At 43.8% G+C, this 121,896-nt stretch overlaps 2 protein-coding genes across 2 annotated transcripts; both read right to left on the reverse strand.

Moving 5' to 3' along the window:
• Window positions 1–37,730: 37,730 nt before the first annotated feature.
• On the reverse strand, window positions 37,731–77,935 carry LOC139382317 (periostin-like). The gene is made up of 23 exons (XM_071126232.1): window positions 77,619–77,935; window positions 76,876–76,974; window positions 57,752–57,816; window positions 57,166–57,323; window positions 56,761–56,925; window positions 56,311–56,457; window positions 55,890–56,031; window positions 52,023–52,235; window positions 51,549–51,683; window positions 47,787–47,935; window positions 47,093–47,229; window positions 46,302–46,432; window positions 45,911–46,041; window positions 43,131–43,233; window positions 41,719–41,786; window positions 41,443–41,488; window positions 41,291–41,323; window positions 39,640–39,734; window positions 39,426–39,522; window positions 39,040–39,102; window positions 38,659–38,745; window positions 38,414–38,452; window positions 37,731–38,218 (listed from the first exon to the last, which is right to left on the reverse strand). The coding sequence occupies exons 1-23, from the start codon at window positions 77,735–77,737 to the stop codon at window positions 38,175–38,177; spliced, it is 2,466 nt and encodes an 821-aa protein (XP_070982333.1). The 5' UTR covers window positions 77,738–77,935; the 3' UTR covers window positions 37,731–38,174.
• A 4,815-nt stretch (window positions 77,936–82,750) lies between these two features.
• On the reverse strand, window positions 82,751–119,941 carry LOC139382425 (short transient receptor potential channel 4-like). The gene is made up of 15 exons (XM_071126468.1): window positions 119,783–119,941; window positions 118,441–118,659; window positions 95,063–95,203; window positions 94,681–94,857; window positions 94,204–94,404; window positions 89,696–89,881; window positions 89,394–89,544; window positions 87,519–87,658; window positions 87,079–87,222; window positions 86,586–86,758; window positions 85,840–86,035; window positions 85,435–85,629; window positions 84,593–84,634; window positions 83,647–83,736; window positions 82,751–83,456 (listed from the first exon to the last, which is right to left on the reverse strand). The coding sequence occupies exons 1-15, from the start codon at window positions 119,939–119,941 to the stop codon at window positions 82,890–82,892; spliced, it is 2,781 nt and encodes a 926-aa protein (XP_070982569.1). The 3' UTR covers window positions 82,751–82,889.
• Window positions 119,942–121,896: the final 1,955 nt, after the last annotated feature.

Consider the following 121,896-nt stretch of genomic DNA (forward strand, 5'->3'; position numbering starts at 1 on the left):
GAAACAAAACAAAGAGAAGAACAGAGAAACAGAGAACACAGGTATAAATACACAGGGGATAATTGGGAAGATGGACGACACCTGAAGGGGGATACAGACAATCACAAAGACAGGTGAAACAGATCAGGGCATGGCAGTACCCCCCCACTAGGGGCGCCCCCTGGTGTCAACCAGGTATCCTGGAAACAGGAGACAAAGGGCTGTGAGACATGGGTTTAACTCAGGACACTTGAAAGGTGGGGTGTATACGAAGGGTCCGGGGCAACAGAAGATGAACAGCAGAGAACAGCACATTTTAGAGATGTGAAACGGGCCGATAAACCGGGGGGAGAGTTTGCGGGATTCCACCCGGAGGGGCATATCCCGGGTGGATAGCCATACCTTCTGCCCAAAACGATACCAGGGTTCCGGGGTCCGATGGCGATCCGCTTGTCATCGATACCTGGAGGTGGTCTTGAGGAGGGCCGACCGGGCTCTCCTCCAGGTACGCTGACATCTGGGCAGAAGGTATGCCAACCTCTTCTTCCTGCTTGGGAAGAGTGGGGGCTGATACCCAAGGGAACACTCAAATGGCGATAGGCCCGTGGCAGAGCAGGCAAGGGTGTTGCGGGTGTTTTCCACCCACAAAGCTGCTGGCTCCAGTTGGTGGGGTTGGTGGAGACCAGGCAGCGTAGAGGAGTCCCAAGGTCCTAGTTGGCTGAGTGCCATCACCAGGCATGAGGTGGGAAGGATGGTCTCGGGCTCCAGGGTGGTAACCGTGGGGTTATAGCGGCAAGACAGGGCATCCAGCTTGACGTTCTTGGAACCTGGCCAGTAAGAGAGGGAAAAGCTGAACCGGGTACACAACAGGGTCCATCTCGCTTGCCTGGAGTTGAGGAGCTTGGCGGTGCGGAGATACTCCAGATTTTTGTGGCCGATCCACATAGTGAAAGGATGTTCCGCCCCTTCCAGCCAGTGCCTCCGTTCCTCCAACACCATCTTACTGAGATGGGAGCAGTGGTGAAGCGGTGTTTGAGGTCCCGGAATGCCCGGTCAGTGGCAGAGGACCATGTGAACAGAAAATTGGTAGAGGTGAGTGCAGACAGAGGGGAGGCCAGGGTGCTGTAATCCCGGATAAAGTGGGGATAAAAGTTGAAATACCCCAGAAAACGTTGCAGCTGCACCCTGGATGTGAGGCCAATCCATCACCGCTCTCACCTTCCCGGGATCCATCTGGACACTCCCAGCAGAGATGATGTAACCCAGAATGGGGATGGTGGAGTGATGGAACTCGCACTTTTCTGCCTTCACAAACAGCTGATTCTCCAGAATGCGTTGAAGAACAGGCCGGACGTGGAGCACGTGTTCCTGGGGGGAGCGGGAAAAGACGAGGATGTCATCAATGTAGATGAAGACGAACCAGTTCAACATGTTGCGGAGAACATCATTTACCAGAGCCTGGAACATAGCAGGGGAGTTGGTGAGGCCAAAAGGCATGACCAGATACTTGTAGTGGCCGCTGGCCGTGTTGAAGGCGGTCTTCCACTCGTCCCCCTCTCGTATCTGCACAAGGTGGTAGGCGTTCCGTAGATCCAGCTTGGAAAACACAGTGGCCCCCTGGAGCGTCTCGAAGGCAGAGGAAATGAGTGGTAGCGTGTAACGATTCTTAACAGTAAATGTCATTGAGTCCCAGATAGTCAATGCACGGGCACAGAGTCTTGTCCTTTTTCTCAATGAAGAAGAACCCTGTACCGGCGGGAGAGGAAGAGGGATAGATAAATCCTGCAGGTAGGGAGTCTCCAATGTAGGTCTTCATAGCCTTGGTCTCCGGTCCCGACAGAGAGTACAGACGTCCCCGGGGTGGCATGGTGCTAGGGGGAAGGTCAATTCCGCAGTCATAGGGTCGGTGCGGCAGAAGCGAAGTGGCCCGGACCTTGCTGAACACCTCCCGGAATTCCTGGTACTCCGCGGGGATGGCGGAGAGGTCAGGGGCACCTTCCGAGCCCCCAGGAAAACGTCCCGGGGAAGGTTGCACTGACTTCAAACAATGGGTGTGGCACAACGGACTCCAGCCCATGATGGCACCCGTAGAACAGTTGATGAGGGGATTGTGTTGCTGGAGACAGGAGAATCCCAAAACCACGGGAATCTGAGGAGACTTGATGAGCAGAAATTGAATAGTCTCGTTGTAATTCCCTGACACCCGTAGGTTGATGGGAGTGGTATTATAAGTGACCTGGCCTGTAGAGTGCCCGTCCAGCACTCTAACATCTATGGGAATGGAGAAGGGCTGAGTGGGGATGTTCAGCTCGGAAGCCAGAGTAGCGTCCAAAAAGCTCCCATTGGCCCCAGAGTCAATGAGGACCCAGAGAGATTTAGACTGGTTTCCCCAATGCAGAATGGCATGAAAAGGGGTGCGAGCAAGGGAAGCAAAAAAGTTCTCCATATGGCCCACCAGAGTACTCGCTCCTACCGGTGAGCCTGGTATTTTTAAAGGACAAGAGGACACAAAATGGCCAAGAGTCTCACAATACAGACAACTCTTTGTGTTGATCCTGTATTGCCATTCCGCTGGCGACAGCCCAGCTCTGCCTCGTTGCATAGGCTCGGGAAGCGGTGATTCGGCCGTCTTCGGCGAATCTCGGGGGAGGTCAACGGGACCATCGGGGACTTCCGGGATAACTCGGAGGACAGGTGGAATCCTTGGAGGTGTGAGCGAAATTTAACTTCCTCTCCCTCCGTCATTCCCGTAATCGCCCATCGATGCGGATGGTCAACGTGATGAGGAAATCAAGATCCGTAGGTAACCCCCGAGCAGCTAGCTCGTCCTTGACCTCCTCCGAGACGCCGTGAGAGACAAGGCAAGAAGTGCCTTCTATGCCATCAAAAGGAACACAAAATTCGACATCCCAATTAGGTTCTGGCTAAAAATACTTGAATCGGTTATAGAACCCATTTCCCTTCATGGTTGTGAGGTCTGGGGTCCGCTCACCAACCAAGAATTCACAAAATGGGACAAACACCAAATTGAGACTCTGCATGCAGAAGTCTGCATGTACACAATGTAAAACACCAAATAATGCATGTAGAACAGAATTAGGCCGATACCCTCTAATTATCATAATCCAGAAAAGAGACGTTAAATACTACATCCACCTTAAAGGAAGTGATTCCCAAATCTTCCATGACAAAGCCATCACCTACAGAGAGATGGAGAAGAGTCCCCTAAGCAAGCTGGTCTTGGGGCTCTGTTCACAAACACAAACAGACCCCACAGAGCCCCAGGACGGCAACAAAATTAGACCAACCAAATCATGAGAAAACAAAAAGATAATTACTTGACACATTGGAAAGAATGAACAAAACAACAGAGCATACTAGAATGCTATTTGGTCCTAAACAGAGAGTACACAGTGGCAGAATACTTGACAACTGTGACTGACCCAAAATTAAGGAAAGCTTTGACTATGTACAGACTCAGTGAGCATAGCAAAGGCCGCCGTAGGCAGACCTGGCTCTCAAGAGAAGGCGGGCTATGTGCACACTGCCCACAAAATGAGGTGGAAACTGAGCTGCACTTCCTAACCTCCTGCCAAATTTATGACCATATTAGAGACACACATTTCCCTCAGATTACAAAGACTCTAAAATAATTTGAAAACAAATACAACTTTGATAAACTCCCATATCTAATGGGTGAAATGCCTCAGTGTGCAATCACAGCAGCAAGATTTGTGACCTGTTGCAACAAGAAAAGAGAAACCAGTGAAGAACAAACAAGATTGTAAATACAATCCATATTTATGTTGATTTATTTTCCCTTTTGTACTATTTGCACATCGTTACAACACTGTATATAGACATAATGACATTTGAAATGTCTTTATTCTTTTATAACTTATGTGAGTGTAATGTTTACTGTTCATATTTTATTGTTTGTTTCACTTTTGTTTATTATCTACTTCACTTGCTTTGGCATGTGTTTCCCATTCTAATAAACTGAGAGAGAGCGAGAGAGAGAGCGAGAGATAGAGAGAAAGAGAGAGAAGAGAGAGGGAGGGAGGACCGGGTCTTGGAACAACACTCCACTAAAGCAGATGGGATGTCATCCTCATTATCCTCCTACCCAGTGGAAACCTGGCATCAGGAAGCACAGGGAACCCCATCTACGTGGCACAAGAGCCACTTGTCCGCTTCCCAGAACCCAAGGAACAGCCAGTAGGGAGTGGACTTGGAATCCTCGGCAGGTAGTGGCGGATGAGAAAGAGGCCAAGGAGAGTCTGCTCTGCTGTGGCCCTGCAATACTGTACATTACTCTTTTGTTAGACTTCTGTGCAGCTTTTGACATTATCGATCATAGTCTGCTTCTGGAAAAACATATGTATTATGACTTTACACCCCATGCTATATTGTGGAAAAAGAGTTGCCTGTCTAAAAGGACAGAGAGGGTGTTCTTTAATGCAAGCCTCTCCAACATAATCCAGGTAGAATCTGGAAATCCCCAGGGCAGCTGTTTAGTTCCCTTACTTTTTTCAATCTTTACTAACAACATGCCACTGGTTTTGAGTAAGGCCAGTGTGTCTATGTCTACAGATGACTCAACACTATACATGTGAGCTACTACAGCGACTGAAATGACTGATTTTAATGAATCATGTGGAAATGAATAATGCAGTAACCCTGGATTGTAAATTGTCATGGTCAAAACATATTGATACAACAGTAGCTAAAATGGGGAGAAGTCTGTCCATAATAAAGCGCTGCTCTGCCTTCTAACAACACTGTCAACAAAGCAGGTCCTACAGGCCCTAGTTTTGTCGCACCTGGACTACTGTTCAGTAGTGTGATCAGGTGCCATAAAGAGGGACTTAGGAAAATTACAATTGGCTCTGAACAGGGCAGCACTGCTGGCCCTTAAACGTACACAGGGTGCTAACATTAATGATACGCACAGAAGCGCTAGCACACGCACTCTACACACACGTACATTGTAATATTGTTGTATGATGGTATTGTACATTTTGTATTGTAGATATGTAGTGGTGTAATAATGTTATGATGTACTGCTTTATCTTTTGTTTTATATGTAATGTAATGTGTTTGGACCCCATGAAAAGTAGCTGCTGCCTTGATAGAAGCTAATAGGTGTCACATCTGCTCTTGCAACGCTCTCTACTGCTCATCCTGTGACTCCTTGACCTGCTACCACTCCCCCAGTACTCTCTCCCTCTCCCTCTCTCTCTGTGTGTGTGTGATTGTGTGGGCAGAGACAGGTGTGCTGGAGTCAGAGCAGATCCCCACCAGCTGCAACCTGTTCCATAATCAAGAACTCTACAAATACTCAGCCCTGCTACTTCTACGCTGCCAGATCGTAATCTCTGCTCAGTCAGTCTCCGTTTCTGGCCGTTTGTTACTATTCAGATCCTGTCATCCTGTTGTGCCTGTTTTCCTTGCCTGACGCTGTTTTCTTCTCCGCTACAGTTCTGCCTGCTCTGACTCTGGTCCCTGTCTCCAGTCCCACGTCTCGTCATCCTTCTACTCTGTCCTGGATTCCCCACTCCACTACTCCCTTGGATTCCCCTCCAGACCTGCTTACCCTGTCTCAACCCCTCTCGCTCCAGCCTCAGCCTCTGCACCTGGTTTCCAGCAACCCCCCGAGCGTCCCCTGATCTGCACTCCATCTTCCCCCTGTGTCAATAAATACCTTGGTTACCTCATCCCAGTCTTCTCGTCTGAGCCTGCTCCCCTGTTCCACTCCGCATAACAATAAGGATCCCTAATAAATACAAAATATAAAGACACAAGTCAACCAACTCATCTTTTACTTGGCTGGCTCATCCTTGGTCTGGCTCATCCTTGGTCTATCTGGCAGAGCTAAGGCATCAACATCATGAAGCAATGGGGTTTGTTTTGTTTGTGGCTAAGCTGATTTAAGTGTTAACTCTGAGGAAATTAGCTGTTTTGGTTTTCAAGCCCTATTAGATTCCCATCACAATCATAACTCAGTATATTGAGACATAGAAGACATGGGCTCTGTAGGAATCTGTTAAGCCTGAGGTTACATCCCAAATGGCACCCTATTCCCTAGGGCCCTGGTCAAAAGTAGTGCACTATAATGGGAACAGTGCCATTTGGGACGCAATCTAAGTGGTATGCTGTCCACTAGAGTATTTATTTGGGTTTTTCTTATGCTCTGGGAGAGTTCAGTGCTCTGTAGGACAGGGGGACGTCTCTTTGTAATCAGAACGATGAGGTTGTAAAACAGGACTCACTTGACTTGTAATAAAAGTCAGTGACCCTCTTCTTGAAGAGGTACGGTGTTGCAAATATCAAGTGTCCCTTACAGCTGGGTGCTAAATGCAAATATCAAGTGTTCCTTACAGCTGGGTGGTAAATGCAAATATCAAGTGTTCCTTACAGCTGGGTGCTAAATGCAAATATCAAGTGTTCCTTACAGCTGAGTGCTAAATGCAAATATCAAGTGTTCCTTACAGCTGGGTGCTAAATGCATATCTCAAGCACAGTCATGAAAAAGCACAGTTGGGTTAACACTGGACATACAACCTTCATAGTGTGTGGGGTTTAATTTTCCGCATACAAATGTGTGTTACCAGTGCAGTAAAGTACTTAAGTAAAAATACTTTAAAGCATTATTTAAGTTGTACCTTACTTTACTATTTATTTTTTTGACAACTTTTACCTCACCACATTATTAGATAAAATTATGTATTTTTACTCCATACATTTTCTCTGACACCCAAAAGTACTCGTTACATTCTAAACGCTTAGCAGGACAGGAAAATGGTCTAATTCACACACTTATCAAGAGAACATCCCGGGTCATCTCTACTGCCTCTGATCTGGTGCTCACTAAACACAAGTGCTTTAAAAAAAATTCTGTCTGTGTTGGAGTGTGATCCTTACTATCCGTTAATACAAAAAACTAGAACATTTTGTTGTCTGGTTTGCTTAGTATAAGCAATTAGAAATTATTTATATTTTTACTTTTGATACTTAAGTTTATTTTAGCAATTACATTGACTTTTGATATTTAAAACTTCTCTGGGATATGTGGGACGGTAGCGTCCCACCTCGCCAACAGACAGTGAAATTGCATGGCGCCAAATTCAAAACAACAGAAATGCCATAATTAAAATTCCTCAAACATACAAGTATTTTACACCATTTTAAAGATAACCTTCTTGTAAATCCAGCCACAGTGTCTGATTTCAAATAGGCTTTACGGCGAAAGCACACCAAATGATTATGTTAGGTCAGCACCCAGTCACAGAAAACCATACAGCCATTTTTCAGCCAAGGAGAGGGCTCACAAAAATCAGAAATAGCGATTAAATTAATCACTAACCTTTGATGATCTTCATCAGGTGGCACTCACGGGACTTCATGTTACACAATAAATGTGTGTTTTGTTCGATAAAGTTAATCTTTATGTCCAAAAACCTCATTTGAAATTGGTGTGTTATGATCAGAAATGCATTGTCTCAAACAAACATCCGGTGAAAGTGCAGAGAGCCACATCAAATTACAGAAATACTCATAATAAACATTGATAAAAGATACAAGTGTTGTGCATGGAAATATAGATAAACTTCTCCTTAATGCAACCGCTGTGTCAGATTTCAAAAAGACTTTACAGTGAAAGCACACCTTGCGATTATGTTAGGTCAGCGCTAGTCACAGAAAAACATCCAGCCATTTTCGTTATAAATATTCACTTACCTTTGATTATCTTGATCGGAATGCACTCCCAGGAATCCCAGTTCCACAATAAATGTTTGTTTTGTTCGATAAAGTCCATCATTTATGTCCAAATACCTCCTTTTTGTTTGTGTGTTTAGCCCAGTAATCCAAATGCATAATGCGCGATCACTTGTTCAGTCGAAATGTCAAAAAAGTTATATTACAGTTCGTAGAAACATGTCAAACGATGTATAGAATCAATCTTTAGGATGTTTTTATCATAAATCTTCAATAATGTTCCTTTGAATTCCTTTGTCTTTAGAAATGCAATGGAACGCAGCTACCTCTCACGGGCGCACGTGATCAGCTCATGGCACTCTGCTTGACCTCTGGCTCAAACAGCTCTCATTCTCTCCTCCTTCACAGTAGAAGCCTGAAACAAGGTTCTAAAGACTGTTGACATCTATTGGAAGCCTTAGGAAGTGCAATATGACCCCATAGACACTGTATATTCAAAAACTACAAACTTCAGATTTCCCAATTCCTGGTTGGATTTTTTCTCAGGTTTTTGCCTGCCATATGTTCTGTTATACTCACAGACATCATTCAAACAGTTTTAGAAACTTCAGTGTTTTCTATCCAAAACTACTAATTATATGCATATTCTAGCTTTTGGGCCTGAGTATCAGGCAGTTTACTCTGGGAACCTTTTTATCCAAGCTACTCAATACTGCCCCCCAGTCCCAAAGAAGTTTTAAGTATATTTAAAATCAAATACTTTTAGACTTTTACTCAAGTGACTTTCACTTTTACTTGAGTAATTTTCTATTAAGAGTATCTTTACTTTTACTCAAGTATGACAATTGGGTACTTTTTCCACCACTGGGTATTACACATGCACTCCACAAGTTATTTCATGCAATTCCAAGTAAAGTCTAAAGTCTTTGAGCTAGAGTCAAGAGTCAAGTCTAAAGTCTTTGTAATCAGAAGTCACATGGAGTTGTAAAACTGGACTTCCTCTACTCGTAATAAAAGTGAATGACCCTCCTCTTGAAGAGGTATGATGTTGCAAAAAAAATGTTAGTGTTACTTCCAGCTGGGAGCAAAGTCTAAAGCACAGGGGGGTAACACTGGACAGGCAACCTTTATAGCGCATCTGTTAGCGTTACTTTTGGCCATACAAATGTGCACATTTTTGAGGGACAAGTGAGGAGTAAGTGTTATACATGCAGTCAGTGACATTAGTTATCAAGATTGGTGTAACGATTGTCGTCGGAAGGACCAAAGTGCATCGTGGCACATATTCATAATAATTTTAATAAAGATGAATACTGAACAAAAACAACAAACCAACAGTTCTGTAAGGTGCAACAAAAACACTAAACAGAAATAACCACCCACAACCCATAGTGGGAAAACAGGCTGCCTAAGTATGGTTCTCAATCAGAGACAACGATCGACAGCTGCCTCTGATTGGGAACCATACCAGGCCAAACACAGAAATACAAAACCTAGAACAAAAACATAGAATGCCCACCCCAACTCATGCCCTGACCAAACTAAAACAGAGACATAATAAAGGAACTAAGGTCAGGGCGTGACAATTGGCCGGTACATTAATTTAGGATTTGGGTCCACCATTGGTCGAATCGAATTGACCACAAGCAGTTATTTAGGAATCAGTAGAAGGGCTTTGAAGAGTTAAGACCTCCTTGGCAATGTCATAGAAAAATGTATTCCCAAGACAATGCTCATAAAAAAATATATATATGTTCCACAATGTTTAGATTGGCTCAGATAGAGAAAGGAGTCAAACTGTCAATAGACATATTACATTAATGAGAACCAAACAGACTTGAATCTATCCCTTTAATGACCTTGTAGTAACACCACCATACAGGTGTGTACCATAGACAGCTGTTTAACTACCTGCAGTGACCTATTATAAAATAAAAAAAATTAAATGTGACTTTATTTTCTCACCCAGCTATACACACACCCCACAATGTCAAAGTTAAAAAATGTTTTTAGAAATTTTTGCAAATTTGTTGAAAATGAAATACAGAACTATCCCATTTACAAAAGTATTCACACCCATGAGTCAATACTTTGTAGAAGCACCTCTGGCAGCAATTACAGCTATGTCTTTCTGGGTAAGTCTTTAAAAGCTTTCCACACCTGGGTTGTGCAATATTTGCCCATTATTCTTTTCAGAATTCTTCAAGATCTGTCAAATTGGTTTTTGATCATTGCTAGACAACCATTTTCAGATATTGCCACAGATTTTCAAGAAGATTTAGTCAAAACTGTAACTCAGCCACAGAACATTCACTGTCTTTTTGGTAAGCAAATCCAGTGTAGATTTGACCTTGTGTTTTAGGTTATTGCCCTGCTGAAAGGCGAATTTATCACCCAGCATCTGGTGGATGTCACGCACCGACCATAGAGAGCCCTTGGTTCTCTATGGTGTTGTAGGTCAGGGCGTGACTAGGGGGTGTTCTAGTCGATGCATTTCTATGTTGGTGCTCTTAGTACGTATGGTTTCCAATTAGAGGCAGCTGATATTCGTTGTCTCTAATTGGGGATCATACTTAAGGTGTCCCTGTTCCCACCTGCATTTGTGGGATGTTTTTTTTGTTGAGTGCTGATGTGCATGCTGTTACTTCACGGTTGTTGTTTGTTTATCGTTTTGTTTAAATTTCACTAATAAAAGTTGTGGAACTCGAATCTAGTTGCGCCTTGGTCCGTCTATCATACCAAGCATGACAGTGGAAAGCAGATTGAGCCAGGTTTTCCTCTAGGACTTGTGCTTAGCTCAATTCCGTTTCTTTTTTATCCTGAAAACACCCCAGTCCTTAACGATTACAAGCATACCCAGAACATGATACAGCCACCACTATACTTGAAAATATGGAGTTATACTCAGTAATATGTTTGGCCCAAACATAACACTTTCTATTCAGTACAAAAAGTTAATTGCTTTGCCACGTTTTTTTGCAGTATTATTGTGCCTTATTGCAAACAGAACGCATGTTTTGGAATATTTTTAATCTGTCTGGCATCCTTCCTTTCATTTTGTCATTTAGGGTAGTATTGTGGAGTACCTACAATGTTGTTAAGCCATCCTCAGTTCTTGTATTACAGCCATTAAACTCAGAATTAATTACTTAAAAATCATACAATGTGATTTTCTGGATTTTTGTTTTAGATTCCGTCTCTCACAGTTGAATTATACCTATGATAAAAAATTACAGACCTCTACATGCTTTGTAAGTAGGAAAACCTGCAAAATCGACAGTGTATCAAATACTTGTTCTCCCCACTGTAGGTGCCCTTCTTTGCGAGACATTGGAAAACCTCCCGGATCTTTGTGGTTGAATCTGTGTTTGAAATTCACTGCTCGGTTGAGGGACCTTGTAGAACATTGTATGTATGGGGTACAGAGATAAGGTAGTAATTCAAAAATCACATTAAACACTAATATTGCACACAGGTATGCTAACACTAGTATGCAACTTATTATGTGACTTGTTAAGCCAATGTTTACTCCTGAACGTATTTAGTCTTGCCATGACAAAGGGGTTGAATACTTTTCAGCTTTTCATTTTATATTAGCAAAAATATAATTCCACTTTGACATTATGGGGAATTGTGTGTATGCCAGTTAGCAAAAATCTAAATTTTATATATTTTTAATTCAGGCTGTAGCACAACAAAATGTGGAAAAAGTCAACGCGTCTGAAAACGTATTGTACTTACCCAGAAAAGCCTTGAACAGGAATACCTACCCAAATTTACCTGAGGTACAATCAGCCATCCACTATTTTTATATTCCTAATAAATATATTAAATCCCTCTCTTCCTTCCCTAACCCAACCCCTCCATCTTTTTAGTTTGCCTCTTTACTTTTAATTAAACAATAACGTTTTTTAAATTAAAATAAAGTTTCAGAAGAGAAAAGGAAACCTTAACACCTCTCCCTCTTTAACACCTCTCCCTCTTATCCAAAAGAGAAAATTGGTGATGAGGGCCAGGTTCAGGATGTCTTTAGCCGGAGCCCTGCACCTCTCCTCCGGGCCATAACCCTCCCAGTCCAACAGATACTGGAAATATGGTCAAACCTTCAGAAGGTGTCTCACCGTATACGCTGGCTGGCCATCGATGACATGGGGTGGAGGATGGGCCTAGAAGCAGAAGACAGAGGACAGTGAGACAAGGGTTTAATCCTGGAAACATGAAAAGTAGGGTGTACACAGAGGGTACGGGGCAACAGCAGATGGACAGCAGTGGGACTAATGACTCTAGAAATGGGGGGAAGGTTTTCGGGATTCTACCCGGAGGGGTAGGTCCCGAGTGGACAGCCAAACCCTCTGCCCGACAGCGAGGAACCAGAGTCTGGTGGAGGTGCGCTTGTCGACGATACCTGGAGGTGGTATTGAGAAGAGTCACCCTAGCTCTTTTCCAGGTATGTTGACAGAGGCAGACGAACATCTGAGCTGAAGGTACGTTGACCTCAACTTTTTTGCTCTGGGAAGAGCGGGGACTGACACCCAATAGCCAAGCAAGGGAGAGTGTTCCTGGCATATTCCACTCAGACCAGTTGCTTACTCCAGGTGGTGGGTTTACTGGCAACAAGACACCAGAGTGCCATCTCCATATCTTGATTGGCTCGCTCCGACTGGCCGTTAGATTGGGGATGAAACCCAGAGGACAGGCTGGCTGACAACCCAATAAGAGTGCAGAACGCCTTCCAGAATTGGGACGAGAACTGAGGACCCTGGTACGAGACAACGTCAACCGGGAGTTCATGGATACGGAAGACGTGCTGCACCATAAGCTGGGCCGTCTCCTTGGCTGAAGGTAACTTAGGAAGAGGGATGAAATGGGCGGCCTTGGAGAATCTGTCCAGCACTGTCAGAATGGTGATGTTGCCATCTGACGGAGGAAGTCCAGTGACAAAATCCAGAGAAATATGTGACCAGGGGCGATGAGGGACAGGAAGTGGCTGTTGGAGGCCAGATGGAACATGCCGTGGAGTCTTGCTTTGCGCGCATACCATGCATGCCGCGACAAAGACCGAGACATCAGGAACCAAGGTAGGCCATGGTGGCAGAGGAAAGCCAGGGTCTGACAAGTACCAGGATGACAGGTAAGCCTGGAGGAGTGAGCCCATTCCAGGGCCTTAGACTGGACCGCACCCTAACCCTAACCCTAACCCTAACCCCCCCCCCCAGGGTCCGACTGGGAACGCTGAGCCTTGCAGATTAGAGCCTCAATTCCCCAAACAACAGAAGTCGTCAAACAAGATGCAGGGAGGATGGTCTCAAATTCAGAGGGAGTTGCAGAGGAACTGTATAGACGGGAGAGAGCATCCGGATTCACTTTTCTGGACCTTGAGCGGTAGAAGATAGTGATATTGAACCTAGTAAATAAGAGAGCCTGTCTGGAATTAAGGCGCTTGACTGTGCAGAGATATTCCAGATTCTTGTGGTTGGTCCAGACCAAAAACGGATGTTCAGCTCCCTCCATCCAGTGTCTCTACTGCCATCTTGACCACCAGGAATTCTCGGTTACCCACGTCGTAGTTTATTTCTGCACAGTTGAGTCGATGGGACAGGAAGGCACAGGGATGAAGGTTTTAGTCCTGGGCAGATTGCTGGGACAGGATGGCCCCGACTCCAACATCCGAAGCATCCACTTCCAACACAAATTGACGGGACGGGTCCAGGTGGATGAGGATGGGTGCTGTTGTGAACCAATGCTTCAGGTCCACAAAGGCTTTGTTGCCAGCTGGAGACCATATAAACGGTACTTTGAAAGAGGTGAGTGCAGAGAGGGGGCCGCCAGGGTGCTGTAAGCAACACCTGGAGGGGTGGAGACAATCACAAGGACAGGTGAAACAGATCAGGGCGTGACACCTCATCCTCGACTCAACAGACACAATGAGTAGTGGGGTAGAAAAGCCCTAAACTATTTTCTTACTCACTACGTGTCACGCCCTGATCTGTTTCACCTGTCCCTGTGATTGTCTCCACCCGCTCTAGGTGTTGCTGATTTCCCCCTGTGTTTTTATCCCTGCTTTTCCTGTCTCTCTGTGCCAGTTAGTCTTGTATGTTTAGTCATGTCAACCAGCGTGTTTTCCCATACTCCTTTTGCTATTCTCCTTTTTCTAGTCCTCTCGGTTTTGACCCTTGCCTGTTTCTGAGCTCGGTACCCGCCTGCCTGACCAGTCTGCCTGCCTTGACCACGAGCATGTCTGTCACTCTGTACCTCCTGGACTCTTATCTGGTTTTGACCTTTTGCCTGTCCACAACCATTCTCTTGCCTACCTTTTTGGATTTTTTAAAATTAACATTGTAAGACTCCAACCATCTGCCTCCTGTGTCTGCATCTGGGTCTCGCCTTGTGCCTTGATACTACGTGTTATAGAAGAGTGCAGAAGCTCTGAACTATCCTAAAGGTTATGGAAAATTTGCTCTTTGAGTATTTTGTTCAGTAGGTTTCCACTAGGAGAAAGCCCCCACTGCTATGTAAAAGACAATAGAACGAAAACACCATAGCAAATATTACAGTAATGTCTGCAAAAACACTACAGTAATACTACTGTTTTTTTAATACAGTATTTATACAATAGTAAACTGTAAATACTACAGTATACTACAGTCATGTCCACAACACAACAGTGAATACTACAGTAATGTCAGCGAAAACACTACAGCTAATACGAAACATCCTCTCACTGTCAACTGCGTTTATTTTCAGCAAACTTAATATGCGTAAATATTTGTATGAACATAACAAGATTCAACAACTGAGACATAAACTGAACAAGTTCCACAGACATGTGACTAACAGAAATGGAATAATGTGTCCCTGAACAAAGGGGGGTCAAAATCAAAGTAACAGTCAGTATCTGGTGTGGCCACCAGCTGCATTAAGTACTGCAGTGCATCTCCTCCTCATGGACTGCACCAGATTTGCCAGTTCTTGCTGTGAGATCTTACCCCACTCTTTCACCAAGGCACCTGCAAGTTCCCGGACATTTCTGGGAGGAATGGCCCTAGCCCTCACCCTCTGATCCAACAGGTCCCAGACGTGCTCCATGGGATTGAGATCCGGGCTCTTTGCTGGCCATGGCAGAACACTGACATTCCTGTCTTGCAGGAAATCACGCACAGAACAAGCAATATGGCTGGTGGCATTGTCATGCTGGAGGGTCATGTCAGGATGGGCCTGCAGGAAGGGTACCACATGAGGGAGGAGGATGTCTTCCCTGTAACGCACAGCATTGAGATTTCCATCAATGACAACGTTGTTGCCGATGATGTCTGGTGAGGACCTGCCTTACAACAGGCCTACAAGCCCTCAGTCCAGCCTGTCTCAGCCTACTGCAGACAGTCTGAGCACTGATGGAGGGATTGTGCGTTCCTGGTGTAACTCGGGCAGTTGTGTTGCCATCCTGTACCTGTCACGCAGGTGTGATGTTTGGATGTACCGATCCTGTGCAGGTGTTGTTACACGTGGTCTGCCACTGTGAAGATGATCAGCTGTCCGTCCTGTCTCCCTGTAGCGCTGTCTTAGACGTCTCACAGTACGGACATAGCAATTTATTGCCCTGGACACATCTGCAGTCCTCATATCTCCTTGCAGCATGCCCAAGGCATGTTCACGCAGATGAGCAGGGACTCTGGGCATCTTTCTTTTGGTTTTTCAGAGTCAGTAGAAAGGGCTCTTTAGTGTCCTAAGTTTTCATAACTGTGACCTTAATTACCTACCGTCTGTAAGCTGTTAGTGTCTTAACTACCGTTCCATAGGTGCATGTTCATTAATTGTTTATGGTTCATCGAACAAGAATGGGAAACAGTGTTTAAACCTTTTACAATGAAGATCTGTGAAGTTATTTGGATTTTTACGAATTATCTTTGAAAAACAGTGTCCTGAAAAAGGGACGTTTCTTTTTTTGCTGAGTTTATAGTGTTTATGCCATAGTATACTATAGTATTTTTCATGTCAGAATCCCCTCAAACCTGTATACAACAGACACAGACAGAACTGGGCCTCTTGGTCTGGTATGAGGTCTTACTGCACAGGGGATGATATCTTTGAAACCTGCTCTGTCTACATCAGACACTCAGGTTCTCAGAGAATACATTTATCTCAGCTCTACACAGGCCAGGAAATCCTTACCGTCTCCAGAGGAACTCAAGGAAGAGGAGGAACCCCAGAGTTCCTCTGAGAGGAGAGGCAGGAGTAGAGGGGGAGGAGGAGGAGGAGGAGAGGACATACTCTGGAGAAGCTCTAAGAGGACAGGGGGAGTAGGAGGAGATGGAAAAAAATAATGTAACAGGATAAAGGGAAAACAGCACTAATGATTTGTGCAAACTGTTGGATCCACTTCAGGGAAGACATATCTTTGAAAAAGTTGGTTTCCTCTCTTAGGTGCAAAATAGTACAATTCTCGGTGGGTGGTTACTGAACATATGTCATATACAGTATGAATATCACTTACTGTAGGTGCAGACTTTCCGAACAGCACATTTCAAAATATTGCTGGCCCTTAGGCTATATAGTGTATATATGGGCCCTATTCAGTCACAATCTATTATCAGGTTTCCAGGGTAAGATAAAAGCCTAATTTTAGCAATGCAAGAGAACATATTTCAATTCTAAATATTTGTCTTCCCAGAGACAACCGAGACAACCGAAGTAGTGTTTCACCAGTGAGAAGTTGTGGTTGAATATGCCCTGTGTTGTCTCTACTGTTACTGCAGCCAGACCTCCTTTCATCGTCTAATATTCTACTATCTTTCTTCTAAATTCTCTGTATACGCCCCAGATGGTCTAAATACACTGGAATACTGAATGAACCCCTTTAAACGAAAGGCCATATAATAAATAGAACTACTGTCTGTCGTTCTTTTGTTTAGGTCTCTGGTCAAAAGTAATGCATTATACAGTATAAGGAATACATACCATATCTGTGTCAAGATGACAAAGTGTGTTTTAGCCTAAACATGACAGAGAGATACTTTTATGACCTGACCTGGGAAACAAGAGATGATGACATAGAACCATCCCTGTTCAAATGACATTTTACTTTCTCATTCTCACACTCCTCCACGTGCCTCGATTGGGCTCGATTTTTTTATCAACATGTTTCCCTTTCTTAGTGCTTAACAGAATAATGTATGTCCGCATCACAGTGCGGCTCCATAGTACACAAAGTTTAGATTTACTACAGCTTCAATGAGTCTATTTTTGGAGAAGGTATAATATACATTACAATTCCACCAACTCCAGCCAGCTATATGGCACAGCCACAAGTATCATGACACAAGGTGAGACCCAGATGCAGACAAGTGGTTGGAGTCCTACAATGTTTAATAATCCAAAAAGGAGTAGGCAAGAGAATGGTCGTGGACAGGCAAAAGGTCAAAACCAGATCAGAGTCCAGGAGGTACAGAGTGGCAGACAGGTTCGTGGTCAAAGCAGGCAGACTGGTCAGGCAGGCAGGTACAAAGTCCAGAAACAGGCAAGAGGAAAAACCGGGAGGACTAGAAAAAGGAGAATAGCAAAAAGCAGGAGAACGGGAAAAACGCTGGTTGACTTGGAAAACATACAAGACGAACTGGCACAGAGAGACAGGAAACACAGGGATAAAAACACTGGGAAAAATCAGCGACACCTGGAGGGGGTGGAGACATTCACAGGGACAGGTGAAACAGATCAGGGCGTGACAACAGGCAGCCATGGACTCCATGTTAGCTTCCTGGGGACTTGCCTGCTGAGCTGAAGCCTATATATAATATACATTACAACTCTACCAGGAGGAATCACTTCCCCTCAGACTCATTGTCGTTCCTACTATAGCAAGCTATATGACACAGCTAGAGCTAGTCACGGAGTCTACAAGTGCGTCCCAAATGGCACTACTTTTCACCCGAGCCCTATCAGCCCTGGCCAAAAGTAGTGCACTAAATAGGGGAATGGGGTGCCATTTGGGACAAAGCCATCATTAACGTCTTGGGGGCTCGTCCTGCTGAGCTGAGATCTGGTTTGAGGTATGTGAGGAAGGCTTGGGTCAGAGCTGAGGGCCCTGGTCTCCTCTACTCATCTAGGCTGAATATCAAATGACATCATATTCACTGCATTGTGCACCACATTTGACTAGAGCCCTGGTCCAAAATAGTACACAATATAGGGAATAGGGTGCCATTTGGGAGGCAGACCTACAGTTTTAATTACATTACTATCCTCTTCATCACCACCTGTCATCGCCTGGAACGCCATGGAAACATTTCACTCAGAGCCCCCTGACATCATGCTGTTATTATAATATAATGTCATAACTTTACATTTACCAAATCTTTAAGGGAACACTTGTTTCTATTGAGTCACTTCATCAGCATTACCACAAATGAGAAACAATAATACAACATGTAAAATCCTCCCTCCAACCCCCTATTAGCCTGGTCCCAGATCTGTTTGTGCTTTTTCTTACTCAATTGTCATTCCCAAGCCAAACATGTTTGGCACAACACTTTCCAAATAAGAATTTGGTAAGGAAGCTAACACCCCATCCTTTGATTGACCTGAAGTTGAATTCTAGTTTAAGTTTGGTTTACACTGTAATGTGTTATGTAGGCTGCAAGTACAGTGCCTTGCGAAAGTATTCGGCCCCCTTGAACTTTGCGACCTTTTGCCACATTTCAGGCTTCAAACATAAAGATATAAAACTGTATTTTTTTTGAAGAATCAACAACAAGTGGGACACAATCATGAAGTGGAACAACATTTATTGGATATTTCAAACTTTTTTAACAAATCAAAAACTGAAAAATTGGGCATGCAAAATTATTCAGCCCTTTTACTTTCAGTGCAGCAAACTCTCTCCAGAAGTTCAGTGAGGATCTCTGAATGATCCAATGTTGACCTAAATGACTAATGATGATAAATACAATCCACCTGTGTGTAATCAAGTATCCGTCCGTATAAATGCACCTGCACTGTGATAGTCTCAGAGGTCCGTTAAAAGCGCAGAGAGCATCATGAAGAACAAGGAACACACCAGGCAGGTCCGAGATACTGTTGTGAAGAAGTTTAAAGCCGGATTTGGATACAAAAAGATTTCCCAAGCTTTAAACATCCCAAGGAGCACTGTGCAAGCGATAATATTGAAATGGAAGGAGTATCAGACCACTGCAAATCTACCAAGACCTGGCCGTCCCTCTAAACTTTCAGCTCATACAAGGAGAAGACTGATCAGAGATGCAGCCAAGAGGCCCATGATCACTCTGGATGAACTGCAGAGATCTACAGCTGAGGTGGGAGACTCTGTCCATAGGACAACAATCAGTTGTATATTGCACAAATCTGGCCTTTATGGAAGAGTGGCAAGAAGAAAGCCATTTCTTAAAGATATCCATAAAAAGTGTAGTTTAAAGTTTGCCACAAGCCACCTGGGAGACACACCAAACATGTGGAAGAAGGTGCTCTGGTCAGATGAAACCAAAATTGAACTTTTTGGCAACAATGCAAAACGTTATGTTTGGCGTAAAAGCAACACAGCTCATCACACTGAACACACCATCCCCACTGTCAAACATGGTGGTGGCAGCATCATGGTTTGGGCCTGCTTTTCTTCAGCAGGGACAGGGAAGATGGTTAAAATTGATGGGAAGATGGATGGAGCCAAATACAGGACCATTCTGGAAGAAAACCTGATGGAGTCTGCAAAAGACCTGAGACTGGGACGGAGATTTGTCTTCCAACAAGACAATGATCCAAAACATAAAGCAAAATCTACAATGGAATGGTTCAAAAATAAACATATCCAGGTGTTAGAATGGCCAAGTCAAAGTCCAGACCTGAATCCAATCGAGAATCTGTGGAAAGAACTGAAAACCGCTGTTCACAAATGCTCTCCATCCAACCTCACTGAGCTCGAGCTGTTTTGCAAGGAGGAATGGGAAAAAATGTCAGTCTCTCGATGTGCAAAACTGGTAGAGACATACCCCAAGCGACTTACAGCTGTAATCGCAGCAAAAGGTGGCGCTACAAAGTATTAACTTAAGGGGGCTGAATAATTTTGCATGCCCAATTTTTCAGTTTTTGATTTGTTAAAAAAGTTTGAAATATCCAATAAATGTCGTTCCACTTCATGATTGTGTCCCACTTGTTGTTGATTCTTCACAAAAAAATACAGTTTTATATCTTTATGTTTGAAGCCTGAAATGTGGCAAAAGGTCGCAAAGTTCAAGGGGGCCGAATACTTTCGCAAGGCACTGTACATAAAAACATCCATGTATGTTTGCAAAACTACAAGTAATTTACCAAAGTTCCCGGAATCTTCAGTAGTTTATCTAATTTAATCTATGGCAATCTATGGTAACTTTGGTAATTTATACTTGAATTACTTTAAAAAATCTTGGATTCATATAGTCTTATTTTTATATCATATATCATGAGTTTCTAGTGGATAGACCATATGGTTAAGGAGAAACTTGCCTAATTAATGAAAAAAGCATCTAATCAACAATGGCATTATTTCAATTAAATCTGAAACTATTTACTTTTTCACAACTTCGTGCCAAGACATTTACAACAAAGACATATTGACATAGTAAAATAAATAATATTGTAAAAAAAAAAGTTGATTTAATTCTGAAACCCTCATATTAAACACCAATGGTATTCACTAAGTTGATGGTTTATATTTAGGATAATGTTTTACTGCTTTGTCGTTCTATTTTTATTTAATAATCAACCTATTTGATTATGTTCTATGCAATATTTAACGTGTTATAAGGCCACACAGAGGGCCAGAGATGATTACAGACACCTGTGATAATCTGAAGTACCCAAAAAGGCCATATAACATTTTGAAAGTTATTAGTAATATACCCTCCTTTTGAAATCCTACATCCATGATAACTTAAGAAATATTCCAACATGATCTACAATAGTGTTTTATGAAACACAGCATGGATAGGAATATTGCATCTTCAGTAAGAACAATGATGCGTGTTGGACACATGGGATGGATCAATTCATTCAACTACCCAAGAGGATGAACAACACTCCACTAAGGTTTCAAAATAACAAATTCACAAGCTTTGTTAGAGTTTTGTAGAATTATGTTAATATGTTAAACAACCAAAAAGTACTTTGACTCAAATCATTGATTTATGCAAACAGTTATGCAATTTTTTGGGAAATAAATAACATTAGAAAAGACATTATGATTATTCAGTGCCAGTATACAGTACATCTCTGGAGGCACCTTGTGCCTACAGTGGTAGGTATACAGGTCTACAGCAGGGAGCTGATGATTGAACCCCAGTGAGTCTAGTCCCTATAAGCTATAGTCGCTGGAACCTCCACTGAGCTCTTTTCTTCTGAGCTGTATTTCTCAGAGGAAATCTGAGTTGGATCTGTCTTCCACTCTGCATCCATCAAAGCATTTGAACAGCCGTAAAAAAACAAACATTGCAACACACACTTTCCAGAGTTAAAAACTATTTCCAGACCAACGTTACGTAACTCTTTGGTCCCCATTATTATTGGAGCGTCACCTGGATTTAAATCAATCATGTGTCCTTGCACGCTGGCTGACATTAAAATAAGATGGATGTGTCTGTGAAATCATACTGTAGGATTATTGCATCTCTGAACTTCACTTTCAACCACTGCCTGTTGAGAATGCTTTGGACAAGATACTGACAACAGTACTGTCTCCATGTGGATACAAGTTACATACCGTGAACAGATTCCCATAGGGGCATTATTACAAATCAACGACAGTACAACTAAAAAGTGGCGCTTTCAAATATTTTGTTTGATCCAATAATTTTCGTGTGACTTTAATTAAGACTTAACAATATTTAAAGTTAAAAACACATGAATCAGTAACCTATCCAGAAGCTGAAACATATCTTGATAAGTAAACAGAAAGATGTCTCAAATACTTTGAGAGACATGAACATTGGTCTAACAGGGAAAAATAAAGAAGAAACACACGGCCTATAGTAAACCAGATTTGAAGCCACGTAGCATAAGTAAAAAATAAAAAAATACATTTCTGGCACCAGTTTACCTATTAAAGGGCCGCAGCTGAGCTGAGGAGGATTATTTATTGGGTTCCATTTATGTTGCACTTGCGATGCCTTTTGGCTTCCTGTCCGTGCACGAAAGATTGTGCAACTGTTGAATCAGTTCCTCTGTGTGACACCATGCACCAATGGAATGGTAATGGAAAACTCTCTCTGTCTTAACAGATGATAGGCTGGGGCTGGGAGAGTACTATAGCAGCTGGGAGCGACTAGGAGAGTACTGACTCTGAGGGAGTCCGTTCAGTTATGTCAGGCTTGAGAACAACTGTTATTCCAATTACCTAATGATACACATGCTCTGTGCCATGGCTCTTATAGGAAGATACCCTCTCTGAACAAATACAATGCTATTTCTCTGTAAAAAGAAATATCAACAGACATTCAGCATGGTTATAGAGAAGGGCACTCAACATGACTGATGATTGGTTTAAAGAATTGATAATAAGACGATTGTGGGAGCTGTACTGTTAGATTTCAGTATATCCTTTGATATATATTTCCATTTTTTTACCCCTTTTCTTGGTATCCAATTGGTAGTTACAGTCTTGTCCCATCGCTGCAACTCCCGTACGGACTTGGGAGAGGCGAAGGTCGAGAGCTGTGTGTCCTCCGAAACACAACCCAGCCAGGCTGCACTGCTTCTTGATACACTGCTCGCATAATCCGGAAACCACCCGCACCAATGTGTTGGAGGAAACACCGTACACCTGGCGACCATGTCAGCGTGCATTGCGCCCGGCACGCCACAGGAGTCGCTAGTACACGATGGGACAAGAACATCCCTTGAGAAAATGTATGTGTTGTGGCTTTTCAACATCTGCCATATTGTGGATTCAGAGCTACCTATCTAATAGAACTCAAATGGTTTTCTTTAATGGAAGCTCCTCTAATGTCAAATATGTCAAGTGTGGTGTACCGCAGGGCAGCTCTCTAGGCCCTCTACTCTTTTCTATTTTTACCAATGACCTGCCACTGGAATTAAACAAAGCATGTGTGTTCATGTATGCTGATGATCCAACCATATACGCATCAGCATCCACAGCTAATGAAGTCACTGAAACCCTTAACAAAGAGTTGCAGTCTGTTTTGGAATGGGTGGCCAGTAATAAATTGGTCCTGAACATCTCTAAAACTAAGAGCATGGTACAAATAATTCCCTAAGTTCTAGACCTCAGCTGAATCTGGTACTGAATAATGTGGCTGTTGAAAAGTTGAGGGGACTCAATTCCTTGGTGTTAACTTAGAGAGTAAACTGTCATGGTCAAAACATATACATTACGAGTCAAAAGTTTGGACACACCTACTCATTCCAGGTTTTTCTTTATTTTTATTAATTTACACATTTCAGATTAAAAATATGAAATAACACATGGAAGTAGTAACCAAAAAAGTTTTCAACAAATCAAAATATATTTTATATCTAGTAAAAACCATAGAATTCACAAGAGTACAAAATCAAAAACAGCAAATTAAAAACATTGACAGGTCAGGGAATCAGTCTCCAGGTCATTCATCAGTGATTTAAAAATACGAATCGGGACAAGTTCTTCCAGTTTAAAATTATTTTGTAAGGCGTTCCAAGACGATGGCGCAGAGTACATAAAAGCCCTTTTACCAAATGCAGTTCGGACATAGTTTTAGAGATGCACAATGCAGAAAGTAGTAAAAATCACGAAAAACCCTTGAATGAGTAGGTGTGTCCAAACGTTTGACTGGTACTGTAGATTTAATGGTTGTAAAGATGGGGAGAGGGCTGTCCGTAATAAAGATATGCTCTGCATTTTTGACACCACATTCCCAAAAACAAGTCCTGTAGGTTCTAGTTTTGTCTTATCTTGATTATTGTCCAGTCTTGTGGTCGAGTGCTGCAAAGAAAGACCTAGTTAAGCTGCAGATGGCCCAGAACAGAGCAGCACGTCTTGCTCTTCATTGTAATCAGAGGGCTGATATAAATACTATGCATGCCAGTCTCTCTTGGCTAAGAGTTGAGGAGAGACTGACTGCATCACTTCTTCTTTTTATAAGAAACATTAATGTGTTGAAAATCCAAAAATGTTTGCATAGTCAATTTACGCACAGCTCTGACACACACACTTACCCCACCAGACATGTCACTAGGGGTCTTTTCACAGTCCCCAAATCAAGAACAAATTCAAGAAAGCGTACAGTATTATATAGAGCCATTATTTCATGGAACTCCATTGCATCTTATATTGCTCAAATGAACAGCAAACTTGGTTACAAAAAACAGATAAAGTAACACCTGTATGTAGTTCTGTCCTTGACCTGTTCTTGTCTATTAATGTTCGGTATTATGTCATGTTTCATGTTTAGTGTGGAGCCCAGGAAGAGTAGCTGCTGCTTTTGTAACAGCTAATGGGGATCCTAATAAAATACCAAACATGGCTACATGGGTTCTCTCTGCATCTAACAGGCATGTTACACTGGATGTGTAACTTTTGCAGAGCCTTACACTTGAGAACACTTGACGAAGTGGCTCGAGCTCTGCTCACGGCAGAAAAAGCTATACGTGTCCAGTGAAAGCAACTAAAAACCTACGGTGTTTGGGACACCCCAGTGTAGTTCCTCTGTAGTACTACTACATGGGTTGAGTCGTTGTGCTATAGGTAAGACTCATAAATGGCCCTACCTACCTCAGCAAAAGCCCACAGTCAGTAAAACCCTGCTCAGATTCCAGAACTGTAATGTTGCAACCAGCTGTCTAATCACATTCACACTGAGGATGCAAAGCCAAGGCATCCAACGAGGCAGACAGCGCACCCGTAACATCTTTATAAACTGATACACACTCTGGGTCGTAAAAAAGCAAGGCTGGTATTTGGGATGCTGCACGAGCCTTTCTCTGTGATGAGCTAACACAGGGAGTAAGAAAAAGCAGGCTCAGTGGACAGCAGGTTACAATGCAACATAGTGATTTCTTATATATATATATATATATAAACCAGGTTTGCTGTTCAGCATTTTTTCTCTTACAGACATTACTCTGGATTTAGCCTAGCTGAGTTGACGTGTGAAGGCAGGAACAGCTGTGGTGACATAAACTATTCCTTGTTGAAGGAATACCATCCAAACTAGGAACTCTGACTGAGGTGATGGTTTAGATAAGGAACAAAAACTGTATAGATTACATTGTATCGTGAAAGCATATGATAGAGAGTTTTAGGAGGAAAACTGAGTCCCAGGATGATTGCTGCTTATTCAGAGTCACCCATTCTTGTTTTCTGTTGTTCCTTCGAACTGGATGTGAGGGTTTGGCACAATCTGGTCGAAGAGCTCAAACATCACTGAAAATTGACCACAGATGCACCATTGAGGAAGACCCTGATGAGAAAGTGTGTGCTTGTTGATAAGAACAAAACATGCCGGCTGCCCGACTCAAAGACAGACCATAAACCTCACCGAATTGTGACAGAGCTATAGACTCGCAGCAGGAATCATTCCAAGTCAAGAAAGGCAGCGAACACTGCAGACTTCAGGTCCAAAATAGAGACACTTCATAGTGAAAAACTGGCATTGAGTTTTGACACAATGGAGGTTTTATGAGTTACAGTCTCTTTACAAAGACCTATACGTATAAAAGTCTGTTCAGTCCTGAAAACATCTTTCTGTATGACAACTAATATCCACCCATACAGTACTAAACACACATTTCCCTTCCCATATCTCCAAGGCTTTATTCAACCACGCCTATAAAATCCTTTTTAGATGGTAATAATGAGACATTCCCCACTAACTGCTCATAAAGAGAATATAATGCCTGAGGGTATGTGTGTTATTGAACTCAATGAAGGGTTGCATCCCAAATGTTACTCTATTCCCTATTTAGACCACTACTTTTGACCCAGGCCCACTGTGTAGGGAATAGGGTGTAATTCGGGACACAGCTTTAGTTTGCTGAAAGAGCATTTAAGGTGTATCATTGCAGTGTGGTAAGAAGGTGCATGCCTTTACAACAAGGAAAAGGTCAGGACGAAGGTTGGCATAAATGGTACATCAGACTGGCAGCATGGAACAGCATTGAGCTAGGATGCGTCACAAAGAAGTGGCACCCTATTCTCTATAGAGTGCTGATCTTTCAAAAGTAGTGCACTATATTGGGAATAGGGTGCCATTCTGGATGCACATTGAATGTAGGTAATTTGCCTCTTGAAAACCTCTGTTTGTCAGAGTTTGGTATTGTCTGCGGGTGATCTCCCCCATCTCTTCCACAGTCTCATAAAATATAAACTGAATGATAGAAAGATCAGGGCTAAGCATATTTCTGTACTTCCAAAACCACATGGAAAAGCAATAGGAATCACTTTTACATGGTTTCTACATGTACTTTATTACAATACAGAGAATGCTGTAAACACTTTTGAATAGGCTTCTGACTGGAAATTACATTTAATTGTCAGTATTGTGAAGCATGGAACTCTTTGCCAGCCTCTTTGTGGTCAGATCTCCCCAATTCCCTGATTCCCATCAGGAAAAATAAAAATAATAATACGTCCTTAACTTCTATAAATCTTAATACCATAATATAGAATGATGAACAGAACACAGCAGACACAAACAGGCTGACGGCAGCCTATTGAATTGATGTTTCAAAATACTGGTCTTTCTCGGAAAGCAGTGGCTGAATTTTAGTCAAATGGTTTTCACCACGTGAAGTAGGGGTGCTGGCAGTCTATGGAGTACATGTGTGTATGTGCTAATACATTGCTAACGGGGTGCTAGGCTTATTCTTGAGAGGGCTTCAGCACTGGCAAACCCCTCACTGGAGCTGCCAATGTCAGCTATCCATTAAAACACTTATGGTGTCAGAGGAAGCGTCGCCCAGAGGATTCCAGCCATGGCAGTTAAAACCACTTCTAGTCCCATACTTCAAACTCACTCTGGTCTGAACAAGTTACTCTAGCTATCTGCAACATGATTGGTTAAACAAACATTTATTTGCATTTATCGTGTGCAGGTTTATGTTGATTGACAAGAACTACAGTTATTTGATACAAAGCTTTGCTTTGCCACAGCATGCAGTCACCCCGTTTGATAGTGATGCCCTCTAGCGTTGAGTAGATGTGCATAAACCAGGCTCAGTTCATAATTCTGTTCACAAACATGTCTGTAATTTCATAGGACACATTCAACATCAGTCCTTCAGACCTTCAGGATATTTACAGTGCCTTCAGAAAGTATTCTTACCTCTTCAAATGTTTTTGTGTTACAGCCTGAATTCAAAATGGATTTAAAAAATAATCTTTTAGCAAATGTATTGAAAATTAAATACAGAAATATCACATTTTCATAAGTATTCACACCCCTGTGTCAATACTTTGTAGGTGCACCTTTGGTGGCAATTACAGCTTTGAGTCGTCTGTATCAGCTTTTCACATCTGGAATTGGGGGTTTTCTCCCATTCTTCCTTGCAGATTTTCTCAATCTCTGTTAAATTAGCTGGGGAGCTGCAGGGAACAGCAAGTATTCAAGTCTTTCCACAGATTTTCAATGAGATTCCAGACTGGGCTTTGGCTGGGCCACTCAAGGACTTTCATATTCTTGTTCTGAAGACATTCCAGTGTTGCTTTGGTTGTTTACTTAGGGTCATTGTCCTGTTAGAATGTAAATCTTCGCCCCCAGTCTAAAGGTTGTTTGCACTCTGAAGCAGTTCAAGGATTTTGTTCTCTCATTGTTATCTCTATCCTTACCAGTCTCTCAGTCCCTGCCACTGAAAAACATGCCCACAGCATGATGCTTCCACTACCATGCTTCACGGTAGGGATGATGTTATACGGGTGATAAGCTGTGCCTGGTTTTCTCCAGACATAGCGCTTTGCATTCAAGCCAAATAATTACATTTTTGTCTCATCAGACCACAGTCTTTCACATGCCTTTTTGCAAATTCCAGGCGTGCTGTCAAGTGGCCTCTGTCTGGCCACTCTCCCATAAAGCCCAGATTAGTGAAGTGATGTTGCTGGAGAGACTGTTGTCCTTCTGGCCGGGTTCTCCCATCTCAGCCAAGGAACTCTGTAGTTCTGTCAGAGTGGTCATTGGGTCCTTGGTCACCTCCCTGGCCAAGGTCCTTCTTGCCCAGTTGCTCAGTTTGGGCAGATAGCCAGCTCTAGGCAGAGTTTGGTTAGCTCCATATTTTTTCAATTTACCAACGATGGAGACCACAGTGCTCTTGGAAACTTTAAACACTATAGACATTGTTTTATACCCTTCCCCAGATATATGCCTCATCACAATTCTATCTCGGAGATCTACGGACAGCTCCTTCGACTTCATGGTATAGTTTATGCTCTGACATGCACTGTCAACTGTGGGAACTTATATAAAGATGTGTGTTTCTTTCTAAATCATGTCCAAACAATTGATTTGGCCACAGGTGGACTCCAATCAAGTTGTAGTGACATCTCAAGGATGATCAAAAGAAGGTGGATGCACCTGAGCTCAATTTGGAGTGTCATAGCAAATGGGTGTGAATACGTGTGTAAATGAGATGATTCTGTGTTTAATTTTCATTAAATTTGCAAACATAAAAAAACAACACATTTTCACTTTGTGATTATGGGTATTGTGTGTAGATGGGTGAGAATTGTTTTTTTTAAATCCGTTTTGAATTCAGGATGTAACAAGAAAATGTGGAATAAGTCAAGGGATATGAATCATTTCTGAAGGCACTGTATGTTCTTGATATTAGCAACAGACTCAAACTGAATCAAACATGCAAGCGCTGAAAGCAACATAGTGGAAAATTCAATTCATTGATTTATCTCTACACCATTTGAATCATACAGCTGTAGGCTGCATCCCAAATGCCATCCTATTCCCTTTGCTGTGCACACATTTTTGACCAGGACCCATAAGGTTTAAGTCAAAAGTAGGGCACTATATAGGGAATAGAATGTAATTTGGGATGCATCCGTGTCTCAGTGGGTGTGCATCTAAAGATCCTAGTGTCAGGGCTCTAGTCTGGCATAGCAGGACACTCTTAGTTCCAACAGAGTTCTGTGGCAGTCCTCTAGAAGAGCCATTTTTGGTTCCAAGTACAGTAGAAGCCTTTTTGATTCCAGGTAGAGCTATTTTGGGTTCCATGTAGAACCCTATGTGGAAAGGGTTCTACATCAGAGGAGGCTGGTGGATGGAGCTATAGGAGGACAGGCTCATTGTATTGACTGGAATGGAATTAATGGAACGGAGGCAAACAGGGTTTACAGTTGTTTGGATGCGACCCAAAAGGTTTCTACATGGAACCAAACTTTTTTGTTCAAGGCTTCTCCTATGGGGACAGCCGAAGAACCCTTTTTGGTTCTAGATAGTACCTTTTTCTCTAAGAGTGTATGAAGAGTGTTAGGGCTCTTTTTAAACCCTGCAGTAATGACCATTACTGACTTCCTCCTCATGTGTTGTGTCCTGCTAGCACACTAAATCAGAGGCCTATGGAAAGCCTGGGCGGACTAGGGACAGGCGACGGGGGCAGGGGCGTAGAGGATGGGGAGAGGAGAGGAGAGGAGAGGAGAGGAGAGGATGGACGGGGGTGGAGAAGGATGGGGGAAAGAGGGGAAAAGTCCCGTCTGTGGAATAAGAAGTACTGTGATACAACGGAAAAAGGCCTTCACTGCAGTACATATTATGTCATGTGGTGGTTGCTGATGGTCTCCATTAAGACAACAAAGACTGAGACATTGAAATGATGGAAAAGATCCTGCCAATGATAGCTCTTGCAGAACGGTTCCATACAAGTATGGACATATAGACCAGTTGACTCTGAGGTTAGAATACAACACTTCAGTGGTACTGTAGTCCTCAGCTGCAGGGAGATGTAATCACGGAACTTGCCTCTGCAAGTGTGCATGTCAATCTGTTGTTAACTTGAACTGAACTGAACTCTTTTCAGGTTGATAAAAAAAATTACTGTCTTAGAGTCAACATGAGAACCTGAAGAAGCTGTACAAGAAACGCACTGTTCGTTGATGCAGAGCAGAGGAAAAATGAAAGATAAATATACCTAAAGTAAACTCTTTTCAGGTTGAGAAATAAACAACTGCTGTACAGTAAACAAATGAACCTGAAGAAGTGAAGCGGGTTGTTCATTGATGTACTGCAAATGAAAAATAAATAGAATAAAGAATAATAGATGGTCGGTTGCCTGTCTTGTGTGAAGTTTTTACACTTGTTTTTGGATGGGAGATTGTGTCAGGGATCCATCTTATTGTGACTTCCCTGTCTATGTAATATCAAATCAAATCAGTAATAACAGAGAGTAGCAGCAGCCTAAAAGAGGGGAGGGGGGGGGGGCAATGCAAATAATCTGGGTAGCTATTTGATTAGATATTCAGGAGTCTTATGGCTTGGAGGTAGAAGCTGTTTAGAAGCCTCTTGGACCTAGACTTGGTGCTCCGGTATCGCTTGCTGTGCGGTAGCAGAGAGAACAGTCTATGACTTGGGTGGCTGGAGTCATTGACCATTTTTAGGGCTTTCCTCTGATACAGCCTGGTATAGAGGTCCTGGACGGCAGAAAGCTTGGACCCAATGATGTACTGGGCCGTACGCACTACCCTCTGTAGTGCCTTGCGGTCGGAGGCTGAGCAATTGCCATACCAGGCAGTGATGCAACCAGCTGTAGAACCTTTTGAGGATCTGAGGACCCATGCCAAATCTTTTCAGTCTCCTGAGGGGGAATAGGTGTTGTCGTGCTCTTTTCACGACTGTCTTGGTGTGCTTGAACCATGTTAGTTTAATGGTGATGTGGACACCAAGGAACTTGAAGCTCTCAATCTGCTCCACTACAGCTCCGTCGATGAGAATGGGGGCGTGCTCTGTTCTCCTTTTCCTGTAGTCCACAACCATCTCCTTTGTCTTGATCGCGTTGAGGGAGAGGTTGTTGTTCTGGCATCACACAGCCAGGTCTCTGACCTCCTCCCTATAGACTGTCTTGTCATTGTCGGCGATCAGGCCTACCATTGTTGTGTCATCGGCAAACTTAATGATGGTGATAGAGTCATGCCTGGCCGTTCAGTCATGAGTGAACAGGGAGTACAGGAGGGGACTAAGCACGCACCCCCGAGGTGCCCCTGTGTTGAGGATCAGCGTGGCGGATGTGTTGCTACCTACCCTTACCACCTGGGGGCGGCCCGTCAGGAAATCCAGGATCCAGTTGCAGAGGGAGGTGTTTAGTCCCAGGGTCCTTAGCTTATTGATGAGTTTTGAGGGCACTATGGTGTTGACTGCTGAGCTGTAGTCAATTAATAGCATTCTCAAAGGTGTGAAATGGCAATGTGGAGTGCAATAGAGATTGCATCATCTGTGGATCTGTTAGGGCAGTATGCAAATTGGAGTGGGTCTAGGGTTTCTGGGATAATGGTTTTGATGTGAGCCATGACCAGCCTTTCAAAGCACTTCATGGCTAAAGACGTGAGTGCTACATGTCGGTCGTCATTTAGGCAGGCTTAGTGTTCTTGGGCACAGGGACTATGGTGGTCTGCTTAAAACATGTTGGTATTACAGCCTCGGACAGGGAGAGGTTGAAAATATCAGTGAAGACACTTGCCAGTTGGTCAGCGTATGCTTGCAGTACACGTCCTGTTATTAATCTGTCTGGGCCCTGCGGCCTTGTGAATGTTGACCTGTTTAAAGGTCTTACTCACATCGGCTGCGGAGAGCGTGATCATACAGTTGTCCGGAACAGCTGGTGCTCTCATGCATGTTTCAGTGTTATTTGTCTCGAAGCGAGCATTGAAGTTGTTTAGCTCATCTGTTAGGCTCGTGTCACTGGGCAGCTCTCGGCTCTGCTTCCGATACCAGTCTCTGTGCGTCACACCGTCCTACAGCATAATTTATAAATGGTATCTTTCAGCCCCAGTATGCAACAGCAGGCCCAGACTTACCTTCTTCACTGACAGTTGAACAGTCTCTAAGATGGATGTTATTATTTTCTGCAGTTGGAAATGAGGTGCTGCATCGTTTTCCTTGGTATGGGTTTAATTCAGAATGAGAACCAGCACAAAAAAAAACAGATGACAGTTGGAAAGCAACCACTGTAAACAGAAATATGAAAATTAAAAGTTTTTTTTCAAAGATGCGCTATGCAGAAATTGCTCAGCCATTTCCTGGTTGCAAAAATTCAGTTTATGCATCGTGTAGAGAATAATTGTACCATCTAAACCGTTCTAAAATATATTTTCCATAACCCAAAATATTGTTTTATCAGCTCTTTGAAGCTGGTGTACAAAACCGAAAGTAAAAGATGCAAAAACTAAACTTAAGAATGGGAAGCATAGAAATAGCGCACATAGAACAGCTCTACCGCTTCTTAGACTTGCTTTCAATGAGAATGACAGGGGATGTCACGACTTCCGCCGAAGTCGGTTCCTCTCCTTGTTCGGGCTGTGATCGGCGGTCGACGTCACCGGTCTTCTAGCCATCGCTGATCCACCTTTCATTTTCCATTTGTTTTGTCTTGTCTTCCTGCACACCTGGTTTACATCTCCTACTAATTAACATGTGTATTTAGCCCTCTGTTCCCTCCATGTCTGTGTGGGGTATTGTTTATTTTGTCAAGGTTGGCACGCTTCCGGCTGGTTTGCGTTGGGTTTGGTTTTATACCCGTGCTTTGTGGCAGCCGGTACTTTGTGCTTGGGTTTTGTAGTTTGTGCTGCTTCACTTGTTCTTTGGGCATTTGTGTTGGGACGCGGTTGCGTTCTGTATTATGATTGCCTAAGTAAAGTGCTTTGTCCATTCATCTCTGCCTGACTTCCATGCACCAGCTACACCCACCATTGACAGGGGGTGTGATATGAAATATGTAATTGCATTACACTCGTAGAAAAAAACACTTTATCTAGGACTTTTTATAAAAGAGTGTAGGATCCAGTAAAAGGAACTATTGGTGTGACTGTTGAACTTTACAGCCATAAACACTGTTTTATGGGGTTGTACACTATCACTCCAGCCAGATAAGAATATAATACCTCCTGATCTGATCTATATTTCTGACAAATCAATGCATCTCCTTTTCTGGGATCAGCTGGTTGTGATTATAGTCTGGATGGAAGCAGATAGTTGACGTACCAATCATATAGCAAGTACACTATGACCCTTCAAACACTCACAAGGTAAATTTAATTCTGGACCTCGAGGCCAGTTCTACTTCTGATTTTCATCCTTCCCCTCTAATCAAGGACTGATTTAGAACTGGGACAGCAGGTGAGTGCAATTAATTATCAGGTAGAACAGAAAACCCGCAGTAATCTGGACCTCCAGGCTTGGATTTAAATACTCCTGCTCTAAACCATACATTTCCCATCATTGTCTTATAATACCTTAAACCCACATCATACCATCATACGTGTTTGTAGTGTAATAACATTGAACTAATGTTGTATCATAGTATTTTAACTCCTGAATGGACTTCACTAGCTAAAGCTCTGGCCCTGTGTGTCTAGCTGTCGTGTAACACTGTATTTTAACATGACGTCATCGGATAATCCTTTGTGCATCCCAAATGGCACCCTACTCCCTACATAGTGCACTACTTTTGACCAGAGCCATTTGGGCCTTGGTCAAAAGTAGTGCACTATATAGGGAATATTGTGCCATTTGGAATACAGATTTCTTCTCACTGTAGCGATTCCCAACATTTTGGTTTTGATTAGCTAAGAACATATGGAGATACTTCCCATCCAGAGAATTGGAACATTCAGCAGAGTGTAAATTAGGGGGGGCTGAATGAGTCATGAGTCCCCCTAAATGCAACAAAGTCAACATTTTGGGGGGTCTCTAAATAATGTTAATTTAACCACTCTCCTATTTGTTTAAAATGCAATTTGTACTGCTACAGTGGTAAATATGAAAATAAAAGTTTCTTCCAAATTAAACTAGCCCCGTCCCGTCTACTCCCCCTCCTCCCCTCCGGCATTCAACGTTGCTGCTATACTAACCACCGGTCCTGGGATCCATCGTTATACGCAAACCTGGCATTACTCATTACGCGCACCTGCACATCATTAGGCACACCTGGACTCCATTACCTCATATATTATCTCCCTTATATCTGGCACTCCCTTAGGTTCTTTCCCCAGTCAGTATTGTTTATGTGTTTCATGTCTATACGCTACTCGTGTTTGTTATATTGTTTGATGTTCTGTTTATTATTAAACTCACCACCTGCACTTGCTTTCCCGACTCCCAGTGTATACGTTACAGAATACTGACTCAAACAATGGAAGCAGCAGGAACACAGAATGTCTCCCAGACTGTCAACGAGCAGGGATTCCTTCTGCGTCAATATCATGACCAGTTGGCACAACTGGGGACGGCTATGGAAGAGGTTCTTCAAGGTGTGCAACGTCTCGAACATACCCAGAAGGCATGGCCATCAACTAGCGGAGGATACTCTACAACCAGTCGACCCAGCGAGTCAGCACAACAGCCCATTCAGCAACCCAATCTGGTCAGCTATGCCCGTTTGTCCCTCCCGGATAAATATGATGGTACCCCATCTAAATGCCGTGGCTTCCTACTTCAGTGCTCCCTCTACTTTACACACCAGATGGGAGCCCCCACCACCAAGAAGTCCAAGGTTGCCACGGTTAATTCTCTGCTGACTGGGCGGGCGTTGGAATGATCCACGGCCGTCTGGGAGCGAGGAGAGGAGCTAGATTCATATGAGGGGTTCATGGCTCTGTTCAAATGCATCTTCGATTATCCCCCAGAGGGTAGAGAGGGAGGTGAGAGCTTACTTAATTACGGCAGGGGGACCAGACGGCTGCAAGTACACGTTCACCTGCTGGACAGTAGCAGCATCCAGTGGATGGAATGAGCCGGTGCTTCGTACGCTATTCAGAAGAGGTCTGCGCAAGGAGGTTCAGACAGAGTTGGCCTGTCGAGACGACAATCTCTCCTTGGACGCACTCATTGCGATGGCCATCTGTCTGGATAACCTACTTCGGGAGTGTCGGTACTCTCATCGCTCAGTGAACACTCTGGCTCAGAGCCTGAACCCATGGAAGTAGGGGTCACACGCCTGGGGCTCTTTTTTTATTGTGGTCAAGGAGGGCTCCAGCGGTGTCAAGCACTTCCCAATCTGGGATTCACAAGAGCAGAGTTTTTCCACCTCATGTGTTTTTCCACCTCCTGGGGTGTCCATCACACTAGTTGACTGTCCCTCATGTACTGTGTCTACAGCGTTACTGGATTCCATTGCCAAGAGGAACTTTATTGACCAGACCCTTGCCTCCTCTCTTAACATCATCTCATACCCGCTCTCTTCTCCTTTCCCGGTTCAACTCCTCGATAGTCGGCCATTAGGATCCGGAAACATCACACACATCACTAAACACCTCACCCTCACCGTGGAATCCATTCATCAGGAGAACATACCCTTCATCACCAGTTCACAAGATCATCCTCAGCCTCCCTAGGCTGCAATGCCATAATCCCACCATCTTATGGTCGAGGATGAGAATCACAGACTGATCACACGAATAACGGAGGACCGTCCCCTGTGTTTCCAATTCGGTTGAGAGTCCTATGGTTGCCCTTCAACCCAATATCCCGGAGGTATACCAGGACCTGCGGGAGGTTTTCTTCAAGACCTGCTGTCTTCCTCCTCATTTTTAATTTTTATTTTATTTTACTAGGCAAGTCAGTTAAGAACAAATTCTTATTTTCAATGATGGCCTAGGAACAGTGGGTTAACTGCCTGTTCAGGGGCAGAACAACAGATGTGTACCTTGTCAGCTCGGGGGTTTGAACTTGCAACCTTCCGGTTACTAGTCCAACGCTCTAACCACTAGGCTACCCTGCCGCACCTCATTGCTCCTGGGACTGTGCCATCGACCTGCTGGTAGGGTCTGCGCAGATGAATCTACACTCTGTCGGTGGCTGAGACCCAGGCCATGGAGGATTACATCCAAGAGACGCTCCAACAAGGTTTCATCCGCACGTCCACTTCTCCTGTATCGGCAGGAGGGATGGAGGGTTACGCCCATGTATTGATTAGAGGACTCAATGAAATCGCCAAAAAGTACCGTTACCCTCTCCCGTTGGTGCCAGCAGCCATAGTCAACTCTGCAGGGCCCATTTCTTTACCAAACGGAACCTGCGGAGTGCATACAATCTCATTCGCATCCGGAAGGGGGATGAATGGAAGACAGCTTTTAGCACAATGTCTGGTAACTACGAGCACTTGGTGATGTCGTTTGGTTTAGCCAATGCTCCGTCAGTGTTCCAGGCATTCGTTAACGCGGTGTTCAGTTACAGGGTCAGACGCCAGGTGGTTGTGTTTATCAATGACATCCTGGTCTACTCGGCTACCCTGGAGGATCACGTCACTCACGTTCGAGCAGTCCTGGAACGCTTCCTGGCTAGCCACCTGTTTGTCAAGGCTGAAAAGTGTAAATTTCATCAGAAGGCCGTCTCCTTCTTAGGCTACCAAATCAGCCCGTAGGGAGTGAGGATAGATGACAAGAAGGTAGATGCGGTCACCCTAAAGGGGTTACAATGGTTTTTGTGGTTTTCCAACTTCTATCGCCGTTTCGTCAGGAACTTCAGCTCCGTCGCCGCCCCTCTCACCTCTCTCAAGGTTAGTGTGGAGCCAGCTGACGGGGTCTTCTGTCTACTCAAGGGGCATTTCACTGTCCCCTGCAGAGAATAATTACGACGTCAGCGGAGTGGAGACACTGGCTGGAGGGCGCCAAGTCACCATTCGTCATCCTCACTGACCATCGGAATATGGGGTACATACTGACAGCGAGGAGGCTGAATCTGCGCCAAGCAAGGTGGGCCCTTTTCTTCACAAGGTTTAAGTTCAAGCTGGTTAAAAAAACACCAAGGCCGATGCCCTGTCCCGTCTCTACGATTTGGGTGATGGTCCTGTCCAGCATGCACCTATAATCCCATCCTCCCGAGTCGTAGCTTCTGTGGTCTGGGACGTTGATATAATGTCATTACACTTTTTGGTGTTTAGTAACCATGTCTATTTCCATTCATCAAATGGTGTGGAAAAAGTCTGACATTCTGGGATTTTTTTTGACTGGACCTCCTATGCGTACCTTTTAATTTGGGCATGAACACAACCAGTCATGATGTTTTAATCTTATAGTCAAACAAATCGCTTCAGGTAGTCTACCCGTGCATGTTTGTCCACTCCAAAACCATCACAGCATCTAAACAGTGCACGGTGACTTGTTTGACAATAAGATGGTTGTGTTCACGACAAACTAAAAGGTCATAAAAAATGTATTACATGTCTTTACTATTAGGCCCATAAGAAATGTCATGTAACCGCGGGCACACATAGGAGGTCAAGTCCCCCAAAAAATTGAGACCCTGACAATCATGGTATAATTCACACTCTGACCTTTTAAAGGACACAGATTGTAGCATTGTCAGACTCTTTTATAGATTTTAGGAGAACTAAAAAACGTTTTTTTAAACTCCCCCCCCAAACAACTAGCGTTACACAAAACAATGGAATTCATTGAGTAGGTAGGGCCCAGTAGACACGTGCACAAATTAGATTGCGATCATACATCTTCTCCTCAAATTGGGTAAATGTGATTCTAAAATGTAACTGGAATTTAATTCCTTATAGCGATGAACTACTAACAAGTTTTTCAAATAAAGTTTTTCTCCTGGAGAATTATGCACTTCATTTCCAAGAATATACTTTATTGAAAAAGGTTTGAAAACTGCAGTAAAAATATGAATATGTGAATATGTGAAAAGTTAGGTTTGTCAGAGTGTTGCACATTTGAAACTTCTAAAAGCAAAGACAAACTCAATATCTTTATGGTTAGCTAGGTAGACAGTCAGACAGAAAGGCAGAAAGAGAGAGCAAACACACTACTGTGAAACTCAGATCAGAGCTGAAATTACATCTGGTAGAAAAATATAAACATTTGCAGAAATGAAGTCACTGTCAGAAAACAGCAATCACATTTTATTTTTTATTATTTTTATTTTTATGTGAGCACCACAAACTCGATATCATGCAGAGGTAAATTACAAAATCTTCCTAAAAATCCTGTTGTATCACCTCAACCAATGGTCAAGGCTTCCAATAGATTGGTTTCAAAGATTATTTTGCTACCCCTGGCTAGCTTCTAATCTTTCATCTCTAATATACACCGAAAACCCACAAATATGCGTACGCTATTTACATATCTTGATGGCTTTTAGTTATCTTTAGATACATGCATCAATGATTTTTGTTTTGTTTAGCAAATGGCTTTACTGGTCTCACTAAGTTCAAGTTCTGTATGTCTACACACGCATCATTTGGAGTGTAGAGCTTTTATGGGAGACCATTCATTGACATTATCTCTGTTGTTCCTCTCTGGTTGCTGGTGCATCTTTAGTCACCTGGTCTGTCCATGTTTATGCTCTTTGTTCCTCTGGTCTGACTCTCCTCCTGGCACCAGCTAGGGATAGAGACAACAGAAAGATCATCATACACTCAAATAATAGAAATAAAGTTCAAGTCAATGTTCAATGATAGGTGGTCATTCTCTTTCAATGGTCGCAATTAAAGATCCTCATAGGATGACATTACCCATCATTTGAATCCCCCAACACGGTCAAACAGTATGTTATGTTATCAAGGAATCATGTTTTACCTGGAATTTTCCTGCCAGTTACTCGTCTCGGGTTTCCCTCTGTGAAGACAAATTTAAACCTCAGTCATTATAGAACCTTATAGAACCCAAATGTTGGTCACTACAGAATCTTACAGAACCTAAACCATAGTCATTATAGAACCCTACAGAATCCAAACTCCAGTCATAACAGAAACCATATCTTAATCACGTCAGATCCTTACAGAACCCAGTGGGGATGAGTAGAGTTTAGATGTGTCTCTTACCTTGGATGAACTTGGTGATTTTTTCAGAGTCCATGTCAATCATTGAGGGGTTTCCCTCGATGGTGGTGATACGGGAGAAGTCAGCACCTACAGGACGGAGACAGGGATGTTACTGTATATGTCACAGATGGGACTATTATATATTCTAACGAAACAAGCAATTATGTTGGACAATTGACTAATTCTGCCGACTATGCCAAATATCACAGGATGGAAATGTAACAGTTAGATTGAATCTTGTTTGTCACTCAACCCAGATTCTAACAGAACCTGTCACATGTCTACCCAGTGACATGCATATATGTGATTTTCAATTTAACATTGCATTATTTCCTCTATATTAAGTTATCTATCTACAACCAAAGGGGTGATGTTACTGACCTTCCAGCTCAATGTTGGAGATACCACTGCTGGAGCCACTGCTGCTGGCCGAGTACTGAGGACCTGTGGATGACAACATATTGAAACATGACATCAGTCTTCACATAGAAACATACTGTTTTCACAGAGTGGCAGATGTAAGAGTCATGATCCAGGGGTGACGTAGAGCCAAGGGAATTCAGTACAACACATTAACATCTGTAGACCTGTGTCTCACCTCAGCAACCCAAACATTCACTTCTTTGTTTCATATAGTGCATCAATACACCGTATAGCAACTATAGACCAAAACAGGTTAATTTTACTACATGTTAATATGTACCCAGAGTTCTTCAGACCTCATGGACAGGAGTCAAGAAAGACCTGTGTGTCTGTGAGGTACGTACCTGAGACCACTCTGGTAACTTTGGTGACCTTGGGCTCTCCCTCGATGACTCTAGTGACCTTGGTGAACTTTGGCTCGCCTTCAATGACTCTAGTCACCTAATAATCATAATCATGTATTAGATTCATATAACACTTTTCCCGATGCTCAATGTGATTTGGTGGTTACATGGGTGGATACAATGGTTGAAACATGGTTTGTTACATTGGTGTTACCTTGGTGATGGTAGGCTGTCCCTCAATCACCCTGGTCACCTTGGTGATAGTAGGTTCCCTTTCGATAACCCTAGTCACGTGGGTCACATCAGGCGCTTTAGAAAGAGAGAGAGGAAAACAAGTTTAACAACTGAAATAAATAACATCAAAAGCATCATTGAAGAACATGATGTTTAAACGGCAAACTAGTAAGATCTGAAGGTCCGAATGAACTTAAAAACTCCATGAACCACAGACATGTAGTGTGTCATTGGTTCCTCTACTCCTTGATTAAAATATTGTCTGTATCGAATTAGACTGAAGCCCAACCTTCATTGGCTTTAAAATAATTCATATGACAGGAATATATTGCATAATCAAAGGACACGTGGATATGTGCTTTGCAGATACGTTCAGAGTAAAGGCTCTCTCCAAGACATTAGTTTTCCCCTCAGAATCTTGACTGGAGATAATTGCATAAACAGTAACTTGAACTTCTGTGCATATTTCTCTTTCACATCAAGAATTAACCTTAAAAGTCAAATCCCAATAAAGAACGGTAATTTTATCCAGAACAGATAAAACCTTTCCAGGTGTCTGCTGCTATGGCAAGTCTTCTCTTGTTGCTGTCTGTACTGTAATTATCTGAACAACCACAATGGTTTTTCCTCTTGAACGTGGGTCACGAATCTCATGGAAGACAGAGATCCTCCTTATCTGAACTGTGCCAACTAGTCTATCAACTCTTGTAGCACAATATCTTCAAGTCTTTCCAAGACTACTCATGATATATCATGTAAAATGAATGTACACTGAGTGTACAAAACATTAGGAACACCTGCTCTTTCCATGACATAGACGAATCAGGTGAATTCAGGTGAAACCTATGATCCCTTATTGATGTCATGTGTTAAATCCACTTCAATCAGTGTAGCTGAAGGGGGGGAGACAGCCACCAATTTGAGTGTGTCAAGAACTGCAACGCACTGGGTTTTTCACACTCAACAGTTTCCCATGTGTATCAAAAATGGTCCACCACCCAAAAGACATCCAGCCAAATTGATATAACTGTGGGAGTCACCATGGGCCAGCGTCCCTGTTGAATGATTTTGACACCTTTTAGAGTTCATGCACTGATGAATTGAGGCTGTTCTGAGGGAAAGAGGGGTTCAACTCAATATTGGGATGGGTGTTCCTAATGTTTTGCACACTCAGTGCACTACACAATGCTAAGATTTATGTATGAAGGACATTGTTTCAATCCTTTTTTTTCTTTCATTTTCATTTTTTTTTACCCCCTTTTCTCCCCAATTGTTAGTAATTACTATCTGGTCTCACCTCTACAACTCCCATACGGGCTCAGGAGAGACAAAGGTCGAAAGCCATGCGTCTTCCGAAACACAACCCAACCAAGCCGCACTGCTTCTTAACACAATGCAGATCCAACCCGGAAGCCATCCATCCCGATAGGGATATTCCTACCGGCCAAACCCTCCCTAACCCGGACGACGTATGGCCAATTGTGCATCGCCCCACAGACCTCCTGGTTGCGACAGAATCTGGGCGCGAACTCAGAGTCTCTGGTGGCACAGCTAGCACTGCGATGCAGTGCCCTAGACCACTGCGCCACCTGGGATGCCCTCATTGTTTCGATCCTTTAACTGTAACTTACCTGACTCAATGACGCGTGTGACGATCGTCCTCTCTGAAGGAAACCGAAAACACACAGCAGTTAATCACAGGACAACAGCAAAGTTACAAATAGTTGCATCGCAAAAAGGTACAGCAGACATCTAAGACTTGGACTGATACAGTTGTACTCACTCATGAATGTGAGAGGGATTTCCTTATATCTGTATCCTGACACAAACTGTGAATGAATAGAAAGAAGGATTAGAGGCTGTTAACCATATTACTGTAGGTTTGTGTACACATCGTTCTGCTCAACTCCAATGTGGTAGGTACTGTATTTGTTCAAGGCTTTACATAGTGTCTTGTCATCTTAAGGTAATTTTGTAACAAACACTTAGACATTAATTTCATCTTGCTATCTCAGGGTTCTCCCTAATTCCTTTATGTGGGTGTGGCCTGGTACAGTACCTTGATCTCCATGTACTTGATGAGTCTTCTCAGCAGCCCCAGAAGGTCAGAGTTTCCAGCAGGCAGCTCTACAGGACAATACAGTACAGGGTGTTAGACATACTGGTAACACTTTATACTAGGGTACAATACTGTACAGTACGGCACAGTACAGGGTGTTAAACATACTGGTAACACTTCATACTAGGGTACATAAAGGTTACTGCCAAAGTAATGGAAACACTTGAGGAAATGAGGGATACAAGATATATTTAAAGAAGGTGGTTACACGCAGGTGTGGTTCCTGAGTTAATTAAGCAATTAACATACCATCATGCCCAAAATGTTGGGCAGGCCATTATTTTGGCCAATATTTTTTGCTACCATGGCTTTGCCCCGATAGGATGACAATGCCCCCATCCACAGGGCACAAGTGATCACTGAATTATTTGATGAGCATGAAAACAATGTAAACCATATGGTATGGTTTACATGGCATAAAACCATGTTTGGGCTCATGGTGGCCTAACACCCTACACTTTGGCGTTGGCGTTTCCTTTATTTTGGCAGTTACCTCTACATACTGGTAACACTTTACGTTAGAGTATATACAGCTCAACACAGGGAGTTAGACGTACCTGTAACACTTTACGTTAGTGTACATACAGCACAACACAGGGTGTTAGACGTACTGTTAACACTTTACATTAGTGTACATACAGCACAACACAGGGAGTTAGACGTACTGTTAACACTTTACATTAGCGTACATACAGCACAACACAGGGAGTTAGACGTACTGGTAACACTTTACATTAGCGTACATACAGCACAACACAGGGAGTTAGACGTACTGGTAACACTTTACATTAGCGTACATACAGCACAACACAGGGTGTTAGACGTACTGGTAACACTTTACATTAGCGTACATACAGCACAACACAGGGAGTTAGACGTACTGGTAACACTTTACATTAGTGTACATACAGCACAACACAGGGTGTTAGACGTACTGGTAACACTTTACGTTAGAGTATATACAGCACAACACAGGGTGTTAGACGTACTGGTAACACTTTACATTAGTGTACATACAGCACAACACAGGGAGTTAGACGTACTGGTAACACTTTACATTAGCGTACATACAGCACAACACAGGGTGTTAGACGTACTGGTAACACTTTACATTAGCGTACATACAGCACAACACAGGGTGTTAGACGTACTGGTAACACTTTACATTAGTGTACATACAGCACAACACAGGGTGTTAGACGTACTGAACCATTTAGCACTGCTAAATATATAATATATCAAGAAATGATTCCCTGCACAGTGCGTCTTTCAACACATGACAATTTAATCAGGGTATAATTTGTTTCTCCAACAGAGGAGCTGGCAGTCAGAGAGGTTTGAGTCAGTCTTACCTCCGGGGTAGAGGAGGGTTTTGACAAAGTGAATGACTCCGTTAGTGGCCATGATATCATTTTCAGGGACCTCAATAGTGTTCACTCTAATTGTGTTGTTAGCCTGGAGGAGAGGAGTAGAGGGGATTAAGATACAAACACTGATGGGATGATTACAGATAAGACAGCCACAATGAGATGAGTTATGGGTGCCAGCTGGTAATGTGCCATATGTCTCTCAATTAGGTTGGCATTTACTTTTTCCACATTTTGTTACGTTACAGCCTTTTTCTAAAACGGATTAAAGACATTTTGTTCCTCATCAATCTACACAAAATACCCCATAATGACAGAGCAAAAACAGGTTTTTAGAAGTTTTTGCAAATGTATTAAAAAAGAAAACAGAAATACCTTATTTACATAAGTATCCAGACCCTTTGCTATGAGACTCTAAATTGAGTTCAGGTGCATCCTGTTTCCATTGACCATTCTTGAGATGTTTCTATAACTTGATTGGAGTCCACCTGTGTAAATTCAATTGATTGGATATGATTTAAAAAGGCACACATCTGTCTATATAAGGTCCCACAGTTGACAACGCATGTCAGAGCAAAAACCAAGCCATGAAGTTGAAGCAATTGTCCGTAGAGCTTCAAGACAGGATGGTGTCGAGGCACAGATCTGGGGAAGGGTAGAAAAAACTGCAGCATTGAAGGTCCCCAAGAACACAGTGGCCTCCAGCATTAAATGGAAGAAGTTTGGAACCACTAAGACTCTTCCTAGAGCTGGCCGCCCGGCCAAACTGAGCAACAGGGGGAGAAGGGCCTTGGTCAGGAAGGTGACCAAGAATCTGATGGTCACTCTGACAGAGCTCCAGAGGTTCTGTGGAGATGGAAGAACCTTCCAGAACCAGCACTGCAGCACTCCACCAATCAGGCCTTTATGGTAGAGTGACCAGACAGAAGCCACTCATCAGTAAAAGGCATATGACAGCCCGCTTGGAGTTTGCCAAAAAGCACCTAAAGGACTCTCAGACGATGAGAAACAAGATTCTCTGGTCTGATGAAAACAAGATTGAACTCTTTGGCCTGAATGCCAAGCGTCACGTCTGGAGCAAATCAGACACCGCTCATCACCTGGCCAATACCACCCCTAAGGTGAAGCATGGTGGTGGCAGCATCATGCGGTGGGGATGTTTTTCAGCGGCAGGGACTGGGAGACTAGTCAGGATCGAGGGAAAGATGAACGGAGCAAAGTACAGAGAGATCCTTGATGAAAGCCTACTCCAGAGCACTCAGGAAATCAGACTGGGGCGAAGGTTCACCTTCCAACAGGACAACAACCCTAAGCACACAGCCAAGACAATGCAGGAGAGGCTTTGGGACAAGTCTCTGAATGTCCTTGAGTGGCCCAGCCATAGCCCGGACTTGAACCCGATCGAACATCTCTGCAGAGACCTGAAAATAGCTGTGCAGCGATGCCCCCCATCCAACCTGACAGAGCTTGAGAGGATCGAGGCTGTAATCGGCGCCAAAGGTGCTTCAAAAAGTACTGAGTAAAGGGTCTGAATACTTATGTAAATGTGACTATTTTTTTAAAATATAAATTGGGGGTATTGTTGGTGGACTGGTGTGGAAATAAAACAATTTAATACATTTTAGAATAAGGCTTTAACGTAAGAAAATGTTGAAAAAGTGAAAGGTTCTGAATACTTTCTGAATGTAGTTAAGCTACAGAACTACAGAACATTTGCAACATTCAGTGTTGGGGAGTAGTGAACTACATGTAACTAACTACATTTTGCAGCGAACATTTTGGTGGTAGTTAAACTAAATTAAAATCTACGTAGTGTTTTCAGTAGTCAATTACTTTCCCACCATGTAGCGGTGTAGGTAACTACTATAACTACTAACACATTACTTTTTTGGCAAAAATAAAATATGGGTGAAGTAGGCAAGAATTTACTTAATTTTTTGGCATTAGACATGACTAATTCTTGCTTTAAGCGTTGTTTTTGTGTTTAATGGGCTAACTTAAACATGCTGTTAACATAAGGTCAAAGTAATGTGTTCTTGCAATTTGTAGTCTATGACATTTCAGATTTCCATATGATAATTTATCACAGAGTAGTTTGCATCAGTAAACTATATTTTTTAAGGGTAGCTTTAGTATAGCTTAACTTCTGTAAAGTCATTGGTAGCAGTGGAATGCAACTGTCTGTTTTTGGGTAAAATGTCATCTAAACTAAATCATGAATATTCTGCACAACAAACATCCAGAGACCTCACATGGCTTTCTGCTTTATTTTATTTATTTAAATGTTTTTATCGTCTTAGAATATGACCCTAAGGACACTGCTGTAACACAACTTAAAAGCTAAGAATAAAATTAACCCAAAATGAAAATAGTAAATACCTTTGCAAAATCCTAAGTCTTGTCAGAATGCTGAATTATGTTGGGGAAGTTGTCTCTGGGGAAGTTCATCCAACAAATGCGATTCTGGTTTCTTATTCATCAAATGAATGTTATTTTAGACGTTCTCTTTTCCAAAACATGTTTAAGTGTTATATATGTGTTCCAAGAAGTCAAATTTAGCCATAACTCCTAGTTTAAACGTTTGTTGACATTGTCAATGACAAAGGATTGCGGTTGTTAGTAATACGGAGTGGATCAGGATGAGAGTCTCTTGATTCACTGTAAAAAACATTGTATAATCTCTTCAGGATTGATTTTGTTGCAGCCATGATGCCATGATGTCTTATATTTACAGCCCTGTTGAGTGTTGAGAGGTTTGGACTCACATGCAGCACTCGGAGGTTGTTTCCCTGCAGAGACTTGAGGAGGTTGGTCACCCCAGTCTCCAAACCTCCGCCGATGAACACTCCGTTACTGAAGTGGTAGAGCAGGATCGTACGCAGGGCATTCATATTACCTGGCCAGAACAGACAGGGTTTTAGATGGAAGACGATGGATCCATAGTACATATCGTACATACATCTACTAACTCTAAGACTTATGGATGTTCCTTTGACATAGCTTGTAGCTATGGTAGCTATGTTTAAGGTCAGCAGTTTTTCCTGACCAGCACGATGTGGCCTGACAAGAAAAACCTCTGGCTCTGATATTTGTTTGAGAGACTGAGACAGACTAACAGGGACGGAGAGAGAGGGAGAGTCTGAGAGATGAACCAACCTCTGAGCAGAGCCATGTCACTGTCGCTGACACCAGCGAAGGCCTCATCACTGGGAGCGAACAGAGTGTATTCTCCTTCCTGTTTGAGCAGGTCAGTCAGACCAGCCATCTCCATCAGTGACAGGAAGATCCTACAACCAAAACATGATGAAGGAAACAGTTACCTGGCTCTCATGACAACCACTGAGGGTAGATATAACTGGTGCCAGTGTGATAGCTTAGCATATAGAACTCGTTCCTGAACTTGTCTCTGACTGGGCTTTAACCAGGGTTCTCTACCTTACCAACACATGTGACCGCCCGTACGAACCGATTGAGCTATAGAAAAGGATCCTCTTCAGTGATGAGATCCTTGGTATTATTTAGATGAAAAGATCACTCGCAAGAGGTGTACATGATTTGGAAAGAAGTTGGCCCACTGGTCTGTATAAACTCTTTGTACATTTCCCAGCCTGCTCCCAGGTCTGTATAAATTTGATTGAACTCTGTCTGATTAGTGAACTCTCTGACTCTCTGGCTATTGGGTTGGCTGAAGAACATCCTTTCTCAAGCAGGAGTAGGGGGTGAGACAGGATTGTACTCCAAATCCAACACTGTATAATATACAATATATTCATGAGTTGGCCACAAAATCGGAACAATCTTCATCTGCCCCTTGATCCTTCAACTAGTCTGATCTCAGATCTGTATGAGCTTGAGCTAACTTATCTGACTATTTCATTGGCTGAAGCTCATACAGATGTAGGACCAGGCTAAAGCACACACAGCCTATAAGTCCACAAGCAGCTTACTTGAATCCTCCGTTGTCAGTGAGGATCTGGAACATGGTGGCCTCAGCTGGTTTCATCAGAGTCTTCATCAGGTGGAGGGCTCCGTTACTGCCCTCCTTGCTGCCGCGCACCAGGCAGGAGTTCTCTATGCACACCGCCTACAGACAGACAGGACACAGGGTATACAGGTTAAAGAACCACTTAAGTGAAAACTTTTTTTTATCCTAATGATGTAACTCTAGTCCTAATATCCTAATTTTAGCAAAATTATGACCTATGTGGGCATTTTGGTATGCTAACATAAGCACCTAACTAGTTAGCTAGCCAGATAGTTAGCCAGCTAGGCTAATTGGTTCTCTAGACAGCTAACTTCTTTTTGAGCATCTTTAAAACTGAAATTTGAGTTGGAACATCTGCTGAAGTAGCCCTTAATAAGACATGGAAATGAATAGTCTACTAGCTACTGAATTAACAGACTCTTAGTCAGTCCAGTAGATGGATAGCCCAGTGAAAAGGATATGTGTTGTATGGCAGACAGCCATTGTGTTTGACCAGCTGTTCAGAGACAAGAGATGGACTTGCACACACGCACACATGCACACACCCACACACACATTTGTATACTCACACAAACTCTCTCTCTCACAAACACACACATACTGTATGCACACGCATACCAGCACACACACTCAAACACACACACACAGAGACTCACTGTGCGGTAGATGAAGACTCTGAGGAACTTCCCAGCGATAGTCTCCAGGCGCTGTCCGTTGTACAGCTGTCCCAGAGTGATCTTCTCCTTCAGGATGTGGTTCTCCAGAATCACCTTCAGAAAGTTCTGGTCAATGGCCATCACCTCATCTGGTGGATGAGATATTTCATATAGATACATTGTAAGAGGTCAAAAGATTACATTAAATCTGTTTGTAAACAACACGTTTTTCAGAAACTAGCCCCAATTCTGCAAGAATGGAGATAGAAGTTATTCCCAGGACCTCCACCTCCACTGGGTGGATGGTATAAATGATAAATATAAACATGGTAAACTTCTCTATTAAAGAAAACCCACATGTGTAGACACCTCGTCTGGAAGGGTGATATACATGGAATATACAGTGGGGAGAACAAGTATTTGATACACTTCCGATTTTGCAGGTTTTCCTACTTACAAAGCATGTAGAGGTCTGTAATTTGTTATCATAGGTAAACTTCAACTGTGAGAGACGGAATCTAAAACAAAAATCCAGAAAATCACATTGTATGATTTTTAAGTAATTAATTTGCATATTATTGCATGATATAAGTATTTGATCACCTACCAACCAGTAAGAATTCCGGCTCTCACAGACCTGTTTTTCTTTAAGAAGCCCTCCTGTTCTCCACTCATTACCTGTATTAACTGCACCTGTTTGAACTCGTTACCTGTATAAAAGACACCTGTCCACCCACTCAATCAAACAGACTCCAACCTCTCCACAATGGCCAAGACCAAAGAGCTGTGTAAGGACATCAGGGATCAAATTGTAGACCTGCACAAGGCTGGGATGGGCTACAGGACAATAGGCAAGCAGCTTGGTGAAAATTATTATAAAATGGAAGAAGTTCAAGATGACGGTCTATCAACCTCGGTCTGGGGCTCCATGCAAGATCTCACCTCGTGGGGCATCAATGATCATGAGGAAGGTGAGGGATCAGCCCAGAACTACACGGCAGGATCTGGTCAATGACCTGAAGAGAGCTGGGACCACAGTCTCAAAGAAAACCATTAGTAACACACTACGCCGTCATGGATAAAAATCCTGCAGCACATGCAAGGTCAAGCCAGCGCATGTCCAGGCCCATCTGAAGTTTGCCAATGACCATCTGGATGATCCAGAGGAGGAATGGGAGAAGGTCATGTGGTCTGATGAGACAAAAATATAGCTTTTTGCTCTAAACTCCACTCGCCGTGTTTGGAGGAAGAAGAAGGATGAGTACAACCGCAAGAACACCATCCCAACCGTGAAGCATGGAGGTGGAAACATCATTCTTTGGGGATGCTTTTCTGCAAAGGGGACAGGACGACTGTACCGTATTGAGGGGAGGATAGATGGGGCTATGTATCGTGAGATCTTGGCCAACAACCTCCTTCCCTCAGTAAGAGCATTGAAGATGGGTCGTGGCTGGGTCTTCCAGCATGACAACGACCCGAAATACACAGCCAGGGCAACTAAGGAGTGGCTCCGTAAGAAGCATCTCAAGGTCCTGGAGTGGCCTAGCCAGTCTCCAGACCTGAACCCAATAGAACATCTTTGGAGGGAGCTGAAAGTCCGTATTGCCCAGCGACAGCCTCGAAACCTGAAGGATCTAGAGAAGGTCTGTATGGAGGAGTGGGCCAAAATCCCTGCTGCAGTGTGTGCAAATCTGGTCAAGAACTACAGGAAACATATGATCTCTGTAATTCCAAACAAAGGTTTCTGTACCAAATATTAAGTTCGGCTTTTCTGATGTATCAAATACTTATGTCATGCAATAAAATGCAAATTAATTTTCTTAAAAATCATACAATGTGATTTTCTGGATTTTTGTTTTAGATTCCGTCTCCCACAGTTGAAGTGTACCTGTGATAAAAAAAATTACAGATCTCTACATGCTTTGTAAGTAGGAAAACCTGCAAAATCAGCAGTGTATCAAATACTTGTTCTCCCCACTGTATATACAGTACAGTATATACTACATGGTTAATAGCATACTTAGATAAACAAAAAGACACAATAAACTACATCCAAATGCAGGGGATCTTGCGGTATTGGGCAAAACTCAGACGTGTACAGTTCAAAAGATTACAATACATCTGTTTGTAAACAATACGTTTTCTAGGAGCTAGCCCAAATTTCGCAAAAATGTAGATCAAAGGTTTTCCTAGGACGAAGACCATAAAAAAGCTCCATTGTGATTATTATCGTCATTATGAGTCATAATATAGGTTAATGATGCAGTCTGCTGGTCTAGTCAATTGTAAAACGTCAACCTTATTTTCCAGGAAATCTCCCGGGTTCTGTAGCTTCCCCACAGACAGATTGATCAGCCACATTGTAACAGTGTCTGCGTCACAAATTGCACCTTATTCCCTTATTCCCATAGGGCTCTGGTCAAAGGTAATGCACTACTGTATATACGGAATAGGGTGCCATTTGGGACACAGACAGTGACTGTTCCAGTCTGCATTACCCGTACGTAATACCGCCGGGAGAAGAGCTACCTCCTCCAGAGAGGAAACTATGGCTCTAATAACAGAGGACGTTTTAACAAGTGCTGTCTGAGAAATAGAGCTGTTCTGGTCTGTACAGTACGGTACGTCGACAATGGGCCAATCATGTAGAGTCTAAATTAGAGAACAATTTAGTGGAGGAATTTATAAGCCGTAACTCAGCTATTCCAGCCTGGGACTCTTTCCTTTCCTACAGCATGCAGCAGGCTAGTGTATCATACAACTGATTAATATACCTTGGTTCAGTTTATCACACATGCGTTACAAATGTTGGATTCAGGTAGGAGATATCTCTCCCCACGCCTTGTGAGGTCTAGAATGTTCCTATGCTGTGTATGTGTGTATGTGTGTGCGCAGGGGTAATTATGTATTCTTAGGGTTTGCGCGGCATAAAGCTCCAGCTATTAATCATTCCAGCAGCCAGGAGACCAGTATGCAGTATGTACAGTATACTTCTCACTAGTGAGTCCGCATGACAGCAAGACTAATGTCACAGTTTGGAGCTCAGTGTGCATTACCCACCTGTTGAGAGGAGAGAAAGAAGGAGAGGAGTGATAAAGTAGTGACAGAGGAGCTATAGAGAGGAGGAGGGGGACCGAGAGAGGAGCTAGAGAGAGAAAGAGGGGGAAAGAGAGAGGAGCTAGAGAGAGGACGAGGGGGAGAGAGAGAGCAGTTAGAGAGAGGAAGAGGAGGACAGAGAGAGGAGCTAGAGAGAGGAAGAGGGGGACAGAGAGAGGAGCTAGAGAGAGGAAGAGGGGGACAGAGAGAGGAGCTAGAGAGAGGAAGAGGGGGAAAGAGAGAGGAGCTAGAGAGAGGAAGAGGGGGACAGAGAGAGGAGCTAGAGAGAGGAAGAGGGGGACAGAGAGAGGAGCTAGAGAGAGGAAGAGGGGGACAGAGAGAGGAACTAGAGAGAGGAAGAGGGGGACAGAGAGAGGAGCTAGAGAGAGGAAGAGGGGGACAGAGAGAGGAGCTAGAGAGAGGAAGAGGGGGACAGAGAGAGGAGCTAGAGAGAGGAAGAGGGGGACAGAGAGAGAAGCTAGAGAGAGGAAAAGGGGGACAGAGAGAGGAGCTAGAGAGAGGAAGAGGACCAAGAAAGGAAAGAGTTCAGGACGTTCAAGAGTATTTAAGGGGAATGAGGGATGTGTTACAGACATAATTGAGCGGGTCCATGATGTGTATTCACCAGTGAAGACAGAATTGAGCGAGGCCATGATGTGTACTCACCAGTGAAGACAGAATTGAGCGGAGCCAGTAGTGTGTATTCTGCCTCAGCTGCCATGGCTGCAGAAAGACCTAGCTCTGACACCATGTCACTGAAGGTGGACTGGGAAGGGGTGAGCAGCTCCATCACCTGCTTGGCTTAGAGGACACAGACAACACCATTAAAAGCTTCTCTACCACTGAAAGATCAACACTTCTACACTTATTCAGTTTTCAGATTTTATCTTAGTCTTGCCGTCATTGTGCCATTGTTTCCATCTATTTGCCTATGTGTATGGCTGACTTGTATAATAGTGTAACAGCAAAGGGAGATTTAAATAAAGGTGGTGTGTATTTCGTGAAAACAGTTCATGCCATTTACATTCCAACAAACAAATGCAAATGCAAAAAAATGTGTGTTAGGAGCACAGCTCTGAAATGAAAGCACTATACAAATGACATGTATAATTATTAGGTGGGTCAAGATGGGGAGCTAACCTGAGTCAGGCATGAGGACCTCGTCGATGAGGTGGATGACTCCGTTGGCGGTGACAATGTCTTTCTTCAACACCATTTTGATACCGTTGACCGTCAGGCTGTCCCCGTCACAGCCAATCTCGATGTTGTGGCCTTCCAGGGTCTCAAAGGTCTGGCCAGACATGATGCCCTCTGAACACTGGACAGAGTTCAGCATGTGGAAGTTCAGCAGAGCTGGAGGGAGAGGAGAGAGGAGAGAGGAGAGAGGAGAGAGGAGAGGAGAAAGTGTCAATCGGTCCCACACACTCCGATACTCCTACATACAGTATATCCTTATTGATTAACAGCATTTTCATTTGGTTGGGTTACTACATTACGGACTAGACTGGACCAGCATCCCGGGAAAAGTGTGTTTGACTTCATATACTGTACTAGCCAGGCGTCATTTTAATCCTAAATAACATAAAAAATCACCATCAAAACCTGTCAGTTTAAGCTAGAGATATTTTGCATTGGCTCCATCTCAATCTACTGCATCACATTTGTCGGCCTTCCACATCTGAGGTGAAAGGTGGCCGAGCTACAGTGGTGTTTGTCAGAGCTACTCATGAGACATCCCGAAAATCGGTCTTCTCATGAATACATCCTGCTGGACACGTCTGAAGTCGGTAACACTGATCTGCCAACTTCTGTCTGTAGCGTCCCAACCTTTTGGGCTACAAACTAGTTTGACCTCACTGTGGAAAGGGGAGACACTCGTTTTACTCTACATCCTTCACAAGTGTCACTGGGTTCTTCTGAATGTAACCAATACAAATGAATGGTAGTAGAGGTGAAATTGCATGGGATTATGTCATTTCCAGCATGGCTTCAGAATAGCAAATTAATCACAGGTTACATCCCAAATGGCAACCTATTCTCCATTAAACAATTAAGTAACTTAGTGTGATTGTTTTCGATCAAGAACTTTGCTAGGACTGTCTGTGAGTGGTTTGAGTGGGGAGGGAAAAACCTAAAATGAGCTGTTATTGGCAGAGAGGTTTGGAACACTCTTTCTTGTTGGTCTATTAGCTAATTTAGCTCATGGTGATGTCAAAACTCCCTCCCACCAAAACTTGCAGAAACTTCAGGCGGTCGTTTCAAACAACTTTAAAGGGTCAGATACATCGAGAAATCTGACTGCCAATGGGTACTTTGCACCTCTGCCCAGTGTTGACAGTTAACTTTTTGTTTGTCACATAGAACAATTTGAACATCTTGGCCATGTTCTGTTATAATCTCCACCCGGCACAGCCAGAAGTGGACTGGCCATCCCTCATAGCCTGGTTCCTCTCTAGGTTTCTTCCTAGGTTCTGGCCTTTCTATGGAATTTTTCCTTGCCACCGTGCTCCTACATCTGCATTGTTTGCTGTTTGGAGGTTTAGGCTGGGTTTCTGTACAGCACTTTGTGACATCAGCTGATGTAAATACATTTGATTGATTGATTGAGTTTACCTCCGATTTGCTTCGTTTAAATACTCCAGGCCATAAGGTGGTAGTAGCTTTTTTTGGCTTGTGCCTGCTGTAAATAATGTAAGATAACTAGCAAGCTGCGCTACTGTGTCATCACTAGTTCCCACAGCCACAAAGTCATAAACCCCGCCTATTTCCACAATTTTTCTTCGTAAAATGTGATTTTAAACCTAATCTTAACCACACTGCTAACCTTATGCCTAACCCTAAACTTAAATAAAGACCAAAAAGCAAATGTTTGTTTTCATACATTTTTACGATATAGCCAATAGTAAGAACCGCGCTAATGTTGTTGCTAGCTAGAATTTGTAATAAGTCCTTGTTGACACTAACCAGATGGCCACAACTAAATGACTAGTGTAGATAGCAACATAAAGAAACCACAATGGATTCATTTTTTGAACGAAGCAGCTGCCTGTTAGCTGTCGAGATTCGGTGGAGTAGCTACTGTATGTTGTGCTAAATAGAGATGCTAACCGTTTAGCTAACGTTAGCTAACAAAATACTGTATATGGAAATATACACTCGTTGGACAGTTTATTAGGTGCACCACCCCATTCACGGAAATAGTTTGTTCCTACAGACAGTGAGTCATGTGGCCGTGGCTTGCTATATGAAGCAAGCAGACAGGTATCAAGGCATTCAGTTACTGTTCGATTGAATGTTAGAATGGGCAAAACAAGTGACCTAAGCGACTTTGAACGTGGTATGATTTTCGGTGCCAGGTGCGCCGGTTCCAGTATCTCAGAAACGGCCTAGGGTTTGGAGACAATGGTGCGACAAACAAACAAGCAAATTACGGCGCAGTACAACAGTGATGTGCAGAACGGTACCTCGGAACGCACAACTCGGCGGTCCTTGTCACCGATTGGCTATTGCAGACCAGGTTCCACTTCTATCAGCTTAAAATAAGAAGAAGTGGCTCCAGTGGACACGCGATCATCAACACTGGATAATTGAGGAGTGGAAAAGCATTGCCCGGTCCGGTGAATCCCGGTTCTTGTTGCCTCATGCTGATGGCAAAGTCAGGATTTGGCACAAGCAGCATGAGTCCATGACCCCATCCTGCCTGATGTTTATGATACAGGTTGGCTGATGGCGGTAGTGTAATGGTGTGGGGAATGTTTTCCTGGCACACGTTATGTCCCTTGATACGAATTGAACAACTTTTTAGACCCGGTACTAGATGGGTTTAGGTAATAAACTGGCCACTGAGTGTATATAAAACACAGGAAATATTGTTTTGGACTGCACTGGGCCTTTAGGTGCTCAACATTTGACCAGATCCTTATGGGCCCTGGTCAAAAGTAGTGCACTAAGTAGGGAATCAAGTGCCATATGGGACGCAGACTATGAAACTCGGGAGACCTGGAGATCCCTTAGATCCCTTGGGTCCTGGTGTTGGGAGACTAGTGAGTGCAGGGAGAAAGTTTTACTACTGTGTGTGAAGTGACAGGATCTCACAGCTCAGGGATCTCACAGCTCAGGGATCTCACAGCTCAGGGATCTCACAGCTCAGGGATCTCACAGCTCAGGGATCTCACAGCTCAGGGATCTCACAGCTCAGGGACGTTAGGGATCATCACCCCACTGCCAACCATCCTAATGCTCTGAACCTTCTGAACCTTTCCAGTCCCAACCCTCTGGGATGTGTCCCAAAATTACACCCTATTCTCTAAATAGTGCACTACTTTTGACCAGAGCCGTATGAGGTAGGGAATGTAGGGAATAGGTTGCGATTTCGGACACAGGCAGAGCCAGCTGCTTTCTGCTTCCTGCCCTGTGGTGTTTAGCACCATAAGAACGACACCTTTTTGGAAATAGTTTTGAACAAGTTAGAGTGTTTTATAATGGGAGTGCCAACCAGACATAAATTATAGTGTGACGGTAAATGTTTAGATTGTAAACTTGTCAAATTATCAAAAAGCTTCACCATATGAAAGTGTATGTCTCAAAAGCCATTATTTCGTAGGCCATATGTGATCCAACATCTGAAACAAGAGCTCTTTTCTTTTTCATTACTCACTCTCACAACTGTGGTGAACGCTCAGTTTGCCAACTGCCTGGGGATTACAAATCCACAGCACAGACTGTAACTAGTTGGCTCCATTTTTTTAAGTATGAAAAAGCGCTTACATGGAAAACCTCTGCGGTTACTCAGCCCTGCAAACATGGCGAGCGGGAACCATTGAGTTACTTTTCCTGCACCTTCATCTCATTAAACACGGATATGGCCTGAGGGTGGAGATCTATATAAAGTTTCTATGTCTCCCCTCTGATTTAAAGTACTCTCCTGTGAACTGCTCTCTGTATTTCTAGAAGGCATTCCAGAGAGGTGATGGGAGCTCTGAAGCCTGGCTCAGCGGTTTGGCTTACCTTGGAGGACACCCTTGTCACCCATCAGTCGTTGAAGCACGTCTGAGTCCAGCTTCGCGAAGGCATCGTTGGTGGGGGCGAACAGGGTGTACTGGCCGGGTTGTCCCAGCTTGTCCAGCAGGCCTGAGGCCAGAGCCACTTCCTGTAGTGAGAAAACACATCATATCCTCCAACATATGCTCCATTAATACTGTATGAATCGATAAATTGAATAAAATAGAATGAAAAAGACAAGAGGAGAAGAGAAAAGGAGAAAAGAGGAGAACAGATATAGATGAAAAAGGTAAGAAAGGAAAGGTAGGAAAGGAAAGGTAGGAAAGGAAAAGTAGAAAGGAAAGGTAGGAAAGGAAAGGTAGGAAAGGAAAGGTAGGAAAGGAAAAGTAGAAAGGAAAGGTAGGAAAGGGCAAAAGAGAAGACTTACACTGAGAGTGGTGAGGTCATCGTCAACCTCGATGACATCCTGGATGGTGTTGCCCACGGCAGTGATGACACGGTCGATGATGTGCACCACCCCGTTGGTGGCAACCTGGTTGCCATGGATAATCCTGGCACAGTTCACCGTCACGATCTTCATACATAACAACACACCACATAGGACATGCACAGCACAGTCAGTATCTGCACACAACACACAACAGCATACTGTCCTTAACTCTCCAATGTGCACTCAACACAGCCTTCAACAACTAACTACCTGCACACAATAAAGCCTTAGCTTTCCATGATGGCAACTTTCCTATCTCATGGCATGGAAACAATCGGATTTCCAATTAATTCAATGGGCGCTGGTCAAAATAGTGCACTAAAAATGGAGTAGGGTGCCATTTGGGATGCAGGAGATGATGTGGTGTAGGTCTAGTGGGATGCTCACCCCGTTGGAGTAGTGGTTGATGTAGAGTCCCAGGTCGTTGTACATGGAGTCGACCACCAGGCCGTTCTTCAGGTCTTTGGTCAGCAGGCGTTTGTTAGCCATGTGGTAGTGCAGAGCATTGTACAGCTCAATGTTCACGTTGCTCACCAACGCGCTACGCACTTCCTGTTAAAGAAATGCAGAATAGAAAGGCTTAAGATAACATAAATGCTAAACATAAAGTGATGACAAAGATTTACAGCAACCTACTGTAGGGTTCAGGTCAATCAACCACACATTCTGGTCACATTACGAGCACAGAATGGTTTTGGCACTGAACAAACCTAAAACTATTGCTGGTGGATTCAACTGATTGTCTGACTTGGAATTTTCCAGCTGTAAGAGATGACACCTATCCTGACTTACCTCTTCTAACAAGTCCCAAGCATCGTTGCTGGGAGCGAAGAAGGTGTATGACCCAGATCCCTCTATCTCCTCCCGCAGCTTGGAGATGTGAGAGTATTCCTGGGTGGAGATGGCCTTGACCAGGCCCAAGGTACCATACACATTGTCTATAGGGGCCACTGTGGAACAGGGAATAGAAGGTACCATGATGATTGCATCTCCCTACACACCGGGGGTAATCCCAAATGGTATCCTATAACCTATACAATGCACTACTTTTGACCAGAGCCCTAAAGTAGTGCAGTACATAGGGAATAGGGGGGCATTTGGGGTGCACACAAGTCTCATTGAAACAACTCTAACAACCCTAAAGAACCCCAAAAACAGACGGATGAAGCTAAAAGGAAACATGCAGGGGTAGGACGATGTGCCAGCGGAATCTTTATGTTGGTGTGGCATTGTGACTCGTGAATTTAATGAGAAAACGTAATACCCCTTGGTATGTCTTCGTTGAAGTACACTATAACATTAAGTGCACTACAAAAATACACTGCGTATCTTGTACCCTATAACATTACATATACTGTAACCGACTGTAGCTACATACCTGCAGGACATCCTTTCATTCCGTCCAGCTTCATGTACCCTGGACAGCACTCATACAGCACCGTCCTATAGACAGAGAGACACAGATCGACTAAGTTCAGAGACATAGACAATGTACCACAGACAGATCACGCATAAACAGATCACTCGTACAGCACCAGCACCGTCCTACAGATAGAGAGACACAGATAGACCAAGTTCAGAGACATAGGCAATGTACCACAGATAGATCACGCATAAACTCAAACAGCACCGTCCTACAGACAACACAGGGACACACACGTTAGAGACAGAAAGGAGGGAGAGATGGAGACATCCCACACAGATCACGCTTTAGAGACAGAGACGACACACAGACACAGACAGACAGACAGGTCACAAGCTAGATACAGAGACATACCCTATCCTCTGTTTGAATATTCAGAGTCGGGGTACATAAACAGTGATCCCCACATCCCATGTAATTACAGTGTTCTAGAAGGTCTTTCAGTACAACAGGGCATATCGTATATTTATCCTGGAGTTCATCTTAGTATATTTCAGCTGAATCATCACTAATGTCTTTATAGAAAGGCTGTTTCATGCTCCTGTGTGTGTGTATGCGTGTGTGTGTTCAGATGTTTCCACATGGTCCTCATTATCTGTTTTATTACCCATAAGGCCATGTGGTCCCAGGGCCCAGGCCAGCACGCCTCCAGGGTAACGCTACCACATTGTATGCATGCATAAACAATGTCTGCCTCCAGAATGGCACCCTATTCCATATATAATGCACTTTGTAGGGAATAGGGTACCATTTACCAAGGACCCTGCCCCTTTGCAACTAAACTATTAGTCTCGCCTTCTAGTCCATGAATCAGCCTTGGTTAAGCTCTAAGACATTATGTTTTGGGTCTTGAAGTAGCGCGTTGCGATCAAATCCATAAGCAGTTGGAAACCTTGGTTATGAAATTTAACCACAAACTATGGAATGGGCTGTGTGGAAACTGTAACAGACTAGCTCATTAGAAATGACTTGGGGGGGAAATGATGGGAGGAAATGGCACTGTAATCTTTCATCTAAATTAAACAGCTTTTAAAAGCCATCGTAATCACAGAGACACAAACACAGAACAGGCCTAATTAGGTTTTCAGAGGCTCTTTAATTAAACTCCATGACATTACAACCCAGCTAACAACAAACATTCCCACAACTTTAAGTCATTAACCCTCTAGAGCAGCGTTCCCCAAACTTGGTCCTCAGAATCCCAAAGGGAACACGTTTTGGTTTTTGCCCTAACAGTATACAGCTGATTCAAATGATTCAACCCATATGATTAGTTGATTATTTGAATCAGCTGTATAGTGCTAGGACAAAAACCTAAATGTGCACCCCTTGGGGTCCCAAGGAGAGAGTTTGTTCTGAAATGTTTGTCCTATATCTGAGAGATACAGTACAAGAAAGATCAGGAAACTATATGTACATTTTTTGACATGTATTCAAACCCTTATTTTAGGCACTGAACTATCTCCATATATATACTGGACACAAATATAAATGCAAAATAAAACAATTTCAAAGGTTTTACTGTTGCAGTTCATATAAAGAAATCAGTCAATTTAAATAAATTCATTAGGCCCTGATCTATGGACTGATTACACATGACTGGGAATATAGATATGCATCTGTTGGTCACAGATACAGTAAAAACAAAAGGTAAGGGCATGGATCAGAGCATCCCAAACAAGCTCAATGGGTGACATGTCTGGTGAGTATGCAGGCCATGGAAGAACTCTGACATTTTCAACTACCAGGAATTGTGTACAGATCCTTGCGACATAGGGCCATGTATTATCGTGCTAATACATGAGGTGATGTCGGCAGATGAATGGCATGACAACGTTAACATCAGCAAAGCGCTCGCCCTCACGTTGCCATACATATGGTCTGCGGTTCTGAAGCCGGTTGGACGTACTGCCCGAATTCTCTAAAACACAGTTGGAGGCAGCTTATGGTAGAGAAATGAACATTACATTCTCTGGCAACAGCTCTGGTGGACATTCCTGCAGTCGGCATGCCAATTGCACACTCCCTCAAAACTTGAGACATCTGTGGCATTGTTTTGTGTGACAAAACTGCATGTTTTAGAGTGGCCTTTTATTGTCCCCAGCACAAGGTGCACCTGTGTAATAATCATGCTGTTTCATCAGCTCCTTGATATGGCACACCTGTCAGGTGGATGGATTACCTTGGCAAAGGAGAAATGCTCATTAACAGTGATGTAAACAAACGTGTGCACAACATTTGAGAGAAATAAGATTTTTCTGCAAATGGGACATTTCTGGGATCTTTTATTTCAGCTCATGAAACATGGGACCAACACTTTACATGTTGCGTTATATTTTTGTTCAGTGTATTTCCATTCATTTTTTAAACTGGTACTGGGGACCTTCAGATGAGTCTTGTGAGGCTTGTGGGCATCCTAGAGCAAAACATCCGATATGTGCAGTAGTGTGTCTGTGAGAGACATGTATTAGTTTGTAGCCCAAACTGTTCGGACGCTACAGACAGAAGCTGTCAGAAGAGGCTGTATCGAGTTCAGATAAGTTCCTTGATGCTTGTGGGGGTCGAAGAGCAAAACAGAGAGCAGCGTGGTGAGAGTCTCTTCTACCACAGAGGGGAAGTCCAAAACATTCAGACGCTTTAGATCTTTTCGCGAGAAGACTTACTTTCGGAATTGTCTTATGGTTTGACAAACATTGCTTTAACTCTGCCAGAGAGAGATGCAGCCCATGCAAAAAAAACTGATGTCTCTACCTTCTTAAAAAAAAGGTTTCAAAAGGGTTATTTGGCTGTCCCCATAGGAGAACCCTTTGAAGATCCCTTTTTGGTTCCAGGTAGAACCCTTTTAGGTTACATGTAGAGCCCTCTGTGGAAAGGGTTCTCCTATGGGGACAGCCAAATAACCCCTTTGGGTTCCAGATAGCACTTTTTTTTCTAAGAGTGTAGCTTAAACAGGCGTATTTTGATGAGGATTTTTTAATTATGTTAATTCGTTTTCCGCTGGGCCACGGAAATTGTAGGAAAAGGGTTCTTGTTAAATAGAACTTGGTATGTTTGGAGGAACTTTTGGGGGGGGAAGTTGATGGAATATTCTCCTAACCCACAGAAAACTGGACACATTAATGTTCTTGCAGCGTCCCATGACTTGTGTCTAGAACATTATTATTGTACATTCTGATAACATGGTAACCACGTTATTGATATTTTCTTTTTGACATTAAGGGAATGTTCTCCTAACTCTAACACCAAACCGTGCAAAAAAAAATGAGGTTTTTGCTAACATAGATAGAATGTTCCTCTAACTAATGGAAAATTGGACACAAACATTATGGGAACATTACAAATCCCTTTTCGCTCCCTAGAATTGTTAGCTGAGAAACTGTTTGATATCATCATCTATCTGTATGACACCTCTGCAGTACACATGAACTGTATCGAAGACTGATGCTTTCAGACGATAGCTAACAGCTGCAGGTTGGATTTCCACCTCTTTATATCTTAATAACTATTTGTAGTAACGGTGTCCTGTCCTGTTCCCATTCAATTAGAATAACAGAACTTCACTTCACATGTTGATACAAGTCTCAAAACATCTAACAGCTGTCTGGGTGGACAAGATTACAAAAGGCACCCTATTCCTTTCATAGCCATAACTTTTGACCTGAGCCCTATTGGCCCTGGACAAAAGTAGCACACTATAAAGGGAATAGGGTGCCAAATGGGACATATTCCATGTATTCATATGACACCTCTGCACATGGACTGTCTCAAATTCTGATGTTTTGTAATCTCGTTCACCCAGGCAGCTGTTAGATGTTTTGAGACTTGTATCAACATGTGAAGTTGATGTGAGTTTCAAGTTCCTTGGTGTCCACATCACCAACAAACTATCATGGTCCAAACACACCAGGACAGTCATGAAGAGGGCACGACAAAACCTTTCCCCCTCAGGAGACTGAAAAGATTTGGCATGGGTCCCCAGATCCTCAAAAGGTTCTTCAGCTGCACCACCAAGAGCATCCTGACCGATTGCATCATTGCCTGGTAAGGCAACTGCTCGGCATCTGACCATAAGGCACTACAGAGGGTAGTGCGAACGGCCCAGTACATCACTGGGGCCAAGCTTCCTGCTTTCCAGGACCTATATAATCGGTGGTGTCAGAGGAAAGCCCATAAAATCCTCAGAGACTCCAGTCACCCAAGTTATAGACTGTTTCCTCTGCAACTGCATGGCAAGCGGTACAGGAGCACCAAGTCTAGGACTAAGAGGCTCCTCAACAGCTTTTACCCCCAAGCCATAAGACTGCTGAACAATTCATAAAATCGCCACCGGACAATTTACATTGACCCCCCTCTCTTTTGTACACTGCTGCTACTCGCAGTTTGTTTGTTATCTATGCATAGTCACTTCGCCCCCACCTACATGTACAGATTACCTCAACTAGCCTGTACCCCCACACACTGACTCTGTGGCATCTCCGATGCCCCCTGTATATAGTCTCTTTATTGTTATTCTTATTGTGTTACTTTTTATTATTACTTTTTATTTTAGCCTACTTGGTAAATATTATCTTCTTCTTGAACTGCAGTGTTGGTTAAGGGCTTGTAAGTAAAGCATTTCACAGTAAAGTCTACACTTGTATTCGGCACATTTGTATTTGTGTGACAAATACAGTTTGATTTGATTTGAAGTGAAGTTCTGTTACTCTAATTGAATGGGAACAGGACAGGACACAGTAGCTATAAATTACTACGAAGAATTATTAAGTTATAAAGAGGCGGAAATCCAACCTGCAGCTGTTAACTATATAAAGGGCCTTAACCTGTAGATCAGCATGTCTGAGCGTGTGTGTTCATGGGTGTGTGTGCGTGAGAGCGAGTGTATCTGTGTGTGTGTGTGTGTGTGTGTGTGTGTGTGTGTGTGTGTGTGTGTGTGTGTGTGTGTGTTTGTGCACACTTTGACTGTGAGTGAGAGTTACAGTACAGTGAAAGTCTGATTTATTCACTCTGAGAAACCCCAGAGGCCCCGTAACTACTCTCCATCTCTCTCTTTAGTGGTAATCAGCTCCTATAAAGGTATTCAAACTGTAAACAGTACCACATGGGCACCAAGTTGGCATCAAAGTTAAATCAATTTACTATAAGCAGAGCCCTTCCTTGTTTTAATAGACAAAAACCACAGAAGGACACTAACTGCATCCTAAATGGCACCCTACTCTATATATTGTGCACTACTTTTTATGAAGGGGAAAGGGTGCCATTTGGGACGTACTCTAGAACCACCTAGCTAGTCCATTTCATAATCTCACACCTCATGAACCATGACACGACTCGTTAAAGCAGAACAAGTATGCTTCAATTTGTGCAGAGCCAGAGGTACTGTTGAGAGAGGAGAACTCACAGACATTGCTTTATGATATGCCAGTAAATGCCACAGGGTGTATTCCACTGATTAAGAAGAAGAACTGACTAAAATGTCAAATGTAAGTAAGCCTTTTCTGAGCCAGAGGCAGACGTGAGGCAGCGTGATTTACAAGTACACCACCGGACAGCATGCTATTCCACTGTTTTCAGCTGCAGAAATTCTAAACATTACCACAAACCAGCAAATGCTGAATATACAAATACAATGATACATGAAGTAGGCTATAGTACGATATGGGTGTCCAGTTTGAAGTGGACCAGACCTTACATGGTTGTGAAACTGAAATATCAATTGTGGGTTACAGATCTCTGTAGAAAGCATTATGCTGTATGAACACTCCAGCTGAGCACACACTGGTTGAATCAATGTTGTTCCCAAGATATTTTAACAAAATTAGATGTGGAATTTACATCTGTGCCCAGTGAGCTGACCCTGCATGATGCTGATCCTAGATAACTCACTAACTCATGTCTGGATGATGGTAGTTGGGGGTTTAGTTTCTTTTTTCCAGAGTAATGGTTTTTGAATAATGGTTGCTTGTTTCTCAGTCTTTGGTGGCTTGGAACGTAAGTCCAGCTGTGCTTCTTCATCAGCGGTCCCCCTGCAAACCAGAAAAACATTTCCACATAATCTCCAGTGTTTCAGTGGTAGCTGGGTCCATAATAGGACAAGACAGCCTTGTCTAAATCAACAGTTTGACTGGAGAGAGAGGGGGGTCGAGGGCAGAATGGAGTGAGGTTTACAGTGGCTTGTTTCCTTCAGAGCGACAGACGATGAGGCTACAGTGTGTTGGGCTGTCATCCCCGGCTCCTCCCTCAGACATACATGCACGCAAGCGTGTACGCACGCACAGAGCTATCATCCCTCAGTAAGAGTCAGCAGAGGGAAACCGAGATATCATCCCTCAGTAAGAGTCAGCAGAGGGAAACAGAGCTATCATCCCTCAGTAAGAGTCAGCAGAGGGAAACAGAGCTATCATCCCTCAGTAAGAGTCAGCAGAGAGAAACAGAGCATATCAAGGCCTGCCGTACGAGGAGAGGGGCTATGTCCCAAATGGCACCCTATTTTCTATATAATGCACCTCTTTGACCAGGACCCATAGGGACCCATAGGGCTCTGGTCAAAAGTATTGCACTATATAGGACAGATGTATTCAACTCTTACCCTAAGAGGTCTGGAGCCTTCTGGTTTTCTGTTCTACCTGATCATTAATTGCATCCACCTGGTGTCCCAGGTCTAAATCAGTCTCTGGTTAGAGGGAAACTATGAAAAAACGCAGTGGAACTGCCTTCAAGGTCCAGATTTGAGTTTGAGGGAATTGGCTATGGTGTCAGATGAGGGGAGTTCATGGCTCATGGCTGACTGCCATAAGTTCTTTTGAACTTAGCCTCTGGAAACACAGAGAAGAGGAAGAGTGGGGGGACGAGCCAGGCATGAGATCACACATGCCCTGATGAGGCACAGTCAGCAAAACCATCTCCACTCTCCCACGCACATACAGGAGAACCAAGACTCCCTCTGGCCTGGCCAAGGGGTTGGAAACTTCCCTCTGTCTGGTGAGCAGCTCTACTTTAGACTGGAGATCTCTGTATGTCAGCTAGCCAAACCAATACTACTGTAGTACTGGCATCTGGTCAATGGAGAAAACTGTGCTGTTCCCAATAAACAGATCATTACTAATGATGTGGCCTATCATTATGATCATTGGTTGTTTTTGTGTGTGTGTGTGGGGGGGTTCTATCCAGCACTATCCATTAGGCTTGCTGCAGGTAGAAAATGCTAGGAACTGTTCCGCACCTCACTTTGCTCAAACTAATCCTCTCCAACAGACTCGGAAGTTGTAGCTTAAAATGGGTCAATTATGGGCAGGTAAGGGGACAGTCAATGAAACCAACTATGGAAGAATGTTGTAGCGAATTCGGAAGGTAGCCCTGACCGGGACTCGAATCCTGATCCAGCGAATGTCAATCCAACACATTAACAGTTAAGGTGTTGGCTTGACAGTCGCTGGACCCAGGTTCCACAAATACTATTATTTGTCAGGGAATACTATACTTTGTAGATCAGTGATACTACACATCATTTTGCTCAAGCTGATCCTCTCCAAAAGACTCAGAAGTTGTTAAGGGCAGTTTAAGGTGAGAGTCAACAAAACCGATTATGAAAGTATGTAGTAGCGAACACCACTCAGCATCCAGGAGCATAGAACACTACTCAGTATCCAGGAGGATAGCTAGCATAGAACACTACTCAGTATCCAGGAGGATAGAACACTACTCAGCATCCAGGAGGATAGAACACTACTCAGTATCCAGGAGCATAGCTAGCATAGAACACTACTCAGTATCCAGGAGGATAGAACACTACTCAGTATCCAGGAGCATGGAACATTACTCAGTTTCCAGGAGGATAGAACACTACTCAGTATCCAGGAGGATGGACACTACTCAGTATCCAGGATAATAGAGCACTACTCATCATACAGGAACATAGAACACTACTCAGTATCCAGGAGGATAGAACACTACTCAGAATCCAGGAGGATATAACACTACTCAGATTCCAGGAGCATAGCTAGCATAGAACACTACTCAGTATCCAGGATCATAGAGCACTACTCATCATACAGAAACATAGAACACTACTCAGTATCCAGGAGGATAGAACACTACTCAGTATCCAGGAGGATGGAACACTACTCAGTATCCAGGATCAGAGAGCACTACTCATCATACAGGAACATAGAACACTACTCAGTATCCAGGAGGATAGAACACTACTCAGTATCCAGGAGGATAGAACACTACTCAGCTTCCAGGAGCATAGCTAGCATAGAACACTACTAAGGATCCAGGAGGATAGAACACTACTCAGTATCCAGGAACATAGAGCACTACTCATCATACAGGAACATAGAACACTACTCAGTATCCAGGAGGATAGAACACTACTCAGTATCCAGGAGGATAGAACACTACTCAGCTTCCAGGAGCATAGCTAGCATAGAACACTACTAAGGATCCAGGAGGATAGAACACTACTCAGTATCCAGGAACATAGAGCACTACTAATCATACAGGAACATAGAACACTACTCAGTATCCAGGAGGATAGAACACTACTCAGTATCCAGGAGGATAGAACACTACTTAGTATCCAGGAGGATAGAACACTACTCAGCATCCAGGAGGATAGACCACTACTAAGGATCCAGGAGGATAGAACATTACTCAGTATCCAGGAGGATAGAACACTACTCAGCATCCAGGAGGATAGAACACTACTCAGCTTCCAGGAGCATAGAACACTACTTAGTATCCAGGAGGATAGAACACTACTCAGCATCCAGGAGGATAGAACACTACTCAGCATCCAGGAGGATGGAACACTACTCAGCTTCCAGGAGCATAGCTAGCATAGAACACTACTCAGTATCCAGGAGGATAGAACACTACTCAGCATCCAGGAGCATAGAACACTACTCAGAATCCAGGAGGATATGACACTACTCAGCTTCCAGGAGCATAGCTGGCATAGAACACTACTCAGCATCCAGGAGCATAGAACACTACTCAGCATCCAGGAGCATAGCTAGCATAGAACACTACTCAGTATCCAGGAGGATAGAACACTACTCAGCATCCAGGAGCATAGAACACTACTCAGAATCCAGGAGGATAGAACACTACTCAGCATCCAGGACCATAGAACACTACTCAGCTTCCAGGAGCATAGAACACTACTCAGCATCCAGGAGCATAGAACACTACTCAGAATCCAGGAGCATAGAGCACTACTCAGCATCCAGGAGCATAGAACACTGCTCAGCATCCAGGAGGATAGAACACTACTCAGCTTCCAGGAGGATAGAACACTACTCAGCTTCCAGGAGCATAGCTAGCATAGAACACTACTCAGAATCCAACAACATAGAACACTACTCAGCATCCAAGAGCATAGAACACTACTCAGCGTCCAGGACCATAGAACACTACTCAGTATCCAGGAGCATAGAACACTACTCAGTATCCAGGAGAATAGAACACTACTTAGTATCCAGGAGGATAGAACACTACTCAGCATCCAGGAGGAAAGAACACTACTCAGCTTCCAGGAGCATAGCTAGCATAGAATACTACTCAGAATCCAACAACATAGAACACTACTCAGCATCCAGGAGCATAGAACACTACTCAGCATCCAGGAGCATAGAACACTACTCAGCATCCAGGATCATAGAACACTACTCAGTATCCAGGAGGATCGAACACTACTCAGCGTCCAGGAGCATAGCTAGCATAGAACACTACTCAGTATCCAGGATCATAGAACACTACTCAGCATCCAGGAGCATAGAACACTACTCAGCATCCAGGAGCATAGAACACTACTCAGCATCCAGGATCATAGAACACTACTCAGTATCCAGGAGGATCGAACACTACTCAGCGTCCAGGAGCATAGCTAGCATAGAACACTACTCAGTATCCAGGATCATAGAACACTACTCAGCATCCAGGAGCATAGAACACTACTCAGCATCCAGGAGCATAGAACACTACTCAGCATCCAGGAGGATAGAACACTTCTCAGTATCCAGGAGAATAGAACACTACTCAGTATCCAGGAGCATAGAACACTACTCAGTATCCAGGAGGATAGAACACTACTTAGTATCCAGGAGGATAGAACACTACTCAGTATCTAGGAGCATAGCTAGCATAGAACACTACTCAGCATCCAGGAGGATAGAACACTACTCAGTATCCAGGAGGATAGAACACTACTCAGTATCCAGGAGGATAGCTAGCATAGAACGCTACTCAGCATCCAGGAGCATAGAACACTACTCAGCATCCAGGAGCATAGAACACTACTCAGCATCCAGGAGGATAGAACACAACTCAGCTTCCAGGAGCATAGCTAGCATAGAACACTACTCAGCATCCAGGAGCATAGCTAGCATAGAACACTACTCAGTATCCAGGAGGATAGAACACTACTCAGCATCCAGGAGCATAGAACATTACTCAGAATCCAGGAGGATATGACACTACTCAGCATTCAGGAGCATAGAACACTACTCAGCATCCAGAAGCATAGAACACTACTCAGCATCCATGATCATAGAACACTACTCAGTATCAAGGAGCATAGCTAGCATTGAACACTACTCAGCATCCAGGAGCATAGAACACTACTCAGTATCCAGGAGCATAGAACACTACTCAGTATCCAGGAGCATTGAACACTACTCAGCATCCAGGAGTGTAGAACAATCCCCAGCATCCAGGAGCATAGAACACTACTCAGCATCCAGGATCATAGAACACAACTCAGCATCCAGGAGCTTAACACACTACTCAGCATCCCGGAGCATAGAACACTACTCAGCATCCAGGAGCATAGAACACTACTCAGCATCCAGGACTATAGAACACTACTCAATATCCAGGAGCATAGAACACTACTCAGTATCCAGGAGCATAGAACACTACTCAGTATCCAGGAGGATAGAACACTACTCAGTATCCAGGATCGTAGAGCACTGCTCATCATACAGGAGCATAGAACACTACTCAGTATCCAGGAGGATAGCTAGCATAGAACACTACTCAGCATCCAGGAGCATATAACACTACTCAGCGTCCAGGAGCATAGAACACTACTCAGTATCCAGGAGCATAGAACACTACTAAGTATCCAGGAGGATAGAACACTACCCAGTATCCAGGATCGTAGAGCACTGCTCATCATACAGGAGCATAGAACACTACTCAGTATCCAGGAGGATAGCTAGCATAGAACACTACTCAGCATCCAGGAGGATATAACACTACTCAGCATCCAGGATCACAGAACACTACTCAGCATCCAGGAGCATTGCTAGCATAGAACACTACTCAGTATCCAGGAGGATAGCTAGCATAGCACGCTACTCAGCATCCAGGAGCATAGAACACTACTCAGCATCCAGGAGCATAGAACACTACTCAGCATCCAGGAGGATAGAACACTACTCAGCTTCCAGGAGCATAGCTAGCATAGAACACTCCTCAGCATCCAACACCATAGAACACTACTCAGCATCCAGGAGCATAGAACACTACTCAGCATCCAGGAGCATAGCTAGCATAGAACACTACTCAGTATCCAGGAGGATAGAACACTACTCAGCATCCAGGAGCATAGAACACTACTCAGAATCCAGGAGGATATGACACTCCCCAGTATCCAGGAGCATAGAGCACTACTCAGCATCCAGGATCATAGAACACTACTCAGCATCCAGGAGCATAGAACACTACTCAGCATCCAGGAGCATAGAACACTACTCAGCATCCAGGATCATAGAACACTACTCAGCATCCAGGAGCATATAACACTACTCAGCATCCCGGAGCATAGAACACTACTCAGCATCCAGGAGCATAGAACACTACTCAGCATCCAGGACTATAGAACACTACTCAGTATCCAGGAGCATAGAACACTACTCAGTATCCAGGAGGATAGAACACTACTTAGTATCCAGGAGGATAGAACACTACTCAGTATCTAGGAGCATAGCTAGCATAGAACACTACTCAGTATCCAGGAGGATAGAACACTACTCAGTATCCAGGAGCATAGAACACTACTCAGTATCCAGGAGGATAGAACACTACTCAGTATCCGGGATCATGGGACACTACTCAGCATCCAGGAGGATATAACACTACTCAGCATCCAGGATCATAGAACACTACTCAGCATCCAGGAGCATAGCTAGCATAGAACACTACTCAGCTTCCAGGAGCATAGCTAGCATAGAACGCTACTCAGCATCCAGGATCATAGAACACTACTCAGCATCCAGGATCATAGAACACTACTCAGCATCCAGGAGCATTGCTAGCATAGAACACTACTCAGTATCCAGGAGGATATCTAGCATAGCACGCTACTCAGCATCCAGGAGCATAGAACACTACTCAGCATCCAGGAGCATAGAACACTACTCAGCATCCAGGAGGATAGAACACTACTCAGCTTCCAGGAGCATAGCTAGCATAGAACACTCCTCAGCATCCAACACCATAAAACACTACTCAGCATCCAGGAGCATAGAACACTACTCAGCATCCAGGAGCATAGCTAGCATAGAACACTAATCAGTATCCAGGAGGATAGAACACTACTCAGCATCCAGGAGCATAGAACACTACTCAGAATCCAGGAGGATATGACACTACTCAGCATCCAGGAGCATAGAACACTACTCAGCATCCAGGACCATAGAACACTACTCAGCATCCATGATCATAGAACACTACTCAGTATCCAGGAGCATAGCTAGCATTGAACACTACTCAGCATACAGGAGCATAGAACACTACTCAGTATCCAGGAGCATAGAACACTACTCAGTATCCAGGAGCATTGAAAACTACTCAGCATCCAGGAGTATAGAACACTCCCCAGTATCCAGGAGCATAGAGCACTACTCAGCATCCAGGATCATAGAACACTACTCAGCATCCAGGAGCATAGAACACTACTCAGCATCCAGGAGCATAGAACACTACTCAGCATCCAGGATCATAGAACACTACTCAGCATCCAGGAGCTTAACACACTACTCAGCATCCCGGAGCATAGAACACTACTCAGCATCCAGGAGCATAGAACACTACTCAGCATCCAGGACTATAGAACACTACTCAATATCCAGGAGCATAGAACACTACTCAGTATCCAGGAGCATAGAACACTACTCAGTATCCAGGAGGATAGAACACTACTCAGTATCCAGGATCGTAGAGCACTGCTCATCATACAGGAGCATAGAACTCTACTCAGTATCCAGGAGGATAGATAGCATAGAACACTACTCAGCATCCAGGAGCATATAACACTACTCAGCGTCCAGGAGCATAGAACACTACTCAGTATCCAGGAGCATAGAACACTACTAAGTATCCAGGAGGATAGAACACTACTCAGTATCCAGGATCGTAGAGCACTGCTCATCATACAGGAGCATAGAACACTACTCAGTATCCAGGAGGATAGCTAGCATAGAACACTACTCAGCATCCAGGAGGATATAACACTACTCAGCATCCAGGATCATAGAACACTACTCAGCATCCAGGAGCATTGCTAGCATAGAACACTACTCAGTATCCAGGAGGATAGCTAGCATAGCACGCTACTCAGCATCCAGGAGCATAGAACACTACTCAGCATCCAGGAGCATAGAACACTACTCAGCATCCAGGAGGATAGAACACTAATCAGCTTCCAGGAGCATAGCTAGCATAGAACACTCCTCAGCATCCAACACCATAGAACACTACTCAGCATCCAGGAGCATAGAACACTACTCAGCATCCAGGAGCATAGCTAGCATAGAACACTACTCAGTATCCAGGAGGATAGAACACTACTCAGCATCCAGGAGCATAGAACACTACTCATAATCCAGGAGGATATGACACTCCCCAGTATCCAGGAGCATAGAGCACTACTCAGCATCCAGGATCATAGAACACTACTCAGCATCCAGGAGCATAGAACACTACTCAGCATCCAGGAGCATAGAACACTACTCAGCATCCAGGATCATAGAACACTACTCAGCATCCAGGAGCATATAACACTACTCAGCATCCCGGAGCATAGAACACTACTCAGCATCCAGGAGCATAGAACACTACTCAGCATCCAGGACTATAGAACACTACTCAGTATCCAGGAGCATAGAACACTACTCAGTATCCAGAAGGATAGAACACTACTTAGTATGCAGGAGGATAGAACACTACTCAGTATCTAGGAGCATAGCTAGCATAGAACACTACTCAGTATCCAGGAGGATAGAACACTACTCAGTATCCAGGAGCATAGAACACTACTCAGTATCCAGGAGGATAGAACACTACTCAGTATCCGGGATCATGGAACACTACTCAGCATCCAGGAGGATATAACACTACTCAGCATCCAGGATCATAGAACACTACTCAGCATCCAGGAGCATAGCTAGCATAGAACACTACTCAGCTTCCAGGAGCATAGCTAGCATAGAACGCTACTCAGCATCCAGGATCATAGAACACTACTCAGCATCCAGGATCATAGAACACTACTCAGCATCCAGGAGCATTGCTAGCATAGAACACTACTCAGTATCCAGGAGGATAGCTAGCATAGCACGCTACTCAGCATCCAGGAGCATAGAACACTACTCAGCATCCAGGAGCATAGAACACTACTCAGCATCCAGGAGGATAGAACACTACTCAGCTTCCAGGAGCATAGCTAGCATAGAACACTCCTCAGCATCCAACACCATAGAACACTACTCAGCATCCAGGAGCATAGAACACTACTCAGCATCCAGGAGCATAGCTAGCATAGAACACTACTCAGTATCCAGGAGGATAGAACACTACTCAGCATCCAGGAGCATAGAACACTACTCAGAATCCAGGAGGATATGACACTACTCAGCATCCAGGAGCATAGAACACTACTCAGCATCCAGGACCATAGAACACTACTCAGCATCCATGATCATAGAACACTACTCAGTATCCAGGAGCATAGCTAGCATTGAACACTACTCAGCATCCAGGAGCATAGAACACTACTCAGTATCCAGGAGCATAGAACACTACTCAGTATCCAGGAGCATTGAAAACTACTCAGCATCCAGGAGTATAGAACACTCCCCAGTATCCAGGAGCATAGAGCACTACTCAGCATCCAGGATCATAGAACACTACTCAGCATCCAGGAGCATAGAACACTACTCAGCATCCAGGAGCATAGAACACTACTCAGCATCCAGGATCATAGAACACTACTCAGCATCCAGGAGCATATAACACTACTCAGCATCCCGGAGCATAGAACACTACTCAGCATCCAGGAGCATAGAACACTACTCATCATCCAGGACTATAGAACACTACTCAGTATCCAGGAGCATAGAACACTACTCAGTATCCAGGAGGATAGAACACTACTTAGTATCCAGGAGGATAGAACACTACTCAGTATCTAGGAGCATAGCTAGCATAGAACACTACACAGTATCCAGGAGGATAGAACACTACTCAGTATCCAGGAGCATAGAACACTACTCAGTATCCAGGAGGATAGAACACTACTCAGTATCCGGGATCATGGAACACTACTCAGCATCCAGGAGGATATAACACTACTCAGCATCCAGGATCATAGAACACTACTCAGCATCCAGGAGCATAGCTAGCATAGAACACTACTCAGCTTCCAGGAGCATAGCTAGCGTAGAACGCTACTCAGCATCCAGGATCATAGAACACTACTCAGCATCCAGGAGCATAGCTAGCATAGAACACGACTCAACATCCAGGAGCATAGCTAGCATAGAACACTAACAATAATATATTTCACATGAAAGTACTTTGGAATATACTTTTTTCCAATGTGATCCTTGAAATACTATGTGGTTGTTATAATATGTGGTTATACTGTGTCTGTTTCGTGTGAGCAGCACTATGTGGAAACCTTTCTGTCCTATGTGGGCTCTGTCCTTTCTGTCTGTGCTCAAAGAGTTTCCACTGTTTCAACCTCCAACCAGTAAATATGGCTGACACATTACTGCCCTATCAGAGCCAGGAACCAGCGGTGCACCACTGTGGCGTCCCTACGGCGACCACGCTCACCATACAATAATACCAACATAACCATAGTAACCAGGACCTTTATAATGCTTGGGATTGTGCATTGATGTAGGAGTTGAAGGCTTGCTTGGGTATAATCTTAAATCTTGTTCCTTTGACATTCATTACTAAACCCTCTGAACTCTCTTCAGAGTAGTCTTTGTTTCCCAACATTCACTAGATGAAGAGATGGTATTTGATGGTCCGTCATCCTCCTAGATTATTCTTTACTGCTGTTCGTGTTTATGTTAATTAAACCTATCCTTCTCAACTACTCTCCCTCTCAAGTTCAAGTTCAGTCATAGTACCATTAAAGGTCTCTTTGTTTCTCAACATGGATGAAGATGATGAGAGGGCATTTGATGGCAGGTCATCCTTATACATTAGACATTCCTCTGATGTTAGTGGCAAAATTAGTCAAAGATAACACAGACCTTTTGTTATCTTTCCTAAAACTCCCCCTGCGTCCCAAATGGCACCCTATCCTCTATATAGTGGACTACTTTTGGCTCTGGTCAAAAGTAGTGCACTATATAGGGAACTGGTTCTAAAGGGTGATCGTAAATCTACACATACTTGTTTTTTTGTTTTTTTGTTTTTTTGTTTTTTTTACCCCCTTTTTCTCCCCAATTTCGTGGTATCCAATTGTTAGTAGTTACTGTCTTGTCTCATCACTACAACTCCCGTACGGGCTCGGGAGAGACAAAGGTCGAGAGCCATGCGTCCTCTGAAACACAACCCAACCAAGCAGCACTGCTTCTTAACATAGCACGCATCCAACCTGGAAGCCGGCCTAGCGACCTGGTCAGCACGCACTGCACCCGGCCCGCACTACGCCCGGCCCGCTACAGGAGTCGCTAGTGCGAGATGAGACAAGGATATCCCTACCGGCCAAACACTCCCTAACCCAGACGACGCTAGAACGATTGTGCGTCGCCCAATGGACCTCCCGGTCGCGGCCGGCTGCGACAGAGCCTGGGCTCGAATCCAGAGTCTCTCCTCAGTATCCAGGAGGATAGCTAGCATAGAAAACTGCTCAGAATCCAGGAGCATAGAACACTACTCAGCATCCAGGAGCATAGAACACTGCTCAGAATCCAGGAGCATAGAACACTACTCAGCATCCAGGAGCATAGAACACTGCTCAGAATCCAGGAGCATAGAACACTGCTCAGAATCCAGGAGCATAGAACACTACTCAGCATCCAGGAGCATAGAACACTACTCAGCATCCAGGAGCATAGAACACTGCTCAGAATCCAGGAGCATAGAACACTACTAAGCATCCAGGAGCATAGAACACTACTCAGCATCCAGGAGCATAGAACACTGCTCAGAATCCAGGAGCATAGAACACTACTCAGCATCCAGGAGCATAGAACACTACTCAGCATCCAGGAGCATAGAACACTACTCAGCATCCAGGAGCATAGAACACTACTCAGCATCCAGGAGCATAGAACACTGCTCAGCATCCAGGAGGATAGAACACTACTCAGCATCCAGTGCCTTAGACCACTGAGCCACCCGGGAGTACTACACATACTTGTTTAACCCATACCTTAACACATACCGTACCACCACCAATACTTTGTATAATCCGTGCCACCAAACATACCCCGTATAAACCGTACCATAGCACATACCCCGTATATAATCCGTATCATAACACATACCCCGTATATAATCCGTACCATAACACATACCCCGTATAAACCGTACCACCACACATACCCCGTATTACCCGTACCACCACACATACCTCGTATAAACCGTACCATAGCACATACCCCGTATATAATCCGTACCATAACACATACCCCGTATATAATCCGTACCATAACACATACCCCGTATATAATCCGTACCATAACACATACCCCGTATAAACCGTACCACCACACATACCCCGTATAAACCGTACCATAACACATACCCCGTATATAATCCGTACCATAACACATACCCCGTATAAACCGTACCACCACACATACCCCGTATAAACCGTACCATAGCACATACCCCGTATAATCCGTACCACCACACATACCCCGTATATAATCCGTACCATAACACATACCCCGTATAAACCGTACCACCACACATACTCTGTATAATCCGTACCATAACACATACCCCGTATAATCCGTACCATAACACATACCCCGTATAACCTGTACCATAACACATACCCCATATAATCTATACCATAACACATACCCCGTATAACCATACCATAACACATACCCCGTATAATCCGTACCATAACACATACCCCGTATAACCTGTACCATAACACATACCCCGTATAATCCATACCATAACACATACCCCGTATAATCCGTACCATAGCACATACCCCGTATAATCCGTACCATAACACATACCCCGTATAATCCATACCGTAACACATACCCCGTATAACCTGTACCGTAACACATACCCCGTATAACCCGTACCATAACACATACCTAGTATAAACTGTACCATAACACATACCCCGTATAAACATTACCAATTCACACGTGTATTAATACGCACCTGTACATGTGCGAAAAAGGACAAATATAAGCACCCACCAAATGATGATTATTATTATTGTTATTATTAAGCTCTGCTCTGACGTTGTGTGGTCCATAGGAGTTGCCATGGCACTAGGGATCACCCTGTGTCCATTTGGACATTTCTGTGTGGCACATGAGACTTCATCATTCCTGGGTCCATGTCTGTGTCCTTAATGGCACACTATTCCTTGTATAGTGCACTACTTTTGACCAGAGCCCTATGACCCCCTATGGGCCAAAAGTAGTGCACTATATTGGTAATATGGAGCAATTTGGGAGACATCCTCTGTGGTCCATACAGAGGACCCTAACCTAGCTGTGTCATATTATTCATATTTGAACACAAAGGAAAGAATGTGTCCTGGAGGAACCCCCAAAAAACTAAACTTCACTTACGCTTTCTTTCCACAGATGGCCCCTTGATACCAATTACGACACGTGCTGAAGTACTTCTTCTTGGTCCCCATGGCCTGCTGCAGAGCGCACACGTTGGGTCTAACGGTCGCCAGGGAAACAGATGGTTAAATGAACACATTTGGAATATCTAAAGTGTTACGCACTCAGCATACCATGTAATAAATACTGTATGCCTGTTTGATTTCTTATCCTTATTTCATATTCACAGTATATTTCACTTTTGTTATTTCACTTTTGGTAATTTTGCTTTCATAAAAATGTATCTGACATAGCAATTTATTTACATTAGCTCTTAAATGTTGTTAAGTGAACTTTAAAGCATGATTAACTTAGAAATGATGAAATAATCATATTCAGAATGAAAGTCTCTGATATAATTTGTTTCCGTAAATGATCATAAAAGCAGAAAAAGAGTAGTGTTTCAACTCAGCACTGGACTTAAAACAACTTTTGCATGACACATTTGTAGAGACTGTGTAGCATCAGCATAAATCAGTAAATACAGATCAAGTCCTTCAGATAATAATAACAGTAATAATACCAATAATAATAATACAAATAATAATACCAATAATAATAACAGTAATAATACCAATAATAATAACAGTAATAATACCAATAATAATAATACAAATAATAATACCAATAATAACAATAACAATTCTACTACTACTACTAATGATAATAATAATAACAAAACTAATTTAAAATAATAAACTTACCCCTCTTTTCTTGCCCTGACTTTACTGTGGTAGACTATCTTATCATAAGAAGAGGAGTCCGCCATGTCAAAGTTAGACAGGACAAACACAGCAAAGAGAGCTGCAAACAGGATCTTCATGATGATATCACAGGAAGCTCCTCCAGGTACACAGAAACACTGAGAAATGGGATCTGGCTGGGGAGAGGGAACTTATATAGTAGGAGAGACTCACTAGGCTGGCTGGTTGAGGAAATAAGAGGGAGGACTGGAACACACCAAAGCCAGACTCACGCCTGGACCACCCAGCACCCCTCCAAGACCATGTTACGCACTCTACACTAATACTGTGTGGTGCGACACGCTACTATACGGGGAAATAGTTGTAAGATTAATGGAAGGTATTGTCATCATTGAGATTTTTGATTTAGTAATCATTTTGATACTGATATAATTTGCTCCCACTTCAGATTGTATACTTCAGATTCTGTTGAGATTCCGTTTAAATTGAAGGAAAAACCACACAAAAAATCACAATGGTATTTATTTATGCCATGGAAAATACCTGTAGAAACCACACTGGCAATGTAGAAGACAGAACATACATCCACCGTTCCTTTCTGAAAACAAGTAGCTAGACAGAGAGTTATCTTGTTCTAGACAGACAAGGTCCAGACAGACATGGTACCATATTACACTATTAGTCACCTCTGTGAACAGGCAGGCACCACTGGAGGCTGTACGTCATTGTATTCAGAACAAAGCTGGCCTCCAGATTTAGAAAGCCACAAACACACTCCAGATGGACCTACAGAAGCTGAGTCCTGCAATGCCAGTCACTAATCTGTGTATCAACTCCTAATTATTAAACCACATAAACAAAACTCACACACAAGAGGTAGGAGTGAGAAGTAATCTGTCAAAAGTAACAGTTTGTGTTTAGCCCCACCTAGTGGACTGAGGGTAGTGTGACATAGAGGAATCTATGACTATTGGAGAGGAGAGGAGAGGAGAGGAGAGGAGAGGAGATGAGATGAGAGGAGAGGGTTCTGTAAATACCAGAGCCAGATGAACTCTTTAATACACTAAAGATGTTAGGGAAGGAAGCCTCGCTCAGCCTCTCTGCCCACACGTCAGAGGAACAAACAATGCCACAAACACACGCCTATGTTTCATATGTCCATAGAGCCTTTAAAAAATAGAATTCATAATTGAACTAACTCAATTGTTGTGGGAGGCAAATTGGAGAAAATCCCAGTGATGTGTTATGGGCATAAAAAAACCAGAAAAACACAACACCATTCTAAAATGTTTTTGAGGAAGAAAACCCTCTAGACAATCATACCAGTGTGTGTGGGTGATAAGGGTCAGTTATCATCTAACAGAAGGGAATAAGATAATATATTTATATGATCTGTTGATTGTTCGCATGTGTTTGAAATGTCATTTTTCAAGTGTGTGAGCTGTGCAACTTTACTGTACCTTTGGAAATGGAGCAATCAAATCAAATTGCTTCTCTGAGCTATTTGAAGAGATGTGTCTGCACCACACAAACCAACTAACAAGTCAATCACATGTGCTATGTGAGGTCGGCAGGATCATAGAGATAACCCTACCGTCAGGGAGGGCAGTGTGCTTCTCTCTCTGGTTAGAGGAACAGAACACTCCTACTGTTCACTAGATTCTGCACAAACACCAGAAACTACACAGTACACAGTACACACACCAGAAACTACACAGTACATGTCCCCTGAACCCTAACCCTTACAGCTTGACACATGCTGGAGAATGCAGAAAGTTATTTTCAGCCCATCGTCCAAAGCCAAGGTTTCCCAACTCCAATCGCTGTCATTGTCAAGCCAAGCATAACAAAGAGTGAAAAATCATTTGCATGAGAGCACCACAGACTGGCAGTCAGGCTCAGGGTCCCACCACAGACTGGCAGTCAGGCTCAGGGTCCCACCACAGACTGGCAGTCAGGCTCAGGGTCCCACCACAGACTGGCAGTCAGGCTCAGGGTCCCACCACAGACTGGCAGTCAGGCTCAGGGTCCCACCACAGACTGGCAGTCAGGCTCAGGGTCCCACCACAGACTGGCAGTCAGGCTCAGGGTCCCACCACATCCATGGTGATTTGTTACAGTTTCTAATCCTATTAAACAATCTACAATCAATTCACTCTGCAATCCATAATTAAGTATTTCCATTAGCCAGAGGAACCAGGAAATCTCCCGGAGCAGCATGTCCCTGTTAGATGAGAGAGTAATGACAGTGTTTTAACACCCAGGCTGGTTAACTCATTTAACACATGCAGTGTGACTTTTCCCTGTAAAGGCCAGCAGACTGCTGGAACACTGAGTGACTGGGGAGAGGAGCAGCAGACACATGGGCTATGTCTGACTCTGAAATGGTACCCTATAAAGTGCACTAGTTCTGCTCAGCCGTCTGTCTGTGCCCTTAAATCCTTTATGTCTGTCTCACAAACTATTCCTATCTGTCCTACCATAAAAACGATTACAGAAATATATGTAAAAAATGTTTCGTTTACGACTTTCAACAGGTTTCTCAGCCAAGCGAATGTTCCTCTGTGTGACCTTAACCAGTCTGAAGTAGCAGTGAAGTACCTTCATATTAGAAAAGGATTCTTCCAATTCATGTTACCATGGAGACAGAGATCTAATGAGTAGATGAGACACTCCAGCAGATCTGTAGGTGTGAAGCTGAGAATATCCATGGAAGTGCAAAAAGATGAATGAGGAACGTGTGATATATGGTGATATATATGTGAGAAAACGCTCACTGTCTGTCTAAAGGATGGTGATACTGACTTCAAATCATCTATGTTAAAAACATATTTATGTTTATTGATTCATGTTGTATAGCCCTCCGGAGCCTGAATGAATGCCAGATATAAAACACAACATTAGCACTCCCTCAGAAAGTATACATATCTAATAAATTAACAATGGGATGCTGAGTCCCAGTATCTTACCTTGAAGGGCAAATCTAGGATTCGAAAAACAACTGTCACACCCTGATCTGTTTCACCTTGTCTTGTGTCTCCCACCAGGTGTCTCCCATACATCCCCTGTGAATTTATACCTGTGCTTTCTGTTTTGACTGTTGCCAGTTTGCCTTGTCTCGTTCCTCTTTCTTGTTTTTGTTCCAGTCTCCCCGGTTACGACCTGTTTTGCCTGTCTTTACCCTGAGCCTGCCTACCGTCTACGTCTGCCAACTATTACAGGATAACAAACCCCTGCCTGTCCTCAACCTGCCTTTTGCCTCCCCCTCTATAGTCAATACATCTCTGAGACTTGAACCATCTGCCTCACATCCTGACATGATAACAACAAAGTGGTAACTCCACCACTTGTTTTGGTAAACGGCTGAGGGATGGGCCTAAAGAAGAAAACACTCAAATAAACGGAGCTATAAAAAGCCCCCCAAAATATGCACAAATGGCTGTACCACTCTTGGATTGCCCCTTTAAGGTTAACAATGGGATGCTGGGAGCTGAGTTAGTGTGCAGTGTTACTGTCAGTACTGAGTATAGCATCATATGGTAAGAACGTGGGGAATTCCTCACAAAAAGCTAATGAATGGTATTTCACAAGCTAAGCTATGTCAACATTCAGTTGTAGGGGAGAGTTGGGTAAGTTAAGACATGTTTTCCATTCTGTATCACTCCGTAAAGGGAAATATAGTATTATTTATAACATGGAAATAATCCGAATTCATGTAAACATTACAGTTTTGAAAACATAGCTTGTCCAAAAAAAGTAGTCTCTTGGCACAACACACCGGGTATAGGGTGATATGAACTGTGGGACAGGGTAAGTTAAGCCGCCTTCAAATGTCTGTACTGAATTAAATATTACCACTACCTTTTTAAACAATGTCTATCTTTAACACAATTACAATCACTTTTTTGTCTTTAAATAATTTAAAACATATTTTAACACAGGCTTAACACCTAATAAACACTGTACTTTTTTAAACACTTTTAAAATAGGACAGTCCCTGTTGTTACCTCCTATCCCAGCGATAATGCCTTGGATTACGCATGGGAAGAAAACATTTAAATTTGCTCAACTTGCCATTGGCTCAACATACCCCATGGTCATTGGCTCAACATACCCTGTGGTAATTGGCTCAACATACCCCGTGGTAATTGGCTCAACATACCCCGTGGTCATTGGCTCAACATACCCCATGGTCATTGGCTCAACATACCCTGTGGTAATTGGCTCAAATTACCCCGTGGTCATTGGCTCAACATACCCCGTGGTAATTGGCTCAAAGTACCCCATGGGTCATTGGCTCAACATACCCCATGGTCATTGGCTCAACATACCCCATGGTCATTGGCTCAACATACCCCATGGTCATTGGCTCAACATACCCTGTGGTAATTGGCTCAAATTACACCAAGGCAAACATTTGGATTATTAGCCCACACAGCTACTAGGATACACTTAACCTCAAATGATGTATAGAACAATCTTACAATTATCTATTTTCGTTTAGATACAAGCATCATGAAACCTCCAACACAATACATTAATTTGACTTGGTCAAAAGTAGTGCACTATATAGGAAATAGGGTTCAAACTAGTTTTGAATAATTCGCTAAGGTGTGACATTGTACAGATCTACCTGTAAGAGTCATTAGTGTTTTCCGTTATGCATTATGACAAGGGATCGTTGTGCAGGGGGCTGACTGGAGGAAGCAGCAGAGACAGGGCTTGTTAATAAAATACTGATAGTTCTATCACGTCTAGGGTTACAAAACTCAGGTAACTTTCCCCAAATTCCCAGGTTTTCCAGAAATCCTGGTCGGAGAATGACATCTTATATGCTTGTTCCATATGACACCCTATGTCCCCTGGTTCCAGAACCCTATGTCCCCTGGGTCTAGAACCCTATGTCCCCTGGTTCCAGAGCCCTATGTCCCCTGGTTCCAGAGCCCTATGTCCCCTGGTTCCAGAGCCCTATGTCCCCTGGTAAAATGTAGTACACTATATAGAGAATAGAGTGCTATTTGGTACACAAACCAAGAAACAGACTTCTAGTCTCCAGGTCTCAGGCTTATACGTTCTAGACCAGAATATATTAGTCTGAGAGCTGAATTGGTTCTGGAGTCGCAAGACAAGTTACTACACAGGTCTCCATGAAGACGTATCATAATGATACATTCAAATCGCTTGTGGTCTTTTGAACAGTATTCACTCTATAGTCCTTCTACGTAGCAGTCTCATCCTCAACAGTCTGTTCTAACATGAACCCTTCTTTCTTCACTCTCCCCTCTTTTCGTTTTCTTCCTTCTCTGTACACGTCCTCTCCCTCGCTCCACCCTGCTCCTCCTTCTCTCCATCACAGTCCAGCTCCTCCAGGTCAGCCTCCCCCATCTCCTCAGACACAGAGTAGAGCCCAAAGTCACAGATGTCTTTCCTGGCCAGTCCGTCTTTGATGGAGGGAGTGGAGGAGGGAGAGGAGATGGAAGTGGAGGAGGTGGGGATGGAGGAGGTGTCAGTGGAGGTCCAAGAGGGTACCACAGAGCCGTTGACCAGTCGGTTCAAGCCCTGAGAGGTGGAAGGGGATGTGGACGAGGAGGTGGAGGAGGGGGCTGCCCTCTGCTGGAGCATGGATGTGGTGACGTGAAACATGTTGGTCTTAAGCGTGGCCGGGGGGAACTTGGGGGAGTACTTGAAGGAGTGGTCAGGGTAGACCAGACTGGAGGCCCCTGCCACTTCACTGGGTTTACTTCCTGCTATAGCTACGCCCCCACCCCCAGGCCCCACCTTCCCCTTCATCATCCCCAGGACCTCATACCTAAAGCTGGAGATGTCCTGCTTCAGCTCCTGGGGAAAGAAACATGCACACATACAACTTTTTATCTATTTATGACATTTACAGTGGACAGTGCAGGTCAATTATCATTCATTGCCGGAGACAGAAACAATGCTTATTTTTAGTTTGTAGTCCCTGTCTGGTGCTGAATTCAGATTGTTTTTAAAGAAATGTGGAATGTCAGAGGAAACCAAACCTTACCTTAAAGTTCTCCTCAGTCAGTCCTTCCTCTGTCTTGGCATCTCTGATCATGGCTGCTACATATCTCTTCACCAGGTTCCTCAAAACCTCCTGAAAACAACACAGTCCACAGGGTGATAGAATCATACCAAACACATCCACTCCTGGGTTACTAACTTCTGTAGATAAAATGGAAAACATAATCCTTAGAGTGGACAGGTACAGGAATGTGTCCCAAATGGCATCCTATTTGCTATATGCTGTAGTGCTCTACTTTTGACCGTGGCCATAGAGCTCTACTTTTGACCGTGGCCATAGAGCTCTACTTTTGACTGGGTCATAGAGCTCTACTTTTGACCGGGGCCATAGAGCTCTACTTTTGACCGGGGCCATAGAGCTCTACTTTTGACTGGGTCAAAGAGCTCTACTTTTGATCGGGGCCATAGAGCCCTACTTTTGACCGGGGTCATAGAGCTCTACTTTTGACCGGGGCCATAGAGCCCTACTTTTGACCGGGGCCATAGAGCCCTACTTTTGACCGGGGCCATAGAGCCCTACTTTTGACCGGGGCCATAGAGCTCTATTTTTGATCGGGCCATAGAGCCCTACTTTTGACCGGGGTCATAGAGCTCTACTTTTGACTGGGTCATAGAGCTCTACTTTTGACTGGGTCATAGAGCTCTACTTTTGACTGGGTCATAGAGCTCTACTTTTGACCGGGGCCATAGAGCTCTATTTTTGACCGGGCCATAGAGCCCTACTTTTGACCGGGGCCATAGAGCCCTACTTTTAATCGAGCCATAGAGCTCTACTTTTTCACCGGGACTCTGGTCAAAAGTAGTGCATTATATAGAGAATAGGGTGCCATTTGGGAAAAATCAAGTTCAAAATATGTGCATCAGCAGAATAAAAAACATTGAAAACTGACACATAATGATTGAGAAATAATCAATTTAAATATAAATACCTGATACTGGTGGTTTATTCTTACATTTATAGCAGCCCGTCTCTACAAAAGAGGAACATTAACTTACTCCAAAAGCACACCAGGCAGCATGACTAATCAGTTCATGTGATTTCCTTCTTGGGGGAGAGTTGGCCAGCTAGCTCTGTCATCACCTGCCCGTTCTCTGTTAAAGGGATAGTTTGGGAGTTGGGCAATGAAGCCCTTTATCTTCTTCTCCAGAGTCAGATGAACTCGTAGATACCATTTTAATGTCTCTGGATCCAGTATAAAGGAAGGTAGAGGTTGATTTGTGAGCCAATGCTAACTAACATTACGTGAAGACTTCCAGTCTTTGCACTATTCTTTTTCGCTAAACTAGCGCATATACGAGTTAGCATTGGCTTGCGAAAGTACCAGTAACTCCCTTTATACTGGATGCAGAGACATAAAAATTGTTAATTGCCCAAATCCCGAACTATCCCATTAGTTCCCGAACGATCCCTCTATCCCTTTAACTTCTAACTGCTGATGCTATCAGAACAGTTATGTCTCATGACACACGTCTAACCATTCTGGGAAGAACAGGTCATTTCATTCATGATAATTTGTTGAGAACAACCTTCTGAGAATAGAGTAGAAGAGAAGAAGTAGAAGATTCAACTGTGAACTATTCAGTGGAGTTCCAGAATTGCCAGGTCTTCCAGAAATCTCAGTTGGAGGATTCCCAGAATCAGAGTGGAATAAACAAGAAATACAGGAAATCCAACCAGGATTTTGGGAAAACCTGGGAATTTAGGGAACATTTTACAACCCTACTGTTCAGTACAATTATTGTTGATGTAGACTAGAGACCACATCCTCACCCCTATGGTTCCAAATGTTTCTGTTTTCTTGGGCCTGGTGATCTTGAAGATGTGTTTCCTGATCCAGCAGATGAAATACCAGATTGACTTGGGGCTCGGGATGATGTTGAATGGAGAAGGTAGAGTCCCTCCCTCTTCAAAGTAACTCATCCACAACTTGGTTCTTGCAAACTTCCACTCAATGTCTGCATGATCCTAAACAGAAAACACATGCTAAGCATCTGAACAAGTGATATGAACAAAACTGTGTGATATAAAATGACCGCAGACAGGTTGTTGGGCTCACAAACAAGTGAATGAATTAATAATTTTGCTTTCCAGTGATAGCATAAGACTTACAGCGATGTGTTGGTAGCAGTTGTCTATCATGGCTAGGGTTAGTGTTAGGGTTAAGGTTTCACTCACAGCGATGTGTTGGTATGAGTTGTTCATCATGGCGATCAGCATGTTGAGTAGAACCACCAGAGAGATGACATTATAGGTTCCGAACATGGTGGCCCCTACAAACTCTGTGAACTGGTGGTCTGCCTCCACGTTGGTCACATACAAACTGATCAACCCAAAGACAGACCAGAACAAAGACTGGAGTGTCTCAAACAACCTAGAGGAGAAAGAGAGAGAGAGAGAGAGAGAGAGAGAGAGAGAGATAAAAGAGAGAGAGAGAGAGATGAAAGAGAGAGAGACAGATTAAAGAGAGAGAAAGGGATGAACGAGAGAGAGACAGATGAAAGAGAGAGAGACAGATGAAAGAGAGAGAGACAGATGAAAGAGAGAGAGAGAGAGAGAGAGAGAGAGAGAGAGAGAGAGAGAGAGAGAGAGAGAGAGAGAGAGAAAGGGATGCAAGAGAGAGGGGGTTATATTTCAAAATGTATAACGTAAGCTGAATCTACATGAATAGTCAAGATATCATAAAAGGCTGCCATTCCAGTTTTGCCCTAATCCAGCCAATTGGCAAAACATACATATCTATCTCAATAAAATAACATGTAAGGTTGCAAAATTCCAGTAACTTTCCCCAAATTCATGAAATTCCTGGTTTTTCTGCTAATTGCCTCCTGATTCCGGGCATTTTGGGAAAGTTAACAGAATTTGTTAACCCTCCCAAAAGTTAAACATGTTACAGAGGAACACATTATCAGGTCTTTACTAACGTTGAGAAAGCGTTGTTCTGTGTTTCGCAGCGGATGCCCTTGCATCCCTTCAGTCCCTCGTCTGTCTCGTAGTAGAAGTAGAGCTGGTTGAGCCCGTTAGCGAAGGCCAGGAGCACCAGGCAGTAGATAAACAGGAACTTAAGGATGTCCAGCAGCATCCTGCCCAGAGAGATCTGGAATCATGAGGATTATCGTCATATTCATCATCATAATCATCATCATAAACGAGAACCTTTCATGCAATAAATTGCAGCTCAGTGCTTTACAGATCAGGGGCCATACTGTATGTATCAATCTTCTCAGAGTAGGAATACTGATCTAGGATCAGGTCCCCCCCAACCATATAATATTATTCATTGTGAATTAAAAGGAAAAACTGATCCTAAATCAGCAGTCCTACTCTAAGATGCTTAATACATACTGCTCCTGGACATAATGACAGAAACATAGTATTACATGACAAATCATGTGAATCTAGTATGATAATCCTGACCTGTAGAGGTCCCAGGTGGGAGTTAGCTGTAAACAGAGAGATGAGGCGGAGGGAGCTGAAGATGTTAGCGATGGCAAACACAGCCTCTGCTACCAAGGTAGGATGCCACATCTGCCACTCGTTCCTGGCCCTGAAGCCACTGTACTGTGGGAGAGAGGGAGACAGAGAGGGGACAGATCAGAGTCTACTGTGGAAGAGAGGGAGAGACAGAGAGGGGAGAGGTCAAACTCTACTGTGGGAGAAGGGGGTGAGACAGCGAGGCGGCATTACATAGTAAGTCCAATCGGCCTTCTCCACCGGACAACTTTTGACGAGCGTGAGGCGCTCCTACTCATTTAAATGAAGCCTGAGTGTAAGGTGGTTGTACTTTCAAGAATTCGTCGACAATTTATTCAAGCGTATTTCATATTATCTAGTACACAACAACCATCATACAGTACCTTGACATAGGCAACGATCTTCAGAGAAATGGTAGCCAGGTACAGAGAGTTCATAACAAAGTCCATGAGGTTCCACCAGTCATGGATGTAGTCCTGGAACCCTCCATCCCACATCTGTTTAATCTCTGTCCAGATGAAGCCTACAGGACAGAGAACAGACCAGCAGGGTTAATTATGTCCCAAATGGCATCCTATCCATTGCAAAGTGCATTACTTTTGACCAGAGCCCTATGTAACTCACCCTATTCCCTACATAGTGCACTACTTTTGACGAGGGCCTATCGAGGCCTGGTCTAAAGTAGTGATCTAAACAGGGAATATGATGCTATTTGGGATGCAGTCCTAGAGTTAGGGTTAAGGTTGTCATGTTTGTCTGACGCTGGGCAGAACTAATCTATCATGTCTCTCTCACTTCTCTGATCTATGTCCACGTTCCCCAGGTGAAGAGGGGGTGTTAAAATCAAATCAGATCAAATGGTATTTGTCACATGCGCCGAATACAACAGGTGTAGACTTAACCATGAAATGCTTGCTTACAAGCCCTTCCCAACAATGCAGAGTTAAAGAATTATAATAAAAAGAAAATACAAAAGAATGGAGCTACTGTATATACAGAGTACCAGTACCAGATCAATGTGCAGGGGGATGAGATATTTCAGGTAGATATGTACATGAAGGCCAGCTAAAGTGACTCTGTATGCATGTGTGTGTGTACATGTAGGATCTTAATTTGATCACTTTTAGGTTGGTGAGAATTTTCCTACATAGCAGGAAATGCAAACTTGTAGTGTATTTGAGTTTTAAAAAGGCTTCTAAAGTTTGTCATTTCAGACTTGATTTACACTACTGAAAAATGATCATTTCCATTTCCTGTTGCTGCAGGATTATTTTCCTGCTGTACTAAACAGCTCAAATTAAGAGCCTACATCTGTGTGTGTGTGTGTGTGTGTGTGTGTGCGCGTGTGTGCGTGTGTATGTAGAGTATCTGAATGTGTATGGGTTTTGTGTGAGAGCGTTGTTCTAGTTTGTGTGTGAGCGTTGTTCTAGTTTGTGTGTGAGCGTTGTTCTAGTTTGTGTGTGAGCGTTATTCTAGTTTGTGTGTGAGCGTTGTTCTAGTTTGTGTGTGAGCGTTGTTCTAGTTTGTGTGTGAGCGTTGTTCTAGTTTGTGTGTGAGCGTGCATAGAGTCAGTGCAAGATAGGGTCTGTGTAAGTACTCCGGGTAACCATTAATGAACTAATTAGCACTCTTATGGCTTGGGTTAGAAGCTGTCTCGGAGCCTGTTAGTCCAAGAGTCGACGAATTATTCGGGCCTTCCTCTGACACCGCCTAATAGAGGTCCTGGATCTTGGCCTCAGTGATGTACTGGGCTGACCACACCACCCTCTGTAGCGCTTTGCAATTGAGGGTGGCGCATTTGCCGTATCAAGCGGTGATACAGGACAGGTAGACAGGTATGAACAGGTAGACAGGTATGAACAGGTAGACTGGTTGCAAGCCCATGCATCCTGCCATGCGGTTGCACTGAACAGAACACCGTAATGGGAGTTAAATAGGAAACACATGGGCTGGGTTGTCTTACAATACAGTCTGCGTACAATGCATGAAAACCAGCTGTAAAAGGTAGATAGGGTATTTGGCTGAAACACAAGCTTGGTTTCTACCATTTCCTATCAGAATTGTCATCAACTAGTATTATTAACACCAATAGCAGTCTACGTGGTATGTCTCGAATGACGCTCTATCATCAGCTGACCTTCTGTGGAGTTGACATCGTGTTATGTATCACTTTGGAGGGAGCAGCATGTGTCCGGGTCTATCCTTTCTTGACCAATCATGTTGTGCACCTCTGCGCACACACACACACACACTCTTACCCAGTACCCAGGGCAGTATCATCCATTCCACCACAGTAGGAGTCGGCCCCTGTCTGTTGGGGTCTGTTGAGACGATGTGCTGGGAAGCCAGCAGCAGCAGGAACAGGAAGGTGAGATACGACGTTGTGTGGCAGATAAACTTGATGAAGGGCTTCCTAATGATGTAGAAGAAGATTACTTTATTGTCAATTTGGTCTAACATAAATTCAACTTCAGCTTCCTGACAGATTTTTCCCATCAGACCAGGGATTCAAACTGGCAACCCTCCAGTTGCTGGTCTGCCTCTCTAATGTCTAGGATACTTGCCTGATGAAGTGTCCATAGCGGCTCTTAGGAGAGACCAGGTAGCAGAGGGAGAAGAGGGGGAAGAGGAGGCCGATGAAGACACAGGTTAGGAACTTCCCTGCCCAGTGACGACGCCTCCACCCAGGGAACTCGTCGTACCAACGAGACGCAAGCAGCTGCTGACAGTTAGGCTGGGCTACAAACTGGAGGAGGGAGATTGAGGGAGGGAGGAGGGGAGGAAAAGAGAGAGGGGAGGAGAAAGAGGAGCGAGAGAGGGGGTATGAAGGGGAAGGGAGGGAGGGAGGGAGGGAGGGACAGCCTTTATGATACATTACTGATTAGCTGTTATTGGAGACCTGTGTGTCTAATGCAACTTCACAATGTTTAATATTCTTTCTCACTTGCTTTCCACTCCACATTGACAAACAACTAACACGAAAACAGGCACATCTTAAGCAAGTCTTGGCAGTTGGGTACAGCATACAGCATACTGACAGCAGTAAACATACTCAGCTAATGGAGGAGGTCAATTGACGTCCCAGATTACATTATGTGTGCATCCCAAATTACACCCTATGTGCTATTTGGGACCCGGTCAATGACTGTTTAGTCTGGGTTAGTCCAGCAGCACCTCCAGCTCTTAATGACCTTAATGTGCCTGATCATTCTGATGAGTGTTACCAGCTGTTTTTGGCTTGGTCCCAAGTGTCCCTCCCTGGCATCTCTGTTCCTCTCTAATATCCCCTTCACACACTGTACTGTGCTGTGTCGGATACTTTCTCTTCATATTGTCCTTGTCAGCACAGTTCCAGGAACTGTGGTGGGTGTGTAACCAGAGCATTACAGTTCTCTCAGATCTGCCTCTGCTTACAAGGTTTGATAAGGAACACTCTATCCGTCTCAGGCACTGTCTAAAACACTCTCTGTCTCAGTCGCTCTCTGACTGATGACCTCACTAATGACCTCATCCCCCACAATGCCCTGCTCTAAGTGATGGGGATCCATTTGGTTGTAATTGTTCGTAATTCCATTAGACTGAGATTAACTTTACGTCACACAGAGCAGCGCAAATGTTCAGCAGATGGTTCTATCAAATCTCACAGAGACAAAAACATAATGATGTTTAATGAGGAACAGATTTGACAGACAGGCACTCTTTCAAACAGGACCATGGAGTTCGTTAGAAATGTCTCTCTATGGAGTCTTATTTCTGTTCTATCCATAACCTTAAAGCGAAATAGCATGTTGTGTATTTTCAGTAGTGTCATACTGTAAATGTCCGTCTCATGGAAAGGGTTTAAAGTATTAAGCAATGAATTTGTGTTTTTTTCTGCAGTTCTCGGTCCTCTTCACTCTCTACATGAAAACAGATGCAGCATCCCATTCTACTCAGGAGGGGGCAACATTTCATAACTGTACTGTATATGCTCATCTACAGTAAGTCTAGCAGCAACCAACCATAAACCAAAAATTCACAATACAGTGGTGTACACTTAACATGAGACAATATTCCCACAAACTACTGACGGCATACTAGCCATGATAGGACCACAAATAGGGAATCAGGTGCCATATGCAATGTAGCCAAGGTTGTTGTTTTCCTGTGTAACATGTTGCTTTCTGTGTAATTTAGATGTATTGTGAGTCAGTATTCCAAGGAAACATTCAGTCAGAGCATTATCGTATTTGTAGCATCATTATTGCTGTATCATTATGTTTTATTATGTTCCCGTCAAGGGACTGGACAGCAGACTGAGACATACACTATACAGTGCATTTGGAAACTGTTCAGACCCCTTGACTTTTTCCACATTTTGTTACGTTACAGCCTTATTCGAAAATGTTTTAAATCGCTTATTTCCACACATCAATCTACGCACAATACCCCATAATGACAATGCAAAAACAGATTTTTTGAAATTTATAAAAGATAAAACACTGAAATATCACATTTACTTAAGTATTCAGATAATTTACTTTGTTGAAGCACCTTTGACAGTGATTACTGTCTCGAGTCTTCTTGGGTATGATGCTACAAGCTTGGCACACCTGTTTGGTGGGTTTCTCCCATTTCTCTCTTCAGATCCTCTCAAGCTCTGTCAGGTTGGATGGGGAGTGTTGCTGCACAGCTATTTTCATGTCTCTCCGGAGATTCGGTTCAAGTCTGGGCACTCCTGCGTTGTCTTGGCTGTGTGCTTAGTGACTTTGTCCTATTGGAAGGTGAACCTTTACCTCAGTCTGAACTCTTGAGCAGGTTTACATCAAGGATCTCTTTGTACTTTGCTCCGTTCATCTTTGCCTCGATCCTGACTAGTCTCCCAGTCCCTGCCGCTGAAAAACATCCCCACAGCATGATGCTGCCACCACCATGCTTCACCGTCGGGATGATGCCAGACGTTTCCTCCAGACGTGACGCTTGGCATTCAGGCCAAAGAGTTCAATCTTGGTTTCATCTGACCATAGAATCTTGATCCTCGTGGTCTGAGAGTCTTTAAGTGCCTCTTGCATACTACACGCATGCTATCAGGTGCCTTTTACTGAGGAGTGGCTTCCGTCTGGCCACTCTACCATAAAGGCCTGATTGGTGGAGTGCTGCAGAGATGGTTGTCCTTCGGGAAGGTTCTCCCATCTCCACAGGGGAACTCTGGAGCTCTGTCAGAGTGACCATCGGGTTCTTGGTCACCTCCCTGACCAAGACCCTTCTCCCCCAAATGCTCAGTTTGGCTGGGCGGCCAGCTCTAGGAAGAGTCTTGGTGGTTCCAAACTTCTTCCATGAGGGAGGCCACTGTGTTCTTGGGGACCTTCAGTGCTGCAGAATTTTTTTGATAATCTTCCCCAGATCTATGCCTCGATACAATCCTGCTCGGAGCTCTACGGATAATTCCTTCGACCTCATGGCTTGGTTTTTGCTCTGACATGGGAACTTATATAACTGTGGGAGAAAGGTGTGCACCTTTCCAAATCATATCCAATCAATTGAATTTACAACATGTGGACTTCAATCAAGTTGTCGAAACATCTCGAGGATCATCAATGGAAACAGTATGCACCCGAGCTCAATTTCGAGTCTCATAGCAAAAGGTCTGAATACTTATGTAAATAAGGTATTTATGTTTCCATTGAATGCAAACTCCATAGACAAACATTGGCAGTAGAATGGCTTTACTGAAGAACTCAGTGACTTTCAAAGTGGCACCTTCATAGGATGCCACCTTTCCAACAAGTCAGTTCATCAAATTATTGCCTTGCTATGGCTGCCCCGGTCAACTGTAAGTGCTGTTATTGTGAAGTGGAAACTTATTGTGAAGCAACAATGGCTCATCCACGAAGTGGTAGGCCACACAAACTCACAGAACAGGACCGCCGAGTGCTCAAGAACATAGCTTTTTAAAAATTGTCTGTCCTCAGTTCCAACAGACACTACCGAGTTCCAAACTGCATCTGGAAACAACATCAGAACAGGAACTGTTCGTCAGGAGCTTCATGAAATGGGTTTCCATGGCAGGGCAGCCGCACACAAGCCTAAGATCACCATGCACAATCCCAAGCGTCAGCTGGATTGGTGTAAAGCTCGTCGCCATTGGACTCTGGAGCAGTGGAAATGTGTTCTCTGGTGTGATGAATCCCGCTTCACTATCTGGGAGTCCGACGGACCAATCTGGGTTTGGTGAATGCCAGGAGAACGCTACCTGCCCAAATGTAGAGTACAACTGTAAAGTTTGATGGAGGAGGAATAATGGTATGGGGCTAATTTTCCATGCTTTGGATAGGCCCCTTAGTTCCAGTGAAGGGAAATCTTAACGCTACAGCATACAATGACATTCTAGACAATTCTGTGCTTCCAACTTACTGCCAACAGTTTAGGGAAGGACCTTTACTGTTTTAGCATGACAATGCCCCCGTGCACAAAGTGAGGTCCATACAGAAATGGTTTGTCGAGATTGGTGTGTAAGAACTTGACTGGCCTGCACAGAGCCCTGACCTCAACCCCATCGAATACCTTTGGGATGAATTGGAATGCAGACTGCGAGCCATGTCTAATCGCCCAAAATTAGCGCCCATCCTCACTAATGCTCTTGTGGCTGAATGGACGCAAGTCCCTGCAGCAATGTTCAAACATTAGTGGAAAGCTTTCCCAAAAGAATTGAGGCTGTTATAGCAGCAAACAGGGGACCAACTCTATATGAATGCCCATGATTTTGGAATGAGATGTTCGACGAACAGGTGTCCACATACTTTTGGTCATGTTGTGTAGCTCCAGTAATGTGTTGTCTTACTAAGGAAGGATGCCATTTTCAGACACAGCCTGGTGATTATCACATAATTCCAACTCCCATAGGAAGTCTCCACCCAAATCCGGCCAGCTACTACTCAATCCTATTCTAAAGATAACAGCAGTTAGCTTCATGCTTTATCCACTGCAATATAACATGCAAAACCCTCAGCTGTACATTGGGAGGGAGAGTCACCTGGCCAAGTGTCAACAAGCAGAAAAATTACAATAAACACATTGGTTATGTCTTACCTCTTTCTGTCTGTATTTGATAGCCAGTTTGAGTCTGGCCAGATCGTTGGTGTTCTCATCCAGTAGAGGGTTGATGTCATCTCTGTAGTTCAGGATCAGCTCTAGTTCTCTGGAACTTCTGGTTTGGTCCAACAGGTCCTTGGCAAACTGTTTACACTGCTGAGATAACTCTTCATACTCCGACATAAACTCATTCTCCACCTGAAACAGTCAGGAAATGTTAGTTAAAAGTCGAGCACAAATAAACACCGTCATGGAACACCGTCCATCTCCTAAAAGGCAGAAGATGGGCGTCTGTGGCACTCTATTGTGGAAGCCTTATGTTCCAAAGAAGAATTAAGTATGTACATTAATAGTCCATAAACTGCTTATAAAGTACACTGCTGAGACAACTCCTCACTCTTTGACTCAAACTCATCCTCCAGCTCAATTTAATTTAATTAAGTAAACTTAGCAAATATCTGTTGAAACCCCCACCTTGCTGAGTTCCTGCAGTTCCCAGGAGAGCTGGAAGGCTGTGAGGAAAGGGTCTTCACTGGAGAGGGCTATGAGTGATGGGCTGGCCAGGGCCTTGTAGATGTTGAGACGTGAGCGGGAGTGACGAAGACTATCCACATCAGAGCTGGACACGCACTCCATGCAGTTACAGCGCACCTGGAACAGAGTTAGGGGACGGAGGGCAGTATTGTAACTATCATACTGTACTCTACTATTGTATCATACTGTATAGTGTAGTGTAGCCTGCTGTGACTATTGTACTGTACTACATTACATACTATATCATACTGTAGCATGTAGTATTTTATAATTTACCATAGTACTAAACCATTGTGTAGCATATATCCTGATTCAGACCCACCTCATGTGGCTGGGGCACAGACACCCCCTTCTGCACCAGCAGTTTGATGATCTCATAGTTGTTGGTGTGAGCTGCTAGGATGATGGGTGTGATGTCAGGAGTGAAGTCAGAGAACTGCTTGTCCAATAGGATGGGAGGAACCTGGGGAGAGGGCGGGGAAGAGATAAATATGGGTCATAGTCAGATAGGGATGATGGTGGGCAAGTGACAAAAGTTGTGTTCAATCCAGAAATCGATTGAAGAAGGAAAACTGAATTAGACAAAACTGAATTCATAACAACATCGTAGTATTATCAATATCAATACTACCAAAATGTCTCCTTTATGAACCAATACAATAGAGTTTAGGATTTACTTGAGAAGAAGCTGTTTGTGTGTGTGTGTGTGTGTGTGTGTGTGTGTGTGTGTGTGTGTGTGTGTGTGTGTGTGTGTGTGTGTGTGTGTGTCTGTGTGTCTGTATGTTGATTACAGAGGACCAGCTGATCTATTACAGAGGACCAGCTGCTCTATTACAGAGGACCAGCTATGCAAGGATCTGCTTTAGGATCACTATTGTTTTCACTATATATATGCTACCTTTTGGTGATGTTATTCGGAAACATAATGTCAACAGATACACAGCTGTACATTTCAATGAAACGTGGTGAAGCCCCAAAATTGCCTACCCTGGAAGACTGTGTTTCAGACCTAAGGAATTTTTAAAAACTTTTAAACACGGAAAAAACAGAGATGCTAGTTAAAGGTCCCACGAAACAAAGAGATCTGCTGTTTCATCTGACAGTTCATATTGATGGTTGTACAGTCATCTCAAATAAAACTGTGAAGGATCTTGGTGTTACTCTGTACCCTGATCTCTCTTTTGACGAACATATGAAAAATATTTAGAGAGCAGCTTTTTTTCATCTTCGTATTATAGCAAAAATATGAAACTTTTAGTCCAAAAATTATGCCGAAAAGCTAATCCATGCTTTTGTCACTTCAAGATTAGACTACTGCAATACTCTACTCTCCGGCTACCCGGATAATGCACTAAATAAACTTCAGCTATTGCTAAATACGGCTGCTAAGATCTTGACTAGAACCAAAACATTTGATCATATTACTCCAGCACAAACCTCTGGCATCCTGTTAAGGCAAGGGCTGATTCGATGTTTTACTGATAACCTATAAAGCATTACATGGACTTGCTCCTACCTATCTCTCCAATTTGGTTCTGCCGTACATACCTACATGTAAGCTCACAAGACGGATGTCTCCTTATTGTTTCTAGAATTTCTAATCAAACAGCTAGAGGCAGGGCTTTCTCCTATAGAGCTACATTTTATGGAAAGGTCTGCTGATCCATGTGAGAGACGGTAATTAATGAAGACTCATCTCTTCAGTAGGTTCTATGATTGAGTAAAGTCTGGCCCAGGGGTTCGAACGTGAATGGCAAGGCACTGGAGTGACGAACCACCCTTGCTGTCTCTGCCTGGCTGGCTCCCCTCTCTCCAATGGGATTATCTGCCTCTGAACATATGACTCACTCTCTTGCTAGTGCTCTCCCATGCCGTCCCTAGGAAGGTGCATCACATTGAATATCGCTATACTTGACTTGAGTGGGTTGAGACACTGACATGATCTTCCTATCCAATTCTGCATCCCCTCGGGCTGAGGGAGATCTTCATGGGCCATACTCCACCTTGTCTCAGGGGTAATAAGTTGGTGGGCTATTGATATCCCTCTGGTAGTGTGTGGGCTGTGCTTTGGCAAAGTGGGTAGGGTTACATCCTGCCTCGTTAGCCCTGTCCTGGGGTATCGTCGGATGTGGCCTCATTCTCAATGTCCAGTATCTATGCTGCAGTAGTCTATATGCCAGGGGCTAGCGTCAGTCTGTCTGGTGTAATTCTCCTGTGTTATCTGGTGTCCTTTTTTATCTTAAGTACTGTATGCTCCCTCTACTTGTTCCATCTCTCTTTTGCTCTCTTTCTCTCTTCCCAGAGGACCTGAGCCTTAGTACCATGCCTCAGGGCTACTTGGCTTGGCGACTCCTGGCTGTCCCCGTCCCCAGTCCATCTGGTTGTGCTGCTGATCCAGTTTTTGCTGTTCTACCTGCGGCTATGGAACCCTGACCTGTTCACTGGATGTGCTACCTTGTCCCTGACCTGGTGTTTCCACATTTTTATCTCCCTCTCTCTCTCGCTCTCTCTCTATCATCTGCACCTTCTGTCTAAACCTCTGAATGCTCGGCTATGAAAAGCCAACTAACGTTTATCCCTCTATAACCACTGTGATTATTATTTGTACCTGCTGGTCATCTATGAACGTTTGAACATCTTGAAGAATGATCTGGCCTTAATTACCATACTTAATTACCATGTACTCTTATAATCTCCACCAGACACAGCCAGAATAGGACTGGCCACCCCTCAGAGCCTCGTTCCTCTCTAGGTTTATTGCTAGGTTTCTGCCTTTCTAGGGAGTTTTTCCTAGCCACCATGCTTCTACATATCTGCATTGTTTTTTTTCTATGAGGTGTTTGGCTGAGTTTCTGTAAGAGCACTTCATGACATCTGCTTTATAAATCAATTTGATTGCCTGATTGACAGGGTTTAATCATTTAATGTGCGTCCCAAACGGCACCATCATAGGGCTCTGGTCAAAAGTAGTGCACTATATAGGGAATAGGATGCCATTTGGGTCACAGCCACAGTCTGATTGGTCAACCTCTGGGAGGAGATGATAAGGAAAGAGGCACTTGAGTGACCACTTCACTTACAGTACGAGGAAATACTAGCTAACAGGATTAAATTACTGTTCCCTTTACTGCAACAACTCAGATCTAAGTGATGTTCCCGTAAACCACAGGTCTTCTTGTCATTGATTTCTGATGTTCCTGATAGTGTGTGTGCATTTGTGTGTGGTCCAGATAATGTGTTTGCATAACAAAGTGATGTTGAAACAATGACTAGTATTGCTGCCAGTTAGGTCATGTTGTTGAGATGGAGTCTGACCTTACTATCATTATCTCTAAACTCCCGCATAAGAGATGGATAAAGAGAGGTGGAGAAAAAGAGATGAAGAAAGAGAGGTGGAGATACAGTAGAGATGGAGAAAGAGAGGTGGAGAAAGAGAGGTGGAGATGGAGAAAGATAGGTGGAGATACAGTAGAGATGGACAAAGAGAGGTGGAGACGGAGAAAGATAGGTGGAGATACAGTAGAGATGGAGCAAGAGAGGTGGAGATGGAGCAAGAGAGGTGGAGATGGAGAAAGAGAGGTGGAGATGGAGAAAGAGAGGTGGAGAAAGAGAGGTGGAGATACAGTAGAGATGGAGAAAGAGAGGTGGAGATACAGTAGAGATGGAGAAAGAGAGGTGGAGATGGAGAAAGATAGGAGGAGGTACAGTAGAGATGAAGAAAGAGAGTTGGAGATGGAGAAAGATAGGTGGAGATACAGTAGAGATGAGAAAGAGAGGTGGAGAAAGAGAGGTGGAGATGGAGAAAGATAGGTGGAGATACAGTAGAGATGGAGAAAGAGAGGTGGAGATACAGTAGAGATGGAGAAACAGATGTGGAGATGGAGAAACAGAGGTGGAGATACAGTAGAGATGGAGAAGAGAGGTGGAGAAAGAGAGGTGGAGATACAGTAGAGATGGAGAAGAGAGGTGGAAAAAGAGAGGTGGGGAAACAGTAGAGATGGAGAAGAGAGGTGGAGATGGAGAAGAGAGGCGGAAAAAGAGAGGTGGAGATACAGTAGAGATGGAGAAGAGAGGTGGAAAAAGAGAGGTGGAGATACAGTAGAGATGGAGAAAGAGAGGTGGAGATACAGTAGAGATGGAGAAGAGAGGTGGAAAAAGAGAGTTGGAGATACAGTAGAGGTGGAAAAAGAGAGGTGGAGATACAGTAGAGATGGAGAAAGAGAGGTGGAAAAAGAGAGGTGGAGATACAGTAGAGATGGAGAAAGAGAGGTGGAGATACAGTAGAGATGGAGAAGAGAGGTGGAAAAAGAGAGTTGGAGATACAGTAGAGATGGATAAAGAGAGGTGGAGAAAGAGAGGTGGAGAAAGAGAGATGGAGAAAGAGAGGTGGAGATACAGTAGAGATGGAGAAGAGAGGTGGAAAAAGAGAGGTGGAGATACAGTAGAGATGGAGAAGAGAGGTGGAGATACAGTAGAGATAGAGAAAGAGGTGGAGATACAGTAGAGATGGAGAAGAGAGGTGGAAAAAGAGAGGTGGAGATACAGTAGAGATGGATAAAGATAGGTGAGAAAGATAGGTGGAGAAAGAGAGGTGGAGAAAGAGAGATGGAGAAAGAGAGATGGAGATACAGTAGAGATGGAGAAAGAGAGGTGGAGAAAGAGAGGTGGAGATACAGTAGAGATGGAGAAAGAGAGGTGGAGATACAGTAGATATAGAGAAAGAGGTGGAGATACAGTAGAGATAGAGAAAGAGGTGGAGATACAGTAGAGATGGAGAAGAGAGGTGGAAAAACAGAGGTGGAGATACAGTAGAGATGGATAAAGATAGGTGAGAAAGATAGGTGGAGAAAGAGAGGTGGAGAAAGAGAGATGGAGAAAGAGAGATGGAGATACAGTAGAGATGGAGAAAGAGAGGTGGAGATACAGTAGATATGGAGAAAGAGAGGTGGAGATACAGTAGAGATGGAGAAAGAGAGGTGGAGATGGAGAAAGAGAGGTGGAGATACAGTAGAGATGGTGAAAGAGAGGTGGAGATACAGTAGAGATGGAGAAAGAGAGGTGGAGATACAGTAGAGATGGAGAAGAGAGGTGGAAAAAGAGAGGTGGAGATACAGTAGAGATGGAGAAGAGAGGTGGAAAAAGAGAGGTGGAGATACAGTAGAGATGGAGAAAGAGAGGTGGAGAAAGAGAGATGGAGAAAGAGAGATGGAGAAAGAGAGGTGGAGATACAGTAGAGATGGAGAAAGAGAGGTGGAGATACAGTAGAGATGGAGAAAGAGGTGGAGATACAGTAGAGATGGAGAAGAGAGGTGGAAAAAGAGAGGTGGAGATACAGTAGAGATGGATAAAGATAGGTGGAGAAAGAGAGGTGGAGAAAGAGAGATGGAGAAAGAGAGATGGAGATACAGTAGAGATGGAGAAAGAGAGGTGGAGATCCAGTAGATATGGAGAAAGAGAGGTGGAGATACAGTAGAGATGGAGAAAGAGAAGTGGAGATGGAGAAAGAGAGGTGGAGATACAGTAGAGATGGAGCAAGAGAGGTGGAGATACAGTAGAGATGGAGAAGAGAGGTGGAAAAAGAGAGGTGGGGATACAGTAGAGATGGAGAAAGAGAGGTGGAGAAAGAGAGATGGAGAAAGAGAGATGGAGAAAGAGAGGTAGAGATACAGTAGAGATGGAGAAAGAGAGGTGGAGATACAGTAGATATAGAGAAAGAGGTGGAGATACAGTAGAGATAGAGAAAGAGGTGGAGATACAGTAGAGATGGAGAAGAGAGGTGGAAAAACAGAGGTGGAGATACAGTAGAGATGGATAAAGATAGGTGAGAAAGATAGGTGGAGAAAGAGAGGTGGAGAAAGAGAGATGGAGAAAGAGAGATGGAGATACAGTAGAGATGGAGAAAGAGAGGTGGAGATACAGTAGATATGGAGAAAGAGAGGTGGAGATACAGTAGAGATGGAGCAAGAGAGGTGGAGATGGAGAAAGAGAGGTGGAGATACAGTAGAGATGGTGAAAGAGAGGTGGAGATACAGTAGAGATGGAGAAAGAGAGGTGGAGATACAGTAGAGATGGAGAAGAGAGGTGGAAAAAGAGAGGTGGAGATACAGTAGAGATGGAGAAGAGAGGTGGAAAAAGAGAGGTGGAGATACAGTAGAGATGGAGAAAGAGAGGTGGAGAAAGAGAGATGGAGAAAGAGAGATGGAGAAAGAGAGGTGGAGATACAGTAGAGATGGAGAAAGAGAGGTGGAGATACAGTAGAGATGGAGAAAGAGGTGGAGATACAGTAGAGATGGAGAAGAGAGGTGGAAAAAGAGAGGTGGAGATACAGTAGAGATGGATAAAGATAGGTGAGAAAGATAGGTGGAGAAAGAGAGGTGGAGAAAGAGAGATGGAGAAAGAGAGATGGAGATACAGTAGAGATGGAGAAAGAGAGGTGGAGATCCAGTAGATATGGAGAAAGAGAGGTGGAGATACAGTAGAGATGGAGAAGAGAGGTGGAAAAAGAGAGGTGGAGATACAGTAGAGATGGAGAAAGAGAGGTGGAGAAAGAGAGATGGAGAAAGAGAGATGGAGAAAGAGAGGTGGAGATACAGTAGAGATGGAGAAAGAGAGGTGGAGATACAGTAGAGATGGAGAAAGAGGTGGAGATACAGTAGAGATGGAGAAGAGAGGTGGAAAAAGAGAGGTGGAGATACAGTAGAGATGGATAAAGATAGGTGAGAAAGATAGGTGGAGAAAGAGAGGTGGAGAAAGAGAGATGGAGAAAGAGAGATGGAGATACAGTAGAGATGGAGAAAGAGAGGTGGAGATCCAGTAGATATGGAGAAAGAGAGGTGGAGATACAGTAGAGATGGAGAAAGAGAAGTGGAGATGGAGAAAGAGAGGTGGAGATACAGTAGAGATGGAGCAAGAGAGGTGGAGATACAGTAGAGATGGAGAAGAGAGGTGGAAAAAGAGAGGTGGGGATACAGTAGAGATGGAGAAAGAGAGGTGGAGAAAGAGAGATGGAGAAAGAGAGATGGAGAAAGAGAGGTAGAGATACAGTAGAGATGGAGAAAGAGAGGTGGAGATACAGTAGATATAGAGAAAGAGGTGGAGATACAGTAGAGATAGAGAAAGAGGTGGAGATACAGTAGAGATGGAGAAGAGAGGTGGAAAAACAGAGGTGGAGATACAGTAGAGATGGATAAAGATAGGTGAGAAAGATAGGTGGAGAAAGAGAGGTGGAGAAAGAGAGATGGAGAAAGAGAGATGGAGATACAGTAGAGATGGAGAAAGAGAGGTGGAGATACAGTAGATATGGAGAAAGAGAGGTGGAGATACAGTAGAGATGGAGAAAGAGAGGTGGAGATGGAGAAAGAGAGGTGGAGATACAGTAGAGATGGTGAAAGAGAGGTGGAGATACAGTAGAGATGGAGAAAGAGAGGTGGAGATACAGTAGAGATGGAGAAGAGAGGTGGAAAAAGAGAGGTGGAGATACAGTAGAGATGGAGAAGAGAGGTGGAAAAAGAGAGGTGGAGATACAGTAGAGATGGAGAAAGAGAGGTGGAGAAAGAGAGATGGAGAAAGAGAGATGGAGAAAGAGAGGTGGAGATACAGTAGAGATGGAGAAAGAGAGGTGGAGATACAGTAGAGATGGAGAAAGAGGTGGAGATACAGTAGAGATGGAGAAGAGAGGTGGAAAAAGAGAGGTGGAGATACAGTAGAGATGGATAAAGATAGGTGAGAAAGATAGGTGGAGAAAGAGAGGTGGAGAAAGAGAGATGGAGAAAGAGAGATGGAGATACAGTAGAGATGGAGAAAGAGAGGTGGAGATCCAGTAGATATGGAGAAAGAGAGGTGGAGATACAGTAGAGATGGAGAAAGAGAAGTGGAGATGGAGAAAGAGAGGTGGAGATACAGTAGAGATGGAGCAAGAGAGGTGGAGATACAGTAGAGATGGAGAAGAGAGGTGGAAAAAGAGAGGTGGGGATACAGTAGAGATGGAGAAAGAGAGGTGGAGAAAGAGAGATGGAGAAAGAGAGATGGAGAAAGAGAGGTAGAGATACAGTAGAGATGGAGAAAGAGAGGTGGAGATACAGTAGAGATGGAGAAAGAGGTGGAGATACAGTAGAGATGGAGAAGAGAGGTGGAAAAAGAGAGGTGGAGAAACAGTAGAGATGGATAAAGATAGGTGAGAAAGATAGGTGGAGAAAGAGAGGTGGAGAAAGAGAGATGGAGAAAGAGAGATGGAGATACAGTAGAGATGGAGAATGAGAGGTGGAGATGGAGAAAGAGAGGTGGCGATACAGTAGAGATGGTGAAAGAGAGGTGGAGATACAGTAGAGATGGAGAAAGAGAGGTGGAGATACAGTAGAGATGGAGAAGAGAGGTGGAAAAAGAGAGGTGGAGATACAGTAGAGATGGAGAAGAGAGGTGGAAAAAGAGAGGTGGAGATACAGTAGAGATGGAAAAAGAGAGGTGGAGAAAGAGAGATGGAGAAAGATAGATGGAGAAAGAGAGGTGGAGATACAGTAGAGATGGAGAAAGAGAGGTGGAGATACAGACAGTAGATATGGAGAAGAGAGGTGGAAAAAGAGAGGTGGAGATACAGTAGAGATGGAAAAAGAGAGGTGGAGAAAGAGAGATGGAGAAAGAGAGATGGAGAAAGAGAGGTGGAGATACAGTAGAGATGGAGAAGAGAGGTGGAAAAAGAGAGGTGGAGATACAGTAGAGATGGATAAAGATAGGTGAGAAAGATAGGTGGAGAAAGAGAGGTGGAGAAAGAGAGATGGAGAAAGAGAGATGGAGATACAGTAGAGATGGAGAATGAGAGGTGGAGATGGAGAAAGAGAGGTGGCGATACAGTAGAGATGGTGAAAGAGAGGTGGAGATACAGTAGAGATGGAGAAAGAGAGGTGGAGATACAGTAGAGATGGAGAAGAGAGGTGGAAAAAGAGAGGTGGAGATACAGTAGAGATGGAGAAGAGAGGTGGAAAAAGAGAGGTGGAGATACAGTAGAGATGGAAAAAGAGAGGTGGAGAAAGAGAGATGGAGAAAGAGAGATGGAGAAAGAGAGGTGGAGATACAGTAGAGATGGAGAAAGAGAGGTGGAGATACAGTAGATATGGAGAAGAGAGGTGGAAAAAGAGAGGTGGAGATACAGTAGAGATGGAAAAAGAGAGGTGGAGAAAGAGAGATGGAGAAAGAGAGATGGAGAAAGAGAGGTGGAGATACAGTAGAGATGGAGAAGAGAGGTGGAAAAAGAGAGGTGGAGATACAGTAGAGATGGATAAAGATAGGTGAGAAAGATAGGTGGAGAAAGAGAGGTGGAGAAAGAGAGATGGAGAAAGAGAGATGGAGATACAGTAGAGATGGAGAAAGAGAGGTGGAGATACAGTAGATATGGAGAAAGAGAGGTGGAGATACAGTAGAGATGGAGAAAGAGAGGTGGAGATGGTGAAAGAGAGGTGGAGATACAGTAGAGATGGAGCAAGAGAGGTGGAGATACAGTAGAGATGGATAAAGAGAGGTGGAGATACAGTAGAGATGGAGAAGAGAGGTGGAAAAAGACAGATGGAGATACAGTAGAGATGGAGAAGAGAGGTGGAAAAAGAGAGGTGGATATCCAGTAGAGATGGAGAAAGAGAGGTGGAGAAAGATAGGTGGAAAAAGAGAGGTGGAGAAAGAGAGTTGGAGAAAAAGAGATGGAGAAATAGAGGTGGAGATACAGTAGAGATAGAGAACGAGAGGTGGAGAAAGAGAGATGGAGAAAGAGAGGTGGAGATACAGTAGAGATGGAGAAAGAGAGGTGGAGATACAGTAGAGATGGAGAAAGAGAGGTGGAGATACAGTAGAGATGGAGAAGAGAGGTGGAGAAAGAGAGATGGAGAAAGAGAGGTGGAGATACAGTAGAGATGGATAAAGAGAGGTGGAGATACAGTAGAGATGGAGAAGAGAGGTGGAGAAAGAGAGGTGGAGATACAGTAGAGATGGAGAAGAGAGGTGGAGATCCAGTAGATATGGAGAAAGAGAGGTGGAGATACAGTAGAGATGGAGAAAGAGAAGTGGAGATGGAGAAAGAGAGGTGGAGATACAGTAGAGATGGAGCAAGAGAGGTGGAGATACAGTAGAGATGGAGAAGAGAGGTGGAAAAAGAGAGGTGGGGATACAGTAGAGATGGAGAAAGAGAGGTGGAGAAAGAGAGATGGAGAAAGAGAGATGGAGAAAGAGAGGTGGAGATACAGTAGAGATGGAGAAAGAGAGGTGGAGATACAGTAGAGATGGAGAAAGAGGTGGAGATACAGTAGAGATGGAGAAGAGAGGTGGAAAAAGAGAGGTGGAGATACAGTAGAGATGGATAAAGATAGGTGAGAAAGATAGGTGGAGAAAGAGAGGTGGAGAAAGAGAGATGGAGAAAGAGAGATGGAGATACAGTAGAGATGGAGAATGAGAGGTGGAGATGGAGAAAGAGAGGTGGCGATACAGTAGAGATGGTGAAAGAGAGGTGGAGATACAGTAGAGATGGAGAAAGAGAGGTGGAGATACAGTAGAGATGGAGAAGAGAGGTGGAAAAAGAGAGGTGGAGATACAGTAGAGATGGAGAAGAGAGGTGGAAAAAGAGAGGTGGAGATACAGTAGAGATGGAAAAAGAGAGGTGGAGAAAGAGAGATGGAGAAAGAGAGATGGAGAAAGAGAGGTGGAGATACAGTAGAGATGGAGAAAGAGAGGTGGAGATACAGACAGTAGATATGGAGAAGAGAGGTGGAAAAAGAGAGGTGGAGATACAGTAGAGATGGAAAAAGAGAGGTGGAGAAAGAGAGATGGAGAAAGAGAGATGGAGAAAGAGAGGTGGAGATACAGTAGAGATGGAGAAGAGAGGTGGAAAAAGAGAGGTGGAGATACAGTAGAGATGGATAAAGATAGGTGAGAAAGATAGGTGGAGAAAGAGAGGTGGAGAAAGAGAGATGGAGAAAGAGAGATGGAGATACAGTAGAGATGGAGAATGAGAGGTGGAGATGGAGAAAGAGAGGTGGCGATACAGTAGAGATGGTGAAAGAGAGGTGGAGATACAGTAGAGATGGAGAAAGAGAGGTGGAGATACAGTAGAGATGGAGAAGAGAGGTGGAAAAAGAGAGGTGGAGATACAGTAGAGATGGAGAAGAGAGGTGGAAAAAGAGAGGTGGAGATACAGTAGAGATGGAAAAAGAGAGGTGGAGAAAGAGAGATGGAGAAAGAGAGATGGAGAAAGAGAGGTGGAGATACAGTAGAGATGGAGAAAGAGAGGTGGAGATACAGTAGATATGGAGAAGAGAGGTGGAAAAAGAGAGGTGGAGATACAGTAGAGATGGAAAAAGAGAGGTGGAGAAAGAGAGATGGAGAAAGAGAGTTGGAGAAAGAGAGGTGGAGATACAGTAGAGATGGAGAAGAGAGGTGGAAAAAGAGAGGTGGAGATACAGTAGAGATGGATAAAGATAGGTGAGAAAGATAGGTGGAGAAAGAGAGGTGGAGAAAGAGAGATGGAGAAAGAGAGATGGAGATACAGTAGATATGGAGAAAGAGAGGTGGAGATACAGTAGAGATGGAGAAAGAGAGGTGGAGATGGTGAAAGAGAGGTGGAGAAAGAGAGGTGGAGAAAGAGAGATGGAGAAAGAGAGGTGGAGATACAGTAGATATGGAGAAAGAGAGGTGGAGATACAGTAGAGATGGAGAAAGAGAGGTGGAGATGGTGAAAGAGAGGTGGAGATACAGTAGAGATGGAGCAAGAGAGGTGGAGATACAGTAGAGATGGATAAAGAGAGGTGGAGATACAGTAGAGATGGAGAAGAGAGGTGGAGAAAGAGAGATGGAGATACAGTAGAGATGGAGAAGAGAGGTGGAAAAAGAGAGGTGGATATCCAGTAGAGATGGAGAAAGAGAGGTGGAGAAAGATAGGTGGAAAAAGAGAGGTGGAGAAAGAGAGTTGGAGAAAAAGAGATGGAGAAATAGAGGTGGAGATACAGTAGAGATAGAGAACGAGAGGTGGAGAAAGAGAGATGGAGAAGAGAGGTGGAGATACAGTAGAGATGGAGAAAGAGAGGTGGAGATACAGTAGAGATGGAGAAAGAGAGGTGGAGATACAGTAGAGATGGAGAAGAGAGGTGGAGAAAGAGAGATGGAGAAAGAGAGGTGGAGATACAGTAGAGATGGATAAAGAGAGGTGGAGATACAGTAGAGATGGAGAAGAGAGGTGGAGAAAGAGAGGTGGAGATACAGTAGAGATGGAGAAGAGAGGTGGAAAAAGAGAGGTGGAGATACAGTAGAGATGGAGAAGAGAGGTGGAAAAAGAGAGGTGGAGATACAGTAGAGATGGAGAAAGAGAGGTGAAGAAAGATAGGTGGAAAAAGAGAGGTGGAGAAAGAGAGATGGAGAAAGAGAGATGGAGAAAGAGAGGTGGAGATACAGTAGAGATGGAGAAATAGAGGTGGAGATACAGTAGAGATGGAAAAAGAGAGGTGGAGAAAGAGAGATGGAGAAAGAGAGATGGAGAAAGAGAGGTGGAGATACAGTAGAGATGGAGAAGAGAGGTGGAAAAAGAGAGGTGGAGATACAGTAGAGATGGATAAAGATAGGTGAGAAAGATAGGTGGAGAAAGAGAGGTGGAGAAAGAGAGATGGAGAAAGAGAGATGGAGATACAGTAGAGATGGAGAATGAGAGGTGGAGATGGAGAAAGAGAGGTGGCGATACAGTAGAGATGGTGAAAGAGAGGTGGAGATACAGTAGAGATGGAGAAAGAGAGGTGGAGATACAGTAGAGATGGAGAAGAGAGGTGGAAAAAGAGAGGTGGAGATACAGTAGAGATGGAGAAGAGAGGTGGAAAAAGAGAGGTGGAGATACAGTAGAGATGGAAAAAGAGAGGTGGAGAAAGAGAGATGGAGAAAGAGAGATGGAGAAAGAGAGGTGGAGATACAGTAGAGATGGAGAAAGAGAGGTGGAGATACAGTAGATATGGAGAAGAGAGGTGGAAAAAGAGAGGTGGAGATACAGTAGAGATGGAAAAAGAGAGGTGGAGAAAGAGAGATGGAGAAAGAGAGATGGAGAAAGAGAGGTGGAGATACAGTAGAGATGGAGAAGAGAGGTGGAAAAAGAGAGGTGGAGATACAGTAGAGATGGATAAAGATAGGTGAGAAAGATAGGTGGAGAAAGAGAGGTGGAGAAAGAGAGATGGAGAAAGAGAGATGGAGATACAGTAGAGATGGAGAAAGAGAGGTGGAGATACAGTAGATATGGAGAAAGAGAGGTGGAGATACAGTAGAGATGGAGAAAGAGAGGTGGAGATGGTGAAAGAGAGGTGGAGATACAGTAGAGATGGAGCAAGAGAGGTGGAGATACAGTAGAGATGGATAAAGAGAGGTGGAGATACAGTAGAGATGGAGAAGAGAGGTGGAAAAAGACAGATGGAGATACAGTAGAGATGGAGAAGAGAGGTGGAAAAAGAGAGGTGGATATCCAGTAGAGATGGAGAAAGAGAGGTGGAGAAAGATAGGTGGAAAAAGAGAGGTGGAGAAAGAGAGTTGGAGAAAAAGAGATGGAGAAATAGAGGTGGAGATACAGTAGAGATAGAGAACGAGAGGTGGAGAAAGAGAGATGGAGAAAGAGAGGTGGAGATACAGTAGAGATGGAGAAAGAGAGGTGGAGATACAGTAGAGATGGAGAAAGAGAGGTGGAGATACAGTAGAGATGGAGAAGAGAGGTGGAGAAAGAGAGATGGAGAAAGAGAGGTGGAGATACAGTAGAGATGGATAAAGAGAGGTGGAGATACAGTAGAGATGGAGAAGAGAGGTGGAGAAAGAGAGGTGGAGATACAGTAGAGATGGAGAAGAGAGGTGGAGATCCAGTAGATATGGAGAAAGAGAGGTGGAGATACAGTAGAGATGGAGAAAGAGAAGTGGAGATGGAGAAAGAGAGGTGGAGATACAGTAGAGATGGAGCAAGAGAGGTGGAGATACAGTAGAGATGGAGAAGAGAGGTGGAAAAAGAGAGGTGGGGATACAGTAGAGATGGAGAAAGAGAGGTGGAGAAAGAGAGATGGAGAAAGAGAGATGGAGAAAGAGAGGTGGAGATACAGTAGAGATGGAGAAAGAGAGGTGGAGATACAGTAGAGATGGAGAAAGAGGTGGAGATACAGTAGAGATGGAGAAGAGAGGTGGAAAAAGAGAGGTGGAGATACAGTAGAGATGGATAAAGATAGGTGAGAAAGATAGGTGGAGAAAGAGAGGTGGAGAAAGAGAGATGGAGAAAGAGAGATGGAGATACAGTAGAGATGGAGAATGAGAGGTGGAGATGGAGAAAGAGAGGTGGCGATACAGTAGAGATGGTGAAAGAGAGGTGGAGATACAGTAGAGATGGAGAAAGAGAGGTGGAGATACAGTAGAGATGGAGAAGAGAGGTGGAAAAAGAGAGGTGGAGATACAGTAGAGATGGAGAAGAGAGGTGGAAAAAGAGAGGTGGAGATACAGTAGAGATGGAAAAAGAGAGGTGGAGAAAGAGAGATGGAGAAAGAGAGATGGAGAAAGAGAGGTGGAGATACAGTAGAGATGGAGAAAGAGAGGTGGAGATACAGACAGTAGATATGGAGAAGAGAGGTGGAAAAAGAGAGGTGGAGATACAGTAGAGATGGAAAAAGAGAGGTGGAGAAAGAGAGATGGAGAAAGAGAGATGGAGAAAGAGAGGTGGAGATACAGTAGAGATGGAGAAGAGAGGTGGAAAAAGAGAGGTGGAGATACAGTAGAGATGGATAAAGATAGGTGAGAAAGATAGGTGGAGAAAGAGAGGTGGAGAAAGAGAGATGGAGAAAGAGAGATGGAGATACAGTAGAGATGGAGAATGAGAGGTGGAGATGGAGAAAGAGAGGTGGCGATACAGTAGAGATGGTGAAAGAGAGGTGGAGATACAGTAGAGATGGAGAAAGAGAGGTGGAGATACAGTAGAGATGGAGAAGAGAGGTGGAAAAAGAGAGGTGGAGATACAGTAGAGATGGAGAAGAGAGGTGGAAAAAGAGAGGTGGAGATACAGTAGAGATGGAAAAAGAGAGGTGGAGAAAGAGAGATGGAGAAAGAGAGATGGAGAAAGAGAGGTGGAGATACAGTAGAGATGGAGAAAGAGAGGTGGAGATACAGTAGATATGGAGAAGAGAGGTGGAAAAAGAGAGGTGGAGATACAGTAGAGATGGAAAAAGAGAGGTGGAGAAAGAGAGATGGAGAAAGAGAGTTGGAGAAAGAGAGGTGGAGATACAGTAGAGATGGAGAAGAGAGGTGGAAAAAGAGAGGTGGAGATACAGTAGAGATGGATAAAGATAGGTGAGAAAGATAGGTGGAGAAAGAGAGGTGGAGAAAGAGAGATGGAGAAAGAGAGATGGAGATACAGTAGATATGGAGAAAGAGAGGTGGAGATACAGTAGAGATGGAGAAAGAGAGGTGGAGATGGTGAAAGAGAGGTGGAGAAAGAGAGGTGGAGAAAGAGAGATGGAGAAAGAGAGGTGGAGATACAGTAGATATGGAGAAAGAGAGGTGGAGATACAGTAGAGATGGAGAAAGAGAGGTGGAGATGGTGAAAGAGAGGTGGAGATACAGTAGAGATGGAGCAAGAGAGGTGGAGATACAGTAGAGATGGATAAAGAGAGGTGGAGATACAGTAGAGATGGAGAAGAGAGGTGGAGAAAGAGAGATGGAGATACAGTAGAGATGGAGAAGAGAGGTGGAAAAAGAGAGGTGGATATCCAGTAGAGATGGAGAAAGAGAGGTGGAGAAAGATAGGTGGAAAAAGAGAGGTGGAGAAAGAGAGTTGGAGAAAAAGAGATGGAGAAATAGAGGTGGAGATACAGTAGAGATAGAGAACGAGAGGTGGAGAAAGAGAGATGGAGAAGAGAGGTGGAGATACAGTAGAGATGGAGAAAGAGAGGTGGAGATACAGTAGAGATGGAGAAAGAGAGGTGGAGATACAGTAGAGATGGAGAAGAGAGGTGGAGAAAGAGAGATGGAGAAAGAGAGGTGGAGATACAGTAGAGATGGATAAAGAGAGGTGGAGATACAGTAGAGATGGAGAAGAGAGGTGGAGAAAGAGAGGTGGAGATACAGTAGAGATGGAGAAGAGAGGTGGAAAAAGAGAGGTGGAGATACAGTAGAGATGGAGAAGAGAGGTGGAAAAAGAGAGGTGGAGATACAGTAGAGATGGAGAAAGAGAGGTGAAGAAAGATAGGTGGAAAAAGAGAGGTGGAGAAAGAGAGATGGAGAAAGAGAGATGGAGAAAGAGAGGTGGAGATACAGTAGAGATGGAGAAATAGAGGTGGAGATACAGTAGAGATGGAGAAAGAGAGGTGGAGATACAATAGAGATGGAAAAGAGAGGTGGAAAAAGAGAGGTGGAGATACAGTAGAGGTGGAGAATGAGAGGTGGAGAAAGAGAGGTGGAGATACAGTAGAGATGGAGAAGAGAGGTGGAAAAAGAGAGGTGGAGATACAGTAGAGATGGATAAAGAGAGGTGGAGAAAGATAGGTGGAGAAAGAGAGGTGGAGAAAGAGAGATGGAGAAAGAGAGATGGAGAAAGAGAGGTGGAGATACAGTAGAGATGGAGAAAGAGAGGTGGAGATACAGTAGACATGGAGAAAGAGGTGGAGATACAGTAGAGATGGAGAAGAGAGGTGGAAAAAGAGAGGTGGAGATACAGTAGAGATGGATAAAGATAGGTGAGAAAGATAGGTGGAGAAAGAGAGGTGGAGAAAGAGAGATGGAGAAAGAGAGATGGAGATACAGTAGAGATGGAGAATGAGAGGTGGAGATGGAGAAAGAGAGGTGGCGATACAGTAGAGATGGTGAAAGAGAGGTGGAGATACAGTAGAGATGGAGAAAGAGAGGTGGAGATACAGTAGAGATGGAGAAGAGAGGTGGAAAAAGAGAGGTGGAGATACAGTAGAGATGGAAACAGAGAGGTGGAGAAAGAGAGATGGAGAAAGAGAGATGGAGAAAGAGAGGTGGAGATACAGTAGAGATGGAGAAAGAGAGGTGGAGATACAGTAGATATGGAGAAGAGAGGTGGAAAAAGAGAGGTGGAGATACAGTAGAGATGGAAAAAGAGAGGTGGAGAAAGAGAGATGGAGAAAGAGAGATGGAGAAAGAGAGGTGGAGATACAGTAGAGATGGAGAAGAGAGGTGGAAAAAGAGAGGTGAATACAGTAGAGATGGATAAAGATAGGTGAGAAAGATAGGTGGAGAAAGAGAGGTGGAGAAAGAGAGATGGAGAAAGAGAGATGGAGATACAGTAGAGATGGAGAAAGAGAGGTGGAGATACAGTAGATTTTGAGAAAGAGAGGTGGAGATGGAGAAAGAGAGGTGGAGATACAGTAGAGATGGAGCAAGAGGTGGAGATACAGTAGTGATGGATAAAGAGAGGTGGAGATACAGTAGAGATGGAGAAGAGAGGTGGAAAAAGAGAGATGGAGATACAGTAGAGATGGAGAAGAGAGGTGGAAAAAGAGAGGTGGAGATCCAGTAGAGATGGAGAAAGAGAGGTGGAGAAAGATAGGTGGAAAAAGAGAGGTGGAGAAAGAGAGTTGGAGAAAAAGAGATGGAGAAATAGAGGTGGAGATACAGTAGAGATAGAGAACGAGAGGTGGAGAAAGAGAGATGGAGAAAGAGAGGTGGAGATACAGTAGAGATGGAGAAAGAGAGGTGGAGATACAGTAGAGATGGAGAAAGAGAGGTGGAGATACAGTAGAGATGGAGAAGAGAGGTGGAGAAAGAGAGATGGAGAAAGAGAGGTGGAGATACAGTAGAGATGGAGAAAGAGAGGTGGAGATACAGTAGAGATGGAGAAGAGAGGTGGAAAAAGAGAGGTGGAGATACAGTAGAGATGGAGAAGAGAGGTGGAAAAAGAGAGGTGGAGATACAGTAGAGATGGAGAAAGAGAGGTGAAGAAAGATAGGTGGAAAAAGAGAGGTGGAGAAAGAGAGATGGAGAAAGAGAGATGGGGAAAGAGAGGTGGAGATACAGTAGAGATGGAGAAATAGAGGTGGAGATACAGTAGAGATGGAGAAAGAGAGGTGGAGATACAATAGAGATGGAGAAGAGAGGTGGAAAAAGAGAGGTGGAGATACAGTAGAGGTGGAGAATGAGAGGTGGAGAAAGAGAGGTGGAGATACAGTAGAGATGGAGAAGAGAGGTGGAAAAAGAGAGGTGGAGATACAGTAGAGATGGATAAAGAGAGGTGGAGAAAGATAGGTGGAGAAAGAGAGATGGAGAAAGAGAGGTGGAGATACAGTAGAGATGGAGAAAGAGAGGTGAAGATACAGTAGAGATGGAGAAAGAGAGGTGGAGATACAGTAGAGATGGAGAAAGAGAGATGGAGATACAGTAGAGATGGATAAAGAGAGGTGGAGATCGAGAAAGAGAGGTGGAGATACAGTAGACAGATGCCACAATCTCCTCTGATAGAAAGATGAGAGGGAGTAAATACACTCTTGTATTACACTCCTCTCTCTCTCTCTCCATCTGATGGAGGGACAGAATCCTAATTCAGATGTAATACAGTATGGTGTATGTAGACATTGTCTCAATAGCTAATAGGTGGCTCTATGCGTTCTTGTCCATCTAGTTAAAAGGGCCTCAGTTGAATCCAAAGTGTTTCAGAGTGTGTTTGTGTGTCAGACCTACTGTATTCTGTTCTATTTCTGTCCTTTGTTTAAAACTAGCTAAAACATAAATGTAACCTTGATAATACACGCTGTAATTTGATTAAGTTGTTTGCATTTCAGGACTGTGTTTGTCTTCCAGTTACTTTTAATGTTGTATTTTTGTCTCTCTGCAAACGAGAGTAATAGCCACTGAAATATATATTTTTATATATTTTCAAGATAAATGGTTGAGTTCAAATAGCCTAATATTATAATTCAATATATTGTATAATCTGTTGGGAAGAGTTTTGCCTGGTCGTTTCTGTGATGGCCACAGCACCACTCTCACTTGTGCGCTCTTTAGTTAGGCCTAATTATGACATGACAATATTGTTACTGTTTTAAACACGTGTACAGCCGCTAAATACTTGTTCGCAATTGCCCAATTATCTGTCATTTGAGTGACGCTATTTTCCTTCAGTTTGTGCATTTATTTCTAATGCTTTGAGCGTGTCCTAGTGTGTTGCCGCTTCTTGGAGCTCCCTCGCTCCCCACCCACATATGTGTACTCTCCCCTTCAGAAAGCAAAGCCAATATTCTAATATTCTCTCCCCTTCAGAGCATGGTGGAATATTCTAATGAAGTGAGAGAGACTTTGTCATTTCTTCAAGCAATCATCTTTATTTAATACCAATTAATTATTGCAATAATGAGACTAGTCAACCACTAGATAACGCTGTTTGTTAAAAGGCTGATACTAAGAATGCTTAGTCATGGATGGTTCCACCCTGGTTATCTGCACGGGATGCCAGGATGATTATGAGACAATGAGGGCTTGTTCTAAACTCTTCCAGGGAACTCGAGTGGAAACCATAAAAACACAGCATTAGTAGAACAGAAATGTCTTACTATTAGTTAAATATGAATTGTTAACCATTAATATCAAAGAAATCAGGTAAATATGCTATTTTTCTATCACACCAGATAGAAATACCTTGAGCTCCCTTGTAGATGGCATTGCCAGTGTTCTCTAAGTTCTGATGGGGAGAGTGTCCATATCTTTGTAGGCTGTGGGCCCATTTAGTTGTCATAGTACTCACAGCCTGTTTCCTAACACCAGTAGGAAAGTTCAGTTTGATTTCATTTTAGACACTCTTATCCATAGCAACTGGGCTTAAGTACTTTGCTCAGGTGCAAATCTACAGATTTTTCACCTAGTCGGCTCAGGGATTTGAACCGACAACCTTTACAGTTACTGTCCCAGGGATCTTAACCAATAGGCTACCTGCCAACCCAGGAAATAACTTTTTCACAGTTTCACATAATAAAATGTCGTCAATAGGCTACAGATGTGTCACGGTATACACAAATCAGTAGCCTATACAGATGAAAGACAGTACATGCCTATTGACTCGTTTGCTAAAGAGGTCAACAGATATTTAAATCAGATGATTAACATATTACTAAGAGAGTGTATAAATAAACAAACTGTAAATAGAGGAGTCTCATGAGGGCTAGGAGATGTGGGGAGGACGATCTAGTCTAGTGGATCAGCTGTGATTTAAATAAAGCGACGAGCAGAGTTAAGCTTTCTCCTTCAGACCTCAGGGAGACCCTGTCTGTTTTAGCATACCTCTGTTCACCTGGCTAAGTCTCAATGGCACCCTATTCCCTATATAGTGCACTATATTTTGATATGGGCCCATAGGGTAGTGTGCACTAAATATGGAACAGGGTTCCATTTTGGGATACAACCAAGATCAACGCAGAGATGGAAGAGAAGAGGCAATTATGTGTAGAAGAGAGGCTGTGGAGAATATACTGTAAGAATTATGGTTCCAATATCCAGAGTGCAAGTGAATGGGGAAAATGTGTAAATCGCCCAGAGTAGCGTATCTCATTGCAGTTCTGAGAGAACCTGTTAATTAGAGTAGACCAACACATACAGAGAGAGAAGTGAAAAGGGAATTATGTGCAGAAGCAAGAGGAGAGGAGGAAAAATATGTAATTCACAAACATTATATGGTTCAAATATCCAGTGTGTAATAGCATGGAGAAACACTTGTAAATTGCACATGCACATTTTCTCTCAGTTGAAAGTTAGACTTGAATTTGTATGTTTTCCACTGAGGGGAAACCCAGGGGAAATGGGGGTAGGGGCATTATATAGAAAAAGGGGGTGGGGGTATTAGTTGCAAGTAATCTCATTTGATACACTTAAATCTGCTAATTTCTTAGCTGATCTATCCCCTTAAAAATAAAATAGGGTTGAAGTTGTTCTTTACCAATCGGCCATCAGATTTGCCACTAACGCTCCTTATAGGACACATCACTGCACTCTATACTCCTCTGTAAACTGGTCATCTCTGTATACCTGTTGCAAGACCCACTGGTTGATGCTTATTTATAAAACCCTCTTAGGCCTCACTCCCCCCTATCTGAGACATATATTGCAGCCTTCATCCTCCACATACAACACCCGTTCTGCCAGTCACATTCTGTTAAAGGTCCCCAAAGCGCTTCTTTTCAGTTCACTGCAGCTAGCGACTGGAACGAGCTGCAACAAACACTCAAACTGGACAGTTTTATCTCAATTTCTTCATTCAAAGACTCAATCATGGACACTCTTAATGACAGTTGTGGCTGCTTTGCGTGAATTATTGTTGTCTCTACCTTCTTGCCCTTTGTGCTGTTGTCTGTGCCCAATAATGTGTCATGACGTTGCCCTCTTTGGGTACAGCAAGCCCCATCCCCCTCTCCCTGCCTCCTACACCTAGGCTGCTGTGGTCAGAGAGAGGTCATACATTCCTGGAGGAGATTATCTCCTCATGGCCACAGTATAGAGACAGAGCGAATTTTCATAGAAAACAAAGGAATTTCTTCTACCTCACAGATCTTGAGGTCCGAAAAACATTTATGTTCCGGAGAAGGTATAAAAGATCAGTGAAGAATCCAGCTACGAACTGGTTCGTTTGGTGCAATTTTGTGGGGCTCATGGGAGATGGTGCGGCCACATTACCATAACACTGTTGTCATGACGTTGCCCTCTTTGGGTACAGCGAGCACCATCCCCCTCTCTCTGCTCCTACAACCAGGCTGCTGTGGTCAGAGAGGTCGTAAATTCCTAGGGAAGACCCTGCCTCATGGCCACACAGTATAGAGACAGAGTGAAGTTTCATAGAGAACAAAGGAATTTCTTCCACCTCACAGAACTTGAGGTCCGAACAACATTTATGTTCCGGAGAAGGTATAAAAGATCGGTGAAGAATCCAGCTATGAACTGGTCTGTTTGTTACATTTTGGTGAAGCTCATGGGAGACGGTGTGGCCACATTACCATAACGCTGTTTATATAATAGCCTCAGATATGAGGTTTACATCTAATTGTTGTATAAGATGAATGAGTGAGGATGATACTGTTTGTAAAATTGTGTAATGTGATTCTGGACTGTTTAATGAAGAAAACTCCAATTCCCTTTTGAGTTTAACTAAATCAGAGGACCGCCCATGAGCCCAGTTAGGGTCGGGCATCCTGGGACAGGCCCTTTTCTGCAACTCCTGAATAAAACCCCAACTTTGAGAAATTCTCACTAGACCGTGTTTTTCTCCATTACGAGAGGACAAAGGTTGAGACGATTGCTGAATCTTTTAACCATACCACGTGGTTAAACTCTTAGACTATCGATACCGACAGAATAAGAACAAGTCTTTGATATGAGTCTGCAGATAGGAATTCGGTATCATTGAATGCGAAGAACGACAACCGCAGAGACATCCATTCTACAACAACATGAATGAATGTCACTCTGAACTACCCACGACAGAGAGAGAGAGAGAGAGAAGACGGAAACTCTCTAACAGAAACTAACTTATCAACAGCGATCAAGACGACACATGGAGCGTAAATATATATATTGATTGCAATTGTTCCCGAATGAGTGAGCGTTCATGTACAAAGGATTAGCATTTCAATTGTTATAATTATCAACTCTGTAGGGACTTCTCAGTCGACCCCCACTTCCTTTTTTGTCTAACAAGCCGCCATGCCAGTTTAGCACACTAGGGCACATTCCCCTATAATTTCTTGTAACCATTTTTACTCTGTTTGTTTGTGTGTGCACTTCTGTGATTGTTTAGTTAGTTAATAAATAAATTATTTAAGACAATTGATGTATGGATGACTCATAGTGAAGACTGGGTTCGTGCAGATAACCAACAATTTACGACGTTTGGAATGAGACTAACGTGAGGTAAAATAAATAATTCATTAATTCAGAAGACTATTGATCAGATATGAAAATATCTGAAAAGTTAAATTAGGAAAATGATAACTTTGTAATCTGAATATTTTCCTTGGTGCCCGACTTCCTAGTTAATTACAGTTACATGATTAATCAGTTTAACCGCGTAATACTAATTACAGAGAATATTTGATAAAAACTAAGTCTCATTTAATGATAGTAAAGACAAGACAAATGTTTGTACCATGTTTTGTGCTGCTGCCATGTTGTGTTGCTACCATGTTGTTGTTATGTTGTGTTGCTTCCATGCAGTGTTGTCATGTGTTGCTGCCATGCCATGTTGTTGTCTTAGGTCTCTTTTTATGTAGTGTTGTGTTGTCTCTCTTGTCGTGATGTGTGTTTTGTCCTATATTTTTATTACATTTATTTACATTTTGAATCCCCTGTCCCCGCAGGAGGCCTTTTGCCTTTTGGTAGGCAGTCATTGTAAATAGGAATTTGTTCTTAAGTGACTTGCCTGGTTAAATAAAGGTTTTAAAAAAAGGTTGTTAAAAAATGTATCCTTATAGGAATGAGTATGTGCCTGGTAGGGCATGTGCTAGTGTAATGCACAGGAAAAACAACAGGGCATATAGTAGAGACTGTTCTATGTCGACATGTCAGGTCTAAGGCCTTTCTCAAGACCAGTAAAGCAGGTAGCCTATTGGTATGTGATAACACAAGGACAGTGTGCTGTATGCAGGTGAATGTAGGCTAGTCACCCCTCCACCAAGTGACTATAGCCAACACTCAACAACAGGGTGCCATTTGGGAAGCACGCTGTAACTATCCTACCTGTTTCTCCCCGCTGGGCTTCTTGTGGTTGAGCAGGAGTTCCACGGCCCCCACCACCTCTTTACGGATGGCGTGTAGGAGAGCATCACCGACGTACACGTTATAGGTGAGCAGCAGCTCTATAATCTCCAGGTTCTCATTCTCTATAGCGATCAGCAGAGCTGTGCGGCCCAAAGGGTCTATACAGTTAATGTTGATCCGGAAGTATATCTCTGCCTCCTACAAGCGGGGGGGGGGAAATGACAACGGATGATTACTTAGTTTTACGGTATCAAGATAGCAAATTGCATCATGTTTATTGATATTGTACTTGAACTGAGACTTATTTATCCCTCCCTCCCTCCCCTCTTCCTGTCCCTCCTTCCCTCCCCTTTCCTGTCTCTCTCCATTCCTTCCTCCTTTCCCTTCACTCCCTCCCTCCCTACCTCCCTCCCCTCTCCCTCCCTTCTCTTCCCTCCCTCACCTCTTACCTTTCTCCATCTCCCATCCCTCTACTCCCTCCATCCCTACCACTATAGCTTGTTTGATGGAAGTATAGTATGCTTTCTCCTACCTCAATCTCCCCCTCCCTTCCTCCCTCTCTCCACCTCTTTCTCCCTCCCTCCCTCCCTCCCCCCTTCCTCCCTCATCCCTCCCTCTCCTTCCTTCCTCCCTACTTCCAGAGACCGTTTGACTGAGGCATAGTCTCCTTTCTCCACCATCCCCTCCCTTCCTCCCTCCCCTTTTCCTCTCCGCCCTGCATCCCTACCTCTAGAGCCTGTTTGACTGAGGCATAGTCTCCACCATCCCCTCCCTTCCTCCCTTCCTTTTCCTCTCCGCCCTGCATCCCTACCTCTAGAGCCTGTTTGACTAAGGCATAGTCTCCACCATCCCCTCCCTTCCTCCCTCCCCTTTTCCTCTCCGCCCTGCATCCCTACCTCTAGAGCCTGTTTGACTGAGGCATAGTCTCCACCATCCCCTCCCTTCCCCCCTCCCCTTTTCCTCTCCGCCCTGCATCCCTACCTCTAGAGCCTGTTTGACTGAGGCAAAGTCTCCACCATCCCCTCCCTTCCTCCCTCCCCTTTTCCTCTCCGCCCTGCATCCCTACCTCTAGAGCCTGTTTGACTGAGGCATAGTCTCCACCATCCCCTCCCTTCCTCCCTCCCCTTTTCCTCTCCACCCTGCATCCCTACCTCTAGAGCCTGTTTGACTGAGGCATAGTCTCCACCATCCCCTCCCTTCCTCCCTCCCCTTTTCCTCTCCGCCCTGCATCCCTACCTCTAGAGCCTGTTTGACTGAGGCATAGTCTCCACCATCCCCTCCCTTCCTCCCTCCCCTTTTCCTCTCCGCCCTGCATCCTTACCTCTAGAGCCTGTTTGACTGAGGCGTAGTCTCCTTTCTCCACTGCTCCCAGGTAGTTCCTTTCCAGGCCAGACAGTTCAGACTCGGCCCTGACAATCCTCAGAGGGATCCGGTCCCTGTAGGAGGAGTTGTCTGTCCTCCGGTAGTACAGTTGAGACATCGATGCTACTGCTAGGCAATCTCACTCACCTAGACAGGTTAGATTAGATAACATTGATTACCCCTTATCTACATTTTGGGGAGGCAGTGGACAGAGACAGGGACACAGATCAGTAATGGTTGGGTGAATGGTTTGGTTGCTAGTAGGAAAACTACTTCATGCAGACTGGACTCTCTGGACAGACGTTTGGTCATTTATTTACATCTTTGCACCTCCAATAAGTATAATATGTTTTTTTGTGTGTCAACATTTGTATTTATGTTGTCATTTTTTCGTTAGTGAGGGGGGGTGGGGGCTCTCATATAACTTAACTTGCATATTCAGTTCATATCGTATTTAATTGTGGACTGCCACTCCAAAATAAAAATGTAACATTTAAAAAAGTACATATATACGAAGTATTGATCATTATGATCATATTAAATTGTTTAAAAAGTAAAAATACATTTAGTATGTAGAGGGATAGAAACAAAAAGAAGTGAGCCTCCACCCCCAACCACCCATCCATTCCCCCAACCCCACTCAACCAACATGTCTCCATGTCTTTTACATAACTCATCAGTGTCATTATTCTCCTAACCATCCAGGCTGTATCACATCCGGCAGTGATTGGGAGTACCATAGGGCAGCACACAATTGGCCCAGAGTCTTGGCCCAGAGGTCTGGCCGGCGTTGTAAATAAGAATTTGTTCATAACTGACTTGCCTAGTTAAATAAAGGTATAACACTTTTTTTGCATTTTTAAAACCACCAATGTAAATTCTCCCTGTAATTCTCCTTTGTTGTTAGCAGGCACAAAGCAACCTGGTCTCAGAGAAAGACACAATATAATACTAAAGTATTATACATAGTATAATACTAAACTCAGCAAGAAAGGAAACATCCTCTCACTGTCAACTGCGTTTATTTTCAGCAAACTTAACGTGTAAATATTTGTATGAACATAACAAGATTTAACAACTGAGACATAATCTGAACAAATTCCACAGACATGTGACTAACAGAAATTGAATAATGTGTCCCTGAACAAAGGGGGGGTCAAAATCAAAAGTAACAGTCAGTATCCGGTGTGGCCACCAGCTGCATTAAGTACTGCAGTGCATCTCCTCCTCATTGACTGCACCAGATTTGCCAGTTCTTGCTGTGAGATGTTACTCCACTCTTCCATCAAGGCACCTGCAAGTTCCCGGACATTTCTGGAGGGAATGGCCCTAGCCCTCACCCTCCGATCCAATAAGTCCCAGACGTGCTCAATGGGATTGAGATCCGGGCTCTTCGCTGGCCATGGCAGAACACTGACATTCCTGTCTTGCAGGAAATCATGCACAGTACGAGCAGTATGGCTGGTGGCATTGTCATGCTGGAGGGTCATGTCAGGATGAGCCTGCAGGAAGGGTACCACATGAGGGAGGAGGATGTCTTCCCTGTAACATACAGCGTTGAGATTTCCTGCAATGACAACAAGCTCAGTCTGATGATGCTGTGACACACTGCCCAGACCATGACAGACCCTCCACCTCCAAATCGATCCCGCTCCAGAGTACAGGCCTCGGTATAACGCTCATTCCTTCAACGATAAACGTGAATCCGACCATCACCCCTGGTGAGACAAAACCACGACTCGTCAGTGAAGAGCACTTTTTGACAGTCCTGTCTGGTCCAGCGACGGTGGGTTTGTGCCCATAGGTGACGTTGTTGTGATGCCTAGTGAGGACCTGCCTTACAATAGGCCTACAAGCCCTCAGTCCAGGCTCTCTCAGCCTATTGCGGACATTCTGAGCACTGATGGAGGGATTGTGCATTCCTTGTGTAACTCGGGCAGTTGTTGTTGCCATCCTGTACCTGTCCCGCAGGTGTGATGTTCAGATGTACCGATCCTGTGCAGGTGTTGTTACACGTGGTCTGCCACTGCGAGGATGATCAGCATGCCTAAGGCACGTTCATGCAGATGAGCA

Source organism: Oncorhynchus clarkii, chromosome 24 (assembly GCF_045791955.1).
Source record: "Oncorhynchus clarkii lewisi isolate Uvic-CL-2024 chromosome 24, UVic_Ocla_1.0, whole genome shotgun sequence".
NCBI classification, from domain to species: Eukaryota; Metazoa; Chordata; class Actinopteri; order Salmoniformes; family Salmonidae; genus Oncorhynchus; species Oncorhynchus clarkii.

Excerpts from the sequence above, each read along its gene's own strand:
- LOC139382317 (XM_071126232.1), bottom strand. The coding sequence starts at position 77,737 with ATGAAGATCCTGTTTGCAGCTCTCTTTGCTGTGTTTGTCCTGTCTAAC. Across the intron at positions 39,735-41,290 it reads CACACGCGTCATTGAGTCAG|CGCCTGATGTGACCCACGTG; the intron begins GTAAGTTACAGT and ends CTCTTTCTAAAG. Across the intron at positions 38,219-38,413 it reads AACTGGCAGGAAAATTCCAG|CTGGTGCCAGGAGGAGAGTC; the intron begins GTAAAACATGAT and ends CTCTATCCCTAG.
- LOC139382425 (XM_071126468.1), bottom strand. The coding sequence starts at position 119,941 with ATGTCTCAACTGTACTACCGGAGGACAGACAACTCCTCCTACAGGGAC. Across the intron at positions 87,223-87,518 it reads AGATCGTTGCCTATGTCAAG|TACAGTGGCTTCAGGGCCAG; the intron begins GTACTGTATGAT and ends TCTCTCCCACAG. Across the intron at positions 86,759-87,078 it reads CCCACCTGGGACCTCTACAG|ATCTCTCTGGGCAGGATGCT; the intron begins GTCAGGATTATC and ends TCATGATTCCAG.